This window comes from Opisthocomus hoazin, chromosome 5 (assembly GCF_030867145.1).
Source record: "Opisthocomus hoazin isolate bOpiHoa1 chromosome 5, bOpiHoa1.hap1, whole genome shotgun sequence".
Taxonomy (NCBI): Eukaryota; Metazoa; Chordata; class Aves; order Opisthocomiformes; family Opisthocomidae; genus Opisthocomus; species Opisthocomus hoazin.
The window spans coordinates 75,165,246-75,309,424 of record NC_134418.1 but is presented as its reverse complement, the minus strand read 5'-3'; the positions used below and the strand labels follow the sequence as shown (position 1 = coordinate 75,309,424).

The 144,179-nt window shown below is 38.9% G+C and overlaps 1 protein-coding gene across 1 annotated transcript; it reads left to right on the top strand.

The window, feature by feature from the left end:
* Positions 1-62,187: 62,187 nt before the first annotated feature.
* Positions 62,188-143,360, top strand: VEGFC (vascular endothelial growth factor C). The gene is made up of 7 exons (XM_075420141.1): positions 62,188-62,631; positions 121,733-121,946; positions 123,348-123,538; positions 133,553-133,704; positions 137,636-137,745; positions 137,992-138,322; positions 142,887-143,360. The coding sequence occupies exons 1-7, from the start codon at positions 62,269-62,271 to the stop codon at positions 142,999-143,001; spliced, it is 1,476 nt and encodes a 491-aa protein (XP_075276256.1). The 5' UTR covers positions 62,188-62,268; the 3' UTR covers positions 143,002-143,360.
* The last annotated feature ends 819 nt before the right edge of the window (positions 143,361-144,179 follow it).

The following is a 144,179-nucleotide window of genomic DNA, read 5'->3' as shown; positions in this document are numbered from 1 at the left end:
GAATGCCTAACACATGGGAAATTATTCCTCATATCTAAATTTTCTGATACATGTGTCGTGGATGATTCACAATTTAGGGAAATTGGGATGTTGTCCCATATTAGCAGCTTTGACTTAGTGACACAAGAGAGTTATGAGCTATGTAAAATATACTGTAGTACCATTTAGCTTTTTCTCATGGTCTTAACATACTTTGTTGACACATCCTATTTACATAAGTAACAAAGTAGTGCTAGCGGAATGTTCAAGATTTATCAGTACAGTTAATTGTTCAATTAAAGCGATCATTTTAAGCATGCATCTCTAGAAAAGATCTAGGGTTTTTTTCTTAGAGAATATTGCTTTCACAAGTTTGTCCTTTAGGAAAATACTTTGTCAAAAATTATGAGTGCAGTTTCCACTGCACGTAGAAACACTTAGTTTACATATAGATTGTCAATCTGTGTAAATTAAGATTTTATTCCAGTTTAAAAAGTTCTTATAAATCACACCACATACTGTGCTGACAGCTAAAAAGGAGTGTGTACTTGCTCCTGTTTTAACAGATACCTTGAACTGGGTCATTATATTATGCTAGTCATAATGGAATTGTTCTAAATTTTGCTTAAAGAAAATCTGTCTTCCCAGGAGGATTTTCTTAGGTGGCAGGCATCTTGTTGTTTATCTAGGGAAAGCTAATTCGTCAGATCATTTTGCCAAATCCAGTCTTTTCAAGGGTCATAAGGAGACAAGCTGTCAAATTTTATAAATAAACTTCTGGATTATTTCTAGCTTCTGAATAAAAGCCAAAAGGCAATGCACTCAGTCATTAAAATGTTTTGAGAGAAAAAAACAGGAGATACAGGAAGTAATTAAACTCGCTGATAATTTTCAGTATCTGCAAAAATATCCCGCCTGTTGAGGCTGATATTTTCAAGAGTAAGTGGTTAAAAAACTCACCAGTCTTCAATAATAATAACCTTTGTTCCAGTCACTTTTCTGTGTGTGTGAGATCTATTTTGCAAATTTGTTTAGTGAGCCTGACTTTCAGACATGTTTTATTTTATATGTTTTTACATGTCATGTCAAGTGGACAAACCTTTGTAAATAACATAGGAGAGATACTAAATCGATTTCTTAAACAGACTGAGGTTTCCAAAGAGGCCTGTGGCTAGTTATGTGGGCTATTTGTCATAGAACTAATGTGAAACTCACAGATTTGGCACAGTAATAGTCACAGTTTTAAAAATGCTGATTTCCTTTTCAAGAAAGTAATAATTTTATAAATTTTGTCCAGATCTAGAGTCTGATAAAATGTCCATTAATATTAACAAAATCTCTCAGTTGACTTGACTGATAGTGTATCAGGTTGCTAAGCTAAAGCTTGCATCTGCAATATTAAAAATCAAGCCTGAGATGTAATTTTACCCTATGAAACATTCTATTTGATTTGTTCATCACCATGTGCATGTCCTAAAATAACAGAAGATGCTTGATTTCCTTCAAGAAAATTCTACTTGTTGGAGAGTAGAAAATGAGGAATGTACTGAAAAGGAAACACCGAAATACTGTGCATTCTTACTCAACACAACATTTGGGTTTGAGGCAGTAACACATTTTGGACTCCCCCCACTGAGAAAGTTTTTTAGCTGAAATGATGTGTCTGACATGGTTGATATTAAATCATTCCAGATAATGCTTCTAAGAAATAGTGATTTTTTTCTTAGAATAGGAAGAGGTCATATTTCCAGCTCTAAAATTTAAGGGAGTAGTTTTCAGGAACTTCCTTATCTGGTAGTAATAATTTAGATTCTGCTTTCCTTTTTTAAATACGTGATTTCATCCAGTGAAATTTTGATTGCTGTGGTGTAATTGAGAGTGGAGTTTGACCTACATAGCTGGGTTTTTTTCTTCATAGTTGAAATTCTTTCTAGTCTTTTATAAACAAGAAAAATATAGGGAATATTTATGTAGATAGGAACACTGAAAGTTTAATAAATCATGCAACTTCAGTCTGTATTTTAAATTTTTGTTACTCTAGATATCCTTGCTCACTCAGATAAATTGTTCTCTTGCTACAATGTTGAATTTTAAAATTATGGTAAATATAATATACAATCATTATCTAAAAAGCGCAGACTATAATGAAATCTAGAGATCCAAGAAATTGCATGTCATCACTTTAGTCAAGATATTAAACATCTGTGTTACTTATGAGAAGTTTATTAAAAAGCAGTCTCCAAATATAAAATGGAAACAGGTGAGATTCAGGAGAATATGCTTACTTCATGGCAACATTTTGAGTAGAAATACTTGATCCCTAGAATTGTAAAATCGTTGGGCAGCTGATCCAAATTCACATTGGGTGATCTCAGGACATTCTTTAAATCAGCTTATCATAGATAGAGAATCAAATATCAGGTACCAGTGTGAACACATTTTTTTGAATTATAGTCTAAGAGAAAATGGTTCTTTCACAACTTACCTTCTGAACACATCTTACAGTTTATACTTAGTCCCAAATAAACCATAGTTAGGGTAGATATTTTTCCATGATATCCATTCAAAATGACAAAAATAAAGACAGATACAAAAATATACATAGGCAATTAAGCTTCTGCGGTGGCCACATTCAAGATGTCCGAAATCTGAAATAAGGAATTGTTTTGAAGAACGATCTGAATTCAACAGGATCAAGTGGGTTAGATGAGTGGAAGTGAGGTGGATTGAGAACTGGCTGAATGGCAGAGCTCAGAGTGTTGTCATCAACTTCGCAAAGTCTCGTTGGAGGCCGGTAACTAGTGGGGTTCCCCAGGGGTCAGTACTTGACCCAGTCTTGTTCAACTTCTTCATCCAGGACCTGGATGAAGGGACAAGAGTGTACCCTCAGCAAGTTTGCTGATGACACCAAACTGGGAGGAGTGGTGGATACACCAGCAGGCTGTGCTGCCATTCAGTGAGACCTGGACAGGCTGGAGAGCTGGGCAGAGAGGAACCTGATGAAATTCACCAAGGGCACATGCAGGGTCCTGAACCTGGGGAGAAACAACCCCATGCACTAGTAAAGGCTCGGGGCTGACCTTCTGGAAAGCAGTTCTGTGGAGAGGGACCTGGGTGTGCTGGTGGGCAATGAGTTAGCCATGAGCCAGCAGTGTGCCCTGGCTGCCAAGAAGGCCAATGGCATCCTGGGGTGCATCAAGAGGAGTGTGGCCAGCAGGTCGAGGGACGTTCTCCTCCCCCTCTACTTTGCCCTAGTGAGGCTGCATCCGGAGTACTGTATCCAGTTCTGGGTTCCCCAATTCAAGAAAGGTGAAGAGCTACTGGAGAGAGTCCAGCGGAGGGCTACGAGGATGATGAGGGGACTGGAGCATCTCTCCCATGAGGAAAGGCTGAGGGAGCTGGGCTTGTTTAGCCTGAAGAAGAGAAGGCTGAGAGGGGACCTTATAAATGCCTATAAATATCTGAAGGGTGGGTGTCAGGAGGATGGGGCCAGAATATTTTCGGTGGTATCCAGAATCAGGACAAGCGGCAATAGGCACAAATTGAAGCATAGGAAGTTCTGTCTGAACATGAGGAAGAATTTCTTCCCTCTGAGGGTGACAGAGCACTGGAGCAGGCTGCCCAGAGGGATTGTGGGGTATCCTTCTCTGGAGATATTCAAGACCCACCTGGACAAGGTGTAGGCTGTGCAACCTGCTCTAGGTGAATCTGCTTTGGCAGGGGGGTTGGACTAGATGATCTCCAGAGGTCCCTTCCAACCCCTACCATTCTGTGATTCTGTGAAGTTTGAACATGCTTTGATCTTACATCCATAAATTAATTTGGCACTCAGAAGGGTTAAAGTGTCATTGCCTTAAAGTATCTTCATTTGGAAAGGATGAAAGGTGGTTAGCTTTAACTATTTTACCTTTTCATTTTACTCATTTAATGTTGAAATCAATTGTTTGCCTTTCTAGAACAGTCATTATGAAATAGTTTCTGAATACTCTTAAGAAAAAAGCTGATTGTTAACTGCTAAAAAAGTGTAACCTTCCCTTAAGTATGCATAACATAAAAATACTTCACATAGACATAAAAATACTTCACATAGACATAAAAATACTTCACATAGGTAGTACTCATCAACAATGGAAAAATTATATACAGAAAAATTTTAAAGCCTATCTCCTCAATAAAAAGCAAAGATATTTAGGCACATTGTCAAAAAGGGAATTATGTGTCTACATAGGGTTTAGGTACCTAAGTAATTCTGATAATTTAGATATTCTTCTGTGGAAATAATTCATAAGGCTGAAATCATAGAAACTTTTACATTGAAAGATTAGTATTCCATGGCATTTAAGTTAAATGAACTGAGCTGCTTTGGAGGGTCTTAGTAAAATATTATGACACTTTTGGGCACTAACAGGCTGAGAAGTATATCAGAGTTTAAACAAAATTAGTTCATATTCTTTGGGAGTAAACTTAGATGTTGTTTTTTCCCTTCATTCCTCCATCTTTTTTTACAGTTTATTAGTACACTGCATTCCTGATGCGTATTGAGCTGAAATGAATTTTAGTGCTAGAGCTTACAGATCTTTCTACAACTCCAGAATGTTTCCTTTTCTCATGATGAAGAAATATATACTTATGTATCTATCAAAGGCCACTCTGTTTTCCATCACTACACTCGTTTAGCTGACTGTTCCCTTTTTATGTGTGGAGCATACGCTGCTTCTAGTGGCTGTTTTTCTTTTATCATAAATCCCAGTCCCCACAGAATAGGAAGATATTTGTTCTCATTACTTATGTTTTTAAGTAGGAACATGAAGTTCAGATTCTGAAATATGTTTGAAAAGAAAAGTCAGAGCTGTTGTTATTAGAAGGAGTTCAAACTTCTTGAAACACTGACATGAAACATTGCACTCGTTATTGGAGAAGGTCAGTAGTTCAGATAGAATCTGTATTACAGACAGTTCCAAAATTGAAACTACAGGAGTACTGATAATATATTTTTAAAGCACCTTTCTTTATGCTCAGCTATATGCTATTCAGGAAAGTGTGGGGGCTTTGCAGCAAAGAGACCATGAAGGCAGTGATTTACACAATAGCTTTATCACAACATGTATTAAAAAGTGAAAGAAAAATGTAGTCCTAGATTTCATAGTCACTCCTATTCATTTTGCCTGATTTAAGGAACTCTATATAACAGAGAGAGGTTGCTAATGGGGGCGTATTTACTTTTAATGGATGGGGTCTTCCCAGTAGAGGATGGGCACTTACTGAAAAACACTCAAGTATTACAGACAAAATTATGCCAGTGGACTCCTAGTAACAAGAAAGTATGCAAGATCACTGCAATGCTTGAACTGCAAACTTGATTTGATCATATTCTTAAATAATAAAATGCATTAAAGGTGTTTTGATTGGCCTTTCTTCTTAGGGATACCAAAAAAACATAAGAGTTGCAAGATCATCCTAATTCTTGGACCAACGCAGAATATTTTAATTCCTCATTCTAAAATGTTGTATGAACTCTTTAATATCTATGCTAGGTTAAATGTTTTGTTTTCTACTTGCTAGGGGATTATTTTGAACATACAAAATTCTCTCATTTCATTAATTTGTATTGCAGTGTGCTAAACACAGGCAATCGCTCTAATGTTTTTCTGATTTAGCGTGTTCATCAAATATGACTGTTTCATCATGCCTGATAAAAACATTTCTGCCATAAACGATGGTGAGACAAAGGACAAGATTTTCTAAGCAGTTGAACCAAACAACTCTTTTTTGCTTGTCTAACATTATGATGCCGTAACGTACATCACAGTTTGCTCTCCTGTAGATGCGGAATGCAGTGATATGTTGCATTGTCAGTTTTCTGAGTACCAGCGTATCACCTCCTCTTGGGGAAAATGGTTGCATTGATTATTTTTTTTGTCAAAGAGTAAAAGGATGTTATATTCGATATCAAGTTACAAAATAGTAATTATTTTTATGAGTGCTACAATTAACATAACATCAACAAACATACTTATGCAGGCATGTAGTTGAGACATATTGGTTGGAAAACATGACTAAGCTGATTTTAGCAGCAACTAAAGTCTTATTAATTACTACCAAGGACCAAGCTGTTGGATACCGTAAGTATGAGATTAAAGTCTGTATGTTCCAAGATTACTTTAAAGAGAAAGATTATCCCTCGCATTCTTTAAAATTAAACTACAAAAATTTAACCCTATTAGCTGCTACACAAGCACTGGTCAGCTGCCAGCTTATGTTTTTCTTTGTATAGTAATTGTTGAATTCTTTTACATACACATTCATCAGAATTTATCAAAATTTCAATTTCTCATTATTTTTATTAAATAATTATTTTTTGTCAAGTTGATAAACAGAATGAACTGTAACCAAGTATTTAGGATAGGTAACTGTGACTCTAACTGGTCACTAGTAAGTGACCAGTTTTTGTCTTGAAATTGCTGGTATAGATCTCACTACTAAATACTGAATGTTTGGACTTACATGTGGATTGGAATATTCAGTGGTACACAGTGCATCAGCAGCACAGTTGTGGAGCTAGGACTAGATCTACAAAAGTTTAAACATTGCAGCTCTTACTAACAAAATACTCAGCTGTTATGGAATCTGAGTTACACATCCAACCTTCCTTAATGATGCAGAATTAGGTGAAAAAAATAAAGGTAGATAGTTGAATGAAGTTGGGAAGGTACTCTATCATATCTTAATCTAGCTGTTGTGACTATCAATAATAGCAAAGCGAAAGCAGCATAGGCTTTATCCTGTGGCAGCAGCCAGTGTACACTCTTCAAAAGCCTGAATTGCCGTTACTTTATATGTCCTAAAGCTTGAATACTTGTGTTTTGTGTGCTGTTGCCTATATGAAACCGGCTCAGGTGTGCCAGTGTATATCAGAATCATAACTTCCCATGCTCATGTAGATACCATAACAAGACTCATTATAGCAGATGCACTGAATAAGGGGCTATGTAAGGTAGAATAGGAACACCAAAGCCCACTCCTTTACTGAGCTGATGCCCAGCTTTGAGCCTGAGAGGATTCTATCCCAGATGTAGACTCATACCTGAGGGAGGATGTCCATGTCAATGCCATATTTCACCTGAAACACAGGGCTAATAAAGTCAGGTGCTGAGCTATTCCCAGCAAAATGCTCACAATACTATTGCTTCTAATATGCAAGTTAATAACTCTGAAAGGCACTGCATGCTGCACATTTAGACCTGCAAAGCTTGGAAGACATCTCCCTCTTTTCCTGTCAATAGTTTAGGTGCCTATTTACATGAGAATCCAGAATCCTGCAGTTAGGTGTGTCTGAACTTTTCTTATTAAAAATAGCAGTTGTGCCTAATGCTCAAAATCTCAGTGAGATTAGACATCAGAGTCCCAGCACTGCAGTCAAAACATGCTCACAAACTGTCTTTTCAGTCATCTATTAGCCAAATCAGATTTCACCTGGAGATTAAATACAACTGCAGGTTTACTGAGCTCTTTTCCCATCTCTTAAGCAACTGTTTACTCAGTTAAATTTTGGACAATTCTAGGTGTGCAAAAACCAAATTTCTCACTGCGTAGGTATCTTCACTCACAGAAGCTTACACATTCAGCGAATGCACAACTTGGATGTCACCTTCTAAAGGCCTGTTAAACTGGTCATGTGTTACCTTTGAGTAAGGGTCAATTGATGTCCCATATAGTTGTAATAAATTTCAGACCTCAGACGAAAATTTCTGGCACTTCTTGTTTTAGAGTATGAGAAAATCTATAGTAAAATAGAAGGTGATTTTGCTTTCTGCTAACATAGGACTCTGGCCAGCAGAGGTCACACTGAGTCAGTGGGATTTCGTATTCCCACTTTTCTGATAATGTCTTCAGGTAAAGCTTCCAATAAAAACCGAAATAATGCAGCCAACAAGAGTATCCCATGGCTGTGATAATATTCCTACCATGAACCGAGCACTTTTGTCCCTAGTCTGCAGATTGCTAGTCATCAGTCTGCCCCCTAACACTAGTGTCTCATAATCATGGCAAAATACATCTGTTAAGCTTTGCTTTACTACATTATTAATTTCAAGCTCTTCTCTATAACTGTCCGTGCACACAGCACAAACTACCTCACTGGTAGGTGCCAATTTTACAGGTCGCAGAACAGAAGACCAAGGCAATAATGTCTTTCTGCGGGGCCACACAACAGCAAGAGACACAACTAGGACTAGAGCTTTGCCTCCTAAGTCATAAATGAACATATAAATCACTATCCCATGCAACTTTTCAGCAGACTGCGCAGCCTGGCTAGTTTTTGTCAAGCACCAGAAGAAAGAAAGTATCTGGGACTGCATAGGCATTAGTAGATGTTACTCCTTTCACAGCAACAGCAGAGAATGGAGTGGGGAAAGGGAGGGATTGATGGAATGCATGGGACTGTACCAAAACTGAAACATGCGTGCAAGATGCTTCACAGTGGAGCAAATGCAGGGATAGTGGTATTGCAGGTTTCTATTCACAACTCTGGAGCAGTGCTCAGGAGCCAAGATCAAGGCGAAGGTGCCCTTTAGATCATTAATTCCAGGAGGCAGCTAGCAGAAGCTCTGTGAGAAACTGTGAGAGAAGAGAAAAATGAGAACATGAGCTGATACAAGAAAAGGAAAAAGAGGCATCTGTGCCCAGTCCTGACAGATGAACAGGGGAGAATCACCTGGGGATTTCCGGAAGACAACAGTAGGAATCAAATAAAGGCTGGATTGTAGAAATGCCTGCTATTTGTTTTTAAGACTAAATTTGTAGATACTAGACGTATACGTCCAGTCACATCTAAATCTCACTACTTGCATTAGGTGCTGCATCATCTCTGAAGATTCATAACGTTATTTTGAACATATGCAACAGTAAGCTTTATTGTGTTTAACTTAGTTCACCAGGTTGACCTGTGACTGCAAGATGAGACTCTTATGTCTGCAACCTGAGAGAATTCACATGCCAGCAGAGCAGGCTGGTCACGCAGCAACAGACAAGGCAGGAGGAAGATGTTTCGGATTATTATATTTCTCATTCTGTTTGACAGAACTCATTATGTATCCAGGAAAGGAGGAAATCTACTTTTCTTGTTCAATTTCTGATTTTTTTTATTTTTGTTGATCTTAAAGTTACTTGTCTGGTTTCATGCCTTCCTGGTTGGCTAGTAGTTAATATAATTTTTGCTCTCTATGCTTGATCACTATGCGTGGGCTACAGCCTGTATTAAATACTTACTCCTGGATTTTGACTAATATAAGAGATATAGAGATCAGAAAATGTCAGTTGTGTTTGGGATTTATTCTGATATTAGCTAGTTGGAGCCTCTGCTAATATCAAGGAATTTTTCTGATCACTAAATCCCCCTTTTGTTTCATCTGTTGACCCTAGGAATCACTAAGCGCCATTCATGCCTTGTTTATCTAAGACCTTGAATAAAATTTATTTAAGAAAGCTTCATCTAGGATCTATTCACTTCAATAGGTGTGGATCAACCTATATAATATTTACATGTAATGCACTCTACACATTTTATACTGTAAATTATATAGGATATTCTATATACTATATATCACATCTATCATATATCACATATCATATATCTTATGCAATTTATAATACATTATATATATATGCAGTGTCAATGATTTACATAATATTTCAATGAAAAAATGGTTTTATGTATTAATAATATGTAAATGCATGTGAATCATCTTGAATACAAAAGGCTTCCATTGAGTGCCATGGCTGACAGAGTCTAGCTTTATAGAGATAGGCTCCTACAGCAAATGAATCTTTTGCAACTCTTTCTGAAAGAAACTGTTAAGTTTGGAACATTATATAATACCAAGTGATGCTACCTGATATTCTGGTATTTTTATACTATATGACATATCATCCTATTACGTGAAGAGAAAATATGCAAACTTACACTTAAAGAAAATAAATCTGGAGCTGGATAACGGAGTTCATTCAACAAACAATAGTCCAGTACATATTGTTTCATGTTTGATGTACAGCCAAAATATGCGAAGTATGTACCTTATTTCTGGCAAAGCTTGAATTCAACTTGGGGCATGCTACTGGTTACTTAGTTTTCTGTTACCACAGTGCAGCCTAACTACTGCATATACTGAATGACAGCTAATATAATGAACTGTGAACTGTATTGCTTGCTTGTACCCCTGCTAGAGAAAAAAAGCGTCTGAGAGAACTTGGAATGTGTGGGGTTTGAACTTGTTAGTCATTTCTGTGTGGTGCTGGCTTTCATGGTATTCTGTGACAGTTTGGGATTCAGTTAGCAGAAGTCTGCTTTGTTTTCATTCTTAGTACAATATAGAAGCATAATGCTCTCTAAATAAAACTTCATAGTTTAGTATAAAAATAACCTCTTTCATAGTCAAATGATATGAACATTAGAGAAGAGTAAACAAAAGGAAAGGGTACTGAATGTAGAGAACAGCTTCAGGAAACCCGTTTGTATATTATGGAACTGTTTTTGTTTCTATTCTGTGCATTAGGTCGCTACTGAAATGTCTGTTCTTTTACTCAGGATAATAAACTTATTCTAAGTATGGAAAGTACACTTTATATCTGCAGATTGCATAGTACATCGGAACTCTGTTCAGATTGGGAGTGCAAAATATTTCTGAAATGAAAATAATAGTTTTTTACCGGGGGTGGGCTCTAACTATATAGAAACTACTTCTCTCTTTAGGAACTCTTTGGGAAATCCTCCCTGAAAAATAGACATGTTTTTGTAGCCTGAAACATCATTTGAATAGCAAACGCTTGGGTGGATTTCTGAATTTCGCTAAACACATTTACCATGTTTCATTTCTTCTGAGATTCAGCAAGGCCTTTACTAGAAGAAAACTTGAAGGATTTGAGGGTAATCTGTAAATTGTCTTTAAAGAGGTACCAAAATACCTTTGTATCAGTTTGACCTACCACAGTTTTTAGTATCATTAGCTGGTAATGATTCTGAAGCAATCAGGTAGAAATGAGAGGGCAAAAGGACAGGCTTCTCTGGCACTTCTTGTAGATTATATAGCTGTAAAGACATTCCATTCAAGAGTAGTGATAATATGCAAGAGACACATAAAAATTCCTGCTTTGGTGAGCAAGAGAATTAGAGATATTTGCTTACAGGCAAACTCAATTAACTCAGTATATATTTTCAGTATGGACTAAACCGAGCTATGTTTCTATTGTGCTAAAAGTCCCTTGTGGTCAGCTGTCGTTACTTAAAAAGACAACCCATTTCCCAACAGTTACCACACTGTGGGGTTTAAGATAATGCCTTTTACTCTTTTATTATTTCAGATACCACTGTGTACTGACTTGGTAAACATAGACTTTTAGTATTCAACTGAGCTGTCCAAATATTTAACTGATCAAAAATTCAGCTCTGTTTTCTTATTTTAATGGGGACTTTCAGTGGTATTTATGTGGTTCTATTAGATGAGCACCTAGGAAAATTCCCTAAGAGTTTTACATTTGGAAAATCTGCCATCTTTAAAGTGGGAAGAAAAATTACAAACTATAGAGCAGAGTTGTCAGCATCAATAAATGAACAACAAAATATGTATTAATGTCAGGTCACTGATAACTCCTCGTCTCACTTGTGAGATGCAGGCTTTAGAAGTCATTTCATGTAGCCAAAATTTATGCGTGCCAAGGGTGTTCAACATCTATTTCATAAAGATTTTTAAAACAGTATTCTAGTGAAAGGCTACTTGCGTGTATGTGCTTTATGTAACATTGGTAATATTTTTAAAATAACACAATAATGAAGTTTAAATTAATGTTAAATTAACTTAAGTAGTGTGAGAAACTTTGTTTATTTCTAGGTGTACTATGTACAATTTATAAGAAATATTTTTCTTTTGAAACAGAGCTTTTCTAGCAGTGTCTTTGAAACAAACTATATGAGGGAAAAATCATAAGCCAAGTACAAAACATTATTCAAAAGTACAAATTGACATAAGTATAATGTGGCAATTATTAAATTATAAGGTAAAATGTTACTTTGCAGAACCACAACCACAGTGACTCATCTCTGTTGTGCCTCCTCATTAGGAACATGAGTCTTGTGGTTACAGCAGGGAACTGTGACTTGGCAAGTACACAATCAGTCTCTGGTTCTACTATTTTTCCTGTGTAATGTTTAGAATGGAACTTAAGACTAGATTAAAAAAAAAACGAACAAGCATGATGGTACAGTGCTGAGCAGCTCTGTGTCTAACTTCCTTCATTGCCCCCCGGTTTCTATACAGTGCATAGGAAATGATCAACACCACTTGGAGCAGAGAGCCACTTCCTGCTGGCCCGACATCATCCTGAAACCAGGAATGTAGTTTCATTCAAATCCTTATCCTATATTTAGATGTTTTTCTCAGTGTTGCAGAGAGGTGCCTCCTCTCATTCAAACTTCACAGCCCAAATCCTACTCTTCAGATATCTGCCTGTATCCTTTCTTTCAAAACCTGTCTAGAAGAGGTGATAGTGATGCCCTCTCACTTTTACTTTTATACAGTGCCTTACCGGTTAAAGCACTCTGCTAAGATAAGAAAGACCCAGATTCAATACACTATTTTGACTGAGAAAACTGAAACTAAGTTCTTTCAGTCTTTTAATCTCTGTCCTAATGACCAACATATAGGTCATGAAAAGATAAGTACAGTTTCTATCCTACCTATTTAAACTAATCCGTTGTTGAAAAAAAAAATAAGCTAGGTCAGAAAGAATGTCCTGAAAGCAAGCAGGCCTTGCAGCCTAGTGGTAAAGGTCTTCAGCTAAAGGCAGTGAGATAACAACAGCCATCCTGCTAGAACTTGGTCCCTAGTTCTGTTGTCTGTGGAAGAGCTTTCTTTCCCCATTTCCACTAAACTGACCATTTTTGACAAGAAATTCTCTTATGGATAATGGGAGTGTAGAGGCTACAGCAACACACAGTACAAGATAGCAGCGGTTATTATCACAGACTCAAGTTTATGGTCACACCTACCCATAGAGAATATGGGTAGAAACTACAGATAGAAACTGGATTTATATTGCATCTTGAAAAGAAGTGAGAATTCATGATTCCTGCTGGATCTGAACTCTCTTTAGGCTCTAGTGACACTGCTTTATCAAATTGTCATGGGTTCCTTAAGTTCATTCTACAAAATGTATGGTGTGCTCATCAATGACAAGTTTAAGCGAAGAGAGAAAGGAAATTGTGCAAACAGCAGTCTTAAGATAAAAAGATAAGAACTTCATCAGTTGTTCACTCTTAAAAGAATTTTTTTCTAACGCGGAAAAATTTGGGTTTTTTTATTATATGTTTCTTAAAATCTTGCAAAAGATTTTTTTAATCATAGTATATTGGTTCATGCTGTCATGATGCACTATTTATGCTGCTGTGTCTTTCCTCTCCTTTCACTAATAATATTGTTCAGCAAATGATCACTTACCTTGTGCTGATAACTAATAACTTTCAGCAGAGCATAGCTTTGCTGTTGGCAACGGCGGACTAATCCCACAGGTAAACTGTGCTATTGATAGTACTTCATTATCAGCATGGGAATAGTCTTAAATGGATCTACCAAAAAACTTTTGGTTTATTGAATCTGAATTCTTCCATCAGAGACTTGATTTGAAAAGGCTTTTTTGAGTAATGAAGGACACTCCACAGGACTGAACTATATTTCTGGTTCAGAAAACCAAAAACTTATTTTGCTGTATTCATTGACACATCTGTGTGGTTTTTCCTGAGCACCATTTTTCTCGCATTCTGCATTAAGCTGACTGCCACACTGCTTGCATTTCGGTCTCAGTGACATAACTGAATGTCCTTAGACACCATAGGAGTCAGTGGGAATGGGGATTGTGTTCTTCGCATTTCACAGAAAGATTCATGAGCTCCTTTTAAAACCAAGTTCATTGTTTTCATTTTTTATTACATACAACTTAAGTACAAACTGAAATGCAATAAAGAATGTATTTAATCCAGTAGTTTGTTTTGAAACTTCCATATGTTCTTATTGTTTTAGAGAAGGGGTGTCTGCAACACTTCATTTATTGAACTTCTCCATTTTACTTCTCTATACTTTTTCATATGATAACATTATATATATACTCCAGCTTTACTAAACTTACCTGTGCTTATGGTAATACACTTCTCTCTTTGCTCCAAAGCAAGCATTTTGCTTCTTTCAAGCAGTTAATTTGTAGATTTCTATCTCCACGCAGCATTAGCTCACACATGTATCTTTTTTTTATACGCAAAACAAACCACCTTTGTGATGAGAGCTATGCTATATGGGACAGTGACAAGCATCTTGTGTAATGTGGTTGTTGTTTAAGGCATGATCTGTTAATGAGGCTATGCAGGTCTACAAGTGACAGATGCAAAGGATCTGGACCTTTATTAAACTATTGAAGGCACAGGAAAGCATAATAATCTTATCTAGCACAGTGCATCAGTTACCACATTGCAAGTTTCCTTGCTACCCAGACAATTCAGGCTGTTCCTATCATGTTCAGGATGTTTCAGGCACATAGCTTATAACAGGGAGGGGGAAAAATGTTGTTTTGATTCCCACTTCTTTCTATCTGGCTATCAAGGTAAGATTGCCACACAGACAGAGATATGTTTTCTACTACTACAAACACACACTGGAAGATTTAGTGATTCAAGACAGATTTCTCTTGTCCAGCTGAATACTCCTCCCATATAGTCTATATATTTTTTAAGATTACTGTAAATCACAAAAAAAATTTTTCTTCTTAAATATCTACTACTTGGTAAATGCATACTTTTAAAATTCTCTATCAGGATTAAAGCTATTGTGAAATCCCGAACAAGAATTTTCAGCTAGAGTCCCTCACAAATAATACTATGTACTTTGTAGACTCTTCATGGCATTTATCATCTTCACATGTGGTTGTTATGTATTGCATTTGAAAACTGAACACCAAAAAGTTCTTGTAAAACTTGAAGGTTAATGGCATTAGTCTGCCCCTTGACTATAGGAAGCTGTCTATCTAATTTAAACTGACAGATGTGCTTTTACAGCTGGGGCAGAACAGAGATCTTTAAGTTTTGGCCTTCTGGGAGAAACTAGTGGGTAAAATAGCAAGAAATGTCATTGAGTAATTTTTCCAGAAGAGATTGATCAAAGTTCGGAATGTGTCCTGTCCTGCAAGCCCCAAGAATTCACAGGAGTCTCTCTAAAACAACTTTTTTGTTGACTGAAAACTCAATTATACCAAAAGAAATACATTGTTATTGTGGAACCTTATGATTATTCTAGTATATGATTTCATCCAAACAATAGTTATTACTTTGATGGCTTTAGTGTATTCGACAAACCCACTGAATAATTTCCTCTCTGTATACAGCTTTTTCAAGATTCTTTTCTTTTTATTTAGAATGATAAATACATGGGCAAAGTTTTCTTTTACATAATTCGTATTTTAATGGAATAACAAGTAATATGTAATAATAAGTAATATGTAATCTGAAATCTCAAAAAATGACAAACTAGGCATTTTTCCATAGACATTTATTTCCATAAAAGAATAAAGCCAGTGATTTCTGCAAGGCTTTGTAATAAGAATACTGAGGTAAACTCTATCTGATAATGGCTTATATGAAATAAGAAAGGGACTCTTGTAAGACTGCTTTTAAGAAGGAATTTCCTACATTTATGATAGAAATAATACAACATGTTCTGTATTACAACAGAAATGTTCTTGGTGTCCCAGAAAATCTTTCAGTCCTATAATAACCTAAACATGTAGAAAAACTGCTCTGGCTTCAGAATTATTCACATCATAAAGACTGAAATATTGCACTTTTTAGCTTGTCAAAAATAATTTCCAGTACAGAAGTTTTGCATAAGTAGGGCTATTCTAAGAGAATCAATAATTACACCATACTTGAAACTTAATGGATTCAAGAGTCATTTCCTCATTCTTTGTAGAAAGTGAAGAAAGTGGTACAAAAAGTGCTACTGTTGATCTCTAAGGGCTAGCACTGAATTCCCCTGAGATAATACACAGATAGCATCTAAAAGTTTGTTTGGAGTAGGACGGCACTGAGGTCACTGTTCAAGACAACAAACTGTCTGCTGCATTCTCTGACCCTGAAAGGTTAGAGTTTAGGAATTTCCTGGAGAGATTCTGTTTGGTCTAACATTTTTATGAAAGTATCAAGGGGATAGTTAAGAGCAATAGTAAGGTTATTTTCCCCAGAGCTGTAAAACTCTTTTATCTAGCCAAAAATACTTTCAAGGAGATGCCTGTCAAGTCTGTGTGAATGCAGGGGAGAAATCAGAAAAAGGAAACTTGTTTTTTTGCGGGAGTCTAAGAACACACCAAATGGGTTTTTAAAATAGTTTGATATTTGTTTGCAGTAGCATAGCACTCTTTATTTTTCCATTTTGTATCAGATGAAAAAAATGTTATTTAACACTTACATTTTTTTTACCTATTTTATTCTACAAAGCTCTTTAAAAAAATGAAAGAAAACAGATACATTTTTCATTGATGTAACGAATTTGCTAATGACATGTCCTGACAAAACAGCTGGACACAGCTGACTGAACTCTTAAAGATACAACTACATTCATGATAACCAAGAGGAAGTCAGAGGGAAGTTAGCATTGTCATAATTGCATTTTTTCAGTTTTCTTCCACTTGATTTGTGGAATATTTACATTCTAAACCTGGACTACACATCATGCCATTAAGATACAAAAATTTAACGAAGAAAGGAAAAGAGTGTAACTTCTTAGTACGGCCCATAAGACTGGTAGTTTTACACCAGAAAAAATGATTGTGTCTTTCAAGAGCATCAAAAAAGATAAACTTTAGCCAAATTCAGCATGTGTTCTTCATCAGTGACTAATTTAGGGTGTTAGCAATAGCTCATTAGTTCATCTCTAGGCACAATGTCTGCAAATACTGACAAGCCAAGGCAGGCAAGCCCTCTGAAACAGGACAATGCTGGAGTCAAATATCAACATGGTGGGTAAAAATCGGTAGTGGGTCGGTGGTTAGTAACGTTGTATAGCCAACACCCTTGGGGTCAGCTCAGCCGGAGTTTCATGCAGATACACCATGGGTGATCTGGAGGTAAACACGGATGCAGCATGGACTTTCATAGGAGTTAGCTGTAGATCCTTTAATGGGGACTGCTGTCAGGAGCATCCTAAAATAATAATGGAGGAATAGGTCCTAAAACCATGTTGTATTTTATACATGCACTGTCTGTGACTGTTAGCCACTAGTCACTTAGCCTATCTCATTTCTGCCACCTTGATCTCCAGTTCACTGAGGCAGACACAGCTTGAATTAATATCCACATTTTAGACTCACATCTTAATTAACTTTCAGCATTGCCTTGTTTTCTTCTTTGAGTACTTAGTCCTTATCTCTAAGGGTCTGCTCAAGTTTCAACCATCTGTAACTCCATTCTTGTTCATGATAGTACTTCCTTGCTACCCGCATTCCATCAACAAATTTTCCTTCTTCTATCTCTTTTTCACACACTCCACTTCTCGCTTAGGGACCTACTGAAGGCTGTTCCTGTATTTGGAATAGCTTCCTTATCCTTACAGTTTCATGTGAATTCTCAAATTATCTTTTTCTCCTCTGAGTCCTATAAAAACAAACACTTAACAGTAATAGGGTTATCCTCCATACAGGTTTAACCCTTAATATTAATAGGATTAGCTTTCATATAAATTTATTATTATTTTATTGCTTTCAGCTGGGGGGGTTGTAGGTAGTCACTTCCAGTAAAAATTTCTTTGGTAAAGGAGAACTGCTGTATTGGTCAGCATTTCTGAGCTGTCTATAATAAGATCTTCAAGACAGCCACCATGTCTGCTTTTTGTGTTGTCAAGCAAATCATTATAACCTCCATCTCCCAGCCATGCAAAGGATAGACGAGATTTCATGCAAAGTATCAGAAAGAACATTCTGCCAGTTGGATCCAATTTTGCTTATCAGAACTAAAACCAAAACAAATACTCCCTGTCCATCGTTATTTCTCTCGTTCCCTAACAGTGATGGATGATTAGATCAAACCCATCTGAATGATACAACCCAAAGGAGTCAGTTCAGTTTGAATCAATAGATATGTTACACAAAAAGAATCACTAAGCTTAAGCAACAGGTTCTTTCATGTGTCTGTCTGTTCCTAATAATAGACTCAGCTCTTATTATCTTATTATAAAATGTAACAGATTTTGTTACTATTTCTAGGGCTTTTTCTTATGTTAGCAGTATAATACAGCTTTCAACTGACCAGTTGTGAGATGCTTATGTAACTGCTAATCATGTGCTATTTACTGGCAGAGGCTAATAATAGAATTAGGCACTTTGTGCACAATTCAGATCTTGATATAATATGACTCGGGGTTTGGATGCATTGGATTTTGTATTTTCACTCAACTGCTAGATTACTTAGTCTTCTAAATTTTTCCCATGTAGAAACTGCACTTATTCTAGCAAGGAGTTCTGTTGATTAAGAAAGGAATCAAGAAAATGTGAAAATAAGATCTGACTATGGATTTCAAAAGTCAAGGAATATTCAGTTTATTCAGAATGGTGCTTTAGCAATTCATAAGATCTAAAAAAAAGCTACTAGTACTTTGGAATAATTTTCTACAGTAATTTTTTTTCTTTTACCCTTTTGTATCTGCTAGCAAGAAGGATGTTTATGTTAGCCACTTGTATTGCTGTGTTCTTTACAGTAATGTTCAGTAAAGAACTTTTTGTCTAGTTTTCAGAAAGAAAAAATACAATAGCTCCTTTAAGTGTTCACTCAGAGGGCTTGGGAGGAGGGACAAGGTTACTAAGAGAAAGATGAGGGTATCCCTTAAACTACTAACTGGCTGGGTGAGGATTAGGACAGCCTGATAACTAAGGAACGTTCATGAATATTGTTCTTCTAGTCTCAGCTTGTTTTGAGAACTAGATGAGGTGTTACCATCTGCTAACAACTGCTCAATGAAATCAGACATTTTCTGCCTCTGTCATTAAGAACGGAGATAATTGCCACTAGTGTACCAAACCAAATTTGGTAAGAAGGGAAACATGACCTGTCACAGAGTTCTCAGATGAAGTAATGAACCTGTAATTTATGAATGTATATTAAAAAATTCCACGTTCCTTGTACTCTTATCATACTGCTTTTATGTCTGGAATCGAGATTTCATTGCACCATTAACTCAGTAGTAACAGCCAATTTTGGTTTTGGGCTGCTGCACGTAAGGTGTCACGGCTCTTGAAACAGATTTTTAAAGATACCTTTCTTAACAAGAGGCGTAACAACTAACTTGGAAGGTCCAGCTTTCCCTAATGATCTTGCACTTGAACAGTTACTTTTATCCCCAGAGGGCCTCAGTGGCTCTTGAACTTAATAGCAGCAAAGTGGTTTAGAAGAGGATGTAAAGAATCCTTCACCAACTGAAACTGCGTGGTAGAAAGAGCCGAGAAGTGGTATTATTTCATAACTACACAAATTTCAACAATTCAGGGAGGCGTTCTGTAGGGGGTGTATGGCAGAGAAAAGAGGATTTTTTTTTTCCTAAAATATGCCTGTAGAAGTATGAATTTGAGTTGTAGTTGTCAACACGTGTTTTGTTACTGAGGTTTTGTCACTGATTCTTGCTTAGGTAACTTTTTGTTCTAAACAAAATACATATAATCTGTTACACTCAAAATTATCAGCCTCAAAGGCATAAATAAAAATTTAAAAAACTTTGTCCTGCAAAAAATGTACTGTAAGATGACGAATCTGAAATAGGTATGAAAATCTTTGCATACTGCATATCCAATTAGAATGAGCTGTAGGTTTTTTTATTAAAAGTATAATATGTACATTCTGTCTGAAATAAAAAGAAGTTCCTTTTTAAACTGAAATTTAACTTCAAGCAATGCACACATGTGAAAAATCTTCACTCTTCTGATGCTGCTTAACATCTATTTAATGGGCAATAAAGCTGGTCCCTAAATGCACTATACTCTGTGGTTTGTCCTTGAACTCTCCAATAATGCGTTGGCTTCCAGCTCTTGGCAGTGCACCACACTAATATTAGTAAGAGGTATAATTAGTGCTACTAAATGTGAAGAGTATTTAAGTTACTGTGTTCTGGAACGTAAACAGTGTTGCTTCATATTCTCTGTTCAACATTCCCTCTCTTGCATTCTATGGCAGTGTTTACATCTTCCTGCAGGGACATATTATGGCATACACTACAGTCCAAATTAGATACGTGTTCAGGAAGTATCATGGTTCTCATCCAAATCACAAGCCTGCAAAGAATAAAAACCAGGTCATGAGGAAAAAAAAAATTCTCTTTTAATTTTTTACTTAGGAACTTTCAGAAATGGCAATTCTACAGTATGTCCAAGTAAATTTTTGTTGAAGAAAAAATAAAATTTATTACATTACAATGATTTTATTAGCACCAATATAAAATTTAACTGATTAGACAGTAAAAAGTAACAAATGTTTTTATTCTATTCACTATGCTGTTAATCATTCTACTCACTATCTCAAGCTTTTTTTTTTTAATTTTACAATATCAGCTTAATGTAGCAAGAGGGGAGAAAGGCTTTATTTTTGAACACTCCCTGGTCCCCAGAAACAGTCCTGAACTCTGTATCTTTGTCTCCTTTGAGCTGTGGTTGTTAAGCGAAAGTTATGATACGCTGCCTGATTTCACTGTTCCCACCAATACGGCATGACTCTGAAAACTCTGGAGTGAAAGAAGACATGAATAAAAAGTCTTGCATTCCAGAGCAGGGGGTATACTCTAGCAGGGGAGGCAGCAGCGGGGAGAGTAAAACAAGTGCTTTGTCTTCCAACGCATAACAGCATGTTTATAATAGAGGAAACCCATACCCTTTTAAAACTGACTTGATTGGAAGAAAATTACTTTTTGCCGGCTACTGAAATCCCTAAGCACATGCTGGTTTGTTTAATGGGAACCGATTTTGAAAGCATTCATGGAATGTATAGAGGGATCCTGTCTGAAAACATGTACAAGGAAGGCATACCAGCTGCAGTTATTCCCTTCATCTTCACTGACATCAGCGATTTAAGATTTAGCCAAGCACAAAACACCCATGACCTTCTGAGCCATGCAGTCCCAAAACAAAGCAGTCGAGCTCCACAGTTAGTTAAGCCATCGTGAAGAAACGTCACTGTACCACAGAAGACCTAAAATAAATCTGCAAAGGTATTGAGAACTGTGAGATAGTCAAAGCAGAAAAGTCATAGAACTGTGTATTCTTTCATATGTTGCAATACTCAATTCTGAGGCTCTTCATGCCCCTAAAGCTAGCAAGAGAACAAGACTGAAGAGGAATGTAACTCAGCATTTTTGGCTTCTATTGTTTTATCTGACATTGATTTTTCTAGCTTTATAAATCATCCAAAAGCAAATGTTGAATCATGATTCTGCCTGGTTTCTGCCGGAAAAAATAATCCATGGTTTACACAGACATCTGTGTACTATATGACTCTAAATAATTCCCAGTGTAAATACAGAATAGTTCCTCTTATGTGCTCTATCAGAAGCTTGGAGAAGAAAAACGTAGTGCCATTACCATTGCAGCTCACTAGACTGCCCTTTTTTAAGAAGTATCTGTTCATTATAGGAAAATCTATTTTTCTGCTTAAAGAGTTTTTTCTTTTTTCTTTTCAAAGTTAGTGCAGAATCACTCAAAATATAAATACAATATTTTTTTTTATTTTTCTAGTTAATTAATAATCTTTTGTTGTTGTTGTTAATCAACACTTCTTTAGTGATCACAGAATCACAGAATCACAGAATGGTAGGGGTTGGAGGGGACCTCTGTGGGTCATCAAGTCCAACCCTCCTGCCGAAGCAGGGTCACCTACAGCAGGCTGCACAGGACCTTGTCCAGGCGGGTCCTGAATATCTCCAGAGAAGGAGACTCCACAACCTCCCTGGGCAGCCTGTTCCAGTGCTCCGTCACCCTCAGAGGGAAGAAGTTCTTCCTCATGTTCAGACGGAACTTCCTGTGCCTCAGTTTGTGCCCATTGCCCCTTGTCCTGTCGCTGGGCACCACTGAAAAGAGTCTGGCCCCATCCTCCTGACACCCACCCTTCAGATATTTGTAAGCATTTATAAGGTCCCCTCTCAGCCTTCTCTTCAGGCTGAACAAGCCCAGCTCCCTCAGCCTCTCCTCGTAGGGGAGATGCTCCAGTCCCCTCACGATCCTTGTAGCCCTCCGCTGGACTCTCTCCTGTAGCTCCTCATCTTTCTTGAAGTGGGGAGCCAAGAACTGGACACAGTACTCCAGATGAGGCCTCACTAGGGCAGTGTAGAGGGGAAGGAGAACCTCCCTCGACCTGCTGGCCACACTCTTCTTGATGCAGCCCCAGGATGCCATTGGCCTTCTTGGCAGCCAGGGCACGCTGCTGGCTCATGGTTAACCTGTCATCCACCAGGACACCCAGGTCCCTCTCTGCAGAGCTGCTCTCCAGCAGGTCCACCCCAAGCCTGTACTGATGAATGCGGTTGTTCCTCACCAGGTGCTCCCATGCCATAAACTAGTGATCCAGTTTATGGCATGACTTTCCAAACAGGTGCATCAACGTGGCTTGAGGGAGGGAGGGAACAGATCAATGGAGAGAATGAAATGCTGGAGGCAAAACCGGCACAGCAATTTCCTAAGTTAAATCACTAGTTTACAGGTCTAAAACCTACTCTAAAGACATTAGCGTGGTACATATTATTACAACTTGCTTAGTTATTTTCTCAGATTGGAAGAATGTCAACAGAAGAGATTGAGAAAAATTCCCAAAGTACTGTTTGGCCTTTCACTTCTGACAGGTAAAGCACTACCTAGGAAGAGAGCATTCCCACAGGTGCATATGTCCCTGATGAATTCTCTTTTCCCTGGGTACCAGCTATCCCAAGGAATATCATGCCATGACAAAATGTTTGTTTCAGGTATAAGGAATTCAGTTACTCCCATTAAAAAGTTAAAAAAGGTTTGGGCTAAATAGAATTGTATTTGGAAAGTAAATGAATTATTATTCACAATAGAACAAAAAAAATATCCACTTCAACACCTGAGTTCAATTTTCTAGGCAAAGGCTGACTCAGTGTAATAAAAAGTTTATATTCTTTGAAAATATATTAATGGTTAAAATTGATTTTATGATACATAAGACTCTACAAGGCTTCTAGTCAACATCCATCTTCACAATAAGAGAAAAGTTGCTCCCAATGAGACAAAAAGATGGGAACTTGCTCAGATGGATCTTGTGAGTCCTCGTTAATTTGTATGTCAGAAAGTCACTCTATCTCAGCTGAGCAATAGATCAGTCAGGTCTCATTTTACACTGTTCTCCCACCGAGAAAATGACATATACTCTCTAACATGTTGCAGATAAGAAAAACCATTAATTTTGGTTGGCATTTTGGAATAACACTAATTTCCCATTGAAACTTTTTTTCACTGAATGAAAAGCAATCTTCCTCTAGGCATTGCTTCAGAAATGCTTGCAGATGATCCCTCCGTCATGTGGTTAGGTCAACCTAAAGCTAAGTTTCTGTCATGTGCAGGCAAAGCTCACCTCCAAGGAGAGTCAGCAGAGAGTACAGCTGTCTAACTCAGAGTACATAAAATAACACAGTGCTATGAATATTTTATTTTAATAGTTTGATTTTGTTAGCTGGCATTCACTGAGTAGAAGTTTCACTGAATCTTCCACGATTATCTTTCTTCCCATCTTTCTTCTTTCCCTGAAGTACTAGGTACTTCAGATCACATACAATGTGAACAACATATGATACAGGAGGAAACCAATCTTAAAAAAAAGTCTCCGAAGAAAAATAAAAGAGTAAAAAGCTGAAACTTTTAGGGAATATGGAGCATATTCAGAAATTGCCTTTATTTTTGTGGTATCTGACTAAGCTGAAGAATGTAAGGTGTTTATCCAACTTCTTGAAAACTGTTACAGGAAGGTAGCAAGCATGGAATCAAGGACCTTAAAAGCTCACAAGGCTCAACCTCTGTCCATAAGCAGCTAAACCTACATAATTCCTGGCAGATGTTTGTCTAGCCTTAAATATCCCCAGTGACATACATCATATATCTCCATATTCCAAACTATTTCAGCTCTTAATTATAACCTGCCATTGGAATCTTCTAACGACTGCCATTACTTTTCTCCTCTTCAGCCTAAATAATCACACTTTTTTGCAGTTTGTTCTTGCAAGTCATGTTTCTGTGATATCTGATAGACTCCTGCTGCAGCATCAGCTTGTCGTGGTTTAACCCATCAGCCGGCAGCTAAGCACTAGACAGCCGCTCGCTCACCCTTCCCCTGCCCCCTCAAGCAGTATGAGGAGGAGAAAAGGGCAAAAGCGACAACCCATGTGTTGAGATAAAGACAGTTTAATAAGACAACAACATAAATACTACTACTGCGACTACTACTACTGCTACTACTGACAATAACAATAATGATGAATATGTAAAACAAACTATATACAATACAATTTTCTCACCACTCAATTGATTTACAGTCAGTCCCTGTGCAGTGATTGCAGAACCCCGAACCCACAGACTTTGCAAATTTTGCAAAACTCCCAAAAAAGACTGAAATCCTGGAAAAGTTTGAACTCACAGACAATAGAGGATTTGAACTCATGGAAAAGAGAAGAGCAGATTCCTGCCCCCGACCAACCCCCATTTATAAACAGAGTATGACGTCCATGGTATGTAATATTTCCACTGGCCATCTTGGGCTGGCTGCCTGGCTGTGCTCACTCCCAGCTCCTGAGCACCTCCTCATTAGCCAAACATGGGAAACTGAAAAAAGTCCTTGATTTCACAGCAACAGATGAAAACATCAGTGATATCAACATTCTTCTCCTACTAAATCCAAAACACAGCAGCTACTGGGAAGAAAATTAACTCTCGCCCAGCCAAAACCAGGACAGAACTGTATACAGAAAGCTGTGTTGTACATTACTCCACATTAAAATATGTGAACCATCACATTTTCAAACAGCTATCACAAGAACAAGACAAAAATAGGGAAGAATTTATGTTTTTCTCTAGAATAAGTTATTGCCAAATAACCTTATAAAACAGTAGTTCTATTATGTTGTGGGGGGCAGGGAAAGTGGGCAGATGTACCCATTTTTGCATTAAAACCACATGCATTTCATGGCCTTGTTAGGAGTTGCACTTGCTGCTCGGATAAAGACAGGAAAAATTTATCATGAGGTTCAGAGGAATGATGAAGGAGTCTGTGCCCCTAGGAAAGCTGGTTTTGACCTGTGGCAGAGGCTGAATAATTTTATTGCTCTTTGAATTACAGATTGGATAGAAGAACCTAAACAACAGATGTACTTGCTGGTCACTCCAAAAAAGCATAAAAAACATTTCCCTAGTATGGGTCCAGAAGCCTTTGTGACAAGAAAGAGAACGTTTTCCACTACTTAAGAAGTAAGACTTACTGAAGAGTTATGTTGTCAAATGTTTTTCACCACTTGACATGTCAGCAACACGATTTGGGCAGGTGTTATGAGAAAAATAGAGCATGTGTTTATGCACCCTCAGCACCCCTCTGGAGGCTCCTTCCTCACTCTGTCATTTGGGTTGCATTCAGCACATACCATCCTTCATAGGGATAAAAATAACATGAATTTTTGATTTTGCAGAATACAGTAATGTGTAACAACGGAGACTATGAATAGCTTTAGAAAGAGCTATGATACCTGGGCTGATGCTGAAAAAATGGGAGGAGATGAACATCAGTCCTGTACGAGTGATTTTTCTCTTTTCCTAGGTGTGCCAATACAGGAGGCAAATCACTATAAGGTCTATGGTATTGCTAATATGCCTGCTCCAACGAACAAGGAATCGATATAAAAAATTATTTGAACGGTAAACTTCCACAGAGAAATTGATTTCTTAGGTGTCCAAAGCAGGAGTTGAAGCTACAGTTCTGAGATTTTATAACAAGATATCATGAGATCTTTTCCACATATCTCAAGAAATATTGGCACAGTTACAATCATATCATGAAATAAAAAAGGGGAATTCCCTCTTCACATAACTGAAATTTAGGTTAAATGCCTGTTTCCCAAAAGGAACTGGCTAATACTTACATAAGATTAGGGTTCTCCTGTTTGCTTGTTGGGGTTTTTTTAACTGCAACAGGATCATTTGCAAACTGAAAGGTCAGGAAGTACTTGGTGATCTTATACTCACTGTCATGCAATTGAGGAAAATGCAGTGATATCCAAACCTAGACACATATTGATTTACTTACTAAAACACTTTTCCAAATCAAATAGGATTTTCAGCTCCATTGCAAAAATTGAAACCACAGAGAATGTAAGGAAAGCTATTGGTACAAGTGACTGTCAGCATACTCTCCCTTTTGGAGCCTAAAATTATGTCTGTAGTGCTAACAGGTATATACTAATAAAAACTTGTTACTTTAAGACAGAAAGACTTAAAAAAAAGAGATGCCACTGAGGTCCTTTCTCAAATGAAGGAGGGACAATTTCTATTGAGTGATTTACCAAAAGAGTTCAAGAATATGATGAAATAGATATTAAAAATGGTACAAGAAGAATATTTAGGGACTGAAAAAGTACACATTTAAAGATCTTTAATATGGAGTGACACTGAAAAGACCACTGATGCTTGCCATGCAAGGTAATGACAAAAGTGCAACCAAGCAAAAGACTCCATTTAATTAAAACGCAGTGATGGGTGTTTTATTGATGCCAACATAAATATGTTTCCCTACCTTTTGTAGACTGGTCTTCATTCCCTGGTATGACTTTACTAGAAGGAATAACAGCAAAAGAGGTGACATGGTAGTTTTCACCATCATTCATGAGAATACAGGATGATACAGGAATGACAATTTTGAGTGCTTTTTACTTAAATATGATTTGGATATATCTCCACAGAAATATGATTAAACGTCTTCATTATGACCTCCTGACTCTCCCTAACACGTAAACGCAAACAAGAAATGTTTATTTCTAGAATCTAAGCTGCAATTACTCTGCATAGATAAGAAAACAGATAAGAAAAAGTATGAATGTTTATACCTTGGATATGTAAAAGGTTAAGAGAAATATACCAACATGATATATTCATTACTAACAGGCACAAAAGAGTACAAGGTCACTACCCTAAGAAAGATACCTCAAAATATTTAGATTTTACTGATGGGTTTATATCAACTCTTTTTCGTCCTGTCTCTTCAGGAACTTCCCAGTTTTCTTGCTGATTGCACAAAATCTTGTGTAGAAATTGCTCAAGGACTCACATGTGAAATATCCCAAGAGCACATGCATGAAACCAAGGTGGTGCATTCTGCATAATTTTATTTTTCTGCTAATGAAAACTAGAAGATTACCATCAGAGAAAACAATGCTTAAAAAGGACAGTAGTTTCAAGTAAGAAAGAACAGGTGGAAAAATCAAAGTAAAAAAACCAGAAATATGTATTCCATAAAAATTCTGCTGACATGTCACATAACAATATTTAGCTGATTTGCAGTAGACCACTGTAAAACAAGACAAATCTGGTATTGACCAAGTTTTTAATTGTTCTGTGTCTTCAGTCTCATGTTAATTTCGGAGGGGTAAAAGCTGTGCAGAAACTCATGAGCGACCCAAAACTGAGAAGCTAATTTACATGATGAGGGGATATAACAACTAGGGCAAGCATAATGACTCTGCTCCTTTCAGGACTCAGTCTCATATCTCTGATTTGCACCATGTAGATTCATACTGAGTTAGCCTGAGGATTTCCTATATGAAGCTCAAAGTCCTTTTTCTTCTTTTTTTAACAATGAAGTTACTGTGAAACTTTAACTCCGTCTTGAAGTCTTACAGTAGATCTCCTGGGTTGCTTTAAACAGTTGTATGACTAGAGCATATTCTTGTCTGGTTGGCCAGGAACTTTTATGTTCCAAATTAACACATATAAGGTCATCAGAAAATGTAATTTCCTAGCCCCATTATAACACTCAACAGATCATCATAATTAAACTTCTGAAAAACTATGGGGTACCTAGAATTCTTGCTTAGTGTAAATGTTGATCATCTTGGTCAGGCTGCACACACCTGTAAATGTATGGCTTCAGTTGCTTGGATGTTTCATGTGTCCATTTCTCTTTTCATGACTCAAGCACACTTTGGGACATACAGCTTTCTAATTAAAAAACTTTGCCATCCATGAGTTGTATTGAAAGGTGAAGGTAGAACATACCTCATTTATAGATGTCATTCTGGTTTATTTTGGAGAGTTGGCTGATGCCTGTAATTATATATTTAAATAAATAAATCTCCACTTGCTATAAGCCTGGCAAAAGTGCACAGCCTTTTTATACGTGCACTTACTACATCTACATACCTGCAGGTACAAGTGTCTCTAATGGAAACTCATTAAACATAATGTGTCAATGACCACCAGCAAATCAAATTTTCTCCATTCTCTTTCTCTCTTTGACTGGGAAAAAGCTCTGAAGTACCTTTCAAACTGGATTCAACAATCCTTTCTGAAAGCTGTACAAGCTTACAGAAATAATTTTAAAAGGCTTTTTGCCACTAGAAGATTTTTGGCAAATACTTAGCTAGAGATGACTGTAAGGATTATTTTCTAGTGGTTTGTTTTTCAAGCAGGAAGCACTGTTTTTTGATCTTCTATACCATCAAAAGAAAGAAGACAAACATGGCAAATATTGCACTTAAGGCTTATCAAACACATCAAAAGGTTAACAGATTTCAACTTACAATTGTTTTCAAGGAAAGAAAATACTTCAATTGAAAAGGCTTTTTAATAGCGGAAGATAGAAAAACTGTGATTGAAAATTAGCCAGGTACATATTGTGCTTTTTATTTTGAATGCATCGCAATAAGAGTGGTTACTAACTGGAGCAAAAAAAAAAGGTAAACGTGCATGCTTTATGTTCTGATGTTTTCAAATTAAAACTCAATGCCTTCTGAAAGGTAGGCTTCCTTTAAATAAGAGCTACTGGGCTTTATCGCAAGCCTGACGAAATAGTTTTGTAGCCCTCTCTTAAGTGATCTAACTACACGACAAAGTGATTTTTTCTGTCTATAAAATGTACTAATCAGTTACAAAAAGCTGCCTTTTTTTTTTGCTAATATGACAAATCTGTGTTTGAACATGAAGGACAGTGCAGTAAAGAAGAACTGCAAAGTACATTATTTTTATTTAACCTTGAAAAATGGACAGTCAAGCATGTGAAAGCGTATAACTTGAGCTGGAAATATTAAAATGTCTTTGAACAACCATATTTGGCAACAGCCAGGCTCCAATGCAGCAAAGTTCATAGGTATGAGTGCAATTCTAAGCTCAAGAACATACCTAGTAAGGCAAATAAAACCAGAAAATTGATCAAGCTGTGTATATGCATTAGTGTCTTTTGGAGCAAAACCCAGTGCAATAATGCTTGTGGCTCGCTGGGGGATACAGTTGTCATCATCATGAAACAAAATGAATTAAGAGAGATTCTAACACATCAGGAGAAGCACTTTTACCACATTATGCAAATTTGATTTTTTTTTTACAGCTACGTGCAATGCTTTGAAACTGCTATTAAAAACAAAGTTGACAACTAACTAATAGTTCACCTCAGCAAAGAGCATAAGCTTAGTGTCAGGGGAGATGGAGGTTGTAAATGAGTATTCAGTGTCTGCCTTGCAAAGCCAGTTCTACAATTTGAGAAATAAGGGATACAGACAAACCACATAAACGTCTATACGAGGTATTTAATCTCAGTGGAGTCCGGATTCTCTGTGACCTCAGTAAATAAAGAGGGCTCACCTCTTCGAGTCCGATACCAGTCTACAAGGTGGCTCCAGTAAAAATGGCTACCCTCATATGTATGTAAATAATCTACATAATTTTCTTTCCACAGCTGTCTAATGGTTCCACATTAAAGCTGTAATATCCTTCATATGCTTGAAACTAACAAAATAAACTAGCCAGCATCACTATTATTACAAAATTAATAAAAAAGGAATAAAACAAGTCAAAGCAACAGCTACAGAATAGTGTAACTATTCTCTAACTAACCTCTTTTCCCTTAATGATTTTTGCACAGATATTTCTGTTAGGAAGTTCCCCAGCATCCTCAAACAATGTAAAAAGTCTTTACACTCCTTCAGATCAATAAAAAGAAATAGTAGCTTTGATAATGAGTATCAGCCAACCTCCTATTTTAACACAGAGCCATTAGCTGTATTCCACTCCAGCAGGACTTTAAGAACCAGCTGTCCTTAATCTGATGTCCTGTTCCAGTCAATCAGGGTTTATCCTGAGCAGCAGGGAGAGGAAGATTCAGGTGTTGACACTTACTCTTAATTCCTGTGTGCTGATAAAGTACTGCTGCCCAGCTGTGGTGTGATCAGTGTGTTTCTGGAGTTAGTGGTTTTCTGAGTTTTTCAGTTGGTCTTCATATCTATTGGTTAGCAGCTTGACTAATACAGCAATTTCTTCTGCAGAAGCTTGGGTAGGTATGTTGTGGGTTCTTTTTGTTTCTTACAGTCTCTGTAAGGATTGAATAAAATCTATCTAGGGCTACATTAAAGGATTGCTTATTTCTCTGTATAAAAGCTGTTGTAGTTTTATCTCTAACATAGTTGTCATGTAAGTGACTTTACGTTTCCTGAAAAACAGCCTAGTTTAGCAGGGCTTGCTGTCAATGTGTTTAGCCAAAATTTACCTCCTTTTTATGTTACTGTAAAGTTGTGGCTGCATAGCATAGGCACTACAGGGAGTAGGTAGGAGTAAGGTAAAGAAATGCTTGTGGATTTCAATAATTGTTTCATTTTAAATGTGCTTCAGTATTGATACTCTTGTTTCTTCATAGCAGTTATAGAGGAATTGGATTTACAAAATATATTTATTTTACTGGCTTAATGTTTCAGTACTCTAGACAAAGTGTGAGATAAAAGTTAATGTGAACAGAAAGTCAGCCCTCCTTGTAAGAGAAATTATGATGCCAGAAATAGCTTAGATCTGTATCATTTTTCAGTTAAAATGCTGCCAGAAAATATGGATTACACTTTGGGGAAAAAGGAAGTTTGGATGATAATTTTCTATTTTTTTTTCCAAAAGGAACTAGTTCTAGTCACTGGATGAATATCAAATTTTACTTATTCTGTTTTAGACTGTTCTAAACCAGCTGAGTTTTAATCATGAAGGTAACTTAATATGATAAACTGATTTTGATAATATTTCTTCTGATAATAAAATTTATGCTGTAAGGAGTGGGAAAGAAGTTTGTGAAAGAAGTTTAGAAAATCTTAAAAGGAATTAGCCTATAGGTTGTTGAGGAAGCACTTCCTCACCCATGCATGTATATTTAAGACCTGATTTTGTTGTACTCATTAGTAAAGTTCTTATTTCTGTAGGAGTAAGTCTTGTGATATGTGGTACTTTAATGAATATTTGTTTTTCTATTTAAGTGCTTTGTTTACTTTTTAGAATTGTTAGGTGGGGGAGTAGGTGAATTGCATGAAATAGAAAAATGGAGGAAGAAATAATGTTAAGATCATGAACAAGAAATATGCTTATGTGAAAAAGAAATATAATTAAGCATGTCTGAAGGAGTAATGTTTCTGTAATGTGAAACTAGTTCAATGGGAGTGAACATATCATTAATTATATACTGACAATTTGCAAGCAAAATCAGTATAGCTCTGTTAATGTTAAGACAAATGCTCCATTTTACAGTTTGGCCTATGCTTTCTCTTCCCGAACCACTGAAATCAATCAAGCTTATTACTTTGCTCTGTATGATAATGTTTTAGCTAGACAGCTGTTACTGAAACCATGTCACCTCAGTGAATGAGTCTTTCTATCCTCTGATGTCCAACACTACATAATTTGCTAACGGTGATTGTTCTGACAGAAATATGATTTTTACAAGTAGAAAACAGTTTTAAATAGGTTCTATCTAGAGACTTTCAAAGCAATTTTTCCCTTCCTTCTGATAGCTTTTTAATTTGTGAGTATATTTCTGGAATTAGGAGGTAGATAGAATGAGATCCAGGTTAATTTCTGGATCTGTGAAAAGTCATGTTAATCTTATGGGATTTGGTGATTGGGTCAAAATGCAGGCAATCGTAGTACTTTGATACACTTTCCTTTAAAAGAATTTTTAATAGGTGTAGCAGATGTTTTCTAATGCAATTTGAGTGCCTCAATTAGTTTTAGTCAGTGGTTTTGTGGTGTTTTTTTTTTAAGTGACAGAAGTTGGGTGAGCAAATGAAAGAAACTATACCTCAGTTGACAATCAGTAACTGGATGAAACCTAATGGAGTAAGTGAAGAGAAAAAATCAAATGAAATGAGATCTTCCTGTGAAAAGTGTCCTTTTTTAATTCTCAGAATGGGAATATGGTCATTAGAAAGGTGGTTTTCTTCTTTGAGATTGTAGTGTTGATAACTATTTTTAGGTTGTTACCATGTTTTCTACTCCTTACCAAAAATTTGGAACCTGAATCTCTAAGTAACTACTGTATTGTTCCCTGCTCAGTGGATTTCGACAAATGAATACGAAGCATGTATGAAAAGACAACCTTAATGTGTAAAAGGTACTAGCTTGTACAAATTGTACTGTAATTTGACTTTTTTCTCCTTCATGGCGAGCAACTAAAATTTAGACATAAGGAAAGGATACATAGAAAGTAGTAGTTTGATTTCCCTTCCCATCCTCATCTGCAGATCCGGCTGGTTAGTATCTAACTAACAAACATTGCTATTGTTGTCAAACAGTGGGGGGGGGGGGGGGTGTTTGCTATTTTGATGTGTGATTTTTTTTTTTTTTTTATATTGAATTTTCCTCTGTGCAACCAGATTTCTGATAAGTAACTATGCCTGATTCCTGGAAAAGTTTCCTGGAAGAGATCACAAAAAAGCAAAGTATAATCTTTATTTTGTCAGACTTAGTGCTACCATGATTAGATTATACAGCTGAAGGCTGGGATGTTTATGTGCAGCCAAAATTTTGGCCGAAAAAAAAGATACCAAAACATTTGGTCCAAATGTATTTGCACTAAGGAGGGAGGGACTTGGTGTTAAATACAATAAAGAGGAATCTTGGTTTCTAATCTTAAAATGTTATTATCTCATTAAACAACTCTGGTATGCTAAAAAAAGCCAGATACTTCTTTAGTAAGATTTCATAGTAACTCTTGTACTAAAACTTCTGCCAATGCCGCATATAGAGCGACACAGGTGAATGTGTGAGAATCTTGAGACCTAGAAAGGCAAATGAGTATCTGAGCACATTTTGGTGAAAGAGACATATCTGCTTCGGTTCATTTCGGAATATGCAATTCCTGAATTGGATAAAAGAATGTCTCTGAAGATAATATTCTTCCCTATTTAATTGTTCCCATGCATGTTGTCCTTGCAGCTGCTCATTTATTTAAAAATACTTTGGAGCTTATTAATCAAGAAGCAAAAGACCTAAGATTCAGATTCCGTTTATGTGATACTCTGTTGTCATTCATGTGTGTCATCCTTACCATATTGTCATGCTAGTACTTTGTGTGAAGCTACCTGTGTTTAGGTCGCATGTTAAAATAAAAATTTCTGTTTAACTTTTAGTCAATAACTAAGGTAATAGCACTGTGAAGTTGTATGGAGTTTAAGGGTGTCAGAATTCTTACTCAAAAGAATAGCACAAGATCTGCCAGTCTGTAGGGTTTTGTGGCTCACATCCAGCACTGTAATAACAAGTAAATGAAACATAATCTAAATTACTCAGCACTCAAAAGGCCATGATGGTTATTCTGTTCTCATACAAAAGCATTGTGTGTGCCACAAGCCTTTAGCAGATCCAAAAGGACGGAGAGACTGTCGCTGTGCTAAATTCTTGTGATCGTTGTAGCAGGACATCAATGTGCAAGAATCATTCACTGTGTCTGAACCCAGTTTTCTTCCCAGTTTGTGTGCTCTGTGACTGCAAGGCAGTCAGTGAGGAAAGGCAGTTCCTTCAGCAGGGAGGAAACTGAAGACTAAAGTCTCTTAGATAAGCACCCTTCTCCCCTCAGTCTTTAATAAAGAGGCAAAACGCAGAGAGAGAAATTCAGACAACTTGGATAACATGTTAAGTATAATGTGGCTAGTAAATAAACAACTGAAAGAAATGGGTTAGGAAATGCATTTTAAAACTGGCATCTCTTAAGAGATTGGAATTGCTTTAAATGTTTAAGCATTTTATGCATAGATTAAACTGATTTAGGGATAATTTAAGCTTACCTTTTTTAGCATTGCTACAAGCTGCTTTAGTAACTGATATAATATTATGTGTCATACTATGGAATAAATAGACTCTGCAACAAGAAAAAATGTTGTGTTTTCACTAGAACTTGATGTGACTCTTCTAGAAATGTTGTATGAAACCTCAGTCTCTGAGTGGGATTTGCCAGTCCATACAGGAAGCAGCAAAAAACAAAAGTTATAATGAGTTTTAAGAAATCCAGGATATAGTCAAAAGTTGTGGCAATTCATATAATTTGTGATTTTAAGACATTTTGTTATTAACTTTTTCTTTTGTAATCACTTTCAAAGATTCTGTTTAAATTAGATTTTTACATTACTTGTGATGTGATTTTTATGTTGGCATTGAATTTTAAAAAATAATTATTTTAAAGACCTAAGACTTTAAACCTTCATTCATTATTAAACTTTAATCATTTTATTTAGGAAAAAATCCCCTAGTTACAGTTATTTTTGGTGATATAGCTATAAGAAGGTTAAGGTAAATTAATACAGTCCTCGGCACTCGGACAGGATCAACTGCACCTGTGGCATTTTCAGCTGAAATTTGTCTAGCAATGTTCTTAAAAGTCTCCAGAGTGGAAGAATCAATTCATCAAGCAAGTGGAGGAAAAGAAGGTTATCAGGAGTAGTCAGCATGGATTCACCAAGGGGAAATCATGCCTGACCAATCTGATAGCTTTCTACAATGGCATTACTGGCTAAGTAGACGAAGGGAGAGCAGTGGATGTTGTCTACCTAGACTTCAGCAAGGCTTTCTACACAGTCTCCCATGATATCCTCCTAGGGAAGCTGAGGAAGTGTGGGCTGGATGAGTGGTCGGTGAGGTGGATTGAGAACTGGCTGAATGGCAGAACTCAGAGGGTTGTCATCAGCGGCACTGAGTCTAGTTGGAGGCTGGTAACTAGTGGTGTCCCTCAGGGGTCAGTACTGGGCCCAGTCTTATTCAACATCTTCATCAACGACCTGGATGAAGAGTTAGAGTGTACCCTTAGCAAGTTTGCTGATGACACCAAACTGGGAGGTGTGGTGGATACACCAGAAGGCTGTGCTGCCATTCAGCGTGACCTGGACAGGCTGGAAAGTTGGGCAGAGAGGAACCTGATGAAGTTCAACAAGGGCAAGTGCAGGGTCCTGCACCTGGGGAGGAACAACCCCATGCACCAGTGCAGGCTCAGGGTGGACCTGCTGGAGAGCAGCTCTGTAGAGAGGGACCTGGGAGTGCTGGTGGATGACAGGTTGACCATGAGCCAGCAGTGTGCCCTGGCTGCCAAGAAGGCCAATGACATTCTGGGATGCATCAAGAGGAGTGTGGCCAGTAGGTCGAGGGAGGTTCTCCTTCCCCTCTACTCAGCCCTAGTGAGGCCCCATCTGGAGTACTGTGTCCAGTTCTGGTCTCCCCAGTTCAAGAAAGATGAGGAGCTACAGGAGAGAGTCCAGCGGAGGGCTACAAGGATGGTGAGGGGACTGGAGCATCTCTCCTATGAGGAGAGGCTGAGGGAGCTGGGCTTGTTCAGCCTGAAGAAGAGAAGGCTGCGAGGGGACCTAATGAATGTTTATGAATATCTGAAGGGTGGATGGGGCCAAACTCTTTTCAGTGGTGCCCAGTGACAGGACAAGGGGCAATGGGCACAAAGTGAGGCACAGGAAGTTCCATCTGAACACGAGGAAGAATTTCTTCCCTCTGAGCGTGACGGAGCACTGGAACAGGCTGCCCAGGGAGGTTGTGGAGTCTCCTTCTGTGGAAATATTCAAGACCCGCCTGGACAAGGTCCTGTGCAGCCTGCTGTAGGTGACCCTGCTTCAGCAGAGGGATTGGACTAGATGACCCACAGAGGTCCCTTCCAAACCCTACCATTCTGTGATTCTGTGAATTCACAGATTTCCCAAGCAGTCTGTTCAGGTGCTGAGCTCTCTGAAAATTTGTAGCCTGAATCTTCCTTTCTGCCATGCAGGACCACTAATTCTTTTCTTATTCCTGAGGGCAAAGAAAATAGACTATTTTCATTTTCACAGCAGTTTCAAAGGCTGCCACATCTTCCTCCATCTATTTCTCCTGTTCGTTTAACAGTTCCAATTTATTCAGGTTTTCCTTATATGCTAGTGAAACCGAAAAATGAAAGAGAGGTCATTTTTGGGTGGTGGGAAGTACATACTACTCTTCAAGATATTTATTGCTCGTAAATATCATGTATATTGGAATAGTCTGTTTCAGATATTTTATTAACACAGTGTTTATAGTGACATTTCCTTGATATAAAATAGGATTTTATGACTACTTAGACTCTAAAGATGAACTATGAAATACACTAAATAACATTTACAGTACCTACATTTATCTAAAGGAATACTCTTTGGGACTGGGATACTACTTGTTGAAGAGTCTAATTTTGTTAACATCTATTTAAAGTTCATTTCTAGTGTAATGCTGTTGACCTTAATGTAATGTGCATACAATGGAAAGACATGCTCAGAAACCAGATATTGCTTAACACTAAGGAGTTTAATAGTGTGAGAAATTACTGTTTTGAATGTCACAATGTTAAATTAGTGTTCAAAAAAGTTAAGAACTTTGTAAAGCTCAAAATATCGCTCCAGCCTAGTATGTTATCTTAGTACTGGCTCTTACTATGTAATGATCATGTGTTTTTTCAGATTAGTATCTTATACTGTTCAAAAATATTCATTTTTTAATTGGTATCAAGGTTTTCTAATTCAAAAAGCTATTAATTCCCATACCTACAGACAAGGCTATTGTTATATATACTGCTAAAGGTAGTCGCCATAACTAAAGATGAAAAGGGTTTATGTGAAATAAGAGGGGAAGTTTTGTTACCCAAAAGTCTCAGGCTGAATGCTGTACGGCTTTCGAGGAGCTTTATGAATGTCATCAAAAACTTGGACAAGCCCTTTTAGTTAGACACATAGAATGAATATTAAGTCACAACCTATGTGGATTTCCTTTATGGGAAGATAAGTAATAAAAAACTATAGAACTCTTTTTAATACCTGAACTTGGTAGTAGAATAGGAACCAAATAGTACTAGGCACTCAAGATACAAATGCTATGTTAGAGATAACTGTAAAAATTACTTCATGAAGTTCTGTGATAATTTAGATTTAGAAAGACTAACGTAACTGAGAATTACCACTCTATTGCTAGAATTCAATTACCTTTGTTCCATAAGCTCTTCTTTTTTCCCTTTTGAAATAAAAAACTCTCAGCAGCTGCCATAGAGAAAAAAAACCACCACATTTATTCTTGAATTAAGGACAGGAAAAACTCAGTCTTTAATGCATATATTTCCTAAACACGTTGTTAATGCTATTATGTTATTAAGGTATTTAGGATAATTTTTTTAAAACACCAGTGCTAAACTTTGAATAAAATTGAGTCAAATAGTAAGTGTTTAACTTTGTGTTGCATACCCATGGGGGAAGCATGGTTACTGTTGTCTAAACCTTGAAAAAAAGGATATGGTGTCGGTCTTCCATCTCCCAAATGAGTTCCCCATTCACTAGAATTTTTTTATTTTTAATTCTGCTCCCTGTTTTTGGCCAGATAAACCTTTAGTCACTATTTCAGGAGCTCTTTCAGCTCTAGAAAAACAGTTCAATGGTATAGGCTGAATTTGGTGACTTAGTCTTCTGAGGGGAACGATAAATCGTGGGACTTTTGCATCTGGGGTAAATGACCATGACTATGTATATTGATGTGCTTAATATAGCTGGAACAGACTTTAACATTAATATAGCTGGAACATACTTTAACAATTATGTTAGTCTTAATATTTAGACAATATTTGGTCTTCTAACAGCCTAAAACATGTACCTAGCATTAAAAAAGCAGAAGGAAAGGAAGATTTTTTTTTACCCTAGCTTAGTCTTGCTAAATTGAGTGAAGTGCTACTGAATCATAGGCAGTTGTCCTGTGACTTCTTTCTGTTAATCCCTCTTAATCACTGTACCAAATTAGAGATGGAGAGTTGATGTATTTTCATCTACATTGTAATATTTCTGATTTTAAAAGAAAGAAAAACCTGAATTGAATGTTTATGCTGACTCATACCAGTGAAGTTCCTAAAACAACAAAACAGCATCGTTATCTTCAATTCTAAAACGAAATCATCATGCCATTGCTCAGGCGTAATTTAAAAGGCTTAAGTAGACTTTCCAGGGAGGCTCATTTCCATCCTAATCAAATCTATTGCAAGTGTAACCCCACCCTATTTGTAATGCCTGGTGGGACACTTAGGGCTTCTGTTGTTTATGAAGTATTGCAGTGTAAGTAATTTGCCTGTATAAGAGATCTATAGCTTGAAGGTCAAAGGTCTTGATCGCCTGTGACCCAGAAACAAGAAATGTTTAGCCTTTTTGTGTTCATAAAGTTTGGTCACTTCAAAACCTTTTGAATGTGCCTATGCTGTGCCCCTGCAGCTTCATGTGACACTTCTCTCCACAGTAATAGTTTTAAAAATTCCTTTAAAAGTAGTACATTACAGAGGCTGCTTGGCCTCCCAGAGTCTGAATAAAAAATACATTCACTGTTACAATCAAGCTCTCAGGAGTGAATGCTCCACTTGCCTAATAATTTGTTGCTTTAGGTTACTGTGCAAACAGCAGCCTAAACAGTGATTTCAAAGATATTCTTTATCTTCATGGTTTTAATGACCTATGCAACTTTGGATATGGTAATTAGCCTTATTGGTTTTTGTATTCCATAAAATCTCAGCTTACAATAATGCAGTATATATGAATAACTTACACATGTTACCTGATGAAAGAACTTGATTTGGTTAACTTCAGGTATCTCTCAGATGCAAGAAAGGATTTTGCCAAATGATACGGAATTTATCACTGTAGCTGTTGGATCAGAAAGCAAGGGAAATTAATCCGAGAATATGCTAAAAATTTGAACACAAACAGGGATTTTAGTGCAGTCTCCTTCCCAGTCTTGAGCATGATCTAAGCAACATTTTAACTCTTATTTAAAGTGTGCTAGCCACTGCATGATGGTGTCTCAAGGTTCTTGGCAATAAGTTTTTCTGGTGAGTTGAATGTCTCCCTTGCCTTGGGGTTCTGTGTTCGTTCTCATAACGTTCCTTTTTTGGTAGAGTACTGTTAAGACCCTTGTTAAAAATATATAGCCTAAATCTGTATTAGGCAAAATAGTTCTGAGGATGGTCAATCAAATCTCCTTAGGTCTTCAGTTTGCAGATTTGTTTCTTTTCACTACTGATGAATGGAGGCTGGTAGCAAAACAGGGTCTTGAGAGCCAAAACCAGATGATGTTGTGGAACTAGTAAATGGTGGGTTAATAGGGAGAGCAAGGCTCTTCATCCATCAGTTCTTCACGATTCAAACTTCAGTTCTGAGAAGAGTAGCTCTGCTGGATCTTACCCCAGCAAAGAGCTTGTCTTATGCAGCTGCATTGGTCTCTTTCACCATGTGCAGCTGAAACAGCACGACATACAGTGGGCAAGTCATGGTGAAGTGTGATTTGGATAAGACTTCACAGCTGGGACCCTGTATCAATTCAAGAATAAGTCATCCTGACTTGGTGTTTAATGGATATTCTACAGAAATAGAATATCCCTGTTGCTCCAGTTACATGCTTACTTGGCTGTTTTTAGAATATAAATCAAATTATTTAATTTAACTGACTAACTTCTTATGTGGGCACAATCTCTGAGCTGCTTCACTTTCACATACTTCTTTTTTTGCAGTAATTTACGGAGAGGGGAACTAAAGAAAAGCATGTTTTTGTTATTCAAGTTTTTATATTTTCTTCTCAAGGGCTGGGGTAGGGATAGGATGGAACAGCATCGCTATTGAATGTGACTAAATGATTAGCAGTAGTCTATGTAAAATATGTTTAATTTATGGCTATACGTTGTTGTACATTATTAATGGTTCAGGTTTTACTTTTGCTCCAGTTACCTCAAGTGAACTTCAGAAAAACTTTTTCATGGATTTCATTAGGCTAAATATCTTTTCTTATTACGTAAAGCGCTATAATTCAACAGATATTCATGTGGTTAAATAACAATTCCAGACAGTGGGATTGAATGTATGGTTTTATGATGTTTTGAAAGGTTTCTGTCCCCTTGAAGCTTTGGTTATGTCCAAATTGGCTAGAGGTAGGATGACAACTGACAAAGCTAGATGGAAAGAAGAACTAGGATGACAAGTCACAAAAGTGACTTGTTCTGTATGTAGTTTGTAAATTATTCACATTGCTATTTTATTTGTTTCAGTGATATCATCAAGTTCCTGTTGATACAGGAAATTGCTGTAGATTGGAACACAATGTGCTTTTCTAACTACATCTCATTTGCATAGCATGACATGCTTTCGTAGTAGTTACTAGTGTAGTCTTACATGGAAAATGAAAGATGAAAAGTTACTTCAGATAATTGGGTTAACTACAATTCTGAGACAGACATGGCATGACAGCGTTTGCTGATTGTCACAGCTTGACTTTAATTGTTATAGCTGATAATGTTTTATCTCTTTTATAGATGGCTCTTAGTCCTTCATAGATTAGATGCAACCTTTTATTTCCCTTGAATGGATGGGCACTTACAGGTCAGTGCTGACTTTAAATTGCCATTTAGTTTTAAAGAAAGTTGAGTAGTCTGTCAAACATGTGGGCTGCTTTTCACTTTGGAAGACACCCATAATTGTAATGCTGTTTGTCATTTGAAGACTAGGAACATGACCTGAGTTCCCAGGCCCACACAGCAAATAAACACTCATGTCTCTTCGGAGTAGTACTACTAGTCCACTACTAACTTTGGCTCATTATACCAAGATCATTGAATGTTTTGTCCTTTTGATGTACTCTGTATGTGATATACGAGAATGAGTGAGTGGGTGCTGCTTGGAAATGTCCTCTGTTCATCCATGATCTAAACAGGCCATACTTATTGGTCCCTAGGTAACCACTTTCTGGCTTGATGTTTAATCTGCAGTCTCCTGGAGGGGTTGTATGTTGGACCTGATTCTGTTTGTATTAGAAAATTATCTAGAGTTTGTAGAAATTCTAATGATTTAGTATACAGGATTCCAGCATGTATAACCTAAATTGAATGCCCTGATAACTCCTTTACCCTATATATCATAGATGCTTAAGCAATAAATCATTCTAATCTTTGGGTGAGGCAGTATGCAACAGACCCCAACATCTTTTCTTTGTCTTTTAGAGGCTATGTCCAGTAAACTGAAGTTCGTTAACTCATAAGCTCACAGTATTGTACTTTGTTGCTATTCCTAGCTCTCTGCTCCTTCATGCTGTACGGTCTTTTGTTTATATATATTTACTAATGATTTATGTACAGTAAATCATCTCATGATAGTGACTTGAAAATTTTTCTTTCCATTTTCAGTTCTGTTATCCCAGAATCTTAGAATTAGAAAAGAGAACACCAGCAGAGAGTGAGAGGCTGTCTCTGCTTAATCAATTGTATTTTTCTCATTATGCTCTTTGTATGTATTTGTATTGCATTAACTACCTCTTGCACTGACAGTGTGACTTCTTTCTAGCTGTTCTACCTTGTCTTCAATTGACAAATTATCACTCTTCTCAGTATGATGGAGTCTTTCACTTTACACTTTCGTTTCCATTAGAATTTGGAAAATATGGACAGATGCTCAGTTAGGAGAAACAGATCACTATGAATGACTTTCTGCATTTGCAGAAAGAGGATTTTCAAGGTGAGTTTTAGGACTTTCCTTTTACGAACACTTTAAGATATCTGAAGCGTTTCAGTCTGAAGTCCTGCTAGATGGTGTATGCTAGTTCCAACATGTGTTACTGGCAGGCAGCTTCAGAGTCTTATCCACTCTTGTAGTCCTCTCTTCTGTTTTGTTCCGTACAGACCATATGCTATCCAGCTGTTATGGTGGTTATTGTAGTAAAAAGGATGATATTCTTTAGAGTCAACCATGACAGTTGCTTTATTCATGTAGGATTGCTAAAAAGTCTTTTTTTGGTAGCCCTGTACTTTATCTGGTACAAAACTGTGCCATAATTTACTATCTTGCTCTAGCAGAGATAAATATCTAGGTAGATGATATCCTGAAGAGAAGTTAATAAAGATTTCTTTTTTTATCCCACCAACCCCTGTTCCCTCCTTGAGCATGTACCACCAGCCTATGCCTCTGTTTTCTGTGCACAGGTTCTTCCCTATTTCTTTCAGCATAAGAGAGAAAAATCTTCAGTATCCAAATCTGTTTATCAAAGAAGTGTTTGCTTTCTCGTATGCTGTAAAGCTTTCAAACTGTGTATCATCTCTTGTATATGCTAGCCTGCACTTCATATAATGGGAACTTTTCCTTTGGTTTGTTGTTTTGAGTTTTGTATTGGTGGTTTTTTGTTTGTTTTGGGTTTTATTTTTGATGTTTGTGGTTTTTATTTTTTGTTTGTGTTTTTTTTTAAGGGGAAAGTATGTTACATCCAGAATGGTTAAAAACATTTCTTCCCTTCTCCTCTTCACACCTGTTACCTTGGCATAAAGAGAAAACTAATTGGAAGGAATCACTCTTCCTTTCCTGTGTCTCCTGGCATGAGCACATGTTCACCTTTTCCAGCAAGCTATACATAAAATTTTTCTGCTTAGCCCCTTGACTTACAGGGGTCAGTCCTTCAGTCCTCTGAGGTCTGGATTTAATGCACAAAATAGTCTTCCTTGCTAGTTTGGTTCAGGAGCTATGCAGCACAAAGGCAGAACACAGCAGTCTAGGTGCTGCTGCCTCTGAGCCAGTACTTTGGGTTTTATTGCCAAATAAACAAAAAATCCCACACCCAGCTGTTGAAGTAGGAAGGACTCATCAGCAACCATGTCTTCGTGACACCTGCGTTGCTCTGGAACAACACATCTTACAAAGTGCAGGCAGAATGCAATGCAATATACGGTAATCTCAGCCAAGGGAACTGGTGGCGAAATGAATTTTTGGAAGACCAAGTTACTCAAGGATTTTCATTCTGAAAACTGTAGCAGCTGTTAATTACTCTTAAATAGTTATAACAGAGTAAATGAGCGGAAAAGACTTCATGAATTTTGGTACTGACCACAGACGTTATTGCCATCGTAAGACACTTTACATATTGGTCAATTCTGCATAATTTTTAGTTTCACATATGTTTAAATGTATTGGTACCCTATACCATATGATTCCAAAAAAGTAACAGAAGCTCTTGACTATTCTTTTTTTATTATATTCCACTTCTTGGAAATTCACATTTTTAGTGTTCACTTCAGAACTCTTGTTAGATGGGGCCTCAGAGGCATTTCAAATACTGACCAAGAACTAAAGAGTTGCAGAAATGAGGCTTACTACCTGCTTGTTGATTACTACTTGGGCAAATTAGCTTGCTAATTCAACAGTGCATATAGATCTACTTATGTCGTTTAAACTGGGTTGCATATATGTTCCATGCTGGGCAGCTGAAAAGGAGAAGCAGAAAAGTGGCAAGCGCAGGAAGCCACAACTGGCTGCTTGGTAATTAATACAGCTAGAGCTCTTATCTGAAGGGCACAGAACTTGTAAGATGGATGCAATAAAAACCATACTGAAATTTCTGAGCCTATATTGGTTGCAAGTTTGAGTGTTGTTGGCTTCAACAGTAAGAAATATTTTCTGGTTTATAGCCTCTCTTCTGAGTATTTTGATGCTTAAAAGTGCTAGTAAATATGACATGCTCATACCTATACCTTCTGAAAGAAGGATAACATGCCTTTCAGATCCTTGCTACACGTTTTCTCAGCTATGAGAGCAAGGTCCTCTGATAAAAAATACACATAGTACTAATAAGTAAATATTTTGGTTTTCTAGTTTTACTGAGGGTGGGAGAGGGGAAGGAATAATAATAAAAAAAAAATCTTCTTTCCCAGATTTAGTTCTAAGCAGACCAGCACAACACAGTATGTAAGAATTTGTTACATTGAGTTTTGTAACCTAGAACATGTCTTCAAAAAGAGTATCTAGACTTGACTAGAAGACTTGTAGCAACGGTTTGTTTCAGTGACTGTCACACTTGCTAATTACAAGCAGATGTCTTCTTGTCATTAGTATTTGCTTTAGCTTGTTGGTCTTATTATATTTCTGCTAGATAAAGCATTCTCATTTCTTAACTTCCATTGGTTTTTCATTTGTTTTAAGCTTTCTGAAGCCAAATGCCTGAAGTAAAGGCACCACTGGGCTTGCAACAAGACTGCATCTTACTTGGTTAATTAGTATTTTCTGCTCTTTCACTAGCCCTAAATTCAAATTGAAGAGCATTTAAAATGATCTTTTATGGTATAACAGAGAACTCAAACTGAAAACTGTAAGTCTTTTGAGAGCTGACAGCAGCAAACGACATCTTAACCACAAACCCAACTGAATATTTTATCTTACATATACACATCTTTGCCTATGAATGTAATTTTCCAGCAATGACTGTCAGTTGAATTACTTTGACAGACATCACTGTCATTTGCTCATCAGGTGAAACTGCCTCTGATATGCTGATTAGTACATTACCTTCAGCCCTTACAGAAGGTGAATATGCTACTGCAAGAGTATTTTTCTTGCCTTGGTTCTTACAGGGGTTTAAAATGAGTTACTATTTGTTACCCCACTGGACTGAAAGCATATTCCTATGTAACAGGAAAAAAGACAGGAACAGTAGCATCCTATTGTATTCCAGCAACAATAATACCGATAGCCCCCCACAGGTGCTATAAAGCAGGTTTGAGTCTTATCCATAGAGTGGAGCACTTAAATACAGACACACTAATAGTGAAGGAGCCTGTGCTTGGAAGAAGTTTCTGGATGGTCTGTGTGAGTCAGATAAGACTTTAGGAAGAATGAGTCATTGCATTAGGATACTATCCTGAAAAACTAAAACTACCCTTTACAAGGGCAGGTTTTGTGATATTAGCAAATTAGGCACTTTTCTTAAAACATCATTTAGCCTTTACTTCTAAATTCTAAAGTCAAGTATGGCATCTCTGACTTTAGTGAGCCATAGGCTTAGCATAAAAGGCTGTATAACTTGCAATTTTTTTGTTTGTTTTGTTTTAGATTTCTCTTCAGGAGCACATTTTTGTAACCATACAAGGAATATTCTTAATGATTGGTAAGAAAGAAAGAAATGAAAGTTAGATTAGGAATGTAATTAAGAAAGTAAATAGAAAATACTGTGATCATTTAAATCTGCAATGAACATACAAGAACTGCATGCAATCATTGTTTCTTCAGTTATGGATGTACAAAAGGTTTAGAGAAGGATGACAAAGATAATCAAATGTACAAAACTTCTGCATGAAGAAAAAGCATACTGACTAGGAACCTTTGGGTGGAAAAAAAATAAATAAAACTAGGGGGAAGGAGGTTTACAAAATCAGAAGTGTAGAGGAGAAAGTGAATAGGGACTTATTTCACTTCCACAAAAGAATGAAAAGCATGAAATAAAACCACTGGTATTCAGAGCAAACCAAGGAAGACAGTTCTTCACACAATATATTATTAAGCTGCCACACGGTGTTACAGATAGTAATAATTTACACAATCTCAAAGGATGACGGTTCAGATTCCTGGAAGAAAAAGAACTTTAGAACTGTTATATAAAAAAGATAACATTTCTGCTCAAGAAGTCTTTGAGCTGTATCTTGTTAAGGTCTAGAAAATATTCTCGGTAAATGTAGCTGTGTACTTATCTTCATCTAACCCGGGCACTTGCTGTTGGTCACTGCAAGGGCTAGACAGACTCTCACTCCCCAGCATTTTCAATTAACAAGCTGCATCTATTTCAGAAATATTTGAGGGTACCTAACAAGAAAACAAAGTAGGAAACTCTTTGTATGTTATGTCAGAATTTACCTCTGGAAAAAAAGTCTTACGTTTATGAAAAAGAAAAAATACTATGAGGATATAGCTGTCTGAAAAAGGCTTTATGGGGTTGGTGTTTATTGCTTCTCAATCACTTCTAGCTCAAACAGATTATTATTGCAGGAAAACTCTCTCTTTGGGAGTGATGCAGGCTATTGTGTATTCTGGTGGCTGCTAGGTTGGGATGGTAGGCAGTGCCTGTTTATTCAGCAGTATGAGTGATACAAGAATCCTTAAACATTTCTCAGTTAACCTATACAGGCTGTATCATCTATGAAGGCAAGTATATGTTGATTTGATCAGCTAGTTTTTAAATGGCTAATATATTGCATCAAACAAACTTCTGCATCTTAAATAGATGCTCGGATTTTTTCAAGTCCTTACTGGTTTCCTTCACTGACAATTTACGTTCCATAGTTATTCTGTTTGGACAACAATGTATTTCACATTCAATTTTTAAAAATAGAAAATAAGAGAAAATTCTAGTAGTGTCTGTCATATATGAGCAAAATAACTCATCTGATATATGCTGCCTGGGTTGTCATTGTTACTCTTGTCTCCTCTTGCTTTCTCATTCCTTAGTCATTTAAGTTAAAATACTTGTGGTTTTGGTTTTTTTTAAGACAGAGAAAATAAAATCTTTTCATCTGTCAGCTGCTGGGATTTTAGGGTGTTTTGCCTTTGTCTTAACCGAGAACTTTTCATTAATTATTTCTTTATTAGTTTTTTAGTTCTCTTACTTATGTCTAATACGTTTGTTTGTTTCTTCCTTGCATTTTTGCTATTTTTTGCAGACAAAGTTTTTGTCCCAAACTCATATTCATTTTGGATAATTCAATTTCAGATTCAACACACAATAATTCTTGGCTAGGATTATATTTTCTTGACAACACTAAATAATACACCCCACATTTTTTCTCTGTCTGGTCAAAGCAATGCCATTAAAATGACTTAATATGCAATTTTACAATTAAATGTACAACCTTACTAACTTCTAGACCTTAAGTTTGTGGGCTAAGTGGTACACTGTCCATTAGTCCTGAAAATACTGGACTTTCATCTTTCTCAATTTACACTTATGTGCTGTGTCATGTAACAGTCCTTACCTACTGGTAGAAGTGAGGGCTGCTTTTCCATGAGCCTGAAAGATAAGGCCCGGTTATATACGCACTGATGTTTCAGATAAAAATGGCATTTTATGTGGTCCTAAGGAGAAGAAATTTGGTAATACGTGGGTTTAGTTTTCGGTTCGTGCTCTGTAGTGGCTTGCTGCATGTTCCTAGTAGTCATCTGTAGCTGTATCATTTGAGATTTTCCAGAGACTGGTATGAGTTCCCTGCTACGTCAGAAGTTTTATGGCTTTGCAAACCCTGATAAATCACATTTAAATATTTGTGATCATATTAAGTTCATAAAGAAATTATTAAATTTCTTCTTAAAAAAAATCTTAGTCTAGTAAATGCTAGGTATCTGGAGAGAAAAATCCTGGGTTTATAGTCAATCTCCCCTACTATGTAGTATTTGTTACTACTATTCTTCCTCTTCCATGTTGCAAGATAGAACAAAACATTAAGCTACGTATTTTATTTGAAGGAGGATGACTATTTTGGCGTCTTTGATTTTTTTGGTGTTTTTCTTGTTTTCAGAACTAAGTGTAAATGTTTCCAGAGGCAGAGAGTTATATGAGTTTGTTTCCCTGCTCCATCACTTGTGATTAGAGGGGGCGAAAAAAGAAAAAGTCCTGTTTTAACAGAGAGAAAACAACTAGTTAAACCTTGTCCTTCCCTTCTGAATGCACGCAGCTGTAACTTACTGTAGTTTAAAACAGGAGGATTTTTGTGGGAGGTGTTTGTTAAAATAGTATTACCTGCCCAGATTCTTGGCTTGCTTTTTTCTATTCAAAATAAGTAGTAATTTTTAAATGGAAAAGAAAGCATTTTTTAATGACAGAATTAACTTACTGTAAGCCTCATCTTGTCCTTAAATTACGTTTTCATTCCTATAGAATGAAGAAATAGAAAGATATGTTGTCGAGTATGCCAAATTGGAAAAGGACTACTTCCCTTGCTTTTCAATACAGGACTGAACTTGATGGAGGATCAGAGATTGCCTTTGCAACACAAAATGCTGGAGCTATGTTGCTATCAATTTCGCCAAGACCAAGGCATTTGAAAACCAAAATGTCTGTAGACTTCTTCATCTTGTACTGTTCTGCCCAAAAAAGCAAAACGCTAGGGGTGAAACTTTCTCAATGAGGATAGTGGAAAAATTTGTAATTGATTTTTAGTGAACTTTGGATTTTGCTACTATTGGAATTTTAGCTTCCCCCCCCCCCCCCCCATGCAAATAATGAACACAAGGCTCTAAATTATATCCAGAGTGGAACTTCTTGTAACACTGACTTGAGTCAGATTCACAGATAAATCTTGGTAAACGTTTCTGCACATTCAGTACAACACAGATTCTTACCTCATTTTAATACTATGGTCTTTAAATTGAAAACAAAATCTTGATGAAGGAAAATGGGAAAAATCATGGAAATGGAGAAAGCAAATCTTTAGAGCAGAACAAAGCAATGTCCTCAGGGTTAAATCTCAGATGTCAAAGGGGGCAAATACCTATTTAAATCCCCCATTTATAGAATTAGAACTGCAGTTGTTCCATAGGTAACCCATCTCAAGTGACATTTTGGTAAATGCCAAGTATCAAGAGATATGGCTACATGTTTTATTGATTTTATTTTAACTATTCTGGTAGCATGCATATGACTAATCAGCAGGATATCTTTCATGTACAAAACACTGACCAAACATTAGTAAAACTGCACTCCTGTCAATCCTTTATTGAAACAAAAGCAAAAAAAATGTTAGAGCCCCAGCAGATCTAATAAAGGTTTGTGTTGCTTTCTAGCAATACACAATGATTACAAGTATGGGAGGATAACAAGCTGAAAACTTCTGATATGCAAGTAAAAGTAAATATTTTCATATAGTGTAAGTGTACTGTAAGAGTATTAGTGACATGCTTTCTACTTTCTGTAGATGTCTTGTGGCCTTCTGCCTAATCTTTGGAAACAATAACTGGGACACTGATGTATTCAGTGCTATTGTGCCTGTTGCATTAGGAAAAAAAGACATTTCAGAATAGGATATTCTGTTTAAGGCACATTTGGACAAACTAGGGGGTAAATCTGCCTGGGAAAATGGGATTTAAGTGTCTAGAAAACAAGATTAGCCTTTTCCATTTGATCTTTGGTGGCATCATGTTGAACTGAGATGTTTCAGAGTTGACAGCTCCTAGTGAATTCACTTTTTCTTCATGTTACTGAATTGGAGAGCAGAGGCCACAGGCCCTGCTGTCCTTTTATTGTCTTCTGCTTCTGTTGAGTCAATTCTCATGCAAGAACTTGTGTTGTGTATATTGAGTAGCTAAGCTTCACTAATGGTATTTGACATTATAATAGCTTTCCAGCCAGAATTATAGTGAAAGATCAGATTGATTCAAATCTGTGATTAATAGGATATGTTACTTCACGCATTTTTTTTCTTCTTTGAAGTAAGAATTCATAATAAATGTCATAATGTAATTATAGTGTTTGCAACTTCCTAGAATTACTACCTCAAGCAGGTCGCAAAAGAGGTAAACAACTATCTCTTTCTTGTTCTAACTACAGATGCCTATGCTTGATTTTTATTAATGCAGAAAGAAGGCCATGTGCTACTTCTGTGTAATTATGAAGGCCTCATACATGGTATCATTGTTAAAAAAAACACTGCCACAGCTGTGGAATTTATTGTGTGGCAGAGCAACTAAATTCAGGAGAAAAGAATTTCAGTGGAATTATCTGTTCATAATTTTGTAAGAGACAATCAGCATTCTAAACAGAGGTTAAAAGTACAGTGCCTCCAAAGAATAAATATCTTGTGGAAGCTGTATCTCAGTTGGTGCCTCTTTCTACTCTGCTGTTGATTCAGTTGAGTAGTTTTCATTTATAGCACAAGACAGTCAGGGTGGACAAGTGTAGAATCCTCTCATCCACAGGCAGACACTTACTGTTTGCAATTAGAGTGTGTATAGAGGTATTGGGCAGAATTTTTTAAGCTGAGTCTCAAATGTTAGAGCAACCAAGTGTTGCATTCAGAGAAAATAAGCTTAACTCTCAAAACCTGATATTTCTGAAAATCATACTACTTATAGAAAACAATTGATATTTAGTTATAATTAAAGAATACCCGGAACATTGGGTTCCGGGTCTTGTCTCCATTTATTTCACTCTTGTCAGATACGCAAAGGAAAAGCAGTGCCATTTAAATTATGACCGTAATTCGATTCCAACAGAAGGAAGGGGTCAACTTGTGGGGACATTTCGCATCCAGTTTGCTGAAAAAACATCCCATAATACATGCGGAGTGTAAGGACTATCAAAGTGCTATGTGAGTAAGGAAACTATGCATGTTTCTCCACTCCTTTGTGAAATTCTGAGACTTTATGGCATATTTCATAACAGCAAGACTGTATCCCAGAAACCAGTCAGAACTTCAGATCATCTAGCAATATGCTATCTCTGTTCTACTTGATTTTGACAGTCCAGATGCCTTTGAGAAACTTGTTTCGGGTAGGAATCAATGTACTCTACTAGAAACCACCCCATGGGAAAGATGGGAGCCTTAAGGACCTAAAATGGACATCTTGAGCATCGGATCTACACAATGCTGTGGCAAAGCATCTCTGGCAGCACTGCTTGCTGCTGGCAGCTTTGTTAGGCAAAAGGATATCAAAGTATTCACTTTAGATATTAATTTGCTACATTAGCACATGCTAGGCTTTGGGGTTTTTCCGCTCCCACCACACCCCCCAGCTTGATGTAAAGAAAGAATGCTTAAAATCCTGGCTCTATCAAATAATCTCAATAGCTCTAGGACTTGACTCTGTCTTCTCCTTCACATACAACTGTAGAGAACTCCCCCAGTAATGAAGCAAAGAAAGAACTGCATTAACCTAATGGCCAAATCTGAGAAAAAAATCCCGTCTCTGTTCTGTTTCTTTTCCCACGTAGCTGAGCACATGGGCTTTGAGAGGTTACCTTTGACTGCATACCAGTCTGTGAAACAGGCTAAAGTAAGGTAACATCAGAAAATTAAAAATCTGGAGAAAGAGATACATATAAGGAAAAAATACACTTCTGAGTATCCCTTCTGTGTATGACTTGGACTCCTGTATGGATGTTGTCCCTAAAGCGCTGTAACTATGGATAATTCAGAAAAAAGGCAGTAATAATTTTAATTTCTGATTGTTGAGCATATTCTGGCTGCTAGTAGAGTCTGAATATTGTACTGCTGGGAGAGAGATCACACAGTTCATCTGTCTTTGTATCTCTTTATACCAACTCAAGGAATCACAGTGTATTACAGATGATGGAGATGGAAAAGGACTTTGCACCATATAATATATTTGACAGTCAACATAATTTTGCTCTCTATGTAATTTTTGTCTAGATAAATTAGTTTTTGACTGTGTCCTATAGAGGAAAACGTCTTTGCAATGAAAAGTAATGAGTCCTAATTAAAACAAAAAAATCTTCCTTTTACTTCTGTAAATAATACTTTATCCTCAGTCTCTATAGAGACTGATTATGAAAAGTGCTCAATTAGCTTCTGAATTTCTCACAATTAGCAAAAATAGCTCTGTTACCATAAGCTGTTCAAAATACAGTTTGTAAGTATTACAAAAGTTTAAAAGAAAAAAAATTGCAAAACTTTGAGATAACTGCTGGTGGATCTTACAGAAATTCACTAACCATCTTCTAACACGACATTAGCTTCACTTTGTAACTTTTTAGACTGACTGCAGCCAATTGCAATGTGATTTTCTTTTTTATATTCACTAATTTGATCATTCTGCAGTAAAACCTACTGACATGTCTAAAAACTTACATCTATCATAACTTTCAATTTTTGTTCAATAAAGAGCTAAAAAGAATGAGCAAGACATAAATCTAAAATGAAAGCATGAAGTCAGCCCGTCAACAGAATACGAGGAGTGTTTGATTGTTATCAAGTGTGCCACCAGTATTATGCCCCTTTCCCCCTCTATTTCTGGGACATCTCCTTCCGGCATTGGGGCTCCCCAGGGACAGATTTTCCAATGTAGATTCTCAGCATGAGACTTCTCTTTTGTAGCTTTAGGGATCTCAAAGTTAGCATGTAGCTTCCCCCTATTACCAACAAAGAGAAAACACATTTTAGTGTGTGTCCTAAAGTAAGTGCCAAAGAAATGGAAAATGAGTCCTCCTGTGGAAGGGGCATATCGCTCTTCATTGGCTGTCATGGGCAATCAGACATTTGGCTTTAGACTATAACCTTAATTTTGGAACAACAAAAAGGAGGCGAGATCCTCTTCCACTTGTTTTACTCTTTCTGGGTGTGGTTAGTTTTGCTGAATATCTGCCCACACATGACTACTGTCAAAAACAATAGCAATTCTCCTTTTGGATTTCACATTCTTTGGCCCCGTGTGAGTCAGTGAGAGCTGGCATGATGCAAGAGGAATATCAAGGCAACGGTGCCCTTAGGCATCCTGGCATTTGCATGAATTTGGGGATTTCTGTGTATTGTGGAGGCTGGAACAAATACAGTTCAACTAATGAACTGAAGAAAAGGTCAAGCAAGCAGAAACTTTTTTTTAATCTTTGCATGGTAAAAATTAGTAGGAATAGCCTGTAAATGTCTATTTTTAAGATAAACTATCTTTTTAATGGAAGAAGGCAGTTAAATGTGCCTCCAAATGTCAAACTGACAGCTTTGCTTTGTTAAAATCAAATGGTTTGGCATTGCATCTTAGGAGGGGAGGAAAAAAGGAGTTTGCTTATAAGGCCAAGTGTTCAAGCTAACCTGAAAGAATGAGTAGTGTTACACTTACTCCCACTGCTGTGCAAACATGACTGATGAAATGAGACTTCTTCATTATGAACTTTGATATTGTATATTTAGAGTAAGCTTTTGAAAACTCAGTGAATTTACTCCCAGCTCTTTTAGACCTTGACTGAGAGTAGATTGAACTCAAAGTTGTTTTATTCCTACTGGCACTCAGCATTATTATTTAACAAGGCGTCTGCTACGTGGTTTAACTAAACAATAGGTCACACAATAAATATGCAGAAAACCCCTTGAAACTATTGTACTGTAATGTCTAGACTTTGAAGTTCCGTTTGGAAAAAACGGAATACACTTTTATTCCATAGTTTCGCATCCCAAAAGATTTTTCAAGACCTGCTATGAATATTAACACCCTTGCTATTAATACCAGTACATGAATATACCTCTTTCCCATTTGAGTGAAAAACAGTCTTATTCTTTTTGGACAGCTTGTCAACATACTTGGATAACAGCAAGAAAAGGAAAATTCACTTATAAAAGTCAGATGTGATTTGAAAGAAGTGTATTCAAATGTAAAAGGATATAATTACTATCAATAATTGTTCCTCATTCCCTCTGGCTGCTTTGACGATTTTGGTGCAAAACTGTGGACTATAAACATTAGCCATCAGGTGAAAATAACACTCATTTCAGAGCTGTGTGGAAACAAATATCCCTTTTGACTATGTTATTTTTAATGTAATTTTACCAGCTAGGATATTAGAACTCCAAAGACCCACCAGTAAACACCCATTTTCATTATAAGAGATTAGAGGCTTGCTAGGAGTAACCCAAGAGCAAAAAGTGTGTGGTGCAGCCGTCTCCTATCTGCAGTCCCTTGTAAGCATAAAAATGCTTAAAACTATAGTATAGCTGGTATTATCTCTCTTGTGGCTCACTGAGCTTCACCGGGTTCTCCGACAGTCTGACCTCCCTCTGCAGCTGGAGCAGCTCCAGTGTGGCACCCAGCACCAGCATGTTCCCTCGTCCCACAGCCCTTCTGTGCTACAGGGGCTGCTCCTGACTGGGCACATCTCAAGCGAATGGAAAAATAAGATGGAAGTGTAAACAGGAATTTTCTCCGTCCTGTTTAGGTAAGATGGCTGTGAGCAGCCCTACAGTTGTACAAAGGGGCCAGGACACAATTGTGACTAACCTGCTGGGGTTACTAGGGAAGAAGAATAAAATCTGGCTCCAAAAAATGGTGCTGACAAAGCTGACTTTTTGACCACTCAAAGTTATAAAGCAGAAAAGATAAGTAAAGGTGACTTCTATGCATCTCTGAAAATCACTTTAATAATCCACATTTTGGAACCTATCTTTTTTTAAAAAAAATCTGCAAATTTTAGCTTTTTTATTTTATATGCTTGTCTCTCTACCTCCTCTTTCTCTATCCGGATCAGCTGGTTACTCTGGGAAGATGCCATCGCTGCAGGGAGTCTTACTAAGAAGCTGGGGTTGTTTTTAGTTTTGAATACACGCAGGCTTATATTCATTATCAATAGAGAAGATTAGGTTGAGTTCCACAGCTGGAACCTGATACTGAAAATGGTCTGCTGCTCTACCCTTTGCACTTCAGAGTTTTACGCTGCGACAGATTAGTTGAAGTGTCCCTGTGGAGTATAGCTGTAGGTTTGTGACGGGATAGGAATTTTAAAAATAGATTAGGCCCAGCATGCTACCCACTTTTTAGACCAGTAGTAGCTGCTTAAATTCAAGTTACAAAGAGATAAGCAACCCGAAGGGCGACGGATGGGCTGTACCAAAGGCCGCTTTGCCCAGAGATGATCCAGTTCCATGTTGCATGCGTCAGCTGCCTGGACTGGCCTGAAGGGTTGTAAGTCAAGAGACTGGCCAAATGGGAGAGGTTAACAGGCTGTGCTGAAAGGGAAATACAGTCAAGAAACAGTCTAAGAATGTCTCTTATTACTTAATCAACGATAAGGGTGGGAAATTAGCACGGCTTTCACTGTATGGGAAGGAACTAGGGTCTGTGTCACCCGGTGCTGAATGCTAGGAAAATGACATTTCCTGGCCAGGCAGTGAGGGAAGGAATTGCTTGTGGCCTCTGATACAATCTGCGTATTAATGCACCTTTGTTCTTTAATTCTTTGTCATTGCCTCTTTTTTTTTTTTTTTTCTTTCTTTTAGCAGCTTTTGGAAAATGAAAAGGTCAGGGATTGAATTTTGAATTCTTACAGATGGTGGCTCTTCATCCTTCTGGTTTTGTGCCCAGGGTGTAACACTCTTGATTCAGCACAAAACATAGAACTTTTTGAAGGGAACATGTTACGTTTTTTTTATCAAGCAATTGTTCAGCAGAGAACGAAACCTTCTTGGTAACCAAGTTAAGCATGGTGCCAATTCAAACTATCAGTAATGGTAACTTCCTGACTGAAAATTAGTATGTAGGTTTTTTATTTTGCTTTGTCTTATCATTTGTTTAAAAAAACCCCACCAAACAAATACCAAAAAACTGCTGCTTTACTGTTTTTCTGTGCTATGTATCCAAAAAGCAAACACATGGGTTTTGGTTCAGATTTTTCCTTTTTAAGACAGAATGATTAAATCTAGTTGCAATAGCACTCTTTATTCATTTCATTGTGGATTATAAAGAACACTTTACTGATTGGATTTCCTGTGTACATCCTTCCAACGCTATCTGTTGGACTGACTTCTGGTGTAATGATGATGTATAAAAATAAGTATTTCTGTTATGACTAAGTATACGTGGTCTGAACATGAGACTAAAAGACAAGACCAAATTTACTTTGTGGTTTGGACCTGAATCAATGAGAAATTCATTTAGTTTCCCTCAAAACATATGAAATGCCCTATTGGCTCAGAGAAACCATCCGTCTAGACTGTCTATCTAGTTTTCTGTCTCCAGCAGTTGCAGTTGAACATGCTATTTAGGGAGAGCACACAAGACTGACACCTTCTGCAGTCCATTTCCTTCACAATTTTCCAGCACCTGCATTCACTGAACTACGTATACAACATTGTACTGTCCTACCTTTTATTTGTCCCTTTATTTTTTGGTATCAATTTATGGTCCCGATCTCCATGAATTTGTCTGATCCATTTTTAAACCTTAGTTATCTACCTCCAAATTGTCATAACAACAAATTCCAGAAGTTTGCTTACCCGGTGTATCAAGGGGAAAAGAAAAAACAAAACAAACCCCAACAACTCCAAGCCACAAACTTCTCTTTCATCATTTTTATACCAATCTCTGACTGTTTTCAACTATGTGAAAAATGAAGATAGGCCCAAGCAAGAATCTTGGCTCTGAATGTGCCCGCACTTTGGCATTTTTGGTCTCTGAATCAGCAAGCTGGGCTGAAGCAAACCCTGCAGTCAGAACCAGCACCTCAGGGGGAAAGCTTCGCTCTTCAGCCAAACCTTGCAACAGGTCACTAACAACTCTTTTGCTAATCGCAAGAAATCAAGGGCAACATGGTTGGAATACACTTTTACTTTGTTGCGTTTACAGATGAGATCTAGCTAGCAAGGACAGCACAGACGGGTAGGCTTAAAATTGGAAATAATTTAGATAAAGTCAGGAAACAACTGGAAAAAAAATAGGAGACAGTGGACACCATTCTGTTGGGAAATGTAAGCACTCCAGTTGTGTTGGAAAAGTCAGATCTACAACTCCAGGAAAGGAAACATCTGGTTGGATAGAAAATCCTCAAAAAATATCCACAAGTTTCAGCTGATTGCAAGCTGAACACAAATCTGCCTAATAGGCAAATTCCATATGGGAATGTACATGCAGAAGAATGGGTTGAGGTTTTTGGTTCTGCACCACACAGGTCAGTTTTGAAGTATTCATTTTCAATGTTGGGTGTCATCTTTCAAAGAATCTCTGGATCAACTAAAGATTATTCAAATAGCTATAAGGACAAGCAGAACTTTAAAAAATAAAAAAAATCTATACAGCAATGTTGGAAAAAATGATCTTGCTTATACTTCCTTATTTAGTCATCTTGTTTAAGCTAAGTGTTCAAATATGTAAAAGGCTATTTTACATATGAGAAAAGAATTTACTTTGGTAAGGAAAACCGATTTAATAATAAGGGAAAATGAGGATCATAGTAATAATACAGTATGCTGTTCTGGGCTTGGAAATGAATTTGTCTCAATACTGTTTGACAGTTGTTTTTGAAGTTGAAATACTTCAGCAATTTGCATCTGAAGGGTTTAGCATATTCTTACTTTCCAGAACAGCCAAAGTATTGAACAGAAGGTTTGAAGGACTGAGGAAAAAGGGGAGGAATGCAGCAGAATATACAGAAATGCATGAGGTACGCAGGAACAAAGTTACTGGAAACTGCAACTCTTCATGGAAATTATTATTTCTGCCATTGTTTTAGCAGTTACACAGAAACATCTCTTGAATTGATTTAGGACTGTTTCATTCTGTTACATTCCAAAACTTTATAATTGAGGAAAAAAGATTCTGAATACATTCTTTATCTCGTAGATTGCCCTTTGGAAGACTACTGCAGGAAGGTACGTAACATGGTAAGAGTTTGTATGTGTAGTGGTAGTATGCTGTGAAGTCCTGACAGGCTTTGTTGAATCTAAATTTGTTTATATAGTGACATGGCTTCAGTTATACACAGTTTAGATTGTGCACAGCTTTCAGTTAAGAGGCAGCATAATTTTACAATCAGTCATTTTATTGTTTACAGTCAGGTTATAACAATGAACATCATCACTACATGGAGAGATTAATTAGTTTACAGGATATTTGATCAATATTCTCTGTGTACTTGTCTTGTGTGAGACCTTACATCACAAGAGGTAAGAAAAACTATGGTAAAGAGAAAGATCCTAATATAAGACAGCTGAATAAAATGTGTGCTAGGGTTTTCTCCATTCCAAATTTAGCGGAGCTTTGGAGATATGTAATTTGCTTTGGGTAATTCAGACACTTTTCCTGAGATGCTGCCTTGTGCTGTCTGTTTTGGCATCATACTAACCCCTTATTATAGCAAGGGTTTTACGCTATTGCACTTGTCCAGCCTTATAGCATAGAGAAATTCTAATGTTAGATGCCAGTAAGTCTTGACTTTAACAGCTCAGAAAGAGAATCCCTGAGAATAAAAAAAAATCTCCCAATAATCCTGTAATCCCTGAATATCAGCCAGTGTCAAAGGGCTGAAGACTAAGGATTCTTGTCAACTAATTTTCAAGAGGGACCAACTTTTATACCAAATGAAAGAGAGATTTCTAGATAATAAAGTGCAGGTTGCTAGGTTAAGCATTGCAGAAAATGATTTTGTAGCAGTGATGTCCTTCTCACTGAAAGAAAGTCATTCATCTTGGCAATATTTTTAGAGAAAACAAATGGATAAAACTGCATTTCAGGATCCCTAGCTGGAGGTTTGGTGTAGAACAGTTTCCCGTGGGTTAAGTTTTACAATGAGGATGCCTGATCAAAGTCAGGGAAAAGATTTCAGTTGCTTTTGAGAATCTTCAAGCCACCACGCTTAGATCCTTTTCTAGGATCATCTAAGGAAATAACAAATGAGGGCCTGTACAACAAAAGGTATGTTTTTAAATCTGCTTGTGAGGAAGGCCATTATGCACGTAATCAGTAAAACTGCAGTACTGCTGTAAGTTTCCACTAAATCATATACATTTTATATAAAGAGGGTTTGAGAAGTGGACTACAGCCCGAAACCCACTGCACCATTGTTTTTCAGTAGCTAAGTGTTCTCTTAGTAACTGTAGAACCAGTTACTCCAAGTGGATAAGCAGTATGATAAGAAATGTGTAATAAAACTTGGGATTGAAAGATTCGATTGGCAGAAAACGCATTAGCGAGCAGCTGTTCCAGTAGTTTGGCACTGAATCTGAAGTGCCTTTTCTCTTTCTTTGTTCCCTATACGTATCAGGCTTATTTACAGTATTTACATAGGGCTTTGATATTTAAGACACTGATCAATATCCAAATTTTCTTTTTTCCTGTGCTTTTAAGCATTAGAGGAAATATACGGGGGAGTCCTATCTGTACAGGAACTAAGGACTGAAGCTTACTACAGTGCCTTCATCTTTTGGAGTGACTCCAGAATGGCATTTCCACAGTCTTTTGTGTTGCTGCTCTCAGGGAATGATATTTTCTACCTTTGAGATTTGCATTAAATATAAATGCCACTGAAACTCATCTGTAAGACTACGTGTGTTGAAAAAAAGTAAAGCATGCTGTCACTAACTCTTGGACGTGCCTATCTGTGTCTGTTCAAGAGGAGAATGCAAAGGAGATTGGTTTGAATCAAATATAAAAATTTAAGTATAAGGAGAATGGAAATGATGTTCTGTGAGAAGAAAACATTTAACATTAACATTTTACTCTACAAGAGGCAAACAGACCAAATTACAATAGCATGCTACTGATTCTTCTTGCTGCTATTGACACTTTTCTATTCCCCAGTCTCAGCTCATGTTTCTTATAGTGGTTCCCCTGTTACTTTTCGTACTGCTAAAGAACAGAGGTAGGAAATGGGTATTGAAACACATCCACATTTTGGAAGCAGAATGTTTTGGAGAGGAACATATCAGGTTTGTCTAGACACAAGAGAGGAGTGTGCTCGATAGACATACATTACACCAACTTGAATGTCAGAATGGGCTCTTGATTTTCTTAATGCAATTTTAAAAAAAGCATTAAGAGAATTAATTTGAAGGAATCTCACAGCTGACATCAGAAACTTCCTTTGTCAATAGCAGCTGTTGTTGCCATTGAAACGTAACAGGGTGAGACCTAGGCCTGTGTCACTACACTGTTAGGAATATATCTTCAATCGCTTGTGTTTATAAGGTCAGTGTGGTGAGTGCCACTCCGAACTTTGATTGTTTTGTAGGCCAATTTCTGCTTAATTTGAAGACAAGAGGAAGAATATTAAGCATTAGGTGTTGGGGAAAGGAGAAAATATTTTTAAATCAGTAAACCTTTAAATTAGCAATCTGTTATGGGATGGAAAGAAATACAGCCTGAATTGAGGAAAGTCTTAGTCACCCAGACCCAATGGATTAGTTATTTGTTTGTAAACAGAAGACATAAAGCATCATAGATTTCAACCAATTTATTTTAAAATAAACCTTATGGTTAGACTGTGACTTGAGGCACTGAGTATGATTACTAGATTTCAGCCAGGACACTTTAATCTTTTTGTACAGAGCAGTTAGTAGAAATGCTGTCTTTCATAAAAGCCTTTGATCCCATGATGGATGTTCTATGAATTGGGGGGGGGGGGGGAAGGGACAGAATGAGAGTGCTGGAGAACTGGGGAAGCAAATAATGAAGGCAGCTGATATTATGGTGGCACAGCGGGAGCAGTGTGTTCCATCCTGTTCTGTGATTTAGCTACAGGGAGGCGCTCCTTGCGTGGCACACGGTTACTGAAATAATATTATGTGTGCGTGATTTGTCAGGCAGGTTTTATTAATGTGTTGTAAAAGAACTTGCTTTCTACGTCAGTCTGCTGTTTCTGAGAGATTTTAACATGTTTAAACTCAAACCAGTAACGCTGTATTTCTGTTTAGATAGGTTTTGCTCTCTTTAGGCTTTAATCCTATGCTTTGATCTGCAGCGCTGTAAGGGTCCACCGAAGAACAATAAGCTTCTTAATTTATGTATACTACTCTATATCTTAATAGCTGTTCTGCTTAACCTGTACCACTGTCTTTGCTTCATTACTTTGTTGTGAAGATGTTAAATTTAGTGCTTTAATAACTTTCTACTAACTATAAAAGCTTTTTAAACGTAGCTCTATTTAAACTTCCTAGATTTTGTTCTGACTGCAAATGAAGTGATTACATCCTAGCATCACAATAATTTACTTGTGTAGCAGCAAGCTGAAATACTGTCTTGAAAATGATAAGAAATAAATGAAAAAGAACAGGAGGTGCCTAAAGGCCTGCTAGAGCCACCTTTATCCGTAACCCCCAGACTGTCGTTCCCTGAACAGTTACACAGCGCGAATCCTGAAGGCCAAGAGTGGTGTGACGTGAGCAGACCACCAGCACCCAGCCCAGGCCGTCGGGGAGCTGCCCCCACGCTTCGGTCACTTGGTGTAGTCACCAAAAGATGCACAGAGGTGATGCAGAACACCTTGAAAAGCTTTCGAAACACTTAAACAATGGTCAGTAATGCTGTTCACATCAAGTGAACAGGATAGCCCTAGGGAAGGAGGAAGGATAGCCCTAGGGAAGGAGGAAGGATAGCCCTAGGGAAGGATAACTTTTTCTTCCTGCATAGCTGAGATTTGATCAGGCTGTAGTGTGCTACGTTGTCACAGACTTTCAATCTGTTTTGGTTTTATGGTTTGACTTTTTTTAACTTTTAGTGACAGTGTAACTGGAACACAGTATCTATGCCCTGGTTTATTTAGGGCTCGCGATGGGGTACAGCTTCTGTTCAAAGATGGCTCGGGATGTCAGTGAGAGGAAGCTGATGACCAAACACGGTATTCCTTGGGTGACTCGAACACGGCAAGATGTTTTTCCCTCCGGTCCAAGCAAGGCGTGTGCTCTCTCTCAAGCGAAGCTGCCGCCAACAACGAACCGATGAACGTTAACCGACAGCGGCTTGCATCGCTCCCCTGCGTGCGCTCCGCCCAACGTCCCCCGCCGCCTTCCGAGCCCGACAACCTGGCTGTCCCCTCGGGGCCGGGACCTCCGGCGGGCTGGGCCGCGGCTCGGGGCGGGACCGCCCGCGCTCCCCTGCCCCGCCGGCGGCAGGCGGCAGCAGCGGGAGGCGGCGGCGGGAGGAGGAGGAGGAGGAAGGCCGCCGCCGGCCCCCGCCCGCCTCGCGGCGGCGCAGGCAGAGGGCGCTTTGGCCATGCGCGGCCCCCGCCGCCGCCGCGCACCCCCCGGCCGCGCCGCCGCTGACAGGCGTCCGGAGCCACCTCCGCGGCGGGCGGAGCGGCGGGCAGCGGAGCCCCGCGGCCCGGCCCGGCGCGGCCCCGGCGGGAGGGCGAAGGGTGCTCCCCGGGGGCGAGCGGCCGCGCGGTCCGGGCTCTGCCGCTCGCTCGGGCTCTCCCCCCTCCCCTCTCCTCCTCCGCCTCTCCCCGGCGCTCCCCACCTCCCCTGCGCCCGGGCGAGCGCAGCCTCGGATGTCCGGTTTCCTGGGGGGGTTCTGTACCTGGCAAACTCCGGAGAACTTCGGTGGGAATTTGCAGAGCGGCTGGGAAACTTGGGGGACCGCCCCGCCGCCGCCGCACCTTCTCCATCCCGCGGATTTTACTGCCTTGGATACTGCCGGGGAAGGGCAGGAAGAGAAGGAGCCTCCCGGTTTCTCCCGCGGCCCCGCTCCGCCGCGCCGTCCCCGCACGATGCACTTGCCGGAGGTGCTGTGGCTGGGCTGCTGCCTGGCCGCCGGCGCCGTGCTCCTGGGGCCCCGGCAGCCGCCCGCCGCTGCCGCCGACGAGTCCGGGCAGGGCTACTACGAGGAGGAGCCCGAGGCGGGGGAGCCGAAGGTGAGCTCGGGGCGGGGGGCTCCGACTGCGCTTGGGAGCCCTGCCCGGGGAACGCTTGGGAGAAGCCTTTTGGAGTGAGGGGGTGCTTTAAAAGTCGGGGGGGGGGGGGGGGGGAATATATACATATATGTAGCCAGGGTTTGGAGAGGTGCTGGAGGGAGGTCGGATGGGGAAGGACTGTGTGTACGAAGAAACGCAAGACACCCGATGGGCAGAGGCAGCACGGGGGCTCTGCTGCTGCCACCACCGCCGCCGCGCTGGGGGGGCCCGGCGGGGAGCCCGGACGGGGCAGCGACCCGCGGGCGGGGAGGGCCGAGCCGAGAGACCCCCGGGGGAGGGACGGCGACAGCAACCCCCGAGGCTCCCCGCTCCTCGGGAAGCCCCTCGGGGCTGTGGCGCTGCGCGGCGGAGCTGGCGGGAGCTGCGGGGGGGACACCCGAGAGTCCTCATCCTGCCCCGGCGCACGGTGAAGGTTGGGCTTAAATTCTGGTTCCAGTCAGAAACGCTTACCATTCTCTGTTAGTTTTTGTTTGCGTAGGAAGTTTCGTAACGTGGAGTTTCAGGTACCTTTGGTACTTGTGGGTTTGTAGCTCCCGGTACACCGGTGCGTAAAAATAACGCGTAGCATGTGGTTGTACAGGCGTGCGGCGTGATCAGGGAGATATTTGGTGTCTGAGCTGTGGCGGCTCTTACCCTTGTCTCGTTGTTTTGAAGGTTTCTGACAAGCTTACTGAAAGCAAGCATGACCCAGCTCGTTCATTGCTCTTTTCGGTACGGGGCTGGGAGAGAAGAGTGTGGATTAAAAATTAAGCTGATATTTTGATATTCCCCCCCATGCCGATTGTTTTACTGGATGTATGGGAGGTTTTACTGCAACTGCATGAGAGGTCAAGTTTTCATCTTGCACATTAGCCGTACTTATTTCAAGTACTCAGGCTGTTGCAGACCGGACGGTGTTCACAGAATTCCTGCTTTTCGAATAGCATTCTGTGTGGGAAAGATTACTGAGTGCATTGTAGTGTCTCAAAATATTTTAATTACAGCCGATTGCTTACATTGTAGTGTTCTGAATGCTAATATGCATGCAGCGACCATATTGCCTAAACGTTTATCAAGTCTTTTTCAAACTGAAGTTAAAAATAGGAGCACAAAATCAATTCAGCTGGTCACTCTTACACTTAGGCTATGTACAAAAAAATGCAGAACTTAGCAAAGGGTGAAAATACCGCAACTCCTTCCAGCCCATGACTGCAAGTCAGTTATTTAGTGAGTGAAACTGGTGTTTGAGTTGTAAAGCGTCAGAATAGCTTATGGTAAAAAGTTAGAAGGAATCCAAACCGGAGCATGGTGCACACTTTGTGCACTTGAACTGCTGAGGTAGAGCAGCTGATAGCACAGGCATTCTCCTGAGTGATGCTCTGTGTTCCCGTGCGCGTGTTGTGGACAGTCGCTCTGTTTCTTGAAGAAACCTCAAAGCCTTTGGGAGGTGCCGCTGTAGTGCCTGGTGTAGAAGTGCAAGTGCTCCCTGGAAAAAGGGGGACCTTCAGCCAACCAAAGGAAGAAGGATCAGGAGATGGGGAAGTGAGTGGGATAGCGTGCGTTAAGCAATTACGTTAACAGAAAAATGTTTCTGTGTCTGACTACTGGTGAGTAGTACGGAGAGAGAGAGAAAATGACTCTGGATCCAAGCAGACTTAGTCACCTTGGAAGTCTTTAGTTGTGAGTTAGTTGCTTTGCTGGAACTGTTTGAGTGACTGGGTACTGTGCATATTTGTTCCTCTGATGAGAGAATGTTGAGATGAACGTCTGAGGTAGTTGTGGAAGGATTAAGTAAGTAAACTGTAAGTAATTGTTTCAAGGAAAATATGATTATGTTTCAGTAAAACATCATCAGCTTGAACTTTTTTAACTTCAGTGAAAAATGCATGGTCACTGGAGTTTATGTTCCTGGATGTTATGCTTCCTGTGTTCTTACTTTCCACCCATATGCCATACTGCTGCGTTTTAAGCTGATGCCTAAGTGCAGGTCATACAGCCTTTTGGGTCAGCTCGTTACATGATATATTTATTTCTCTTTACTCGTATTTTAAGAACTTCAGCTTCCGAAACACTTTCAAAAGTGTGGATGAAGTTGAGGGTCCTTCAGAGTAGGAGGAAAAGCCTGACAGAAAGCAAGGCTATTGTGTTTTTAAGCAGGTGAGTAAGTGTTACGCATTAATCTTGTCCTAGAGATTTGCAGCAACTTGGAAGCATTACAGGTATAAATAGTAGTAGTTCTTCACACACAGCTCTTGCAAGGGCGTGTTCGCAGCGAGTGGGCACTGATAAGCTTGTGCAACACTGCCTCCCCCCTACTTTTTTTTTTTTTTGTCTTCAGCCTAAGGGTAAAGTTCATTATTTAACAAGCTTACGGGGCACAGATTAATACTTTCCCGCTGAACTGTCTGCTCAGTGGGATGGGAATGAATCCAGCCTGTAAATCACCTCTTTGGGATGTCCTGCGGCACATGGGGGTTCCCTGATGAGGCAACCCCTGGCAGCCGCAGCCCCCGGGCCCCACATCCCTCTCTCCCTCTGGGTGGCCGGCTGGGGAAGGCAGCCTGGTATTTCGGCTCTGTCTCTGCTGAAGGTGGGACCAGGGAACTGACCTCCTGCACCGGAGTTCCCGCAGCTTGGCAGGGACCCACCGCCCAGCAGGGATGCTCGGAGCAGCCGTGGCAAGGGGAGGGTGAACAGTTGTGTGACACCGGTGACTCGAAACTTCAGCTCCATGTACTGTCTGTGGAGTTTTCAATAACCCTCGTAGCGCATTTAGTCTCTGGCTCTTGTTCTTTAGGTAGGTTTGAATGGGGAACATGCAGTGAGTATACACTGTCTACCTGGGAGGGCAAAGTATTTAAAATAAATAAATAAAAATAATTTGTTTGCTAAAAGTTTCAAAGTGAACTGGAGGGATTGCACAGGTATTCTGGTCATGAACTGAACTTCTGAGGTTATTGAAATGAAGGTGTGACAGTAGCATGTACCTAGACCGCATTAATGGTAACGGGGTAACAACGAGAGGAGTCGGTTACTATAGTAACAATAGTGGTAACAGTGGTGTGGTGACGATAACTGGAAAGAAGCAACGCAGCTGGGAGAGTTTCTGTAGCTGCACCTTCATTTCGTTGCGTAGTCAAACCTTTAGGATTATGTGACTGTACCAAAGCAATATTGGTCGATCATCCCACGTAGCTTTAAGAGATTTAGAACTGTCTTTATGCAAGTATTAGGAGTTTTGTACTGGAATGGGAACAACAAATGACAATGTATTGGCCTGTCCTAAAGCGCATCCCTGAGAGACAGCAGTGAAGTACGGAAGAGTCTTTGCGCAGTGATTCTGTGATTTGCTTTTGGCAATGAAAATAGGTGCACTTACTTGAGCTCCGTTTATCTTGGATGCTGCCTCAGCTGAGAGACAACTTTTTATTGTTATTATTTTAAAATTATTTAAAATGTGACCTAATCATACAACGCTGCTAGTTGAGGGCTAATGGAGTTGAAATCCTGTTGGCGTGGGAGCGTGAGGACAAGCAGTGTGTCAGTCTCTGGGGTTTCCTCCTGTCGCTCTATCCTGATGGTGTAATCTCAAACCCACCAATTCTGTGGCCACCGCCGAGTTTATGAAGTGTGCCTTGCACTGGGTTGTGATGTTATGTGCACTGGTGGGACACGAGGCTAAGTTTCCTGCTCTGAAAACAAGCTTAAACCTCACTCCCAGGACTCAAACAGTGCTAAATTGAGCGCATAGGGAGAATGTTATTTTTTTTTTGCTGTTACTGTTTTGTCTGCTGCAACTTTTCTTTGCGTAGCCACTCTTTTGTTTTCAGACACTCAGGCAGAAGGATGCTGTCTTTTTTTAGAAGCACAATTTGTATTGGATGCAACGGGATGAACACAAGTAACGTAATAGGACCTATCACAAAGACGAAGCAACGCTTCTGCAAACACAATTATTAAACCTAGGCCTAGCCTTCTGTGTGAGCGGAGTACAGCACTAAGCTCGAAGGGCTCATGGCACTCTCTACTTCTCACTGTAGGTGCATGTATTCCTGGGTATCTTGTGCAAGCACGCTTGTGTGCCTGTGAGCACCTCACGGGATTGCTGCTGGCAAATAACTGCACTTCTGAAGGCTGTACAAAAGCTTTGGGGATCACTTTAACCGCAGTGTTTGGAGGCTTAGAGAAACATCCCCTCAAAAATACTATTTTCACACTCGCTTAGGTTCAGTGTGTATCTGAACTCTTGCGTGTGCTTCAAGGGGGTGTGTGTCGGCTGATTTTAGTAAAAATAAACCAGGACTTGCTCTTCAGGCTGTCGTAGCTGAGGGTGATGGTAATAATTTTCTCCCATTGATACCCTGCATCCAGGATAGGAAGTCTGTCTAGAAACTCATGTTCAGCTGCTGCTTTTATCAGTGTGGTCAGTAATTCATTAAGACAAAATGCTTGAAACAAAGGAATCCAACTGAAGTCAGACTGGTATCCTATCAAGTTTAATATCCTTGTTTAATGTAAAAAACGTGCTACAGCTGTTTGTAGAATTATTTATAAGAAATTCTAAGCAAGGTTGTTATTTGAAAGATGCAAACTCTTTCAGAGTCTAAGTTGCTTCTTAGGAGTTTTGTCTGGCGACGTATTGAACTTTGTTCAGTGAGTAGAATGGTGTGCTTGCTTTCACTGTCTTCTATAAACATTCAATACCTCTTTTTCCCCCCCCAAATCTACCTTGTTTCTAACCTGAGTGAAATGTAATAGGAAGTTTCCCTCCATGTTTATGTGTATCTCCTTCAAAGGCAATAATGACTGCACAAATTGCAACAGAATTTTAATTTAAAACATTGATAGATTAGGGGGACCATGGGGGATTGTTTGTTGAATTCCTATTGTATATGAATTTGTCAACTTGTTTTTCTTGTTTTGTGTTTGTCTGTTATGAGAAGTTTTTCTGATGACTTAATATTTGTTTTACTTTATTTTTTTCCCCTTTGTTTCATTTCAGACTTTAGTTAGGAAATAGCTAAACTGTAAGTCACTTATTCTTCTACTCTTCCATTGTAATCATTGTAAATCAATCCCTCTAGCTCTGCAGTAATTTGTTTTTTTTCTTTTGACATTTTCTGACTTGTCTAAGATGGCTGTAACCCCTTACAAATATTTAGAGACTGCAGTTGCCAGTGGAGGGAATGAATGTTCTGGTAAGATGCTCCTATTTAGCATAGTAACCAAGAGGAGTGGTATTCTTTGGAGGAGGAGGAGAAAACACAGAAAAAAAACTCCTTCTGATAACTGAAGGAAAAAAAATAGTAGTAGTTGGTGTATTTTGGCTGTATCGTAGTCTTCGCTGAGGGTGGGTGAGTTCTGTTTGAGGGTGAACGTGTTATCTTCCCAGTTGTAGTTACTAAGGCAATGCATCTTCTGCAGGAAATTTTTGGGATCCTAGTTATAGTTAACTTCAATGAAAAATGATTGCTTGGGGAAGTTAATGACATTAATTGTCTGACACTGCTGTCACCTTGAACCCTGTACTACTCCAAAATGTTCACATAACGGCTTCACCTCCTCGGTGACAATTTTCAAATAGCCTGACCTCCAGGATGCAGTTTAAAAACTGTTACAGGTAGTTTGCATCCTGTTCCTCATTTAACAGAGCAGGACTGCTTATCCTGGACAAGGGAAAATACTGGCAAAGAATTGGACAGTTCTTGGAAGACAGCAGAAGGCTGCTGGGGAGCAGGGGACACGGGTGTTTCTCTCCGGTGTCACAGGTATGATATCCCCCACGTCGCTCCTGCCTGCTTGTGGCAGTGTTATAAGTAATTTCAGGAGTTGGGTATCATCTAGGGCAAAATCCTTTACACCACTAAATGGTTTAATTCTTTGACTTTCCTTATCCAAGAATTGTGCTTTTTTGAGAGAGAGATGAGAGAGGGATTCAGCAGAAGGGATTGCTTTCTGAGAACAAATGCAGCATTTGGCTATTTCCTCATTTTTTTTTCCCAGAGGAGATCCATAGCGACCTCTCGTTCCCCCCAAACGCATGTGTGAAGGACTTGTAAAGGTTGTCAGAAGCAATAGATATCCCACTATCCCGCTGTATTTAGAATTGGTGGGGCTTCACCTGGAGTACTGTGTGAGGTTCCGGGCCCCACAGTTCGAGAAGGTTGGGAAGGTCCTTGAATGCACCTAGAGGAGGGCAACAAAGCTGATGCAAGGACTGGAAGGCATGTCCTGTGAGGAGCAGCTAAGGATTCTGGGCTTGTCTGGTTTGGAGAAAAGGAGGTTGAGGGGAGACCTCATTGCTCTCGGCAGCTTCCTGAGGAGGGGACGTGGAGAGGGAGGTGCTGAGCTCTTCTCCCTGGGACCCAGCGAAGGACACATGGGAATGGTTCAAAGCTGCACCAGACGAGGTCTGGACTTGACATTAGGAAGCATTTCTTTACGGAGAGGGTGGTCAAACCCTGGAATAGGCTTCCTAGAGAGGTGGTCGATGCCCCAAGCCTGTTGGTGTTTAAGAGGCATTTGGACGATGCCCTTCAAAACATGCTTTAACTTTTGTTCAGCCCTTGAAGTGGTCAGGCAGTTGGACTAGGTGATTTTTCTAGGTCCCTTCCAACTGAAGTATTCTATTCTATTAAACATTATTCAGAAGAAGCCAAACTACTATAGCTGTCCACGTTTCTTCAACTGCAGAATTCAGCAGACCATATGTATTTGTGGTGGACGGCTCCAGCTGTCCAGAAGGTACTTGCTGCATCGCGCACAATATTTAAAGCCAAGAGAAAATCTGGTCAAGTGAAGCTTTACACATTTGCTGCTGTCTGTTTACTCGTGTTTGTGTAGACCATGAAACATTTGGGATTTTTTGTTTGTTTCGTGGATGTTTTTGTTTCAAATTGGCCAAGAGACATGCAGCTGGTAAGTAACCTCTGTAGTCTCCTCGAGGAACAGTCTCATTAGGAAGACGAAGAGCAACAATTTTAGAGGCTGAGGTATTTATTACTTGCAGGTCAAACATTAATTTTAGCAGGGCTTTATTTAGTAGGCATGGTGGGTGATGGGTTGACAGTTGGACTTGATGATCTTTGAGGTCTTTTCCAACCTTGATGTTTCTATGATTCTCTGATAATAGTGATTCAAGTAAGAGCCATTCACCCCTTTTCCAAATAGATGGCTAACACTCATTACCCTGCTAGTATGGGATCCATATACAGTCACGTGAAGAAAAGCTGGTAGGTGGTGTTTGAGGTGTGCTGTCTGCAGATGGTGGGATCTGCGTTCCTACTCTGCCAGCTGGATTCCTGATCTCACAGGATTCTTATTGCGGAAGCAGTGCAAGGGCAGCATGCACGAGATCCTTTCTCTGGGCTTCCTGTGACCCAGAGCGAGCCCAAATGGATGTGGATGTGAACCTGTTCTGTTCCTGGAGCTCATGAGGACTGGGACCTGTGGGCTCAGATTCACGCTCACCTGCACTTGAAAGTGCTTGAACAAAGTTGAGCTCCAGGAACTGTCCACGTAGGTGGTCTCACTTTGTGCTACGCACATATTAAAGAAACTTAACATGAGCAAAGAAAAAAATTCTGAAGAGTTTTAAACGTAAGGAAAGCCTGAGGAATGAAGAAGACCATAAAGAAAAACTTGATTGAACAGCTTTGGCTTAGTTTGTTCCTTGAGAACAAAAGGTAGAGCATTTCTTGCCACAAGTTTTGGAAGTAATTTTGAGAGGGTTTTTTTTTTAAAAAAAAAAAAAAAAATCTGTTTTCTTTGACAATGTTGCCTTTGGAGCTGTGAGAATTCACCACATTCTTGACCTGTCATTCTTCGTGACTAACAACTGCGAAGTGTCGCAAACTATGTGGCGGCTTTGTGACTGCTGTGAACTGGAGACAAGGAGGACACCATGGAAGTAGGTTTCACTGGAAGTCAAAGAAAGTGTTTGTATTTTGTATCTCTACAAGGATCATTCATGATTTGGTGTACTGCTGAGGATAAAATCCCTGTTTATTTCCACGCTGTTAGTTAGAGAACACTACTCCTACTACTACTTAGAAATAATGGAGAAAAAGAAAATTATGTAACTTCGGTCATTCCAGGTATATATATTTGTAACTGGCCGCAGATACACTTGACAGAAACATACTTTGCCTGTAAATGTAATAGTACCAAGACTCTTGATGGAGACTGTACGTATCATTTTTATACAATTGCTACTTATGGTTGGATTAGCAGTGTAATTAACTAAGGAAACTGAGGAATGAACTTGCGAGGTCGCGCCTTACTGACGTCTGTCCCTTGCTTAGGGAAAGATGTTTCCAAATTGAAACTTCCTCTTCACCCCACCCGCTCCCCAGCGAATGTTGCGCAATGGGCAGAGTGCTGCTGTGGCACAAACGTGAGCATTTACTTCATTTTATTTTATTCACGTATGTCAAGGCACTCATGTTAAGATTTTAGTATCTCTTTGCTGTAAGGATTTTAAAAATCCTTGTTTCCTTTATGTCATGAATATTGGAATATTCTGTGATTTGAAGAAAACAAGACAATCTTGTTAATAATCAGGCTTGCGCTGTTGAATCTCAGTAGATTCAGTAAATATGGAGAAGTCTATTTTCCAGGAAGGAAGATGGTGATGGACAATTATTTTGTCTTTCCAGCTGGGTTGTTTCTGGCTGGCTAGAGAAGAGCGTAGTGTTGGTTCATTTAAAAATACGAAGAACCCTATTGTGCAGGCCACAGGGCACAGCTTTCAGGAGAACATTAACAGCTGCTAAATACCCCACTGACATGGCTGAATAGCACGGGTATTGACCTGTCACCTTTGTGAAGTTTCACGGTCTTTATGGAGGTTTCATCTAAACTGCCAGGCAGCAGAAGCCAAGAGGTTAGGCTCAAAATCACATTCTCCAAAGGTCTCCTTGCTTGTATGTTAGTGCTACCGAGTCTGTGCCTTCTGCCTTGTGTTTCCAGGTGTTGTGCGAGACAGAACATACTTCTTTGAGCACGTCGCTCAGAAGGGTCTGGACTCCAGGTTGGCAGCTCCTGGCTGCTTCAGTGCAATTTCTTTCTCTTGCCAGGAAAGCCGTGTTCATAGTACTGGGCACATGAGATTGTCTGAACCTCTCCCAGGAGGGGGTTCATGGTATCTGTGCTAGGGAGGTCAGTTTGATGAGCAGTCTTGACTCGGACTGAGATCAGGCCACCTTAGAGTGCTGAATTGGTTGATTAAGGGCTGTCTCTGCAGTTACAGTTCCCTCCAAGACTGTGGCACTCAAGTCACAGTAAACGCAGCCTATACAACTAAAAGTGTGGAAAGTGATGTGTGAAAAAATGCTTGTATTTTTTCTTACCCAAGAAGAGCTGCCTATTTCTCTCTGATCATCAGCTGTGAAAATGATGAGGACCTTTAGGATGAATGAGAACCCTGCTTCTTTTTTTTTTTCCAGATGGCTGGGCCAACAGACAATCAAATCACTGAAAACAACTGAAAAGAGTAAAGAGCTGTCAAGGGGTTCTGAGTACTTTCCTTTCCGAAATATCTGTGGACAGGCTGATAAGGCAGTGAAGGCACGTTGAACTGTGATGTTGGAGCAGAAGGAGGGGAAAGAGAAGTGAAGGATTTTCCGAGGGCAGGACCATGCTTCAAAGGAAGGAAGAATTAGGCTGTTCTATTGTGTCAGGTAGAACTAAAGAATTAGGCAAACTCTAAACTTGAACAGTCATTGCTAATCTGGATTAATAGCATAAAAAGGCTCTTTGTAGTAATGAAACTCTTTGAATATCTTAGCTAACGGTTTCAGAAAATTAATGACATTTTCAAATCCTCATCTCTTATGACAGATGGATGATCTGTATTTTTCCTTTGAGCCTGTGAGTTGCTGCTTTACTCCATGATTAGTTGGCTTATGGTATTTATTTTGAGTATGGAAGTCACATAAGAGTAGAAGAATGGCTATACCTGGTCAGACAAACTGCCTGGTTAGCCCTATATGCCATTTTTGGTAGTTCACAGGGTCCCCAGGCTCATCGTTTTTTTTTTTGTAGTGAGAGGACAACCAATGACAGCATGCACCTGGCTACAGCCACCCTTCTGGCCTAGGTTTTTTTGGCTGGTCTTCTTACCTTTTTATTTATGCTCTTGCCATCCAAGGCCCTGCTTGACAACCTCCTTCTGGGTAAAGATGACTGTTGGCAGGAGGGCAGCTTGTGGACTTCCTTGCCTTCAGTGATGAGGTGTGGGGATGGATTATTTTGTTTCCTTTTATCTAATAGCTTTCAATTGACTTTTCTCCTACATGTCATCAAGGTGTTTATTGAGCCCACAGAAGCTTTTAACATCAACACCTTTCTGTATCAAGAAGTTTGGCTTTGAGTGGATGTTTTGTTTAAGATATATATAGCAGTAAATTTAAAAAAAACAAGCCCCAAAATGGAAAGAACCATTCCTTTCGTTTGTCTTGGGCCTGACACCTGCTAGTTATTTATGAAACTTCCCCAGTCCTTGTCCTGGACAAGGCAGGGAATGATTCTGTCCATGCTGCTTGTGGTTTTATTGAGTCCCCCTCTCGGTTGTTCTTTTTCAGGCTAAAGGTCCTTCACTTATGTAACCTGCTTTTTGTAACGAAGCTGTTCCTTACCTTTGATCATCTGACTTCAGACGTTTCTTAATTCTCTTTAAGACTGCAGAACAAGGTGGGGGGGGGAGCGAGCCAGGAGTGCACGCAGGATTCTGGATGTGGGACACCAGGGATGTGTGTGGGGACGCAGTGATGTTTTGTTTTCTTTCCTAATAATTCCACTTACCCATTTATTTCAAATGTGTTTCTTGATTGGAGAGTATTTTCTAATGTCAGATGTGAGTATGATTAAAATGCCTCTTTTAAAGAACTACCCGTATTTGTACTGAGGAACTGTATGGGGGAAGGCATTTCATAGTTACTGCTACTTCCTCAAAATTCACATAAAAACTGTTTCAGGTTGATGTATGATTATTTAACCTGTGTGTTCGTTATGCTTTTCGAAAGTGTTTTTCTGCCTGCCACATATGCACAGTGAGAGATTTAATGGGACTACCTGTCTTCTGAGTTATAAACCATGAGCTGTATATTTTATGTCCTTAATGATTTTTTTAAGAAAGGAGATGTGCTTTCAAAGTAATCTGCGAAATATGCCAGCAGTCTTGCAAAGGTTGTTTATACCTGTGGACAGTAAGGTGTTACTGTCAGGCAAGATTTGTGAGAGCTTAGTTATGTGCACTAACGAGTTGTGTATGACTAAGCAAACTTAGCAGGAACCTAACCACACATGCAAATCTCTAGATACACATCAAGCCTGGCCTAAAGCCTAAGAATATACGACATACCCCAGTGGGGCAGACTGATGGTCTGCCTAGACAAGTGTTTGGCCTCTGTCAGTCTCAGCAGCGCATGCTGTTCGGTTTGGGGAGAACTTTCAGGCTTAGGTGCTTTCTGCATGCATTACGCTCATTCCCTCCTGACATCCACAGTTGTTGGACTGAGGCTATGAGAAGACATGCCCCTGCCTCTGCCCTTCGGTATCTGTTTGTGGACATCTTGTCCATGGGTTTGTCTAGTTTCATACTGAAGATGCCATGAGTGTTTAGTAGATCCCGAACTGCTTCATACCAGGATGGTGCCAGCTCGAGTCCTCTGGAGCTTCTTTGATTTTGGTGACCTGCATTATCTGTGAAGACTTATTCTACGGTTAATATTCTCTGCTTTTCTATTTTTTGAATCTTATGTGTTAGACAGGCACAGAAGTTATTTTCATCCCTTAGAAAATAATATTTTCTGTTTATTATGGAATCTGGGATGTATGTCCTGAATTTTTCAGAGACCAAACTAAAGAAGAAACATAAATGTGTCATTGAATTATTTCATACTATATTTCGATCAAATACAAACATGCATTTTATATTTTGGCCAGTCACAGGGACTGAGTTCAATGTCAGATTTCCCCCACCCCCTTTGTTAAGAGACTGATTTTATTTTCATCTTTAGACCTTTATTACATGCACCATGTCTCTTCAGTTACTGTCTGCCTGTGGTTTTGCCAGCTTTGGGCAGTATTTTCCATATAGGTCAGAATCAAAATCTGTAGCTCTTCCAAGATGTTTATGATGCCTGGAACCCTCATAATGGATTTGTCCCTAGGAAATTCCAAATGCCACTTGGTGAACACAAGTGCAGTGCTGAGTATAGGGGTGAACCATGAGGTCCTGTCTTGCTCTTGATGCCCTACTCTGTAGAAAAGTATGGTTGTAGGAGTATTTAGAGGAAGGTGGTTGACTTGTGTCCTAAACAGCTGGGTCACAAATTTCTCTTAATTCCCTTTCCCCCTCTTCCAGGACAAGGGAGAAGATAAGGGAATTAAGGGAAACCCTTCAGATAAGGATTATATAATGTGAGCTTTAGCAGTCATCCAGCATTACTCCCTTAGAAACTTCTGTCTTCTCCTGAAAAAAAGTCAGTCATCTAGGGTTTGGATTTTTTTTTTTTCTTCCCTCCTTGCATTCATTGTTCTTTCTTCATGGTGTTGGGACATCTTGCTTCTGCCTCACTAGAAAAGTACTGTGTGCTGCTTTATCTGAGGAATTTGTGCATCTTGCTAAGGGTCCCACTGAAGCATATATGTTTAAATCCTTATTAGTGATATTATCAGACAAGTGATATATTGAATAAAATTTAAGTTTTTCTGGATAATAATCGTGGTTTTTTCCTCTAAATATTTGTTCCATGTTTGTGCTGACCTCTTGAATTCTGCTATTATTCTGCAGATTCTTTATTGCAACTGTGATAACTGTATTTAGCTTTGATTTTATTCTCTTTCCTTCCATAAATAACATGCACAATGAATTCCTCAAAATCCCTGTTACATGCATTGTTGTACAGCCCCTAACTTACAAGCTGTTCAACACATGCTCTTGTAAAGACTTACATTTTTGTAATCACTGTATATTTTTTAACTTTTCAACTGCCTAATGAGGAAGCTATTAAAAAGAAAGCTTATTCCGAGCCAGAGCATGGTATGTTCATTAGCTAACTGGTTTCATCAGAACGGGAGTTTATCTTTGACTTTATGAGTTAGTGCAGTGTTGAGCGATTTAAAGTAAATGTAAAGTCTTATTAAGATATGTTTTTCTATAAAACTTGCACTGATAGCTGAGTAGCAGTCTTGAAAGAAAAATGGTATTAATGAACATTAATTTTGGTGATCATTAAAGTGGCTGAATTTCAGGCAGAACTGCTCTTATCCATTGCTTACCAATTATTTTCCCATGTCCTTTCATAAAGTCAGAATTATTTTGCAACCAACATCCTGATACTCTGAAATGGAAATGCTTTAGCTGGACTGCAGTATTGGCTTCAAAGTCTTTTAGGAGGTTCAAAGAAAACAAACAAGAAAACCCCCACAACCTCTCTGGCTCTACTCAGGGATGATCACAACAGTTTGAGAAACTCCTACCACCCTCTTTGAGGGCACTTCCTTTATTTTGTACCAAACGCTGGCAGAGCTGTACCTGGGAAGGACAAATGTGGTGTGGTGTTTTTTTTTTTCCACATTGTTTTTGTTGTTACTGAAATTGAATTGTTTTTAATTATGAGTTGTCTGCAATAATTTAATTTTCTAGAGTAATTATGTTGCTGTAAGCAGCACTGGTATAAAGGTGTGATTGGTCATACCTTTCTGGGTCCAGCCATAGCAGGTAGTGTGTATGTGTAACAAGTTACTGCATTGTTATGGCAAATAAAGCTGTACTTGTGGCAGAAACATGATGGAAGGGGTGCTCCAGGCAGAAGCCTGTCCCTGCTCCCCTCGTTCTTACTCCTTCCTCTACTGGTGCTGGAAAAGCTGGTATGGGGGAGGTAAGACGAGGGTGCTCCTTTCAGTAGAAGCACGGATTTATGCTGGATTATAGTGACTGTGCAACAGTTTACTTAGGAGTCCTTTTAAATGTGAAGTAAAACATTTTAGGTAAATCACTTCTAGTGACTGATCTTGCTTTACTATGTAGCGAAATGAATTGGGAGTAGTCACGTACCTGCTACAGGAATTTTTGTGCGCACGTTACCTCCTCACAGATACATCTTCATGAACTCTTGACTGCCAATGTGAACAGTTTATTCCAATAAAAGTGTGACTTTTTCATTTAACTGTTTCAAGTAGTGAGGGTGTTTATGTAGGTCTTATTAAGCAAACCAATTTTGCTTTTTTTTGAGTAAAGCAAAGCTTTTTATCTGACAGCAAAATACCTGTTAAACTTGTATTTTTTTATATGTGAAAGAAATTACAATATATGGAAGTAAAAGGTGAGGGAAAAGCTTTACAGGGAAGTAAATCTTGTTTTAGTATAACATAATCTGATCTTGACTACTGTTTTTTTTGTACTTTTTTGCCTTATATACATAAAAAGTAAATATCAAAGTAAACGAGTGGTAATGCTGGACCAAACAGCAAATTTAACTGGTGAGCTGTGCTTCCGGCAGAAGGTGACCCAGGATCAGCTGTTAAGCTCCAACTCTGCTTTTGTTGTGATTGGATAGAACCGTGGTTGTGTTCTGTGTAGTGAGAGTGGTTAATGACATATTTGGAAACAGATTAATTATTGCAACAAACTCCACGCAGCTCATGAGCAGCTAAACCTACGCTGACAGTTTGTATACCCATCGCTTGGTGGGTTGTTGTGTGTGGTAATGTTGAATGGAGGTAGTTGTCCAAAAGGATTTCTGTAGAAGTACTGTAATTAAAGTGATTGTCATCCCTATTAAACTAAACTTTCAGTGACAGGAGTTCAGTGTCTGGAAATCTTTCTCTTGCGAATGAAGATCTGTAATCAATATTTTGCTGTCATTCCACGTAGAAGATATGCTAGCCTAGAGCCAAGAGAAATCTAGTAGTACTGACAGGCATTGCAGCTGTAAATATATGTAGAACATGAATATATACACTACAGTTTGCTACTTCAATAAAATTCAAGTGTTCAGAAGTTACACAACACTAGAATTAAAAACTGCCTTTTTTGTGGTGGTGTTCTAATGCTTTTTGGAGTTGCCTGATGTTCAGGGACATTGAAAAGATCAACAAAACTGCCCGCAGTTGTGTCATCCGAGTCCAGTCCTCGGTGGGTATGGGCCTGCCTGAGCTGTTTCCCACGGCACGGGAGTTCTGCCTTGTCCCTCTCCTGCTCCTCGCTGTCACCCCACGTCCCAGCCGGCTCCATCCTCCCCCTTTGACCTGTTCCTCCGCCTGACGGAATGGGGCTTGGTGTGGGGAGGTGGGTAGGCAGCACCAGCCTGACTGCTTCCACCTCCCTTACCGCAGCACGTGCTGGCCGCGCTGAACTGGATTTTGGAGCTGTGGATTCACAAGGAAGCTGATCCAGCTGAAGAGATGGAAGCCCATGTCTTAAGACCTTTGGATGGGTTTTGCCCATTTGAGGCAGTGTTGTGTAAATACCAAAATAGCCAAGGAGGGCAGCAGGCTCTGCCTTCAGCCTTCTTTCAGCTGTGTGCTTGAGCAGCTGCTGTGTTTTAAATCTGTCTCTAGTTTCTTGCTGCTTTCTCTACTACTTGCTTCTCCTCTTCATCAAACTGAAATGATTTGATCTCTCCCTCCCTTTCTCCATACCCGTCTTCCTAAACTTTGATTGCCCTTTCTCATGTGAATAAATGACAAGGAAGCTGCACCAGGCTGTCACAGCTTTTTGATTTCTTTGGCTCTTTGTCTCTGCATAGCAAGTTCTGTGCCACCCCAGGTCCCTCTTCAGTGTCCCCCTTTCTCCCCGATCTTTCTCACTAGCTTCAGGTCACAGCTTTCTCCTCCTACTTCTCCCGTATTTCAGCTGCAGACTCTAGCTCTGTCCCCTCTGTCTGTGTCCTTCCTTTTTTCTCATTTTCTTCTTAGGATAGACTGAGTCTTTTTCTGCTTTCTGTTCCTTTACCCCCAAGTTTCTTATTTTTAGCTATCTGTTCTGGAATCGCTGAGAGTACACGAAAGAAAAACCTCCCTGCTGTCGCTTGATGACCTGCTGCAAACCAGAGCTATACCTCAACAGCAAGTCTTGTTCAGCAGCTTCAGGGAACGTGTGCTGATCGTTCCTTAAACCTTTTTGTGTTTTAGCAGAGCAATCTGCCAAAGCCTTTATTGGAAATTCATAAGCTGTAATCCTTATTTGTTAGGCAAATTTTGCTGAAGATGATAAAGTATGCCCCTGAGGCACACTTCGTTTTTTCTTTCTCTTCTCTATCACTCCAGATCATACCTCCCTGTCAGTTTAAGATGTTGCAAATCTTCACTGAGGAGGCTGCATTATTTTAACATGGACAATAAACAGGCACGAGGACAGTTTCCCCAGTGGAAAAAATCAAGCTTCAGGTTAAAGTCCGTCAAAACCTTTGAATAAATGGCTAGAAATAAGGCCTTGTAAGTGGAAAAATGGGAGCAGTTCCAGCTGGAGTTAACCGCTTAAGCCTGTGTAATTTGGTGCCGCTAGCCCAAACAGGGTTCTGTTGCCCACGTGCCCGCTTGTCCCCTGCACTGTCCCTTGCCCAGTGCCAGTCGGAGCATGTGGGGAAATGAGGTGGGAACGTGGTCTGAACGATGGCTTGCTGGGGGGGAGGTGTGAGGGTTAAGGAGCACTCAGCCTGCCTTTTCACTCTGGTTTACCTCTTGGCTTCACATATGCTGGTACCCGTACCACAGACGAGGACTTGTGGGAGGGCAGGAGTAAGCAGCCGGGAGCAGAGAGAGTAGCAGTGGGTAGGTTTTTTGGTGATGGTCTAGGACGTTTGTTGATCAGTAACTTAGCAGATCACTGTGATGCTGCAAAGTCAGCTGTGAGGGCCTATTTTCTTTTCACAACTTTATCTGCTTAAAGGTTAAGCAACTGAGTTGTGCTGTCTGGACTCTTGTAACTAAATGACAGAAAAAGGCACCTACAAAGAATACACGACATGACCTCATCAGCCAGTTTCAAGGCTGCTTCAGAATTTTCAAGTTTCGGAAGTTACCACTTTTAAGTGGGCGCACTGGTTGGGGGGGGCGTTAAATGAAGTGAGTGTGTGCATGCGTGCGTGTGCATTTATCTTGTGTAACTACAGCAACTCTTTTCAGTTGCATTCAGTGTTTTCCACATCCTCTTTGCTGAAATTGCCGAGGGATTTTTCTTAAGTATAGGAAGATTTTGTTCTCAGACCAAGCTTGAAAGGTTGCTGAAGTACTGAAGCTCTGCTTACTGTTTAAATCCTGTTGGTTGGTGCTGAATTATAAATAGCAAGTGGCTGAAGGAGAAGGTAAAAGGGATAAAGAAAAGCAGCAGAGGAGGGAAGAAACAAAAACTGTTGTGAAATTATTCCCACAGCTCCAGTAAAACATAGCCACAAGCTAAGGTTGATAGGAACATTATATAAAATATTCTGTGCTGAGAGTCTAGAGTATATTTTTTTAATAAACTGTGTATTAGATCAATGCCTCTGATACCTAACAGCAGCTGTTGTCTTGATTCCCGCTCAGTGCTAATACAGTGGAATTAAAGGAGAGATAATTTTAGTATGGAATTTCCTGAGGCCGTATACTTTTAATGTATTGTTCTGTATCCGGATGCTGTTGCTTAATTTAGGTCTAACTGTAGAATATAAAGATGTTGTTTCCACCCTTATAGGTATAGACACACAGACATAATCTGCATATATTTATATATACACATCGATCCTTCTAAATGCATATTATTATTATGAAGATATTTAATGTGTGCTTAAAACTCAGTGAACAGTTCTACTATAGCTGAAGTAAAATTGCTGACGTTTTTTCCACAAAATCATCTCTTCTGATTTCGTGGCTTGGTTTCTAGTGGGTCAGTTACGATTTAGAGAATTCAGAATCATAGGGAAAACAAAAATAGAAATAGAGTCTTAAAATTGGAAATATATGCCTGGTTTTTGTTTTTGTTAACTACCTATTTTTATACAATGCCTAGAACTTTCTTAGCGACTCTGATATACGTGGAGGAGATACTCTAACGGCAGACTGATAAGCTGTTTTTCAGGAGCTGGTTATTATGCTTGTTACAGTCTTGATGAGAATATAATATCTAGGTGTGTGTTAAGACTCCAGGATATTCACTTCCGATGTTTATTAGTGTTTATAGATGTCAAGGTTTTAAGTCTGCATACTCATATGTAAGTATATTATTGAAATCTAGTATAGTGAAGTGCGGCAAATGTGTGTTATCATGAGGAGAACTTTGTATTTAGAACAAATGTATTTTGAAGCCAAAAATGTATCTTTGTTTAGAGAAGCTTTTATAATTGTTAGCTGCCTGACTCACCGTACAGTCAAATCACAGTGTCTGCTCTGTCTGAAGAGGATAAGTAGTAGACTGAGTCGAGCTCCTCTTTTATTGTATGATAAAGGTATACACAAGAAAAAAAGTGATCAACTTAACCTTCCATTTATTATCTGGTACTTGTAAGTAGTTTTCCAGGTCTTTATTCCCTGATCTGTGCAGACTGAAGTACATGCGTGGTTATAACTTGTTCCATAACTAAACACGACTGTTCAGAAAGGTGCGTTTCGATACACTCTGAGACCTTTGTGGCAACACCAGTGAACCAGTTGCCTACGCTCTGCTAACTTAGATGCCAGACATGGGCTCGCTTTCACTCCTGCTCTTACCCACTTGCCCTCATCTTCATCCTTCTTTCACAAAGGTTTTCTTCTGAGTGAAGTGGCACTGAGCCACCTCTCACACTTACTCATCTGAGTCAGAAGGGTTTCACAGTTACCTTATTCTTTTCTTATTTGCCCCAAACTGTCAAGTGTAACTTCATCTCCTTGCATCTCCCTGCTTTAAACAGAAAAAAAGATGTGTTTAGTAGACCACAAACACAAAAAAGCCTAGCTGTACCTGAAGTGCATTCTCTGGCCCAGGGCTCCAAGTGGTAGTTTCACAGAAGATACGACAAATGGGGAACACTGAATGCAACCCCCTGTGTTCACCATTCATGTTTTTATGGCAAAAGGCTGTTCGACTTAGAAAGGAAAGTGGAAATGCATGAATTAAAATGCTTACTTCAAACCCGGTGGAGTGCCCTGATTTTTCAGTGTGATAACCCTGACCCTGTCAGGCCTCATATTTATGACTGGCAATGAGTATTAGCAGAAACAAAGCGTTAGAGAAAATGTCTTCTTGAAAGCCTGGAAAATTTAGCTTAAGGAATAGTTTAATTGTTGTACCATGCTAGTCTGAATGGCCTTAGTAATAAATTGCAGTAGTGTTTTATATGGCCTGTAAAATGACAACCTATAAAGATAAGGAGAGCAATAAACAAACATATATTACTGTTGCAGAAGTCCTTCCTATGTCACTGTTATCTGCTACATCGCACACAAAGAGCTCTCTCTCAGTTTTTAGTGTAAGACCAAGGTAAATGAACAGGAATATCGGTTTAAAAGGATCTCCAACAACCTGTGTTTATTTCCACCCTGCTGTAGTAAAATGCTGGCAGTCCTAAATGTGAAAAATCAGGAGTCCAGCAAAGCAAAATAAAGAGACTTTAAACTCAGAAAGGAACTTTAAATTTCAAACAAAACTGTGATTTAGGTTGTGTGGTTTTTGCCTTGTAGTATTTAAAACTTGTTACATAGATAGAAAACTATATTACGGGAAGTAATACTAGCAGAAAGATTTAAGAGCCATAGTAGATATATTTCTGTGTAATCTTTGATTAGAGTATTTTCAGTGAGAAAGGATCATAAGAACTTCACACATGTGGAAGGGAAGAGCAGTGAATTGCAGCAGGGATGTACCCTCCTCCCCTCTTCTGTGTGTGGCACTGGCAGGACAGCTGCTGAGGTACTGTCTCCAATTTTGATGTCTGCAGGTGAACCTGTGCTGACAAACTGGGTTAGGAGAAAGAGAACCGTAACAATAAAAAGAGAAAGAGGAAAATAACTTCTAGTGAGAGTCTTAAAAGAGTTGCACATTGAAAGATGACTGGAAAAGTGTGTAGAAATCTTTGGAAAAGGGAAAATGTAATATGGCAAAAGGCACAGCAGAAATTAAAAACTGAAGTCAGAGACTTCCCCCCCCCCCCCCCCCCCCCCATTCTGAACGGTGAGAGTGACTGATCTTTGGGATAAACTGTCAAGGGTAATGGTGACTTTTGCCTAGGGAGGTTGTGGAGTCTCCTTCTCTGGAGATATTCAAGACCCTCCTGGACGCGGTCCTGTGCAGCCTGCTGTAGGTGACCCTGCTTCGGCAGGGGGGTTGGACTAGATGACCCACAGAGGTCCCTTCCAACCCCTGCCATTCTGTGATTCTGTCAAGTCTAGATGCTCTCAGGTAAGAGCCTTTATGTTTCTAAGACATTCGATTCAGTGCTGAGATGCACAGATGAAAATGGCCATTGCACGCAGGAGGTTGGAGTAGATGGTCTTCCTTTGGTGCATCTGACCCTCCAAGCAGCATAGCTTTGTACAGAGCATGCCTTTGTACAGGCACATATAGTATGGCATGGCAAAATCCTCTTCGGTCTGATTACAATTGCGAAAAATCATAAGAAACACCATGCCGAAATCTGTCTGGGTTAGTATTTCATCTGATTGTGTGGTGAATACTGAAGGACTGCATTGTAAGTGGAGTGATGCTTTTTTCCAGCTTTATACTTCGGCTTCCATCAGGCTGCAGATTAGGGCTGAGCAAGGGTGACTCTCGCCCAGCAAGCTGATTATCCAGTTCTATGCTCACCCACCCCAAGTTTGCCAAATTCCTTTGTTATGGCCGTTTATAGCTCTGGCCCCCACAGTCTTCCATGGCAATGAGTTTGAGTTGCACTGTGTCATTGAGTCTTGGCAGGGAGGTGGACCACTCTTTTTTTTTTTTAATTTTACTTATTTTAATCCTGGTATTTGATTGGTTCCTTAGATTTCAAGCAGTTGTTGTTTTGTGAGAAATCGTGTATAATAATTTGGGTTTTGCCGTTCATAATTTTACAGTTATTTTACAGCTCTCTCATACAGGAACAGTTTGGCATTGTGGGTTGTTCTTTTTGTCTTTGACTATCTGGCTTGTCAGATCCTCTTTTCATTTTGAGATGGGGTGATCCGATTAGTGCGTGATGTGAGACAGCACAGGGAATTACTGAGATATAATCATACCAGACCAAAATGTAGTTATTTCCTGTCAAATCAGCTGATAATGGAAGTCTGTTTTATTCAAGTGACATATCCAAACACAGCTTCATCCCCAGACATGCTCATCGGTGAGTAACGTACGGGTGTTTCCCTGAGTTGTATGGCTGTAAATGTCATCACATGATCGGAGGTTGTGTGCTGCCCCTTACATGTCCTTCCCGTCCTGACTTGCCCTCCTACAAGCACACATGCTGCTTTTGTGTGAGCGGACATTCATCCGTCGTACATCAGTCAAGCAGAGCAGGTATCATAGCATGCCCGTTTCTCGTTAAGTGAACGGAGAAGAGCTGTGATCTCTCCATAAACGTTTTGACAGGGAGCAAGCTGTGCGAATAATCCATGCAGCCCACTTGCCCTTATTTATATCTAGAAGTATCTGAAAAAGAGGAATAGGAGGGAGGAAGTTGTAGCTACGTGCAGAAGGAATTGTTCTAGTGAGCCAAATCCAGTAATTCTGGGCACCTCAGCCCAAACGACCTTTCTGGCTTTGGAAGAAGTATTACATTTTTTAGAGTTACTTGTCATTGCTGTGTTTTGTACAGAAGCACATGTGAAAGTCTGAATTGTGATTGCATCTGGGATTTTTAAGTAAAACAGTAAAAACTCTGTTTGAAGATGAAAATAAGATTTGGCAATATTGCTAACAAAAAAAAAATCTTTCAAGCAGTGTATTTAGGCAACAAAGATAATTTATCTTATAATTAAATATAAATGCACCACTTCTCCTAAACTAAGCATGCTAAACAACCTGGAATACAATTTGCATATGAAAAATATATGACTGTTCTGATTTGTTAAGGAGTTTAAAAATCATGACCTAAAAAAGTTATATCTGTATATATCCAAGAGTTATTTTGGCTTATGTTCTTTTATTTACTCATTTGTATACACCAAATAAATGTATGAAGTCAGTAGTTACTCTGGGCTTGCACTAATGTGAAAACAGAACTCGGTCCGTGTTTTTGTCCCAATCTGCAGATTTACACACAGATGCACACGTAGAAGGAAACAAAGTATGTAGCCAACAATCCTGTTACAAATCTCACGGAATTACAGAATGTTCGGGGTTGGAAGGGACCTCTGTGGGTCATCTAGTCCAACCCCCCTGCTGAAGCAGAGTCACCTAGAGCAGGCTGCGCAGGACCTTGTCCAGGCGGGTCTTGAATATCTCTAGAGGAGACTCCACAGCCTCCCTGGGCAGCCTGTTCCAGTGCTCCATCACCCTCAGAGTGAAGAAGTTCTTCCTCATGTTCAGATGGAACTTCCTGTGCTTCAATTTGTGCCCATTGCCCCTTGTCCTGTCGCTGGGCACCACTGAAAAAAGTTTGGCCCCATCCTCCTGACACCCACCCTTCAGGTATTTATAAGATTTTATGAGGTCGGCTCTCAGCCTTCTCTTCTTCAGGCTAGACAAACTCAGCTCCCTCAGCCTTTCCTTATAGGAGAGATGCTCCAGTCCCCTCATCATCCTTGTAACCCTCCGCTGGACTCTCTCCAGTAGATCTTCATCTTTCTTGAACTGGGGAGCCCATAACTGGACAGAGTACTCCAGATGGGGCCTCACTAGGGCAGAGTAGAGGGGGAGGAGAACCTCCCTCGACCTACTGGCCACACTCTTTATTAATGCACCCCAGGATCCCATTGGCCTTCTTGGCAGCCAGGGCACACTGCTGGCTCATGGTCAACCTGTCATCCACCAGGACACCCAGGTCCCTCTCCACAGAGGACTGACTGTGTGGTTTTGAACTTCTGGTAGAAACTGGGCTGGAACAGTAGAATGTGCTGGAATGTTTCTGATGGAAACTGTGCTGGAATAAATTTCTTAGGGCACATAACAATTCGTAAAAAAAGTGGTTGCTGACCCCTCTACTAAGTATATTTCTTAGGTGGAAAAGCCTGTTGCACCGTGCACAAAACTCAAGCTTGTCAGGCTGTGTGAAATGCCTTCGGAGCCTGCCAGTGTAATCGGCTTCCTGGGGAGATTCCCACTGGAGACCCTCCTTCGTGGGTCTCAATCACCTGTACCTGTGCAATGGGTGCCAGGGCAATCTACTATTTCAAACTGGTAGGGAAAGCATAGTTACGTATGGTGAAACACCATGGCAGATGGTACTGCACATAATTAGACAGAACATGCAACTCCAGTGTATTTTGTCATCCAGGCATATGTAGCCAGGTCGAGTGCTGTTTCGTGTGGCATGTGATAAAAGTATGGTAGGTACATCTTTAGTGTACATCAGATGTTTCCTCTATAGGTCAGAAAAAACCCGATTAGAATAGATTTTTATGTTTTTGTCTTCTGAGAAGCACAAAGAAAGCATAGATGAGTGTGGGGTGACGGGCAGCCTTAAGCCCCCATAGTGCGAGTGCTGTGAAGCAGCCTGCCCAGTAAATTAGAGCTGCTTTGAAATTTTGGGCCATGATAGCTGTGGCACAGAAGTTCTGTTGCAGGTATTTGTCGTCTTTCATTCCCTCACTAAGAGGCTTTACTTGGAAAACCTGTAGCACTTCATGTAAAACGCTTCTGCTTGAGAAAACGCTCCGTTCGGCCGTTGAGTCCCCTTCCCAGGCTGTGAACGCAGCTGGAGCCTCGTGTACAGAGGGCAGACAGGGCAGGCGAATTCCCTGTCCGGGCAGCAGCGGGCACCAGCCAGGGACTTGCTTTGCCAAAGAAGCTGATCTTGGAGCAGGAGTCATGGGCATGGTAGCCGGGGTTGCTGTAATTCTCCTCTTCTTTGGGAGGGGGGAAAAAACTGATTCTGCTGTGTTCAATGTGCGAGTTAGAATCATAGAATAGAATAGAATCATAGAAGGCTTTGGCTTGGAAGGGAACTTTAGGCTCATCTAGCCCAACCCCCCTGCAGTGAGGGGGGACATCTTCAAGTAGATCAGGTTGCTCAGATCCCCGTCCAACCTGGCCTTGACTGTTTCCAGGGATGGGGCCTCCGCTACCTCTCTGGGCAACCTGTGCCAGTGTTTCACCACCCTCATGGTAAAAAATTTCTTCCTTATATCCAGTCTAAGTCTACCCTCCCTTAGTTTAAAACCATTACCCCTTGTCCTGTCACAGTAGGCCTTGTTAAAAAGCCTGTCCCCGTCTTTCCTATGGGGCCCCTTTAAGCACTGGAAGGCTGCAATAAGGTCTCCCCACAGCCTGCTCTTCTCCAGGCTGAACAGCCCCAACTCTCCCAGCCTTTCCTCATATGGGAGGTGTTCCAGCCCTCTGATCGTCTTTGCTGCCCTCCTCTGGACCTGCTCCAGCAGGTCCATGTCTTTCCTGAGCTGAGGGCTCCAGAGCTGGATGCAGAATCCCCTCCCTCGTCCTGCCCACGCTGTTTTTGATGCGGCCCAGGGTACGGTTGTCCTTCTGGGCTGTGAGCACACATTGTTGGCTGATGTCCAACTTTTCATCCCCAAGTCCTTCTCAGGGCTGCTCTCAATCCCTTCATCCCCCAGCCTGTGTTGATACTGAAGATTGCCCTGACCCAGGTGCAGGATTCTGCACTTGGCCTTATTGAAGCTCATGAGGTTCATGCTGGCCCACCTCTCCAGCTTGTCCAGGTCCTTCTGGATGGCATCCTGTCCTTCTGGTGTGTCAGCTGCACCCTAGTTGCTCTATGTGTATATGTAAAGCCATATTAATTGCTACAGAAAGTGCAGACCCACAGAAGCTATTTGTATTTTGCTTCTGTAATTTTCAATAACCTTTTGGTTAAGGATCACGGTGGGAATGGAGGGTTAGAAAGCAGTTACAGTCTTGAATTTGTCAGAAGACACCTGTGCTTGAACCCCTGTTTAGGATAAGTAATGGTGTATTTCTAGGCATGTAGCTGGGGCAGGATGGATCTCTGGGAAAACCTGCATGAAGTTTCTTGGAAGGATTTTGTCTGTACTTAGCTCTGTGTTGCAACAGCCACTTCAGTGTTAGTGCACTAGGTAGCTAATTTGCTGTTAGCTCATGCATCATCACAAACTACTTTCACATTTTTTGTATGAATTGGAAATTCAAACTGTGATTAAATGTATTATGCAATGTAGTTACAGTGAAGACATTGCCAAGCTTTCTTAGTTCAGGTGTCTCACTACTGGTTTGAAGGCCTTCTTTGAATATTCAGGCTTTGAATAACAGCTGCGGTATATGCTTAGAATCTCCAAAAAAATTCATTAAAAAAAAAAACGTGCAGCATGTGGAAATATACTTCTGACCTCTGTGTGTGTGGTGTTGTATACATAAACTGCAAACTGGTAATTTCAACCCTTTTCTGCTAGCAGTTGTAATTTCGAGATATGTGTCCCCACTTTGAGTTTACTAGCGACACTTCTGTAGTTGAATTTTCTTGAGCTACTGACCCTGTACATGAAGATCACGAGCTCTGTTGGTAGTTATGAGATTCAAGATCTGACTCAGAGTTTTGAAGTTAAAGACCTAACAATGGTTTCAGTAGTTTTAGTTTTATTAGTCCTAGTGTGTGTAGAAATACATATTTTAGTGGGACTAAGGTGTGCACTTAAATATCATACAAGAATTAACAGATGCTGCCAAAGAATTCTTTCACCATGACCTTTAAGAAATTAGAGATTGAAGTACATTAATATTGTTAGGTAATTATATAGGGATGTGTGAAAATATAATAAGCTATTTGATTTCTTTTTAATATCTTAATTTTAAAAGGCAGTATAGAATAACTTCAAGCAAACGATCTTAGCTTTTTTCTAGAGTCTAAAGAAATGCAGGAATCTTTGGAAAATGAGGGATTTGCAAGATTCTGAGCAAAGGAATAGTTATTACCATCTGAGGACCTCAGTGTGGTTGTTAACCGAGCTGCATTTCAACACGATCCGCCATCCATAGGCATTTAGCTGAGTGCTGTATTAGAAACTTCGTCACCCAAAGCTGTACTGAGAGGGAACAGCTTTAGAGGATAATTTAACCCGCGCATATTCTAAATTAGCCCGTGGAAGTTCTCTTTTATATGCCGTGCTTAGGGAATTGGGAAACCTGACATTACTTAGTGCCTAATGTTAAGTGGAATGTATGTGTACGGGTTTGGTTTTTTTTAAACTTGTCATGAAATCTTCCCTTTTGTGTTAATAAAAGTCAAGTTTATTTCCTATATTGTTTCTATTGAAGGCAGTTTTAAAAACATTTATCTTTTTGGTTCATGACTTGGATCCATTTTTTGTTTGTTTGGGTTTGTGGGGGTTTGGGGTTTTTTTGTTTGTGTAGGAATCCACTACTCCTGGGTCTGCTGTGCTTGGATCTCACTATGATAAATCTGCATAGGCTTCTCTTAATCAAGGTAGGCTGGAACACCGTAGCTTGCCTTGGTGTACCTGTTGTGTTTTGAGAACAGGACTTTCAGACACCCCAGGCATCCAGTAACTTAAACATCTGCTTTCACAAACTCCAACTGTACGGTTTCTTCACTTCAGCTATCGGAGATAGTTGAGTCAATGAGCAGCTTAGGGTTTTATGAAGGTTTCTTTTGGGTTCAAAAAAGATAAGGAGTTGTGACACTATTACAGAGCCTCTCCATCAGCTCTTATCTGCTTCAGCTCTTCATCATTTAGGTGGCTTTGGAGGACGACCAAGATTTCTCTGCTTCTGAAGTTCCTTCTTCCTCAGCTGAAGTTGTAGTAGTCCACAATACTATTTTGCTATGAAACCATGTTCCTTTACTCTTCTCTGTTGTTCTAGATTTCATTCCCTCCTTAAACCTCTTGCCATGTACTTTTGTTTTCCTCACTACTTTATGAATGCAGGCAGTCAAGCTGTTTTCCACCTCTTCCTGAAAATGAGTTATTTTGACTTGCAGTCTTCACGGTTTGTTCTCTTGCATCGTCAAACAGTAGTCCAAATCGGAAAATCTAGGTGACATCCTGAGAACTGGGTACACTGGCATGCAACAGAGCTGTATGGAGTTACCATACTACATCTAATACAACCTTTTGTTTAGCCGTCGTGTTTCATGAAGCCACTTTTAGTTAATATATTTTATAATATTTTTGTCCATTTATCTGTTTTTGTGATTTTGATCACTATTCTCTTTGATACAGATTTTTTTTGTAGGTAGGTGACTGATGCAGTTGCATTTTATGTTCTTAGAAATTTTGATATCTCTACATTTTAAAAAAGTTGTCTTTAATAGCTTAAGTCTTCTGAGAGCTTATTGCCACTACAATCTTGGTAATACCATATTATGAGTTATGTAACGTTTTTCCAGCTATTCCAAAATCCGAACCATGATAGTGGGAAGGAATTTAAAAATTCGTATGTGTGCCAAGCAGGTGTCTGCAAACAGGTGATACAGATAGCACATTTTAGTTGACTCAAATTTGTTTTCTTGCTAACAAAGCTTTCGTTTCTGCTTAGTCAAAACTCACTGTTAGGTGTTTACGAGTGCAATGAATAGAAGGGAAAATACCTGTTGCTCAGCTATTGGAGTATGCGCCTTGAAAGGAGAATAGCTTGAATGTGTAAATACTGTGTGCTGGCAAATCTTAAAGCTTTTTACTGTTGAAGGTTTCTGTTTGTGCATTTTTTGTCTCACCACACCATGTCTGGCATGCTTGATAAACTATGGAAGTTAGTGACTTTTTTAAAAAATGTGATACGTGTGTAATTTTGTTGTATGCATTAGTGCTCACTTGGCAATAATTGTTGCATTATTGCAGCTCTGTTAATATTGTTAGGTGTTATTTAGGCCTTTCAGTGTGAGTCATCTTTTGTTGGTCTGCATCTTCTAGTAGCAAGAGGAGAACCCTGCCTCAAAGGGCTCTAAGTCCAAACAGAAAAAGAGACAGAAAAGCAGTGTTGCTCTTATGTCCATTTATCAGTTCTGTGTGGATCCCTGTCCACTTCACTGTAACCTCGTTTACCCAAACAATTTGTGGTCTATCATCGACGGCTTTAAACTCAAAGAGGGCAGATATAGCTTAGGTATTAGGAAGAAATTCTTCACCATGAGGGTGTTGAAAGACTGGAACAGGTTGCCCAGAGAAGCTGTGGCTGCCCCCTCCCTGGCAGTGTTCAAGGCCAGGTTGGATGGAGCAACCTGGTCTGGTGGAACATGTCCCTGCTCATGGCAGGGGGGCTGGAACCAGATGATCTTTAAGGTCCCTTCCAAGCCTTACCATTCTGTGATCAAGAACAAAATATGGCCACTGATATATAAGTTTAAAATTTATTTACTTACTCTTGAGTCTAGACCGAAGCCAAAAGGGGGATACTTTTTGCAGTGGAATTTCTCACATACAGAAAATAAGATTAGTCTTTGGAGCTTTATCTTTTAATTTATTTAAAAATTAGCTAGAGTTATGATTCAATATGTAGCTGTTTCAGGGAGCATTTAAAGTTATGTGCTTAAGAATTTTATTTTGATTTTTTTTTAATGTTTAGCAAGTGCTTGAAATTAAACCCAAATTGTATTAAAAGTGGGATCAACAGTAATTTTCTTTTTTATTGTGCCTAAAATTAAGTGGTTTAAAACAGCAAAACATTTGAGCTTAGTTATGTAAATGTAACCTAAGCCAGAGCTGCAGTGCTAGTGTCTTTATTGGAGGGGAGAATTCTTTCTGGAAAGCCAAATATTGCAGTTTTCTATGATGTAATTGTTATGAAAGATGCTTACTGTAACTTTAAATGGTCATGCAACTCAAATAAACTGATGATCTGATTTCAGTACTTCTCCTTCAGATTAAAGCCATAATGTGATACTGAGTATGTTTGGATGGAATTCATTCATACTCATACCATTTTTAGAACTTTAGAACACTTTTGCTGATTAGAAAATCATAGTTTTAAAAAAGCATCTTATTTAAAGGCAACACCTGTCTGATGCACTTTTCAACTCTCTCTGGAATACAACTTGGCTGTTTCTGATATTATGGTTTAAACCACTAACATAGTTAATGCTTTAAAGCAATTTAATAATTATTTGGAAAGTGAAAGCAAGGTTTAGAGTTCCCACTGGTGCCTTCCTGATTATTAGCAATCTAAAATAAGCAGTCTGGCAGTTTTCAAATTACTAATCGTTCATTTTCAAGAATTCTCATCGATCTTATCTCATGGTGGTTAATTTGGTTTTGCTTACGTTTTTTCCTTACTGTGATGATATGTAAGAAAGATAAATTGTAGCCAAGCACATATGCTAAATATAAATACCAATTATCACTACATTATGGGCTTATTTAAACAAAGAAGGTCTATAGCAAAGGCTCCTTTAAGTGCTCCTGTAAACTCCCTTGAGGAGATGACTAACTGTGGACTCGGCCGTATGACTTATTACAAACGGCAGCGAAGCTGAGTGAGTTTGGTTAATACCCCTCGTGTTATTTCCTCTTCTTCCATCTTCCACTTCAGATCACTTTGTGTACAATCAACAGGCTGAAGATTTTAGGAGGATGGTAAGCCATGAAGATGTGAGACTCATGCTTACTGTGTCTCAAATCTAGTTCTATAGATTCAGGCACCCCTTGTATATGTTTGGTTCATTGTCCACCCCTTGTATACGTTTGGTTCATCATCCACCAAAACTGGTGCAAATTTCATTATTGATTTCAGTGGGGGTTGGATCAAGATGCTGCCTTTGCACAGCAATCTCTTTTTCACTGAAAGCTGGTCTCTCTTGTCCAAGTATGGTTTGTAGACTTCTCCATTAGAGTGTCATAGAAGCTTTTCTGGGTTTTGTTTTTAAGAGAAAGAGCAATGATTTCTGGTTTTCTGTGTGCTAATCTAAGTTACTTTATATGAAAGCAAGATATTATTTTATATTACTTTATATTAAAATTTACTTTGCATTTCACCAGACTAGTGAAATTCAAAGTTTTTTATTACTTCAGTATAAGGCTACCTCATTATCATAAAACAATTTATTAAACAAAATGGCAAAATAATTTTAAAAATCATGCCATAATTTATTTCTAACTGTTTAGTAAGCTGTCATCATTCTAAAAGCAAAGCTTTAACTTAAGAATGATTCTCAGTGTTATGTGTATGAGACTTAGAAATGTTGGTGTTGAGGTGCGTATGTTATGAATGTATCATTTCAAGCCTACATTTTTTTCTCCTTCCAAGATTCTTGTAGTGGGTCAATAAATCAAGCAACTACACAAGTGTTTCTTGCACAAAGAGCTGGCTGCTGCTGAATGACTGCATGATGCAGTCAATGATGGAGGGTCATGTTGTGGCTGAGTCCATTTTTATGTAGATGCAGTGCAGGGATGGGTGGCTTGTATCCGAATTCATGAATGGAAGAAGTAGCTAAACAGCAAAGTGAGTGTGTTCTGCTGGCTGAAAGATTACATTTCACTGCTGTGGCTCCCCTTGTATTTTATTTTATTAAACCCTAAGTACATTTTTGCCTGTTTTCCCATTCACTTTTCTATATGCTTCTATATGTGGCATTATATGGTTGGAGTGGATTTTGTAGTCTGAGAGCCATTACAAATTCTGCACAATTACAAAAAGCAAAAAAGAACAGAGCTCCTACGTATTAAGTGGTATTTATATTTTTTGTGAGAGTGATACTGTGCCTTAAACAAGCATTTGGAATTGATTTATTAGTCACAAGAAGATCTGTTTCCCTTTTATTTTTTTCCTCTCCACTGAATTATTGAAGTACCAGGTGGCAACATGGTAGACAGAGTCCTGATTTTGGAACAGGTGCCCAAACCACAGCTGTTAGGCCATTTTATAACTGCAGCACAAAATAATAGTTTAGAAGAACTTCATATATTTTCAGAAAGATTTTGTTGGCTGGTTATATGCAACACATTTGATGAAAAATCAGTCTATTGGATTATTTCATGTGCATTTTTAAAGCAACTATACTTCCCTTCTAATATATATAATCAATTACACAGCAGGACACTTCTTTGTGGAATCAAACTCCCTTATAGAGCCCAGTTAGAGCTGTCCGCGTGAATTTTGAAGCAGTATTTGGTCCACTGAATCTAGCTGAAACCTCAGAAGAAAATAAATTTTGACTCAACATGTCCTTATTTTGTTACGTGTACTTTGGGATATTTGTAATAATTTTTAATAAGATATGCTCATCTATTTCCATTAGAGAAATTTGTCTTGATTGCTTTCTGTGACTTCATATGCTGTGGTGCAGTTTTACCACAAGACTGGCAGAAAAGCAAGACACTGGCTATATCAAAAACAAACAAAAAAGCTATGATAGGTCTTTGTATGGGACAGCAGAGGTTGTGAGACAAATAGGGAACTTTGCTTGTATGCTTATCTGTATAGATCTCTAGAAAATGAGATTATTCAACACAACTCTTTCTTACATCCAATGCAAATATTCTGTGCTATAAACGTAAGTCTGTTACTATTAGTCCTGGATAATATGAATATGGAAGATGGTTTATTTCCTCCTCCTTTGTATTTAGCCCTTTACTCCCCTCAAGCTCCTCTTCATTAGACTAAACAACGGTCCCTTCAGTTTGTTCCTTGTAGATGTTAACTTGTGTTTGACTTGTGACTCATAGATGGCTCTTCTGGAGAGCTGCTATGAAGTTGGAATATCTAAATTGTGTTTATCCAGTTGAGTATTCCTGCGTGAAGGACCAAACTTAAACGATCCTGAAGAGTGGAAGCGTCCTAACAAAACCTCCTCTTCTTTCTTTTTCTGTGGGTATTTCGCTTATCGGCAGAGTTCCTTTTGAATTCGGATCCTGTCCTCCGAAGTTTTTACAGCCTGTCGCAAAGTAGTCAGCTCCATACTTCGTAAGCATCTCCCTCTTCCACCACCCAAGTCCAGAATGATTATCTTGAACAGCGCAGCACCAAAAGTACAGCTGTGTTCACTTTGACAGTGAACACTGATAAACAATGTAGGGTGCAGTTTTCCAACAGTTTTGCTTCCCTCTTTGCAGTAACTTCCTCCAGACCATATTTCCTGCATCTTAGAATATCAAGGAAAAAGTCTTACTAAAGTCAAAATAAATTACAGAATGGACAAGATGAGGCTTGTAATTCACACTGAGGTCACAAGCTTTCCAAGAAAACAAGGGTCAGGCATCTGAGCTGGCAGAAAAAATGACACAGATTTTTTTCTCAAGAATAATTGTAAGAGGAAGTGCAACTCCATGACAACTGTTTCTGTTTCTTGTGGTGTTTAACTAGTGCAACACATTGGAGAAAGGGCCAGGTTTGCTTATCGGTATCTTTGAGTGGGTCTCTTTGGCCACAGGACCTCAGAAAATCATGCAAGTGGTAGGATCACGGGCGGGGTGAAGCTGCGTTATACAAATATTTGATGTTATACAAATATTTGATGTGCAGCTATAATAGGTTTTGGCTGCAAACTTTTATTATGCTGCAGAAATACTGAGATTAAACGTACGTATGGTCCATCTAGCAGCAGAGGCCATCTGACCTGACTAGTGTCTGCATTTGCATGCAGGGATGGGACAAGGTTGGAAAGGTGCTGGGAGCAGTGAGGTTGGGCTGCGGGCTTGCAGGGAGAGTGGGGCTTTTCTCCACATGAAAATGTTCGAACGCTGCTTGTTCCCATCCCAAGGGTTTATCCTAACTCATCTGATCCTTATTGCTGCTTCTCTTATCAGAATGTACGGTTTCCCTGTCATAACAGGAAAAGATAACAGCACTGATTTGACACAATTTCAGCATTATGCACAGCCATATCAGATGTTTACAGTCTCTTGGGGGATAGGGGCAAGGATTCTTCTTCTTTTCCCACTCCCCAAGAACTTGCGAACAGCTTGTTTATGGTTTGCTCTAGTGTTTGTGCAACTGGAGTTGAGCTTCGGGTAGGAACTCTGGTTTCCTTTTCCAGTCTCCTGAAACCACCAGTCCTCCAGGCTGGAGTAATCCTTCTCAAAGATAGCAACTAAGAGCTCTGTTTTTACTTGTGTCAAAATCGAAGGTACCTTAGGGAAACCTAGACAAAGACATTTGATTTTTAAAGCATCCAGATTAACGTGCAGGAGTATGCTTTCCCCATTTTAGTTGAAGCTTTGTCGTTGTGTTCATTGTGTCAGCTGCCTGTTCGCAACTGACCTTTTTTAAAAAAAGATCAGAAAGACTGAAGAAAAAAAAAAGAAAAAAAAAAAATCTGTCTTCTCAGCATAATCTGTCAGTTAGCTGCTCCTGTCCATTAGGTAGAAGATGAACTTTCTTTTGAAGGTTAATGGACTGTTCAATCAAAAACTCTATTTCTTTCTTCACGTTCTGGGCTAAGTCCTCCCATGTAGTTTAAGTGGAATTTGGAAATGTTTGCTCCCTAGTGGTTTTTTCTATCCTCTGTACTAAAAACTGTGATAAGCACATAACAGAAGTCTGCTGGACAATCTGTTCTGCTTCATTCTTTCCTCAGCAGATTGGGAAGTTAAAGCACGGTTTGTTTCCTAGTACTAATGTCCCGTACATTGGGTGGTTGGATCGTGAGAGGCCACGTCCTACTCATCTTTCTGTGATTAACGTCCTTACCATCACCTTTATTCCTTTCATTCTTGTCACTGTCCGGTTGCACTAGATTTTCTGTTTATAAACAGCATGTGCTGTAGTAGATATAATGAGGCACAAATTGGTATCTATTGTAGTTGCAACTTGGACCAAAACCAGCAGTACTTGCTGATACTCTGTTGTACCAGTGCTGTTGACTCTGTTCTGTGCAGAACTCAAATCACTCGGGTTAAAAACCAAACCAAAAAAGAAAACAAAAACAAACTTGTAAAAGCTGAACTAGATAGATTTGTGCCTGGTAAATCATTTCAACTGATTAGAAGATAGAGGGCTGGATTTAGATCTGCACCGCTTGACATAAGCTAACACTCTGGTCTAGGAAAAACAGCTTTGTATTTGTAGGGACAGAAGGTAGATTTATCAGAGTTTATGTGTTGCTGGTGATTGATATAGTACATAGACATAATAAGTGCCAGCTGTTCCTCCCCCATAAATCAAAACCAATAATATTTCCTTTTATTTCACTGTGAACTGACTTGCTTGAATTCCTTTCTGAATTCAAAGGACTTGTTATTTACAGTTACAAATCAGAAATATATCTGCACAAACAAATTGGAAGCATTGTGATAAAGACTGTAATGCAACCTGAAAGCAGCATCACAACTACCTGTGTATTACCAGGGTTTGTTACCCTTCATGAGCTATGTCAAAAGCGCGTTTCCATTCCTTCCAGTATTTCAGAAATATGTATTTTTGTCTTTCTCCATTAAAGTTGATGTGTTTTTGACTGCCCACATCACTTGTTATTCTAGCCATATATGGAAGCATCATGTTTTTGTATTGTTAACTGGACTCAGACAGACTTCACTATTTTATTCCTTTTGATCTCTGCTTTCAAAGTTCCTGCTTTGTCAGCAGCTGTGAAGTAGCTGTTTTACATATTTAGCATGAAAAAATCCAGAGGTTTGATGTACTAACATATAAATCTAGTCAACTACATGCTACAAGTAGTTGTGTTAAAATCATGATTTATCTGTCCTTTTCAGGCCTTAGAGATAGCATTTCCTTGTTATTTCTTTTCAGTTTTCTGTAATTAATCAGTGCGTTGATAAATGTCGTGTGATGTAACAGGATCTAAAAAAAAATTGTTATGAATTTGCAGAGTGTAAATGGTTGTGGACTATGTAAAATGGAAAAAAGTGAAGTTGAAATAAAACACGTTCAATATGCATAGTCATGTAATGCAACAAGCACATTCCTGCAGCTTGGTAATAAACTCAGTAGATGAGAGTTATCAACAGCTGGTATCTGCCTTTACAGTTATCCAAATGAACAACTGGTGCATGGTGACCTTTGATAATTTAATTATATTTTAGTGGCTCTTTAGGGTTCTCGGGTTTAGTTAATAAAAAAAAAAATTCTACTCGCTGGCATATTTATACATATTGCACGTCTTACACTGTTTCTCGACCTTCAAGTTCCAGAAGTTTTGTCTTTTTAAAATGAAACCACACTGCTACTTGTAAAAGACGACAAGACAGAGCTACTCTGATATGTGTGTGACAAGTGGCATTAAAACAGCTTGCTCCGTTCCACTGGCATTTAATTTCTAGGCCCAAAACCTTATAACTTGTATGTGTTTTGTATAATGAAAGTTTTACTGAATTTTCAACTCCAAACTAGGATAGGTTATAGGCAGTACAAAATAGACAATACTTACTTTTTGTTTGCATCTGAATTGTTGTTTCTGTTTTAGAAGATGTGAAAAATGTTTTTATTTGTGGCTTTCTCAGGTTATGAAGTTTAAATAAAAAACATCTAAAGTATTTTTATTTGTGAAAACACACAAAACTACCCTTTGTCTTTTAATATCATATTCCATTATTTCAGATGTATTTTATTCTATCATTTTAATCTTATCTACTTTTAAAAAAAGATTATTAGAAGTCAAAAGGCAGAGGTGCTACCACTTCAAAATGTAAGCTGAGGTTTTATTATTTCAGGACTTGTGCTTTTCAGAAATCTGTTTCCCTAATTTGACCCTCAGTAACCCTTGAGAGACCTAAGCACCAGTGACAAACTAATTACATGAATTGCTTTACTGGAACTTGTTAGGCATTTTCTGTTTATACATTAATGTAATATAAATATAGCTTAGGCAACAAAAGCCCTTGGGGCAAATTTATGTCCTGAGTAACCCTGTTCTAGTGACCTCAACAGAATTACTCAAAGTCAAGACAGAATTTAAACTGGAAGACCAGATCTTCAGCTGCTGTAAATAGTCTGAACGCCACTAAAATCAGTGTGGCTGTGGTGAAAGCAGCTGTAAAGACATAATTGCTCCTTCAAGTATATTTTATCTGGGTTTTTTGATTTGCAGGCACTTCTAGCAAAGGGATTGGGCTGCCTTTTCTTTCCAGAGTTTAAAACCTAGCAGAACTTATCTATACAAATAATTCTGATTTTAGCCTAGAGCTCTTATAATGTTATACAACCTACTTTTGTCTGAATTTTGGAAAAAGGCTTCAGGGAGTCGTGGAGAACGTAGAATCTTTTGGTCTTGCATCTTTATTTTTTCTATGCCTTGATCTATGCTATGATCTAGCTGCTTAAAAACTTTCTCTAACCAAGCGATATATAGGAAATTACACTCAACAGTTAACACAGTCTTGCTTAAGAGTCTGTAAATACAGGAATAGTCACCAGACAGTGTTTGCTTGTGTTTCATAACAGCTTTGTTTCAAAAATAAAATTAAAATAACAGCTAATATGTACTCCAGCCCTACAGATGTGTATATCGCTTTACTTTAACCTTGAGGATTTTCTCCTTGGTTTCACTGGAAAAAAATGTGCTCAGTATTGAGGCTGAATGAAGGTGGCTTCACAACTGGAAATCTGGATTGAGAGTGTTTTGTTTACAAGAAGACCTAAGTGATGAGAAAAGTTTACAATATTATAGCAGTAACCCACCAATGGGCATTGTTTGGATGTGTTTTTCAATTCAGTAGTCAACATTATCATGGTTTTTTTCAGTGCGTTGAAATGCATGTCTGGTCTTCGTCTTCCTCTTGGAGATTCTCTGAGCAAACTACAGAGGTCAATAACATCTTGGTTTTTTAGTGACCTCCGCTCACTAAGCAAATATTAACCTACCATCAGTCAGTTGGCTTGCTGGAAGAGAAACAGCATACATTTCTTATAAATGGTAGTCCACAGTGAGACTCTTTTCTCATTATTCTCTAAAGCTCTTCTGCAAGCTTGATCAAGGAAGTGGAATTTTAGTCCAAGATGGGAGGCTGGTGATCCTCATTGTTGCTCAATGTTTCCATGTCTTGCTGGGTGATATCCTCAGCAGAACTAAGGCCCTGCTGATTCTTCTGGCTTAGGACAGCTCTGGTACTTTGTGTTCTGTATATCTAAGCCCTGAACCACGGTAGCATAAATGTTGCAAGCCATTCTCTACCTCTTTTTAAGAGTTAAAGTAGCTGCCCTTTCTGCTTTGCTGTGGCAGTGCAGCACAGTCACCTTTCTTGAGAACATCTTCCTTGTAACATGGTTTTAGGTTTCCTTTTCAGCCTGCAGTTCAGCTTCAAAGGGATAACACTGGTCACTTCCAGATACTAGAAAAGAATAGAATATTTCAATTGGAAGGGCCATAGAACAATCATCGAGTCCAACTGCCGGACCACTTCAGGGCTGACCAAAAGTTAAAGTATGTTTTGAAGGGCATTGTCCAAATGCCTCTTAAACACCGACAGGCTTGGGGCATTGACCACCTCTCTAGGAAGCCTATTCCAGGGTTTGACCACCCTCTGTAAAGAAATGCTTCCTAGTGTCAAGTCCAGACCTCCTCTGGTGCAGCTTTGAACCATTCCCACGCGTCCTATCGCTGGATCCCAGGGAGAAGAGCTCAGCACCTCCTTCTCCACGTCCCCTCCTCAGGAAGCTGCCGAGAGCAATGAGGTCTCCCCTCAGCCTCCTTTTCTCCAAACCAGACAAGCCCAGAGCCCTTAGCTGCTCCTCACAGGACATGCCTTCCAGCCCTTGCACCACCTTTGTTGCCCTCCTCTGGACACATTCCAGGACCTTCACATCTTTCTTGAATTGTGGGACCCAGAACTGCCCACAGCACTCCAGGTGAGGCCGCACCAATGCTGAACACAGCGGGACAATCCCCTCTTTGGACCAGCAGGTTGTGCTGTTTTTGATGTGCCCTGGGATGGGGTTTGCGCTCCTGGCTGCCAGGGACCATTGCTGACTCGTATTGAGCCTGCTGCTGGCCAGCACCTGCAGGTCCCTCTCTGCAGAGCTGCTCCCCAGACACTCCTCTCCCCAGTTATACCTGTGCCTCCATCCCAGGTGCGGAATTCATCTCTTGGACTTGTTAAATTTCATTCTATTAATCATAGCCCAATGGTTCGATCTGTTTAGATTTCTCTGTAAGGCCTCTTGTCCCTCGAGAGAGTCAGCAGCACTTCCCAGCTAGGGAGCCCGTGTCCTGCTCCAGGGTGCATCCCATGCAAAACAGTGAAGTTGGGCAATCTCGGTACTGCGGTCTGCAGACATCCCTAGGGTAACTTTTAAACGAGGTAGCTGCAGTACCAGTGCAGCATAGCTCCACCTATATGGCTGTGCACTCAGTCCAAGATGTTACGTTCAGTTTGCAGTTCCAGTCCTTAAAGTGACTGTGTTGGAAGAGATTTTAGCCTTGTTTGGCTAATAGCCTTTCCTTCCATTGCCTGCATATATGGTACTGGTTGAAGATGCTCATACATAGACTCCTACAGCTTTTTCATCATTTTAATTTGCCACAGTACAGCTTTCCCAAAAGTAGCAATGCTAATTTGAAAGTATGATAGCTGACAGACAAACTGCTACGTTGTCAGATTGTCTGCACACACTTTTTAATTAATGTTTTCTTACTGGAATGGAGAGGGATGGAAACAGATTTTAGAGAGAAGGAAACAATTTGCTGGGGGAATAGAATTCAAAATTTGGATGACAGACAGAAAAGTACTATCAGCAGATGGTCAAATCTTAGGAGGAACTCCAAAGCAAAACATAAATCTTTTGGTTTATAGACTGTCAGGGGAGAATTGCCTGCACAGAGATGCACACAACCTGGGAATCAATCAGGAGGAGGCAAAGCTCTGCGTGCAGACAGCACCAAGGCATCCTTGGAACAGCCGTGATGGGTGGATATAGGAAGACAGGCAGGGAACCTAAGGATGGGAGTTTCCCTTTACATGAAGAAGGAGTCTGAGTGGACGTGTTGCTTGTGGATTAGGATCACAGGAGGGGCTGGTGTGGGTGACATGAGTGTATGTTAGAGATGATTTGGTTAGTATGAGGAAGAGGACAACTTAAGCAACTCAGAGACCCTTATTTTTAGGGGAGACTTTAGTCTCTCTGACACTTGCTGGAAAGGCAACGTGTACAAGCAACCCAGGAGGTTTCTGAGACTGTCAAGAAACTCTAATGTAGGTGCAACATTACCTGGGTTATGCTGTCCTTACTAATAAGGAACTGGCCAAGGACGTAATAATCAATGGCAGCCTTAGCTTGTAGCAGCTGTGATTTACTGGAGCTCAATATCCTGAGGGGAGTGAGGAAGGCAAGTAGCGTAGTATTCATCCTGGCTTTTGACAGAGCAAACTTTGTTTTTTTTCAGGGAACTGGTAAATGGGATGCTTTTGGAGGCAGCGTGGTTATGCCAAGGGTAAATCATACTTGACTAACCTGATCACCATCTATGATGAGATTACGAGATCTGTGGATGAGGGCAAACAAGTGGATTTTGACTACCTTGACTGCAGCAAGGCTTTTGATGCTGTCTCCTGCAGTATTCTTGTATACAAATTAGGATCTTATGGTCTGGTTGGTTGGAAGCTTGGGTTCCAGAGTGTAGTTAATGTTAGTCATACTCTGGATGCCAGTTACAAGCACCTTTTCTCAGGGCCCTCTCCTGGGATCTGTCCCATTTTATATCGTTATCAGTAACTGAAGGAGGAAAGGGTACGTTATGGTGAGACAGAGTGCACCCTCCTAAGGTCTGTGGATGACACCAACTGGAGCAAGCATAGCTGATACACTTCAGGGCAGGGTTGCCATTCAGAGAGGCCTAGGTGCACTGGAGAAATGGACTGACAGGAATCTGATGAAATTCAGTGAAGACAAATATGAAGTCTAACTTCGGACAGAGGAGCTCCTTGCTGTAATAGAAGCTGGTGCTGGCTGGTTGGGGAGCAGCTCTGCAGAAAAGGACTTGGGCATCCTGGTAGACAGTAAGCTGAACAGTACTGAAGCCAGTATTGTCCCCAGCTAGCAATGCATGGCGACAGTATCCTGGGCTCTATGGAGAGGAGCATGGCCAATAAATTGAGCAAAGTGGTTATCCTCCTCTATTTGGTGCTTGTTAAACCACATGTGGAATATTGTGTTTAGTCTTGGGGAAAAAAGAAGAAAAATGCAAGAAAGATGTTAATAAACTTGGTTGAGTCTAGCAGTGGGCTGCCAAGATGGGCTGGAACATGGGCCCTATGGGTTGGACTAGACGGCCATTCCAACCTGGATAATTCTGTCATTCTAGGAGGAAAAGAAAGTAACCAGTGCCAGCCAGCATTAAGAAAACAAAGAAAATGAAAAAAAGAAAAACAACCACCCCCAAACCTGCTTCCGTTCAGACTTTTTTGTCAAACTCAAATAATAGTTTAGTGGAATATGTTGTATGTTTGTAGCATACAAATACATCATGCTTTTACCACTTAAATGTTTTGTTAAAGTTATCAATTTACGCAAACTATTACTTGGTGATGGAGGGCGGGAGGCACATAGAGAGAAACACATGCGTTCCCTTTTTTAGAAACCGTGAAGTTAATTCCCCGCATTCCAGTGGGGAATGTGCAGATGTCAAAAATATCAAAAAAATGTCAAAACCTTGAATGTTGCTGTAAAATTGAGTTATTGCTCTTCAGTTTCCAGTTTTTGTATTTAGGCTTGATAAGGAGACTACTATTCCTCTGCCATTAATCTTTTTAGTATTGTTATAGGAGTTCTGTTTTCCCTGATGATATCCAAGGGGATGAGATCAGAAGGTGAAACACTGCTCTTGAGTCAATATTGAACGAAAGAAGATGAAATCCCAAAGAAATAGATGTTAAAATTGAGGATCCCGGGGACGGATGGGGAGGAGCAGGAGGGGGATTTCTTGGAAGACATCCTATAACACTCAAAAACAGTGTGAGAGACGGAGTGGGAGGCTTCACAAGTTTTTGTGATTTCTTTAGAAATGAAATGTAAATCAGTGTTTCTTTTTCATTTGTTGAGAAATTACAATTTATCTGTGTAGATTGTGTCTGTGGTAAAGTTCACCTGTCTTTCAAGATAAAATAACTCCTTTGTGGGATGAAATTTTCCAGATATTAGCTTTCTCAATCTGTTCTTAACATCTATCCTTCAAATACAGACAATTAATAACTTGCATTATATTCTGTATGTTCATTTTTTATAAGCATGGGCATGTCAGGAGAAAGAATGTATTCCTGTAATGAACTTCACCAACTCTTGTTCTTTCAAGGAATAAATTATAATTAAAAAATTTTCCTTTAGAGAGACTGCAGTTTTCAATGTTCAGTTCAGCTACCCATGTGTAAAGGAGCATCTGTTCTCTAGACTTTCACTTGGAATATTGAATTCTGGGTGCTTCAAGCATTACTGCTGTATTGAAATAACTAGAAATCGAGAGTCAGATATAAAATAGAAGATGCAAAAATTTGATTAATTTTCTGTTTTTCTGTGTGGTTCTGTTCCTTTAAGGTTTGGTTTTTAAAACTGTTGCCCATTATCAGGAGAAGTTAAGTATATTTTACATACGTGACTTTTTTTGTAACTGCATGCATCCCAGAATCTGGACTTTTAGTATCAGTTACAAACATTGGTAATGTCGTAAAAGTTTGGCTTCTAAATCCATGTCTTTGTGCCACTTTGTTTTCAGAGGAGCTAACTACGTTCTTGTATTTGCGAAATATTTTGTAAGGTAGTCATGAGCAAAAATAAGCAGCAGTCACTCAGATTTCAGGTTTTAGACTACATTTACCTATTTAGCTACATTTGGGAGACATTTTTAATGAAAATTATATTTCCCAGTTCTTTAACTCTTCCCACACACTGTTTTTACATATCAAAAATGTTTCCATGTGACCTCTAATATATCTGATATAATGAAAATGTGACTTACTAATATATCTGTGATAAATCTGGAATTATGAAGGAGCACATACATAACTATATATTCATTTATGCCTTTTATACTAATGCTGGATTTGACTCTGCTGCATTGTCTATTTAATATTCCTTTGGAAAAAAAGTAAGCAAACTATTTATTTAGAATAATGTGCCATATTTTCTGTCTGGGTATACACCTTCTGATATCTATTTCTATCTAGGATAGCTCATGCTTTCTGAAGACCAGATTAAGTACAAATCCTGAGGCCATTACTTTAAATAGCACGTCAAATCAACATCTTTGTAGTGTGCTATACCTCCTGCTTCAGGATTTGATTACAAGGATAACCTCTATCTTGCTTTTATTAGCAGATGTGAAGCCTTTTTGTCAGGAATACTGGTATAGTCAGTTACAGGGTGCTTTTTGTTTGGTTTCCCCCAGAAATTCCATTGCTTTAAGTTTGAATATATTCATAAATAAGATAATAATAAGTGTAATTCTGCCTGCCAGTGATGTTTGCCTGACATGGCTATCTCAACTGGTTTAGCGTGTGTGGTCTTTTGCATTGCCACTGGGCAAAGCTGTAGGAGCTGAAGACTTCTAGTATTGCTCCCTTTTCCATGTATTCCCTGCAGTTACTATTTGAATACTATTTTTTTAAATGGAGAACGTCATGAAATGTTGCTGTTCATATAAGGAATGTCCAGGTGCTCTCCAAAACTGCCTTCAAGTGTCTTTAGCCCTAAGAAAGGTGCTGAGTTTGAGTCTGTGGGCAGAATAGGTAGGCTCAAAGAGCATTGTTGTATAGGATGTCAGTGCTGGGAGATTTTCATGCCCATGCCGTTTGGTCTTAAAGACTGTTGAGGGGAGTTTGAGGTGTCTCGTGTAAGGAATGCTCTGAGGGAATGCTGGAATTCGGTTCAGGAAGCCAACCACATATGGTTTCAGAGAACAGGGATCTGTCCTTAAATGACAAGTATTTGTTCAAAATCTGAAAAAGGCTAAAAATGGAAAAGATGCATCTGTACACCTTACAGGGAAAGTATTTTCTGTTCTATCTGTAAGCTACAGCCTGCCATGGCTTAGTGCAGGCTTTACTGAAAGAAGGTCAAAATAAGCCTTACAAGAATTTCATTTCACAGAAAAGACACAGTTTTACGTTCAGTTTAACAATGTGTGCTTTCTTGGCAGGGCTAGTTACCTTCCAAAAATTGGATTGTCCGGTTCTGATTCGTACCTTCCACGTGTGTGCTCCATGTTGCTTGTGGGTAGAATAGCAAGATAATGCATCTTTCATTTAAATTACAGCAGCCTGGCATTTGAACTGAATCAATCTGCCAGTTCGTGTTGTCCAGCCTCCCTTAGTTGATGTGGCAGAATAACACGATACCGAAGGTGACTTGGAAGTTTTCATGCAAAGCCAGCAAACATGTACTGATCTGTGCATCATCTGGCAAGTAGCTGTGCACTCTGCTGCTGCTGTATATGCCAAGGGGGACAAGAGTATGATGGTCAGACTGGTGCTTGAACCCAAAATGTTAAGTACTGTTCCTGCATGTGGTCCAGACCTGACAGTGCCTATTGACTGTAGCCTTGTGGCAGGGTCCCAAACTCGGTGCTGAGTTTGTGTCCCTTAATTATCAGCAGGAGTTAAGTGCTCTTTTGTGTTTAAAGTAAATAGCTGATAAAATCTCCTGACTAGCACGTGCTTTTCAAGCATGAAAAATACCAGTGCGTACATCGGATTGGCAGTGACTGCTTCACACTGTGTTGGAACAGAATGTAACCTTGAAAGTGGACCCCATTAAACAGTATTCTGATCACTCACATAGTGATATCGGAGAAACCACAGAACTTGGGCAGTGACTATATATATTCTGCTGTTTGCGACTAACTGGTGACTTTTTATCTAAATGAATATACTTTACCCAGTGTGTCACTTTAGCTAATGCTTCTGATTCTTATGTAACCAATTCTCCGTCTTTCATCTGTTGCTGAAGAAGTCTTGTTCAAATGACAGTAAAATTATACTGAGATACCTGTACGCCAGAGGATGGAAAATAGCTGTAGTTATGTGTTTAACTGTAAAACCAAAACATAGATAAGGGAATACTTTTAATATCTATTACTTAATATACTTTAATAGCTCTAGAGATACTCAGAACCCACCTGGATACGGCCCTGTGCAGCCTGCTCTAAGTGAACCTGGTTTAACAGGGGGCTTATACTAGATGATCTCCAGAGGTCCCTTCCAACCCCTGCCACTCTGTGGTTCTGTGAATCTGATATTTTTTTCTACTCTTTTAAAATGCTATAATTCATAGTTGTACAGAAAAGAGGCTTTGCTAATAAAAACATGTAAGAGTGTTGGCCTTTCATAAGGCAGAATCAGTCTGTTAAGTCACAGCTTCTCAGTCTGTTGCACACCATTCAGGTGTCGCTCACAAATCGGAAATGAATAGTTAAAACTGAGGCCAACAGAAGCATTTGATGTTGCCCAAAGACCAGCATAAGCTGAAGACCACTGGCGTGGGTAGAAACAAAGTCTGTAGGAGAAGTTATCAGGCATAATATTTTTAAAGCATTTCAGAATTAGAAAAATTTTGGTTTAAAATCCAGGTGTTTAACAATCAAAATGTTCAGTGCTTACCAGTGATCTTTCTAACTGACAGAACAAATAGTTAATTTTCTTCTTGACGATGCATTATGGAGAATATGTATTTGTTGAACACAGATTTTATTTCTATTTTCTTACATTTATATCAAAGTGTTCTGCTACAGTAGTGGAGAAGATATCACTAAGAACATCACTTTGGTATAGTCAGTATGGACCTGAGAGAGGATGAGAAGTATGAGGTAGTTCCGACAACGTGCAGCTACTGAGAGGAAAATTAACCCTATACCAGCAGGAACCAGGACAGTGTGAGAGAGTCAAATAACATTTTCCTATGGAAAGACCAATATGTACTTGGCTTTCTATCTGGACGGCTCTGGTTGGATTATTTTTGATACTTTGCTTGAAATGCTTGCAGTAGAAGAGGCTGAGTCAGTGATTTGTAAAGTCTTTCAGCATTAATGCTTTTCTGTTTAATCCAGCAGAAAGTTTAGAATGTAGCTGGTCAGGGAGCTTGAGGTAGCTACATTTTAACAAGCCCTTGCCTGTGAGGGAGTATTGAGCAAAAACCCATTTCCTCAAAATTTATCTGGTAAATACCTTGCGAAGCACAACAGAAAATTGATATAGATGAATAGAGTTATTAGACTAAACTGTAGCACCCTGAAGCTGCTTGGCTTTCCTGTGATTTGACCTGCGTGGGGAGTCACCATGTTGTAAATTGTATGCATTGTCTTCTAATTTCATTGATCTGTTTTCACTTTCCAGGGAGTCCGTGTGCCAGGCGTTACTTGGGGAGGCATTAGGAGTTAATCAAGACTTTGAAAATGTTTGCGCCATATATATCTCATGTACATGGGATTTCCTAAGGAAACAAAGACTTTATCTAGGAGATCTTTGTGGACCATAGCAGAGAGCAAACTCTAGTCCTGAGGACGCCTGGGTCTGAGTCGACCCTTGTTAATGCTGCCCGGAGCAGGCTGACCACATAACCTTGGCGTAGCAGTTTATATGGGACCCTCCTGGTTCCCACAGAACGTCTGTAAGGCGTGAATACTTCTTGTGTTGTTTTGGAGGGTCCCTCCGGTTCAGAGGGATTTTTGTTATTTTTTGAGTATACTTTGTTTCTTAAATAGACAAAGGGTGTGTTTTGGCCCCCTGGAAAGGTGCCTGCAGAGGGGAGAGCGGTGGGTGCCCATTGCGTACTCTGGGAGGTGACAAAAGGGCTTTGTCGGTGCCAGGCCAGCTGGGATATGCTGGAGACGAACTCGTGGCTGTTCGTGTTTTTGCTGTTAGAAGCAGGCCCTGGAGTGAACCATCGTGTCAGCTGTGTCTGGGTTTCCTCACACGTTCATTTTGGATGAGGAAGAGACCAACAGGCCTGAGCTGACAACATAGAAACACCCTTGCCTTGGAGTCGTACAGCTGGTCTGACAAGAAAATGATAGCATGCACTTTGTCTAGATTGTAGTGTTTGCATAATGATGAAAAAACGTTTTATGAACGTATGCTGTGGGGTAAACTAAGGAAGGACTGCAGGCGACGTGATGTAAACATCTGAAAAAAACTGGAATTAAGAATTAATCACACAAACCTGCTGCGAGAGGCAAAAATGTTTAGAGAAGTCAACAAAAGCTGTTATGAGCATTGGTCAGATCACCTAAAAATCACCAGACTGCTTTAATAAGGAGCTGAAATGTAACCAAGAATTTGAGAAAAAGACTCTGGGTAGGAAAAATACTGTCTTTGTGTTTTAGCAGAATGACTAATACGGTAGTTAGGTCAATAGGTTTTGAAAGCAAATTAGCATGTTTGAAATGAAAAATATAGCAGCAGTGGGACAAACACTGGCTGCCAGGTAACTAATTTTCAAAGTACAATAATGCTCACCATGGAAGAGCAAAAGAAAGTCAAGTATAACAAAAGGAAACTGAGTTTTAAGGCTTTGGGAGGGTGAAAGACTTAAAAAGCTCAACGTGATATTTAGGGCTAGTAGAACTACAGATACTACAGATTCAGCAGGAACTGGAACATACTGCACACAGTGATGTATAGATGCAATACTTAAGCTAGGAGGCGAAATCCTGTAATCCTCACTAAACAAAAATCCCATTGAAGTCGGTAGCAGCTTTGGGTGAACAAGGAATGTATAACTGGGCAATTAGAGACCAACTTGCAGCCTGACCTTGACTGGGCCTTTGTGCCTGTGATTAGCTGTGCCCATAGCATCTGGGCACATTTGTTCAAAGGCACAGTCAATGTTAATGACATCTCAAAAAAGAAAATACGATCATGCCACAGTTAAAGTTCTAATTGAGAAATGTGAATAATTGCAGAGAGACATGTTAAGGCTACACTTCTAAAATCTGAGTCTTTTGGAACAGCAAAATTCTGCATTCTTGTTTCTTTCCTTCTGAGGGAAAACAGGAATTTAATAGATACCTTTCTAGTTTTGTCCCTAATAATTTAGGGTAACGATAAGTGACTCGTCAGAAATGTAAGAGAGTATGGGAGATTATTGTGTGGGATGTCAGAAATAACCTCCAGGTAATTTAATAAAAATATCTAACAGCATCTGCCATACATGTTTGTGAAACTACATTAATAATTGCTCTTCAAATCATTTTAAAACTATTTCTGTATGAAACAAAATGTTCTTAGAGTTAATTCATTTACATTTTATCCCTCTTTTGCGATCCTAGTTCAAATAATATTGAAAATAATCAAAACGCTTCCTTTTGGAACAGAATTTAATTCGGCATACCAGGAACGTCATTCTCACTGCCAGCTACTCTGGTGGGATGTGTTCCCTGTGTCTCAGTCTGCTTTGTTTGAAAAGAGCTGCTGTCTCAAAGCGCTGAGGAAATTGCAGTTCTCAGTAAAAGAAACGCTAGAAACATGCGCAAGAACAGACAGAAATTGTTTCATGGTCTGGTGCAGTAAATGGTAACCTCAGTCACTACAATGGGCTCTTGGTGTTAACAAGTGTGTGTCCAAAATTCCAATTTCCAGGACTGCAGTCCTGCAAAGACATGTGTGCTTCATGGCGCTGACAATAAGCCGCTGGGGAAAAAAGTCAAAGGAACCCTTCTACTACATTAATTTTGTGTGCACTAACTCCATCATGGTTTTATATGCAAATCATGATAAATAATCTCTGCAGACTGACTTCTGGAAGTGGTTTCATATGCTTGAAAAGGCGCTTCCTTAAGGGTTGCTGGTAGTGCTAGAGATTTGGAAATTTCTCTTCTGTATAAATTATTTTGCTTTGACACTTTCTTCTGCTAAAATCTCAAAAAACTCCGGAACCTTTTATTTTGAGGAAACTGACGTATGATAGGATCTGTTTTATTCGGAAGGTCTAGAGCCCTTTCATTTAGTTGTTCCTTCCATTTGTATTATGTTTTTGTTGGAAAAGACCTTTCAGGTCATTGACCGTTAGATTATCGAGTCCAACCATTAAATCTGTCATCCTGAAATGAGTGCCTCTGCATCTGAAGAATAAATCTTGGGGTGCTCTGCGCCGGAGACTGGGTGTTAGGTTGCAGTACCCTGGTACTAACCGACTTCTGCTCCCTTACTTCTTTCCTCCTCCACTCCCATTTTCACCTCACAAGCCTGATACGTGGGTTTGTTTACGTGAAGTTCTTCTGTTCAAGACTCTGTGACAAGGTGAATACAAAATGCAGTGATATAGCACCATTTTTTTTCATAAAATGATTGTTTACTTCTAGGACTGGTTAAAAAGCTTAACAGGGGAAAATATTTCAATATAACAGTAAGGTTTATGTGTATGCTTAGCTTAATTTTAAACATCTTCCTTGCATCTTTCCACAGACTTTGTATAACTAGAACCTCTGTTCCCCTTTCTTCTGCTCTCTGTATGCCTCCTTTTAGTATACATAATCCCTATAAATCTGGTTTCTTTTTCATTATTTTCTGGGCCTGGATAAGCATGCAGGCAAGTCAGCAAGGTGGTATAGGAGAAGTTTCAACTAATAGTTACTATATAGTGGCTTTCAAGATGCAGTATTATACCTTCCATCAGCTATTATACGTATTCTTGCAATCCAGTGGAAGTTGATAGCTTGGGGCATACTTTGTAAATCTGTTCTTGCAAAAACTTCATTCTGCAGTCAAGCCTTCTTCAAAAAGTCTTCTGATAACATACCGTGTTCAGCATTGGATTACTCTGTGTCCTGTCGGTATAAATTAGGATCTAGTTTAATACTGCTGATGTTCCCTGACCCTTTTTAAGTAACATTACAGTACAATACACTATTCAGAATAATTTAAGCCAAAAATAATGGGCAACATATGTTTGTCCTGATTTGATTACATGAAAGGGAATTGTGACCAAGTCTCAATCTAGTTCTTGGATTTACCATTCTCAAGGATTGTGTTGCCTTTCCCCATCTCTCATGCCTTGCTGACAAATCTCTTAATACCTGTCAGGTTTTACATGGTGCAGTAAGCTTTCTCCTTCAGAGATACGGAAGCATTACTTCTCTTTGTCATCAAAAACCCTGTTTTTTTGTTTTTTGCTCCCTGTAGTTCAGAAGGCATGTGAGAGCTCCACAGAACTATGGAGCTTTTGTATCGCACTTCGCCATGAAGTTAGCCCAGCAGGGAAGGCAGAGGTGTGCCTTGCTTTGCTTCCCCGTTCTGTAGAGGGGAATGCCACAGCTGCTGATTGCAGTCCCAGAAAGTGTGCAGGTGGTACAAGCTATTCAAACATAGGCAGAATAAAATTATATTCTTCCGTGCCACACTATTCCATAGTTCTCAAATATTGATGTGTTAAAGTACTGTGTTTTATTTGGTTTAAATAATTTGCTCTTAATGGAACATTATGGCTTTGTGCATAGGTGAAGGATTTTGTTATTGTCTTTCTGTTTTTAAAATGCTTTCAATGTAATGTTGTACTTAAAGGCTTGAAAATAAATCTTCTTCTCTTTGTGCTGTTCCAATCCATATGGAATGCTGGGATTAAGATTGGATAGTGCTTTTCCCTGTTGTCTGGCTATTTTTTGCTGCAGCATCAAAAGGCAAAAGGAAAACAGTATTATAGGCTCAATGTGTAAACAAGTGGTTTTGTTTCTGTATAACTTCTCTGTAACAGATGTCAAATGGTGATCCAGAGGATGTTCCACACAGAATTTAGGATAGAGCAAATATGAAACCCAGGTTATCAGGGTGTGCACAGGTGAGTGGTGGGTAGCAGGTCCTTTGCCTTGTGTACCTACCTCAGGCGTGCGAAATTCAGATGATCGCTTTCTTTTGCCTACATTAGCAAAGAACTTTTACATAAAATATTTGGATAATACTTTGACAACAAAAATTAAAAGCTGCTTCAGGTATTTTGTTTATTAATGCAATCTTGCAGTTTAATACCTTAGTTACCAACAGCTTAGCCGTGTGATGTGTGAGTCTGGCTTGTTACTCTGAGTTACCAAATAGATGTTTTTTTAATGACTTGTGTAAAATGAACTGACGAAACGCGATGCTAGATAAAATAATCAGATAATAATGTAATTTTAGTGGCATACACTTAGAAACCCTAAAATTTAGTAAAACGCACAGGTTTCTAGGAGCCTTTATGTGTTTACTTTTCCATATATAGAAAACTTGTTTGTAATAATTTAAAACAAAGATTTTTGCAACTGGAATTGCTGTGTTATAACTTTCTCATTATTCTTTAGCTTTTTGTTGAGTTTTAAGTAGTGTATTGTGTTTATAGCTGGCGTATTTGTTGAAATAGGCAATGTGACAAGGTAGGTGGTCTTCTAATTAATATTTCTGTACAGATCTGTAAACTGTGCAAGGCTTGTTTAACAATACAGAAATCATGTCCTATTAGATTAAGACATTTGTTTAGGAATAAAGTTCAACTTTTTCTTTGAAATTCAGTTGATCTTGTTTCATGGCTTGTGAAGTTATTTATTTTAAGAACTGTTTTACCAGTATAATTAATTCAAGAAATTTCTCTGACCTATTGCTAAATATTTAGACCACAGATTAATTAGATTTGCTCAGGGCTTCAAATAGTGATTTTAAAAACTCGGTGAAAAGGAAAGTTACTTAGTAGTCAGAGAAATTATACAACAGTGATAAGAGGTGATGTGTTCGTGTAATCCTGCTGTCCTATAAATGGCTACATTGTTAGAAAATCAAGAATAAACAAAAGTGTTGAACTGAAAACTAAATACTCTCATCACAGTGAGAATGGGCCATATGCTGTAGCCTGTGTTCAGCGTAACTCGGAAATGTTCTTAAGAACGTTTCTTATTCCAGCACTTAGTGAAAACTTTTTATGTGTACTATTTACCCGTAGAATAGAAAATGTTGTATTGAAACTGTACCTACTGCCTTTTTGAAGCCCATCACTCGATATGTGGCCAGAACTCTTACTTTTCTCCAGTTAATTAGGGTCTAGGATGACTTTGCATAGCACACGTACTGTGCTCAAGCAATATCTCAGAATGGGCTGGCATTCGAATTAAAACGAAGGGGTTGTCCCTTACCTTTCCGCTTAGTAAATCTCTGCTTGATACTGAGAAGGGTTTTCATTCGTGCTGCCTGTGTTACATCTGCTGAAGTGATGACAGGTAATTGCAGTGTTACCATGTTAATAGTTTTCTTCAAAAACTGTCTCCATATTTGTTTGCTTTTACTGACAAAGCTAATGGCAGTTGCTAATAAAAGCAATGGTAATACCAATGAAAGCTCAGTAAGGACTGAGAATAAACAATCTTCTTATAAAGGCCTGGTAGTTTATTCTTGTGTACTGATTTTGATGAGATACATCTGACGGTTGGAAGGAAAACAAAAGGTTTCAGGTGTTTTAAAAAAACAGCAATATTGAAATGATTTTTAAAAAAATTGCTTAACTGGTAGTTTATCTTCTTCCGAGAGAGTAAGATCTTATAACCAGAATTTTTAGTTGGAGTTCAGTTTCTAAGCAGTGAAGTTTTCTTTTCAGAATTGCATGGTTCACTGTCCTCAATGTTAGGTAAAAGTTGCTTAAAAGTATTCAAAATGAACACACTGTTTTTATAATGTGTCAAATGCTACAGAACTGCCATGTGGTTTCAGCCCAGATGCCTCATAGTTGGGGCACATGCAGCTGGCACCAGAACCTCACTGGCTGCAGGGATTGTGTTGCAGAGGACACTGGCGTTCTCTTGCTGCTTGCTAGCTGTCTCCTTTCCTTGCTCTTAGCCATCTTGATGGCCCAGCAATCACCGCAATGTTGTCCTTTATTTTCTCTTTACAAATGTTTTTTACTTACAAGTGGTTTCCCCTTGCTTCTGGTCATGCACCTGGTCATGCATGGTGATCCTTGCGTTTGTCACCACTGATCACTATAGCTGTGGATGACTGAGAAAAATAATACACAAATCTCATCTGGCTGATGCTCATCACTGCCTGATATCTCCAAGATTTAATCAGATGTAAGCCTTTCAGCAGCAATAATCCAAATCCTTATTGATTCCCAATCTGTTTGTAATGCTAGCTGGAAGCTTCAGTAGGAGTCTTTGAATCAATTAAAGAATCCAGATGCAGCTGCACTTCAACAGCAAATGGTTATCCCACAAATTTCCACGACTGCTGTGCAGCCTTTGACCTTTAGTACATGGGCTCATCTAGTATGAGCTCCTGAATAGTGAATCACGTCTATTGATAACAGGCTTGATTTTTGTGTTTTATTTTGCAGTTGTGACTTGCTGTACTCTTAGAAATAGTCTGCAGGGATTTATGGCCACAAGTTGAAGACTGCTGCTGTGGGGCAATGCAAATTTCAGAGATCGGGCTGAAGTGCATGAGAACAAAACCTTTTCTGTTACGATAATCTAGTTGTGAAATTGCTTCAAAAAAGGTCATAGATATTCAGGATGTGGCTGAGGTGCTACCAACCCTCTCTCAAAACTGCTTTCCGTCATAGAAATGGTATTTGACCCCCTTTCTTTTCCCATTTCTGTGCACACATGCATGCATGTCTGGATTGTGTGGGTTTCTCTCATGGCACTGTGGCATTACCATTTCTAGTTGTCACATACCGTGTTAGCTTACAGCAGTGCCTTAACTGCCTGAGCCTTAACTGCCCGGTAGAAACTGGGGAGAACCAGCCATCTGAGAGGAGCTTCTAAAGAAACCAGGCAGCAGAGCAGGGGCTTGATCTAGAAGGCAGATAGACTTATTTTTTTGTCATTCTCTGCTTCCCAGGGAAATCAGACTTGGATCAAAAAAGGGTATTTTCATAAGCAATTCCTACTGAGTGCAGGGAAGTGCTGGCACTTTAGCAGGGTAGGTTGAGAACCATTCAGGAATGCAGGTACTTGAGCAATAAGCATGAGCCAAGAAGCGTGTTCCAGAACCTCAGCAGCAGCTAGACGTTTGACTGAAGGAGCTAACATAAGTGCCTTTGTGCAAATCTGTAATCTTAGATGTGTTTTTCAGCATTTTCTAAGAATAGCTAAATAAAATATTACCTGGAAAATGCTGACTTACATAAAAATTGAATTTCCCTTAAAATGAAAATTTTACAAGTAACTACTTCAGCTTAAATACTTGTACTGATGAACAGGAAAGCAGTATTAAATAATATAAGCCTAGGATGATTTTCTAGCAGTTTACACATCTTTCTCTCCAAAAATGTTCTGGATAAAAGAAAAGTGATGTATAATATAGAAGTGAAACTTCTGCAGTCTTAAGCTTATCCTTATAGCCAATGTCTTTTTCTTCCTTTTTAACAAATTCTCTTTCAAATCTCTCCTCAAATTCGTTTATTTTTCCTTGCCTGTCTGCTTTGTACATTCTCCCCCACACCCTCCCCCTCATTTGTTTGTTTTCTTTGCCTGGTGTTATTCTTCATATTCAAGATGCCAGAATGAATAGAGGTCCATTAAGCATAATCTAGTTCAGACTATTTATTTTATACTTTCACTCTTACATTTTATGTTTGTCTGATGTGTTTTGTAAGCTCTTTGGAACAGAGACTGATTCTAATCTCTCTGCTGTTCTCATGGTCTTTTCATTTAGTTCAAAGTAACTGCACTGGTCTTACTACTTACTTAAAGTAACGTGAAATAAAAAATTATGCTTACTGTTACTCTTTCATTTCTGTAAGGGCACTGTTTTGTTACGATATGGAGCGATGACTTAAAAGTTTGCAACTGCAAACAGTCATTCAGTTTTACTAGCAACAAATTGGTGCATATGAGATCAAAACCAGAGCTGTTCTAGCATGCTTGTAGAGGTGGACAAAAAAGTTGAATTTAATTCTGAACTATGGCTAAGTTATATATCCTAATTCTTTTTTTACTGGCATCAACTTTCAAAAAAACTAGCACTGAAATACATGAAAATTCCAGTAAAATATTATGCAAGTGAAGTGCTTATACATACTTTTCTTTTGCAATATTTCCATTGCTTGCACGCTGTTTCAACATTCAGATTTAACTACTTGATTTTTAATACATTTCATTCAGTCAATAAATACAGAATATAAGCGTATTAAAATGGAGGGGGTTATAGACAGCATTTTCATGTTAAGAATTGTCAGCAAAATCCTTGAAAATGAAATGAACTGACAACTATAATCGGAGCAGATGCGTAAAGTACCATTACAGCACATTGCACTATTAATTATGTGTCAAGCAGGCTGCCAAATATTAAGTGTTCTGACTTTTGTTATTAATAATAGAGGCAGACACTGGGGACGTCTGGAAGACAAATAATGTAATGTGTGGAAAATCTATTATAGGTTTGATTTTGTTAATGGATATGGAGCCTATTTGATATCCTACCCCTCCCCTTGCAAGCTATAATTTTATGAAAAACTGGACATACCGTATAGTGGAAAGCCACGCTGTGAAATACGTACTTTGATAGAATAAAATGTTCCTAAGCTAAGTAAGTAATAGGAGGGGAGTGTTTGTCATCAGGCTTTACTGCTTTATTTATATGTGTATTTGTCATCTCCCCTGTTCCTTGGGAAGTAATGTGGAAGAAGTGAAATGAAGCAAGCTTGTCTTTAGTGATTCTCCATTCATTCTTCTATTTTTAAGTTGTTATTTGCTCAGTGTCATCTATCTTCTTGTAAAGATTGGCTAGTCAGAGGTTTAGTCAATGGGCTTTTCCAGAATATAGCTTCTAGCATTTTTAGGTCATCATGCAGCATGTTATTGATAATACGTAAAAATGACAAAAACAGTAGGATGGCCAACCAAAAGACCGAGATAAACACTTATAAAGGGAGTGATTGTGTCTAAAAAAAGAAAAACAAAAACACAAAAAACCAAGGCACAAAACCCAACCCCTTAAATGACTTGAAAGAGCAAAGAGAATAGAAAACTGGAGACAGAGAAAACTCCTTCCTCTGCAGGCACTGATGCTGCTGATTTGCTGCTTCCTTCCCCATATAGACTTTAGATCCCAGAATGTCTTGCCAGTAAGATGTTCAGCAATTGATCCAGGATTTCAATCAGTGCTCTGCAACTGATTTTATGAAAACCAATGGACTGTTTACATTTATCAGAAAGCTTACTTGGTAGAATTTCTCTTATCACAACAGTTGTTAACATTATATTACTTTCAGACAATAAAACAATTATTCAGTATTCCTTTTTCTTTCTGTTTTTAAACTTAAGATTATTTGGGAATAAGTAGCTTGATGACAGTAATTGCATCTATAAACAGTATGTCTTTCTAAGCTTCACTAATATGGGCTTGCATAAGATTAATGAAAAATCCGAGCTCCTCTGACTTGTAGTACAGTTTTGTTGATGTTACTTTCTTTGTGTCTTGTCGTATATTCTAAATGGATGTTGAATTCTGGATTTCCATTGCAAAGCCATTTTAAGGTTTTAATTGATTTTTCCAGTGTCCTACAGTAAAAACCAATGCACAATTAAGAAAGAGCAAAGAATTTGGAATAAAACGTAGGGACCAAGATAAGTATATTTTTGTGACGTTAACTAAAATTTGGACAAAATCAAAAATGTTGCCAGACAACTTCTATATTTACAGAAGCAGTTACATTCCATTTAGAAATTCTTTTTAACAGTCCTTAATGAGCTGATGCTTTTACTGTATACAGGACACTCTTCTAATCAACCAGAACTTAAGATTTTGTTTGGTGTTCATGTCAGCAACAAAGTTTGACTGTTGTACAAAATGAAATCACTCCACAGGCTCCTTGTGCATATCTTCCTTTAAACAGTTTGGCATAGATGGGAGTAGTTTGCTGCAGTTAAAGATACGTGCCTTTCACAGACTTACAGTGAATATACCAGGAAGAGATCATTGATCTGTGTGTGCATCAAGGTAATATTGGAAACACATTGAAAAATCAACATATATTTTCTATTCTTCCCCCATCCCCTCACCCCCAACTCTGGGCACTGCATATACTGTATTTAGCACACATATATGGATTTCCTTCTCCCTTTCTTGCTAAATCGGAAGAGGGGAGAGAACAAAAACCCTCTAGTGATCAAGGTGGTTTTCCATTGTGTTTTTGTAGGTTTGAATTGAAGCCATCTTTAGAAGCAAATGGCTTTTTTAAACTAAGCACAAAATAATTCAGATGCAATAATGATGATTGATTTTTTTTTTTTAAAGTAATGTTATATATCCTCTCCAGAAATTGTTTTTCCTTTTGTTTGTATTAAGTGAGCACTTCATGTTGTAGGCACATGGCACTCTAGCCTGTGGAATATCCAGGAAGAAATGGAGTTGAAAACAATACTTTATTAAATTTGATACAATGCTTTGTTAAAGCCACTAATTTCTTCATGTCTTGACTTTTATTCATATGTATTTTATATGTGGATACCAAATTTTCTGTCCAGCTGGAAAGACATGACTGGCTTTCCTGACCAAAAAGGATCTCATCAACACACATTATTTCTAACAAATATGACCTCTCTCCTGCTCCATACCCTGGCTGCTGATCAGCTAAGTAATTTTGAGTTCTCATACTTATTCTTCTGAAGATCTAGGCCTGTGCCTTGAATATGTGACGGCAAAAGCCAACGTTTTGTCTACAGTGGGCTGCACAGGCTTTGAAGGGATTCATCACAGGCTGGTGAACTTTTGGTTGGATTCTCTTTCCACGTCACCCCCCTTGATGCACTAGGACCTCCTAGGATCAGCTGCTGCGTGACTGAATGCAGTTTTCATTCCTGTGCCTTTACATAACGGGCTGGCATCTGGCCTTGTGACAGGAGAGATGCACCGCCTCCATGTCGCGACCTCCCATGCCGCACACGTTCCTATCGCGACACTGTCATCCACTGCACCGGTGCAGCGACCTGCTCCCCGTTACTCCACGGGCGTGTAGCACCGTGCTCTCCAGAAACAGCCTGGCGGGAACAAGGACACTCAAACCTCTTTCCACCTCTTGAGAGAGGTGGAAGCAAGCAGACAGTGGCCAAATGAGTTGTTTGTTCAGTTTGGATTTTTGTCCGTGACCCACCGACTGGGAACATGTGCAGCATCCTGCAAGGAGAGCAGGGCTGGTGCGGTGCGAGATGCTCTGTGCTGCCAACGAATTTGAAGGCAAGGCCCCAAGATACCGCTTACTGGGTGGCTTGGGTCAGAGACAACTCTTCCTGTGGAGGCAAAGAAAGAGATGAAGTCCTGAGTGAGGACGTTTCTGAGAGTGATAGCTCGGTTTTTGAAATCTGCCGGGACAAAATAGTTTGTTGTGATACTATAGTTAGCAAGGCTTTAGTGAAAACATGGTTTTTTACTCCATAACACTTGGACATATACGATGACTTTGAAATCTGCATTAGCTTTGGCTTCTATAGAGCAGAAATGAGGCCTGTGAATCTGCCTTACTGGTGTGTTTCTCGTGGATTTGGTGCCTGATACGGAAGCGGATGCGACAGCACGTGCCATTTTGTACCCTTGTAGTTGTTTGTGAGACAAGGAGCAGTTTTGGCGCAGGTGAGCTAGTTCAGAACTAGTTGTTTTACATAATGTTCAAAATTACTGAATTGAAAGGATTTCTTTTTTGTTAATGGTAGAGTTTGATAATAAATCTCAAATTTCAGTTTCTGTGGTTTTGTATCTCTGGTTTTAGACACATGTTTTACACTGTTACAGCCTGGTGTTTCTTGGACCAGGGCAATGGTTTTGTAGTAACCTGTGCAGAGCCTGCAGCCGGCTGCTAGACACTTTTTTACGAAGTGTACCTCTATATTTCATGTCTCATGCTGCCATCTAAGGGCCACGTAGGCTGAGAAGGTGGCTAAAGGTTCTTCAGTACTTTTCTTTCTCCTTACTGCTCTTGCCTTTGGAAAGTCAGCAGTTCATGGATGAGGAGGGTGGGCAGGGCATTTGGTGTTCTATATTATTTCATCTAAGCAGACAGACGAATCTTTCAGATAATGGAGAAATTAGAATGTAAATCTGAGTCTTTGAGGAAAGTGCAACTGCAATGAGTTTCTGTAAAAGCCAGCAAATAAGAAAGTGAGATTACAGGACTTGAGGCTACTCTTGAAACAAGCCAAAGAACGTAGTGCTTTCAGCTGAAAGTCCTAACAGTGAGGGAGCGGGCGGTTTAGATTCTGAAGGTACTAAAGCCCTTGACTCCTGATTTAAGGATTAGTGCTTTATAATAGAATTTACTTACTAAGATTTGCCCTAAAAAGGTGAAAAATAACATGAATTATTTTCTTCTGTTTTCTAATTTCACTGGTTTTGCATTTCTGGGGTGTTTTGATTTTCCTGGACTAAGGGAAATTGGGCAAAAACTTGGTGTTACTTTAAGAATGTGTGGCGCTGAGGGAACTGGGGTTGTTTAGCCTGGAGAAAAGGAGGCTCAGGGGATACCTCATCACTCTCTACAACTACCTGAAAGGACGCTGTAGTGAGGTGGATGTCCGTCTCTTTTTCCGAGTAACAAGTGATAGAAAAGAGGCAATGGCCTCAAGTTGCACCAGGTGAGATTTAAATTGGACATTAGGAAAAATTGTTTTACTGGAGGGGTTGTCAAGCACTGGAACAGGCTGCCTAGGGAAGTGGTGGAGTCACCATCCCTGGAGGTGTTTAAAAGATGTGTAGATGTGGCACTGAAGGATGTGGTTTAGTGGTGGACTTGGCAGTGCTAGGTTAACGGTTGGACTTGATCTTAAAGGTCTTTTCCAACCTAAACAATCCTATGGTTCTAAGAGTGTGTGATATTAAATAACATGAACATAATTTAAATATTTTGGGGTTTAAGCATTCAAAATTTTATCACAAAAACTTTTCTTTCCAACATAAAAATGCTTTTTGTTGTTGTTGTTAATCTGCAAACTGTTTGTATAGGCTTAATTCTACAGCTCCTTTCTCACACAAATGTTTTGAAATACAGGAATGATAAAGAATTAGCAGTAGAAGCAAAACATTTCAGTATTTGTCAATATAGTACTGTTGGCATTGACTGACAAAAGCAGTTTCTGTAATGAGGACCCCTTTGAGCACAACTTCATTTTAGAATGTTTGAGTTGTTTTTCGGGCTGGTTTCCAGCAAACCTTGTGTAACAGAGAAGGTAATTAATCTTGCGTGTTACTTTGACAGGCTCATGCAAGCAAAGACCTGGAAGAGCAGTTGCGGTCTGTGTCCAGTGTGGATGAACTCATGACAGTACTTTACCCAGAATACTGGAAAATGTTCAAATGTCAATTGAGGAAAGGAGGTTGGCAACACAACAGGGAACACTCCAGCTTTGACACAAGATCAGATGATTCCCTGAAATTTGCCGCAGCACACTATAATGCAGAGATCCTGAAAAGTAAGTACAGGACACTAAATACGTTCTAACACACGATAAATTAAAATCCAAAGGCTTGCTAGTTGTGTCAAAAAATATTTTGAAAGCTAAGCGTCATTAGTAAACTATCCTTAGCCGTTTGACTTGATGTAATGGCTAGAAAACAAAATCTCTGACAGTCAGCCTTCCCTAATGGAAGAAATTGCTCTGCAGAGGTATTTTTGGTACATCCATTAAAAGAAAGATAGACTTCTTTCTTAGCTCAACAGATGTAAGAAGTTCAGTGTTTGTCTTCAGGTAGAAGGAATCCTCCTTTGCAGAGGCTATAATGATTTTGCAGAAAGCAAAGAGGGCACCGATAGCTGGACCCATTGAACTGTTCTGGCTCTTTTTCTGCAATTACATCACGGCTGGTAATGCTGCCTTCTCTTACATGTTATTGCTTTAGGAGGCCAAATAATCTGCTAGTAGCTTTTTCCTGTTACAGGACTACTTTTATTATGATGTTACGCTGAAACCAGAAAAAAACAGCTTTGAAACAAATATGTCAGTACCCCTTAGTGTTTTGTATGGCCTGATAGAACTGTAATTAGCTTACTGTTTAAGCAAGTTCTTGAGGGCAGGGGAACACAGGATTTATAGCGGGAGGCGTATTTTTTGACGTGATATTGAAAATCATGTACCTTAATGGGGATTCTGAGGTAGGTAAAATTTCCATTTTTGCTGAGTAGCCTACCAAAAAGTGGCTCCAAGAGTTAATAAAAGGGCTCTACAGCTGCAAGTCTCATGGCTGTTTAGTGTAAGACAGCATTTGGCAAAAGGCTCGATTACACTGTGTAAAATGTTCTCCCAAATTTGTGTGGGTAATCTGGGCACAAATACCACATTTCAGGTTAAATCATATGGTGTACATAACTGCTAATAACCTTTTGCTTTACATGATGCTCTTGTAGTTAACAAAGTGAACGTCTTCAAATTAGTTTCACGTTAAGTGTGTAGGTATCACATTTAATCTTTTTAATATATAGTGAAGTACAGTGTGGGACTGGGTAAAATCACATTGCGGAGATGTGCAGTGCTTCTTTAGACTTCACGCGAGGTGGGGCTCACCCCAGGCATAGGAGACAGGACGTGTACAGCCTTAGCTGTGGATGTTGCAAGATCTGCCCAACCTTGTCAGGTTCCCTCTTGGCTCCGCTGTAATTTCTCTTCTGCTTTGTGACAATATGTCAAATCCCTATGATGAAGAAAAATTAAAAGTTAACACAGAGAGATGTGTATTTCGCTGAATAAAGGGTGTGACTCTGGCAATGCATATTCTGGTTCTAAACTTTAAAAAAAAAATCCTACTCATTTACTGCCAGAGAATATTGTTTTTAAACAGTTACTTTATAACACATGAAATTCCCTGTAACTTGGCAGGTATTGATACTGAATGGAGAAAAACTCAGTGCATGCCACGTGAAGTGTGTGTGGATGTGGGAAAAGAGTTTGGAGCAACTACAAACACCTTCTTTAAACCCCCATGTGTATCCATCTACAGATGTGGAGGTTGCTGCAATAGCGAAGGACTCCAGTGTATGAATATCAGCACAAATTACATCAGCAAGACAGTAAGTTCTCATGCTTATTACAGTCCAAGAGCTCCTTGCAAATCCATTTATGATCATGTGTATTTTAAACGTTCTTATTGCTACTATGAGGAAGGAAGAAAAATCAATTCCAGAATACTTAGGAAAAACAGTTGAAGACAGTACTGCCTGGAAGAAAGTGTTTAACACACTTTTCCCCCAGATATATGCTTTATTTTTTAGGGGAAAAAAAATTGTGATGTCTCATTCTCAGTTTTGACATTATCCATGAAGCTTAATTCTATCCTTTTTTGGTTTTGCGTCTACCACTTGCCTGCTGTATAAGGCAAGCACTCGCTGGAAAACAAGTCTGTAATTTTATTAGCAAAGACTGTTTTAGAACATATGCAGACAGGATACATGTTACGAATAAAGCCTTTTAGGAACTATACTGTATTAAGAGATATTAGTATAATGCACCCATTTGTTTTGTTTTAATGCATCTTCCTCAGGTGTATGTGCGGTTATTGTTCTTCAGGTTCAGGGCTAGTGATCAGGTGGAAGTGTGCAGAGATTGTGCACTGAGCCTGTGAGCTGCCTGTAAAGGAAGAGCATACATGCATTATTCTGTCTTAAGTGGCTACAACAATTATCACATTATCTCACAAAATTTCCCTCAAAAATAGTCACGCTTCAGAATGTTTGCTAAGGTATTTTGCTTCGGTTACAGTATTCAGTAAGTTTTTTGTTGGTTGTGGGCTGTTTTGCTTTTTACCTCTGCTTTCTGATGCTTTGAAGAAAACTAATTTTTGTGTAAATATTGCTTCCCTTTTCAACTAGATTCTAGCTGAAGATGCAGTACATTTCTATAAGGAAGATACACAACTGCCTAGCAAACTATAAAATCGTAGCCCATGGAAATGTTCCTTTATCATGAAACGTCTTAGTGCTGTGAGCCTTTTTGAGAGGCAATTAGGAAAAGGGGATGTAAAGAAAACAGAAAAAAACCAAATCATTTCTTGAATACATTTTCTGTCCTCACTCCTCACCAGATCTGTCTGTCTGGAATGATATGTTCTACCAAGAACTTCCAATGCTAGATTTAAGCTAGTAGTAGCAGCCACAAAGCACAGGAATAATACAAGTCAAATAGTTTAAACAAGGAAAACTACAACATTGATTTTGCTCAAGCCCGTAGTTGTTCCCGCACACAGCTGTCCCAATTCCAGTTGCTTGAAATGTAATTTACATGTTATAAACCAAGAAATACAACCTTTTTTGGCATGTATTTATAAAGTTTAGCTTACTGGAATAAAGGAAGATCCAGTTACAGAAAGAGTTGTTCCATTTAGCACAGATTTCCTGGTCTTTGAGCGCCAGGGGTAAATAATCCCTTTCTATTCATCTTTCTGTTTGTATCTATTGAGTGAAGTCATTTTTTTAAATTTTTTTGGCTAGTAGAAAATGTTTAGTACTGAGCTTCTTTTTGAAGTTCTTGATGTGATTGGTGTGATATGATATAGGAGTAGTGAAAGATTTGAGAGACTCTGAAAAGGAAAAGGTTAAAAGACTTATCAGAAAGAAGAAAGAGGCAATAGCATTGTTTTGTTTTCTTACCTATTCTGTAAAAGCAAGCAATTTAATCTCTGAGTTTTCTGTCTTGCTTCTGCTTTCCAGTTTTATCTGGTCCTTGACAGAATGCAGTTTTAAAAAACCCTTATAAAGGAAGAGAGCTATAGCTATATCTCTTCATCTGTCATCATCTCAAATCTTTTTAAAGTTATGTGACCACAGCTTACCCTATATCAGATGAGAATTAGGAAGAAAAAAGTATTGGATTCAAGACCCTTCTGTGGAATTCAGGTACCCTACACACCTATTTTCACTACTGTTTTCCTTTTATTTCCTGAATGAACTAGAGAACAAATGGTTAGTAACCAGGCATCTTTTGGTTTTTTGTAAGTCACCATTTTTGTAGCTTTATTTTTGGTGCATAAACTCCATAACTTCATGCTGTTCACCCTGCAGAAAAAGTGCTGAATGCGAAATTAACTTTTCAGCTGGAGGTCTTACTGGGAAGGCAAGCTCTAGCATTGGTTCCAGACATTAAAATCTAAAGAAAGTTGATATCAGCTTTCATCAAAATTAATAAAAAATAAAAGAGCTAAACACAGGAATTTTTTTTATGGGGAGCAAATCACTGATTGCCAGGAGAATGGACTAGCTCAGATGTTCCCAGACTCTCTTGTGGAGCACTGTGGTGGTCCAGAGAGAGGTCAATAGTTGTCTAGTTCAGGCTGTGCTGCTCCTTTCTAGATACTTAACTTTATTAATAATTTTATTAAGAGAAAAATAGAAAAGTGTTCTGCTTTGCTTTTAATACCATTTTTTTCCAAAAAAACTGTTTCTGTAGTTGCTAAGGGGTGTTTATACAATCATGATTGGGCTTAGACAGTTTCTTCATTACGATGTGGTACGAGGTCTGTGAAAACATTTAAGGACCCCCTTAGGCTCATTGGTAAAATGAAGTAGATCTTTTTCTTCTCCTTGATCCATCGCACTGCAATAGCCCAGCTTTGGAAGCAGTAGCTTGTCTAATAAAGGTCTGTGGGGAAGGTGGTTGGGTTTTGGTTTTGTGGTGTGGTTGTGTTGGGTTTTTTTCTCTAATTCATTATTAATCAAACAGCTGTTCCCTGTTTCCATGACATGAGTAATTCAACAGCAGCTACAAAGATTGTAACTACCTGGTGCAGCAACACCCTGTCCCTCAGCTATACGTTTTTATGGCCCACCTTTAGGTACTTGCTTATAGGTTGAAGAGAAGCAGTCAGCAGATGTCAAAGAGCCATCTTGTTGCATTCTTCCTCCTGGCTGGAAGGATGGACAGTTTTTTGGCTTTTTTCAGATCATTTGATGTAAAGGTCCTAAATCTTCTCATTTCATGGTTACAGTAATAGTCCCTCAAGGGAAAACATCTTTCCAGGCAGTTTGAAATTAGATTTAGAGGAGCTTTTCTCACAGGAAGCAAGTTAACAGCTTCAAATTTTTTGCCATGTTTGAGATGTACATGGTGTTCCTTTGCACAGTTTGGAGATGCATATGTCACAGGAATTTTCAGTCATGTTGAACTTTACCATTTATGCCTTTTCCCATGCAGTTTTCTATGTTAGACTGATGATTGTAATGATATAGTAGGTACTATTAATAGTGGGAGATGTAGCAGTATCATTTCCAAATGTTTTTTGTTAAAATTTCTGGGGAGAAAAAAAGCGATTCAAATATAAACTCTAAACTGCAGTCCATCAGAAGAACATAGTATAGTTAATGTAAATCTGGGAAAAAAATCGTACATTAATCCTCTGTTTGGAAAGTATCTAGAATGAGAAGCTTCCCTAATCCTGATATGAAAATAACATTTGTGATTATTTTACCTATCAGAAGGCAGTGATCATAATAATTTTATGCATGCTGATACAATGGATATTGGCACATATGATGATAGTGCTGAATAAATTAATTTAGCCATTGGCAAAGAAATAATTTATACAGAAATCAACAGTTTTTCTGGAAAGTATGGCATGGAGTCCTAGTCTAAAGTTGTCAGTGCAGTGAATCAAAAGTACATGCCTTTCTAAGGATCAATGAGGAGCAATATATGGGAAATTTTTTTAATGGGAATTCTGATAGTGCTTTTAGTCAAGCCTTCAGAAATTCCTGTCTGCTGTTAGGCTCTTTTTTTTTAATTTAATAAAAAGGGTTAAAATCATGCTGAGCTCTAGGTTGTGGACTAGGCTCTGGTGCCACCCATGTTTCTGTTCTCCACTCCAGCTCTATAAACGGCCAAATGGAGGGTGCTGCCAGTGTGGGAACTGAAAAGAGCCTACTACAGGGTGGTCTGCAGAACCACGCAGCTCTGGCTTGGAAGTTCTTGGCAGGATGGCTGAAGAAACAACGAGATTGGGAAGAAGGGGAATTACTTAGCATCCCAGTAATTGCAGATTGCGGAGTGCCAACGGCCCAGTCTGGTTGGGTAGAGCAATTCAGCGGCACCTTTGCCCGCTGTCCTCTTGCTGTTCTTCTCACCTGAGAAGTACAGTACAGAGCATGTGCACTGATCTTCAAGGATTTAAAAATCTTGAAGTGTGTAAGACGGAAAATCCAAGAAAAAACATTGCTTGTAGTTGGACACATCATTGTAAAAGTGATCTAATCATTCACTTATCTTCATATTAGTCTGAGAAGTTCTTTAATTATATACTTGCCTCTGCTGGGAGGCTGGAATAAGAAGCTGACGTTCGGGTCTAGGATATGCCGCCTTTTAATTTTGGCTAGTGCAGTGGTATGAAGGTTAAGTATTAAGCCTAAAATACACCTTATTACAGATTATGTAATCCAGATGTAAGAACTAAAATGACCTTCCTTCATTTTGAAGATGAATGTTTGAAGTTTAGCTAGGCCGAAAGACAGATAAAAAGTTATCTTGATAATGGTCAGTGGGAACTACAGAATATACATATCCTTAAAAAATAATTAACAAAAAAAGTCCTGCAACCAATTCTTTTTTTAATCCATATAGTACCAAGGACTGTCATGGATTTAGCACACAATTTCTGTTTAAGCCATTTACTGTACAAGGGTCTTGAATTTTTTTCTCTGCCATATGCCTGACTCAGCTTGATGTAGTTTTTTTACATTTTTTAGTCTTTTGCTTTAAAGCTTCAGCAAAGGTGGTGGTTCTGCTTTTTCTTAGACTAGAGTGAGAGAGAATTATATATGGCTGTATCGTTAAAAAACAAAATTTGAGATTTTTTTTTTAATCTGAAAGAAATTTTCATGTTCCCTTATTTTAGGTGACGTATATGATACTTGTTTGTATGAGGAATGTGTGTTTTGTTCTTTGAGACAATCTGCATACTTTTAAGTGTTCAAAAGAATGACCTAGGAAGCAGATGGAGTTGCTGGGAGACTTAGATTTATTTGTAATTGGAACACTTTATAACTTGGAGCTAAACAAAAATCTGATGCAGTTTCAAATCTAGGCACCAAAAGCCCATCTTCTGGGGAGAGCCTGTCATTGATACACCCACCTTTATCTTGCTGGGAAGGAAGGAATCTGGTTGATCCAAAAGTAGCTGGGACAAGATGTGCGTGTGCCAGAATGCTGAAAGTTACGCTAATGAGCTCAAGAAGGGGGAAGGGGGATCAAGCTTTGTGGACTGGCTGAAAGGGAAACTTTGGTTGGACAGAAATGACGGGAGGTTGGCACGGCATGGAGAATCGTCATATTGGGTGAAGACTTAAGGAGGCAAGGGCTGAACATAGTACTTTGCAGAGAAATATTAAAAATGGTGTGAAGGGCTGGAAGACCTGCCACCTGGCTTTCTATGACAAAGCAACCTTAGACTGGCTGAATGGTATGTGTTAAGTTCTTGTGAAATGCATGAACTATGTATGGTTTTCAACTGTTCTTCAGTTACGTAGAGCTTCCGTTCGTATGTGTTATACACTGAGATTAACAGTATGTTACTGACATAAGTTTACGATGTTACCTTCTGTGGAAGAGATTAGGACAGGGCTTTGACTGATTTTGTGTGGTTTAATTTGTTGTTGTTATAGATGATACACTTTAGTTATGCTATCACGTATTGCTTCAGTTGTTGTTTTCCACTGGTTCCCTGACAATGCAGCGTTGGTAGCACAAATGTACAGGACAGCACGGTCAAGTTGAGTCTAACTTTTTTCTTCTGAGTATTTGCCTCTAACTCTAACAATATTCATTTAATGTACCTAAATTTGCTAACATTCTTGTGAAAACTGCAAGCAATAAGAGTTCTCCACTTTGAAAAAAACTTGTCTAATCCCTACTACTGCCAGTTCTTCTGGGGACTGAAGCTCATTCTTTGCTGTCTTTAGTCCTGAAGGTCTGTCTTTAGGCATTGGTCCCTGAAGAACAGACCTGAAGGAAATGTCTTTTCCCTATTGCAGGCAGTGTGAATTAGTCCAATTTTTACTATGATTTAAAGTTGGGAAGGAAGAGAAGATTTGGGCCTCTAAGATTACAGTAAAACCAATCCTTTACTGAATGAGGGATCAGACAGAAATATAAGCAGTGTGATTCCAAGAAGAGGTACCCATATGGGCAATGTGGGTACCAGCGATAGGACCCACAACCAACAATGTTGCCAGAAAAGAGGGGAGTCAAGAGCTAGCCTCATACACAGACGTTATGGTGCATTTGTCACAGAAATATCCTTTCTAGATATTGACATTTGGCTGTTACCAAACATGCCCCGTAGTGATAACAGATGTTGAGCTTATTGTTCTATTGGATGAGGAAGATGAGCATGAAATAAATTAGAGATGTTAACAAAACCAGAAAGCATTACACAAGGTTAGATCTTACCCGATTTGAAATGATTTATTAAGATGATAATTCAAACCCAGCTTATGTATATTGAGAGTTTCAGTAGCTTCATTGGATGTAGAGACAGTGCTATCACAGCTGAGAGCAGAATATATTCTTTAGAACGGATCTTACCTTAAAATGCCAGAGATTATTTAAACTGAATTATTCTGAGTATTAAATACATTTTCTGTAATAGACTACTTTTCAATTATTTCTTGTGAAATCTCTTCTTGATATATTTTCATTATCAGAAGAGAAGAACCATCTCCTTTCTCAGTATGTGTCAGAATATAGTATCCCAACAGCATGTGCAGAAAAAAGTGTAGGAAGAACAAATCAGTAATTCCAACCCCAGTATTTCACTCCCATAATTTCCATTAATGAAAATAGATCTGGTTTATATTATTTTTCAAAATGCTCTTTCATGTATCATCTTAAGCACCTTCCAGAAGCGAAAGCTAGAAATGTAATGCCAACTATAATGTAGTATGTAATGTAATATAATGTAAATATTTGGCTTAGGTTTTTTGACTTTATGTATAAACAGTAGCTACTATTGGGTGATGTAAAATACATTGCTATTGAGAGAATTGAGTTGAACAAACGGAAGGTAATTCAATGAAGGTCAAGAAAGCTCATCTACTTCTACATTGTTTAACTATGCTTTTTTTGCATTGCACCAATGTTGATAGGAATATTTGCTAGCAATATTCTAAACTGATACTTTACTCAGTTTAAATGGAAGGATAAATGTGGATTAAGATAATTCATGTTAACCATCATTTTCTCTCACCATTGCTGCATCTCGGGTGTTCTAGTGATACTTCTCTCAGTCCACTCCTGAAGCCAAACAGGAGGACAGTTGGGTTGACAGAGACCTCTTTCAGGTGGCTTGGAACTGTAGCAATAGTCCTGCACTGCCATCTCCAGCGGTCTGGAGTCTGCTGTGCTTTGCAGCTTGGCGAACTGATCTACTCCCAAGAACAGCGGAGGAACAGAATGTGCCCTTTCTTCTAGTCAGCTGCAGTTTGGTCCATGCGAAGAATCATGCTTATCTTCAGTTTTTAAGTTCTGTCAATTCTCCCTATAGTGGGTTTTTACTTCAGCTTTGCAAAAGCAAGTTCATACTGGCATGAGAAAGCAGAGAAAACGAGATTCTCTTTACATATGTAGTACTGTAACTAAGTTCATACTCTTTCTTCTGCCCCTCAATTCATATGGCTTTTAAGAATCAGTTTTCTTACAAGGTGTTTAATATGGTAAAGGCTTTTGCAACTGTAGGTTCTTAGCTGTCCAGATTCTCAGAGGTTTCAACAGTTGTGCTGTCCTTCTGAAAGCATGGCTTATTTATAAAAAGATACAAGTCTTGCATATGTAGGTGAGTTTTGTCATCTGGTTAAAGATCAGTATTTAAAAACCAGATACCCAAAGAACTCAGCATGTGTTTTCTCGAATGTGTACTGTATACAGAAATTAAAGCTATTTTTTTCATAAACGTGATCCTTTCTGTCTGTCTACACCATCACCTTCCTCCTCTCCAATTTCCTAGTTAGTTTGTACGTTATAACAAAACCTATGATGGCCTTCAAACAGGTGGATATTTTTAAATAAATAAGTACATAAAGCTATTTTCATGTAATAGATTAGTATGAAAATGATAGCTCTGTGCTATGATTATTGCTCTTTTTGCATGAGACATCTTGGTAAGAATGCTTTTCATGATTCATTTAAAGGAACTTTTACAGTAGATAAGGGTAAAGGAGCCAATATTGGTTTGGAAGCCAAAAACACTTAGAAGTGTAATAAAAAGTTGATTAGAATGTCTCTTTCCAGAAGTCTCTGTTGAACTTAGTGAAAACCCTGGAGGTATGTCTGGTAGTAATTAGGCATTCATTTTATGGGTACCAAACTTTAAACTAGACATGGACTTGTGCCGTTATCTTATTAGTGACTCAAGACCAAAGTTTTAAGAAATGTTACTTGTTTTGCAGCTGGAGCAAGAATCCAAATGTTACTATGCTTTGGCCAAAAGTCCCTCTAACAAGAGAAACTCCTTTCAAGGTAGCTGCCTAGATAAATAGGGTATTTTAATCAGTATTTGAAAGATACAGGAAGCTGCATTTGAATAAAATGCAGATACAGTACTTTCACTGTTTCCGATCTTGTGTGACAAGACTCCCAGTGTTAAACTTTTTGAAAGATCCAATCACTCCATGATGTCAAAATTTGTTTTGTGAAATAGATAATTTCTATCAGAGTTGATGATGCTTTATACAATTTAGGTTTAAGTTGCATGGTTTAGCTCTATCAATAGTACAAGCTTTATTATTGGTTGCACAAGTGCCCTTTTGCCTTGTGGGTCCTTGGTGAACATGTCCCACACTGCTGCACCTGCATGTTAGTACTCAGGCACACTCGCATACTGCAGTGCAAGGTGCTGTTTTCAGGACATCCTGTAGATTTATTTTGTATTTTGTATCATTTAAAAGTACCTGTATTTTTATTAGATTTGCATGCTGCCTATATACCATACTATAAAGTTACTGATTATAAAAAAGCATTGCAACTAGATCTCAGCTAAAAATTAAAGTCCTGTTATACAGTCCTATCAACTGAAACTGGAATAATAACCGATGACGGTGTTTTAAAGGTAGTAAATTCCCCAGAAGATGCAGAAATACTCTTAAATATATTTGGAAAAGTGACTAAACACATAAAAGGCAACAGTGCACTATTATCCTATTAAAAATACTATCAAAAAATAGTTTTTAAGACTTTGACCTAAAATATTTGTCCTAACTTTTGCAGACACTATTGAGATTTGAGTCTTAGAGTGAAACCTTCTTAATTTGATAAAGTACATGTCCCGAACTGAATGCTGAAATCAGTCTCACTGTTTGTCTGTTACCACATGTTCAGTTTTTCCACAAGGTATTGCTGAACTTGTTCTCTTCCACCAGTTGAAATACATTCCCCACTAAAATTAGGATTTTATTCACTCACATACATTATTATTTTGTTAATAATGAATATTTCTTAATATCCTAAAATAAAAAAAGTAGTTGAAGATGCAGTGCGTTAGGGTAACCATATCATTTGCATTGATACAAATACTGGAAGGTCAAAAATACAGTATGCTGCCGTTCAAAACTTGTTCATCAAAAAATGTTTTGATCCAAGTCCAATATACTGCTGTTTTAGACAAGCTCTTGTAATTGTGCAACTGATGTATTAGATTGCAGCTTGCTCCCTTTTTGAATTATTCTTGTCTTCCAACTTTCTGAAGCACTTTCCAAATGTTACATTTTAGATTTTTTAAAAGGCTGCCAATTTGAAGTCATTTCCTCTAGAAAAATGAGTTCTTTGTACATTTTCCTCTCCTAACAATGTTAGTTTAAATGTTATCATAAGCAAAGAGGCACGTAACAGAGTTTAACGCTAAAAATGTTGTCATAACATAGCTAGTGTGTTCATTTTGCGCATAATGATTATTTAGCGGTGTAATTGAATATGCCACTGAAGGACGGTAGAGAACAAAGCCCCAAAGTTAAAATTCCTTATAGCTTTTTTTGTGTGTCCTTTATTACTTTTAGTTGTACTGTTACTGATCTATAAAAAACGTTATCTTTGCTTTGCTTTCCCTTTTATAGCTGTTTGAGATCACGGTGCCTCTCTCTCATGGCCCCAAACCTGTAACCGTCAGTTTTGCCAATCACACGTCCTGCCGATGCATGTCGAAGTTGGATGTTTACAGACAAGTTCATTCGATCATAAGACGTGCCTTGCCAGCAACACAAGCTCAGTAAGTATGAGGCTTTTCTTTCTTTTCATATTGTGAGCAAGCCTATATAATTAGATTTAAAATCTTGCTAGAGGCTTTCACAATGAAGACAGCTGAACTTATACACATTGGTAGTAGCAAAATGCATTTTGCAAAGGATCTAGTATTGTTTCACGTGGAGAGAGTGTTACTCGAGTAACATTACCTTTTTACCAAGTGGAGAAACTGAGCCTAGATGATTTAAAAATGAATAATAATTTTGTTTCATGGAAAGAGCTACAGTGCAATTGAGGCTTAAAGGAAACAGCAATAAAATCAACTTCAGAAAAAAAAGTAATCAAGAAAAGCTAAAAATACTTATTTTAGCAAGTAAGGACTATATAACATTTTTCTCAAACTGTATTTTCCTATTTAAAACACTGTTAAAAAAGGGCCTGGTTTTAGGGAATCTTGAACTACAAATCTTTTTAGACATCGTCGTATGCCAGAGGTGAAAATAAAACAGAATAGGAAGGGAAAATAAAGGGTTAATTGCCAATCTAGAGTTAACATATTGATTTGTTTCATAATTTTGAATGAAAAAAGACACAGAAGAAATCTGGAACGGAAGCAATTGTTATTAAAACACTTGAAGAACTCCTTCCTTTCATTTTCGAGGACCGAGTGATAATTTCATGATGTATAAATATTTAGTAGGCCAAAAATACGTGACAGACTAGAAGTTGCTTTATGGAAGAACCAGTGATTAGAAGCTGAACTGGAATTAAATGTAAACATTTTTAATAAGGCACGCTAATAGTGCAGAATGCCTAGAGGTGTAAGCTAGGTCATCTTCTCTGCGTTTTCATTCAGTTAAAGTCTGGATGTTTTCTGACATGTTCCAGCTAAACACAGATTATATTCTATTTGAATTCAAATTATTATTTTTTTCATCAAAACATGTCTCATAAACAGTGGATTAGAAAAATATTAGGAAATAAATCTGTTAATAATTTAATTAATTGTGTAATTAACAGATTATAAAAAAATCAAAACCCAAGAGTCAATAATAAAGTCAAATTATGCTGACTGTTGGCAGCTTCTCAGTGCTTCCAGATTAAGACCAGTTATAATTACCCGTGCAAGAGTTTATTCTAGCCAGGAAACAGCTACCTGTAGTTAGAAAGCGTACAGATACAAGACTTTGACCAGCGCTCACAGGTAGCTGGCTGTCCTGTGAGTAAGGAGTCATGCTTCAACAAAGGCAAGATAGAGCAGTAGTAGATCAGAATATATACAGGCCTTCTCTGCTGTTAAGTACCGTCTTTAAGTTTAAAATCTATGGCTTTTTACAAGAAAATGAATTTAAAAAAGCCCCAAACCAAGCTGAGTACTTCCAGATTCTAGAAAGGACAGTAAAGATACTCACATGTTCCTGATGGGTGCCTGGATGCTTTTCAGAATCCCACTGGGGTTTTTTAATTAGTTCTAATGTTCTCAATTTCTTTTCAACTTCTTATTTCTCCCTGACATTTTTATTTATAGGTTTGAATGGTAGTAAAACTACAGGAAAGCCAAAACTTGGAAATGTGCTTTCTGGTCACAGTGGCAGATCTGCATGTGTGCATGTATTTATGTACATGCTCATTTTAACAGAAATGTAGTAATGACTTTCTTATGTATTACTAGAAAGAAAAGCCTAAGAGTATAATCTCTGTATTTAGGGTAGTAACACTTGGCATCTAATAAGAATTGAAGGGTAGATTATGCCATGATGCACAAGCACATGTTAGAAAGAAGAGATAAATGACATGTAAGATAGAATACAAATAGTCAATCTTTTCTTAGACAAAATACATTTTCTGCACAACTTAATCCTGAGAATTAAGGTCTAGGTTTTTGCCTGTTCTCCCACTTTTTTCCTTTTCTCCCTTCTAAAAAGTAGTATCTACCTCTATGTACTTGTGGAGCTGAGGCGTGTCAGTTCACATTAACCAGGACGTGCAAATGATTTAGAAAATTGTCCCTCTCTATTTTAGAAGTTTAGCAATTTGGGGTGGGGGGAGCAGAAGGGCCTTCAATATATTTAATTCAAATCGACAACTCTCTGGTCACCTTTTTTTCCCCCATGGTCTTGTAGGTAGGCGCTTGCGGAGCTGATGAGCCTATTTTAGGTGCGATTTGGATGTATGTTGTACACATTAAATGTTTCCCCCCACATGTGTTATCTCTCCTGACACTGACAGGTACCAAGTTACCACGCTGATTTTTTTTTTTTTTTTCTTTTCAAGTTGAGACGACAATGATTTGGAAAGAGGTAGTGAAATTTTTTGCGAAGTGTTTTGCATCTTTTTTTTTTTTTTCCTAGCCTTCCTGAACTTTCCTAAAATGTAATAGTAAGTAACTTTAAAACTTCTACTACATCACCCAGTAATTTTCTGTACTAGTAGCCAGAGTAGTGTTTGTCAAGAAGCAGTTCCAGTTTCTTTTGCTGGGTGTCTCCAACCCTGATGCTGAAATACATGTTGGAAATACATGTTGTTCTCTTCAAGGTCTTTGGTAACTTGGTTTTTGTGTCAACATTGTCTTCTCATGGGTTCACGTTTGCTTTGTGCTTCCTTCATGCTGTCACCCTGGCTTCCTTCTGTAGTTAGTTTTAAATACCCCCAGCCAGAGCCAGGGCTGCTCCAGGTGTGAGCGGATTTGTTTGTTTTTATTTTTAAACAGAATACAATAATACGCCTATAAATTATCCGTACCATTTCTCAAGCAGAATCAGGAGGCAGGCAAAGGGATGTATGTGCCAAGTGAGGGAGCAAGAGTGAGATCATTAGCAGAATGAAATCAGGAAGCACGAGCTTGATAAAACACAAGGCGATGCAGGGTGATGTTACTCCACAGCAGTCTTTACAGGCAGAGAGTCCTTTAATGTGGTGAAGGGGAGGGGTGTACTTGAATGATGATCACGGAAGAATGTCCCAGCACCTGCATTTTTGAATGTATGAGTAATGGTGCTCAGGGGAATGAAAAGTGCTTAAAATGTGTAATGTAAGTGCTGCCCTAACAGATGAGGATTTTAGAAATACAACAGAAACAATGAATAAATGATACAGGATGCATGAAGTTAGGCACGACTTGTTAAAAGTTGTAACATCACCTATGGTGATAAAGAAGTTGCAAGCAAGAAGGATGAGGTAATACACGTAAATATTCTGTCTGTGGTGCACCTAGTAGCTAACTTCAGTCATTCTTTAAAAAGGCAGCAGCTACTGTAGGATTTTTTGCTTTCTTTATTATCGCTACCTTGGCTGCCAAACTTGAGCAGATAAAGAGCACTAAACTGTTATATTGTTTATTGTCTTTCATTCTAAAGTGAAGAGGCATCACTCCAAATCCAAATCTTTAGATTCAAGAAGCCATCCAGGATTTAAGTGGCTCATGAGAAAGAGTCAGTTAATGGCACGTAACTTTCACATGAAGGAGGAAGGAATCTGATAAGGAGCTTTTATGTTAGAAATTAGAGTTTTGTCTGCAACATTCATTCAGAAACTATTATCAGCTGTCTTTTGACATCTGTATACATGAAAACGTTTTTGTACTTCAGAAAACGTTGTAGAAAATTATGCCTGTTACCACCTATACAGTATTTGGCACACAAATATTTTTTTATACTGGTGTATATTCTGTATGAACTTTATGTTCAAGGGTTAGTTCTGTTTCCAGACTATGTTAGGAAAGTACAAATATGAGTTTCTAGAAAGTAGAGCTAAAACTTAAAATGTGAGAAGGTATCTTCAACAAATAGTTGAAGATTCTTGTAGTGGGGAGAACCTTAATATGTAACAGATTTGATAGGAGTTAAAAATGAGGTTATGAATGAGATGAAACTCATGGAGGGAAACAAAAGCAATCAGCACCTGAAATATATTTTTTTTTCTTGAGTAGTAAATCACCAGTATATTTCACTCCACAGGTGTCATGTGGCAAACAAGACCTGTCCAAAAAATCATATCTGGAATAATCAAATTTGCAGATGTTTGGCACAGCACGATTTTGGTTTCTCTTCTCACCTTGGAGATTCTGGTAAGCAGTTTTGCTTAAATGGTTAAGTGTAGTTCCATGTTTTGGTTTACCTACAGGAGAAAGTAAAAACATGAGAAGTAAATAGTTGAATCTTTTTCTTTATCAATACTTTTACTGTCTTTTGGCATAGGTTTGTTCTTGAAACACCTTAAAGGCACAAAGTTGATACCATTTCTTCACTTAAAAATATGGGATGGGTAGACACAAAATTCTGATAGTTGTGCGACTTCTCTGCTGTATTTCTAGACACATCTGAAGGATTCCATATTTGTGGACCAAACAAAGAGCTGGATGAAGAAACCTGTCAGTGTGTCTGCAAAGGAGGCATGCGGCCCTCAAGCTGTGGACCTCACAAAGAATTAGACAGAACGTCATGTCAGTGCATGTGCAAGAACAAACTTCTCCCTGCTTCCTGTGGGCCCAACAAGGAATTTGATGAAGATAAGTGCCAGTGCGTATGTAAAAAGACCTGTCCTAAACATCAGCCACTAAATCCTGCAAAATGCATCTGTGAATGTATAGAATCTCCCAATAAATGCTTCTTAAAAGGAAAAAGGTTCCATCACCAGACATGCAGGTAACAACTCAGTCTTTAGCCCTTTCATTGTGTTCAAAGTATAAAATTTGGGGTTGTGTCATTAGCTGCCTTGATGAATTGCTTTGTAGTCTTATGTAAACAGTAAGCCTCTCTTCAATTCAGTTTTATCTTCTATGACTTCTGTCATCTTTAAGAGGAAGCTACTAGGCAGAGTAAGTATTTTAAAGCATGTTTAGTTTCTTGTACTCTTACTACTACTTCATGTGATTTATTTTTTTTCTTTTGATGAAAATGAGCGGTAAGTTCAAGCTCCATGGATTTTTTTATGCTACTTAAAACCCCACTCTGGTTTTTCCAAGAACTGAATATTGCAATTCAAAGAACTCAAATATTCCAAATTGGATTTCAGGGGTTAGTTCTGAGCATACCATCATTCATTTTCACTTCCTAAATTTTTGCATATCCTTCATTTCGCTCAACTGCTACTGAAGATTTATGAGTGCATAAAAACTCTAGCCCTGGGTGACTTCTGTGAAAAGTAGACATATATAACTATAAAACAGACCACCCACATTCATCATTTAAAGTGGGACTCGGTAAGGAAGAAAACTCCACATTTTCTTTATATATCACAGGAGCTTTTCCTTCCACGACTGCTACACCCATAGCGGTAGCAGTCTGCATATAAAAATGTGAATGACTTCAGGTTCTGAGAAACAAATAAGATTAGTTCTGCTTTGTATATTTTATGAGGAAAGTTTTCCTGTGAAGTGAATTTGTTAAAACAGAAAAAATGCCTTTTAGAACAGAAAGATCACTTATTTATTAATATATGGGGAATTATTTCTATTATATTAATGACAAATAACAATTCCAGAACTGTTTCAGGCACAGGAAAAAAATAGAAAATTGGGACATTTAAATGTCTGTGGTGATTTGTAGCTTATCAAAAGTAAACCTTATAGGTTTTTTTTAATATAACATGTAATCAGTTGGCGTAAATATATTGCCAGATGTACGTACATTAGTTCATCTTGAATAAAGAAAAATGTCTAATATTAGGAATGAGACCTGTACTGAAATCTCTAAAATAGGGGAAAAGATTAATAATAACTGGCATGATCTGTGTTCCTATGTCTGGCCTTTTGAGTGGCTAGAAGAGTTGTTAGAAACAATAAGAAATAATTTCTTCTTTATCGTTTAGTTCTTATTTCAATTTTATGTTTGCGAAGGAGAAGAACCCAACCTGATTACATGAGCTTTAGCATGGTACAAAGCCTTAGCACTACTCTAGTGTGTCCTTCCAGCAGTGCTACACATAAAAAGCACGTGGATCTTAAGAGAACATTCACAACTGGAAAATTCAGGCATTTTAAAAGCTAAGAAATGCCATAAGAAATATCTGATGCCACCTCTATTAATTTAAAGATTTCGAATTTGAAGGAGGAAAATGAGCCCAGCTTTTCTCTGTGGTGGTGTGGTTCAATACGATGAAGAGTTTTAATCTCTCTCTCACTTCCAAGGACAACATGATATAGGATGCTTTTAGCTGTTTCTCTTTTCTAAGCAGTTTGTCTTTGTGTGGAGAAAGAAAGATCTGTACATGGTGTTAACTCTGTAGCTCTACAGCCAATATCCCTGTAGATCTTAGTGCTGTCAAGGAAAACAGAAGATGCAATCTCTCCTCTGTATTAAGAAAGGAGGAGCATAGGTTTCTCACATTCTGGCTCTGACCACCAAGCTTTCTCTAAAAGGAATAAAAACCCTGCAACATCCTGTTTGTGTTTGAAAAAAAAATCCCTGGCTGTTATGAGACCGCGTAAATGGAGGTACCACTGTAACTTTATGCGAGATGCCTGAGACCTAGCTGTGAGCAGAACCCTGTAGCTGAGTCCTAGGCAGCTTCTCCTGCAGAGACGTAGGCCTGGTGTGTTCTGGTTTTGAAGCACCAATACTTTTATGCAGCATACCTAAAATGCCTCTGCCTCTAATGTTATACCCTGCTCCAGAGAAAAGGAATATAAAGTCATTTACAAAGTACAGAGCAGGAAGGAAAAAAAAAAAAAGGGCAAAGAAACCCACCCCAAAAACCCCCCACTGTAAAGCATACTGGCTTTTAAGGTGATCATGCTGTTACCACCACTGAAAGTAGCATTTCTACTTCAGTTTCATGTGTGGAGTTGTTAGACTGTCCAAAATTACAAACCTGGGCATTCAGTAGCAAAACCCCACACTTACTGACCATCAAGAGAAAGTTGTCACCGACTCACCCAGCATTATGCACATTGACTGAACATCCACCTTAGCCCCAGCATGCTCGGATTGGCCTCATCAAAACAGACATCTGTCACAAGCAAGCACTCTGTAAACAGCATTCAGCCCAAATCTTTTGAGAGACGTGATCTATTGTTCAGCAGAGTTTCCTAAGGAAACCACATTTATAGAGTTACAATGACTCTGCTACTATTCACCCTGTGCTATCGCCTCAAAAATTTATTTTGGTCGGTTTTGGCAGGGCCAGATAACTAGGCACCTCAGCTGCAAAGCATTTTAGAGGAGGAGAGGGGCTTTCTTGTTCAGGGGAGATGTCCCAAATAAGGATAAAGCTGCAGTAACCCGACCTTGACTGCTGCTAGACGCAGACTCGCATGGGAGAGATGCTTTATAGCACTGTCAACTGTAAGTTAAATTGAAGTTCACAGTTCACTAGGAGGCACGAATCCTAAACAAAGAGAACTCCTCATATTTAATGATTACATGACTGCTCTTCATTTTGTGCAACATGTCAGAGGTGGGAGGAAGAGTTTGGCTTCCCCCCCGCCCCCCCCCTTAATCTTTCTCTTATTTCATTCTACGGTCATTCATTACATTAAATAGTCTAACTACCATGGCAGAGACGGGCAAAACGGCAAGTGAGTTCAGTGTTTTATCCATGACATCTCTATGGTGTACCTTTTTGCTAGATCAGTCCTACTGCTGGTTGCTCATTTGCTCAGAGTACTCGATCCTTTGGCAAGCATGCGAGACCGTAAAGTTCACTTGCTTTCTCTCTCAAGTGACACTGTGATTTTTGTTGCCTTTTACCACTGTTTCCAAACTTTGTTGAGCAAAAGATCAGTAGGGCTTTGAGAGATGCCCATGAGCTGTTACACTCATCTCAAATATATTAAGTGGCCCAAAATTATGTTACTCCCTTAATTACAGAGACCACACTGGTGAAATAATCTATGATTAATGACATTGAAAGCACTGAACAAGATGTGACTAGTTAATAACTGTCGTGTTTGCAGTCTTCCTCATTCCTCATTGTTTTCCTCATAGCCAGGTTCATTGGTTGAACTAGCTGGCTTGAATTAATGTAACTGTAACCAGACCTCATATCATAAACAAATTATTGCAAAGTAGTAACTTGGTATCCAAAACAAGCACACAACACATTAACTTATCTGCAACAATAACAAGAGTAGCCACAAGCCTGAAACAAGAATTGCCTAGGGAAGAGTATAGTGACATTGCCTTAATGCAGTGTCCTGTAGTGTCTTTGAACTGAAGTAAGTATGAATTACAGTAATATATCATAGTATCAGTGTTTCACAAACAGGCACACATAATTTAAATACAAGACTTAAGTAGAACCATGTTGAAATTAGAAACGTATACTTTAGTCTCTTGACTCATTGCCAGCGTCTGAAAAAAACCCCAGACTTGTACTTTGTCTCCATTATATACCAGAAAGTATTTAGCATTGTTATTGTAAGGTTATTTTAGGTCAAGTTCTTGTTTTAATAGAAAAATAAAATAGGAAAAGGAAGAGTTCAGGGACAACGACAGATACTATCTTTGTAGAAGTTCTATTTTTCAGTCAAGGAATCTGTGAAGAAAAATTCTGCTGCTTCTGAGGTAGATGTGACTTGTGGTTTAATGCTCTATTTCTGTTAAACTTACTTTAATCAAATACAGACTATTTCTGTGCAGGCTCTGATCTTACTTCACAATGCACAGAGATGCAATATGAAATGTAGAAGTATCCCCACTGGCCTCAGAGAGTAGCTATAGGAGTTTGCAACTTGAAGGAACTACGTTCTCATTTTCGAGGTCACAGTCCCAGTGCAGCATAGGCAGATGAATCTCTCTCAGGTTGATTGCAGTAATGAATAAGGTGAGAAACAGTCCTGGGTCAGAAGATGGTAGATTTGATTATCACCTGATTCTGGATTGCCACCTTAGACTGGCAGCATGCAGTAGGTCGTAACACACCAATTTTGAGTACAGAAAAATATTACTGTATATTCAAAATTAGATTTTGAAAAGTACTGGTCAAGATTAGAATGAGACTACAACCAGGAAATATGTTAAAAATATTCATGATTTTATTCAATGGAATCGTTTCTCTTCAATAACATTCGTTATTCTTTTCGTTGTCTTTTGTGAAGAACAGTCCAGTTGAAAGTGATTACAGGAACATAAACAGAAGTTAAAAGATGTGTGTTTGTAGGAATTAAATATCCCATTAACAAATGGCAGTCTAAATGCACACCGATTCTACTCCAGGGTAATATAAAGGATCATGTTTCATTAATGCCAGCTTTTTTCTCTTCTTCAGTTGTTACAGACCGCCGTGTACAGTCCGAACAAAACGCTGTGATGCTGGATTTTATTTTAGTGAAGAAGTGTGCCGCTGTGTACCCACATATTGGAAAAGACCGCTTATGAATTAGTGAAGAGAGCACTACTTGCTATTTTGGTGTACATTTTTCCATTAGAACAAAAGAAACTTTGCTAATATTTGGAATTAAGTGTTCACCAGAGACCCTGTGGGGCTTTCAGAGACATTGTTGCTTTTCTCAAGATGTGGAAAGCAAATGTAGAAAATAACTGGGGTTCATGTTTTGTAAAGAACTCAATAAGGACTTATTTTCTGCCAATGACCAAACAGCCTAGGTTCTCCTTCTTGTGATTTTTTTTTTTTAAAGAGATAATGACTATATAATTTATTTCCACTAAAACCATTGTGCAGCATTTCTGTTTATAGCAGTAACAATTGTTAAAGCTCACTGTGATCAATATTTTTATATCATGCAAAGTATGTTTAAAATAAAATGGAAATTGTATTATATAATGGTGAGAATGTTTAATCATTTGCCTATAGAAAGGAACTACGGTTCAGCTTTATTGTCAGAGTTCTTAAAAGGGGGGGGAAGCGGTTAAGAAAAAGCACTTTTGTGAAAGGAAGGCTATGGACATTTTCTCATATATGTTATGTATGTCATTTGAAATATGAAGAGTTATACGTAGTGTTTCACGAGCCAGTGATATTTCTGTCTTTAGAATGAAACTAGCAAAGCAAGTACGATTAATAAGTAATGAAAAATATTGGAGATCCTGCACATTGCCCAAGGATAAGGACTATGTGCAATGGACATCAGCAACTACTCACATTCCAATATAAGTGGCTTTTATTTCTTGTTAGCACTCCTAAAGAATAATATAAAATAATGTCTGTTTAAGATTAGTAGGAAAGTGGAAATGTCAACTATGCTTTTTATTTGGTATTACAGGCTCTGTTGTAAAATTTACAACTACATAATTCAGAATGCTTTTATGCACTTTTTCATATAGTCAGTCAGGTATCTTGGTCAAAAATGTGTGTGTGTGCAAAAATACATCGAAGGAAAATAATATGTTTTACATTCCGACGGGGACACGAAAGGACTTCCACTAATCCAGTATGGGTTGACATCATCTCTATATAAAAAATGGTTAGGACTTCTCAGTGTTAAAGAGAATGTGAAATCAAACATCTACAGCTCTAAAAAGAGGTAAGATTTTTAACTTGCGTGGGAAGAACAGTGTGCATAGAAGTTGTTAAATTATGGAAACTTTATTGGATGCAGAA

Bases quoted from the DNA above. Each gene is read 5' to 3' on its own strand.
- VEGFC (XM_075420141.1), top strand. From the start codon at position 62,269: ATGTCCGGTTTCCTGGGGGGGTTCTGTACCTGGCAAACTCCGGAGAAC. The intron at 137,746-137,991 runs GTAAGCAGTTTT...CTGTATTTCTAG, and splicing joins TTCTCACCTTGGAGATTCTG to ACACATCTGAAGGATTCCAT. The intron at 138,323-142,886 runs GTAACAACTCAG...TCTCTTCTTCAG, and splicing joins TTCCATCACCAGACATGCAG to TTGTTACAGACCGCCGTGTA.